General features: G+C 43.9%; 2 protein-coding genes and 1 long non-coding RNA gene across 9 annotated transcripts; 2 read left to right on the top strand and 1 right to left on the bottom strand.

Annotated features, from left to right (window-relative positions):
* Positions 1-54,032: 54,032 nt before the first annotated feature.
* On the bottom strand, positions 54,033-57,220 carry LOC106499988 (uncharacterized). Of its 3 annotated transcripts, none has more exons than XR_010883654.1 (4): positions 57,122-57,220; positions 55,286-55,419; positions 54,831-54,927; positions 54,033-54,650 (listed from the first exon to the last, which is right to left on the bottom strand). It is a non-coding gene; the product is annotated as an uncharacterized lncRNA (long non-coding RNA). The 3 variants fall into 3 exon arrangements; XR_001295305.2 differs by lacking the exon at positions 57,122-57,220 and adding an exon at positions 55,554-55,904; XR_001295304.2 differs by lacking the exon at positions 57,122-57,220 and having other exon boundaries at positions 55,286-55,904.
* On the top strand, positions 56,926-66,525 carry LGALSL (galectin like). Its single transcript, XM_067292792.1, has 5 exons — positions 56,926-56,971; positions 57,128-57,199; positions 57,326-57,414; positions 57,775-57,952; positions 60,681-66,525. Exons 1-5 carry the CDS (start codon positions 56,939-56,941, stop codon positions 60,822-60,824), a joined length of 516 nt encoding a protein of 171 aa, XP_067148893.1. The 5' UTR covers positions 56,926-56,938; the 3' UTR covers positions 60,825-66,525.
* Positions 66,526-89,681: 23,156 nt separating this feature from the next.
* Positions 89,682-138,281, top strand: AFTPH (aftiphilin). 5 transcript variants are annotated; one of them, XM_067292786.1, is made up of 11 exons: positions 89,682-89,733; positions 101,233-103,096; positions 114,954-115,105; positions 115,630-115,756; positions 116,087-116,143; positions 118,159-118,254; positions 118,588-118,710; positions 125,374-125,434; positions 127,067-127,150; positions 131,079-131,202; positions 137,072-138,281. In XM_067292786.1, exons 2-11 carry the CDS (start codon positions 101,264-101,266, stop codon positions 137,214-137,216), a joined length of 2,802 nt encoding a protein of 933 aa, XP_067148887.1. In that variant the 5' UTR covers positions 89,682-89,733; positions 101,233-101,263; the 3' UTR covers positions 137,217-138,281. The 5 variants fall into 5 exon arrangements, with proteins under 5 accessions (XP_067148887.1, XP_067148889.1, XP_067148888.1 ...); XM_067292788.1 differs by lacking the exon at positions 118,159-118,254; XM_067292787.1 differs by lacking the exon at positions 127,067-127,150.
* The last annotated feature ends 5,392 nt before the right edge of the window (positions 138,282-143,673 follow it).

Below are 143,673 nucleotides of genomic sequence, written 5' to 3'. Positions count from 1 at the left end.
GCTGCTTTTCCCGTTCAGCATGCAGTCAGACGGCCATACTTGCAGCTCCAAGAAGATGCAGAAATGGGACAGATAATATTTGAGAGAAGAGCAGAAACCCGTTGTTAAGAGAAGTGCCCAGTGGTTGTCACAGGAGCACTGGACTTTGCCAGGGAAGCTGTATGCCAGGGAAGCTCCGAGAGCCCCCAGGGCTTCCCTGGGAGAAGCCTTGCCCTGGTACCAGGCATGCATGCTGGGAATCAGGCACTAAGATACCTCAAAGTGGTTGCCCAGTGCAGGATTTTGCTTGTACACATACACACAAGTAGCCTAGAGGTCTGGCCTGGCTGTTTCACAGAATCACAGAATCACAGAATGGTTGAGGTTGGCAGGGACCTCTGGAGATCATCTAGTCCAACCCCCCTGCTCAAGCAGGGTCACCTAGAGCCTGTTGCACAGGACCACGTCCAGGTGGGTTTTGAATATCTCCAGAGAAGGAGACTCCACAACCTCTCTGGGCAACCTGTGCCAGTGCTCTGTCACCCTCACAGTGAAGCAGCTTTTCCTCATATTCAGATGGAGCTGTCTGTGTTTGTGCCCGTTGCCTCTCGTTCTGTCGCTGGGCACCACTGAAGAGTCTGGCCCCATCCTCTTGACGACCTCCCTTAAGATATTTGTACACATTAATAAGATCCCCTCTCAGCCTTCTCTTCTCCAGGCTAAACAGGCCCAGCTCTCTCAGCCTTTCCTCATAAGAGAGATGCTCCAGTCCCCACTTCAGGCAGTTGGGATATAGCTGGATCGAGCATCTCCTGCAGGGCCTCCTGTTTGCACCCACCTGGTAAAAAGTGAAGGTGGTGCAAGAAGTGGCAGAGATGGCTAAAGAAGCCTTCAGAAAGTTTAAGTCCTGTTTCCCTTGTTCAGTCCTGCTACTTCCACCCTCAGCACATTGTGGCTACATGCAGCCTCCATCTTCAGCATGTGGCTGCAGAGCAAGGAGCATTGCCTTGCTGGGTCCCCACAGCAGAAGTCTTGCACACTCGTACTGGGAATCAGTCATCTTCCTGCAGCCAAGCTCGATCACGAAGCAGACAAATGCATTTTAGGACGGAGCTGCCAAAATAAGCACTTATGGGAAGGCTGGCTACAGACCCTAGCATATGCACTCCCTAACCACAAGCATCGAGGATCCACAAGATTAAAGGTCACTAAATAAACACATCCAGCAAAGCCAGTGTTGACTCACTGGGCCTTTTTCATGGCTTCAGCCACATCCTTGACTGCAGCGTGTCTGCAACCATGGCGAGTGCATTTGCCCCATGATGCACAGGTGTTCTGTGCTTCCCGGTGGAAGAAACCCAAGTAAGCTGGACTGCGCTGGATTCATTGCACAGTGCCCAGTCTAGCTATTCAGCACAGTGGCACTGGACTGGATTTCTCCGTGTCCCTCCTCCTGCCCCAAAACACCTCTACACCTGCAGAAAAAGCATCCTCTGTCTCTGCATGGCCACGCGTCATGGCGGGACAACAGCATTAATCTTTCTGCTGGAGGAGGTTTATCCCGGAAACATGCCTCCTTCAGGAGAGGAGGCTGAATGGCTTGTTTGGAAAGGCCAGGAAGGGCGGGAGTGAAAAGCACAATCATTCAGAAAATGCAATTTAGCCTTAATGGGATTTACTTAGTGCCTAGGGTCTCCCTGAAGCGATAACACCACATAATAGATTGCAATTTGTTAGAGGCAGAACAAGCCTTGGGAAAAAAGCAACACAAAAGGCACCTTCAAGCAGAGTGGAGAAGCCCATGCGATTTGCTTTCGACTCCGCTGAGCCCAGGAGGGCAGGACCCGGAGCAGACCAGAGTCTGAGCTGAGCCGTGTGGCCAGTGAGCTGCACCAGGCAAGAAAGAGCAGCTTTGCAAGGAAGGAAAAGGGCATTTCTCAGTCTATTTCCACACTGCTGATCCCCAAGACTGGCAAGCAGGGCTGCCATGCATGGCCAGGCAGGCCTGTGGTGCGCAGGAGGTCCTCTCCATGGCTGGAGATGAGCAGGGATGAGCGAGCTTCGGAGCAGCATTGCGCTGGCCGTCAGCAAGTGCAACGTCCTTCAGAGCAGACACTGGAGGAGAGGATGGGAAAAGGAGGTGGCAGCAACGCCGAGCAAGGGGAAGGGAGCGCTGCATGGCATCGATCCAGCCTCGGCCAGAGCAGACGCGTCTTGCATCGCAATTGCTACGGCTCCTGGCAGGAGGTGTGCACTGGGCTGGGGCAAAGGCCACCCGAGACAATCCTCCTCCCATGAAAGCAGATGGCAGAGTGCCATGGACTTTCGTCAGCCAGAGCAGGGTGCAACCTGCAGCGTAGACAGGAGCCTCCTCCACCAGCCCGGTTTGGCAACAGCAGCTATTTTTCCAAGTGAAATGGAAAGTCGTTTCAAAATATTTGCGATATCCAGGAGCCCCAGGAAGAGATGGTGAGCGAGCTGGAGTCAGTGAGGCCGTGAAGGCAGTGTGGAGCCCTAAAAAACTACATCCCGGACACCCACACGGCACCTTGGTGGCCATCTGGGGCCTCAGCGGAGGATGTCTGGGGTCGGGGCTCCCTCTAGAGGGATGTGCTCACCCAGCGAAAGGCCACAGCGCGCCCTTTGGGAGGCAAGGGATGGGAATCCGGGGCTGAGCACCCTGTATCCCTGCGCACGGGGACCACCCGACCCAAGGACCTCGGCGGTGGTCCTGCCTGTGCAGAGACGCTACAGCCCAAGAGGCAAGTTGCTGGTGGGCCACATGTCAGTCGTGCCCACAGGAAGGTTGCTTTGGTGGTTTGCTCAAAGCAGGCGGGATCTGGAGCACAGACGGTTGCAGATCTCACTTGGGATACCCGCTCAGCTTGCACACCTCTGCAGAAAGCCATCCAAGGAGAGCGGGGCTGCTTAACACAGGGCTAGTTTTCAGCTTACTACGTATCACACTTGGGCTTAAGCTCTCAGCTTGTTCTACTTCAAAAAACATTGGATGCCTGAATGCTGCTCTTGACCATTTGTGGTAACACAACTCAGACAGAAGAGGAACAATCCAAAGATGAGTAACTATCCACCTAACATGCAACGCTCCCCTCCATTCCCCTCAGGTGGCCTCTAATCAAGCTCCTCTGAACCTGAGCCCTGGATATAGCATAAACCTTAAAACCAGCCCAGGGATCTCAGCGTGCCACATGGCTGATCTCTCCCTCAGCACAGACAAGGGCTGGTGTAGTGAGAACACCTGCAGAAGATCTGGCAAGGAGTCAGTGACTGGCAGAGTACGTGGTAGCAGGCCCAGCGTGTGAAACTACACGCTGACCGAATTCCCATCAGGGCTGGGCATGCGTATTCCGTTTGGTCAACAACGTCTAGCTGCTTCCCAGGCAGTTGCTACTCAAGGTTAGCACAGCTGAGATAAGGAAACCGTTCTAGTAGATTTAAGGGGCCCTTAGGAACAACGGGGGAAGTCCTGGCCGTGCATCCAGCCTGTGTGTCCGACCTGTACCTCCAGCAGCCTCCCATCGGCAACCCCTCCTCGCAGTTCCTGGGGCTCCCTGTGCAGTCTGTAGTGTAAGTCTTTTATTAAATCTATCCTGTTTAACCCCTTATGAACCCTGAGTGTCTCTCTCTGCCGGTATCCGACCCTCTGTTGCCGGCCTTGTGGTCACAGCTGGCAATGCAGACCCCTTTGGGAAGAGGGTACATACACATGCACAGAGCACATGCAGATCCCTGACTTTAATGTGTCATATGAGTGGCATTGCGCTGACACGAAGAAGCAACCTTTAAGGATTACAGAGCTAGCAACTGTCACCACTCCCACTGTGCAGGTCATTACAAGCCAGTCTGTCCGCAGCTGGGAGTGGTGGCAGTGATTTACCGTTACTGTCTTATCCTCAGACATCTATTCCTGCTCTTGCAGCCAACAGTTTTCACTTTCTAATAAACCCGTTTGACAACCCTCTATTTCGCCATAAAAAGTAATCCTAAAGCTTAAGTTCCACTGTTAATAACTTCATTACAGCACAGACTGCCCAAAGCAACAAGAGACTTCAAACACTTCCATTAAAAAAAAAGAAAAAAAAAAGGAGACATGCTAACTCATCCTCAAGCTTTAATTAGAGTGACTGCAGGTGGCAGGCAGACAGATCTACAGCATCTCACAGCCCTTGGGAGGGGGATCTGGGCTCTCTTCTAACTGCTAGTGCCAAAGTCACGGGGAGAGAGAGGTCATGCCTCAAAAAAAGGCTACGAGACAGACTTAGCAGGGAAGCAAGGTGCACTTGGTAGCTGAGACTAGCCCAGGGTAACCCAGCAGGATGGGCAAACTGGGAAGACAACCCTCGTCCCAGCTGGGACTCAGCACCAGGAAAGAGGGCTTGGACATTTTTAAGGTCTCGTCAAACAAAGCCTCCCCTACAATACAAGGTTCAAACATACAAATTAGTTGGACACCTGAAACTTGCCCAGGGCCCTTTCATGAAAGGCTCCACTCCACTAGAGAGGCAGAGGGAAATGGTGTCTCTTCTAAGCAAAACTTTGAGTTTCACTAACAAGGACAACAGCACAAAGTTCCCTGCAGGCGTGCGAGTCCCAGCTGCCTGGGTCACTCAGGGAGGAACAGCAGAAAACCAGGAGAGGAGCCATAAGAAGCTGCATTCCCTCCCGGTTTTCTGCCTCGCAGGCAGGGCTCTCACTCTGCTGCTGGGACCACTGTCCTCTCCATGGCCAGCTGCCTTCTCCATGCAGATGCTGCCAGCAGAAGAGCAAGGCAGAGCTTGTACTCCACTGCTGTTCAAGAGCAGTGGCTCTTTGCAGCTGACAGTTTCCTTGCTAGCCTTCACTAGATGGTGCTCTACACCATGCCTTGAAAGCCCCTTTCCAGCAAGAGCAGATTTCTTCTGCCTTGCGTTTTCAGCGCTAGCAGCTGTAGTCTTAGGTGGGAGGAAAGAGAACTCTGAAAGTGAGATTTCCTACAGAAGCAATACACATTGCGTGGTGGCAGCAGCAGGGTTTGGAGATGTCAGGTCTGGTCCCAGCTGTGTTAAAATGCAATGGGAAGTGCTGAAGCTTAGACGAAGAGGAGGTCAACCAGAGAGAAGGCAAAAGGCAAGGCCATTTGCAGCCTGCCTGGAAGGACCAGTTATCCTGGTTTGCATGGATTCACCCTCATAGACGAATCTTGTGATTCCTCTATGGATTAGAATGGCAGAAGGAGATGCCCAAACCTGCCCTCAATAGCCTTGCAGGATGAATTTAAAAATACAGCCAGTCTGTGGGTTTAGCTATACTCCAGGGAAGACCATGAGTGAGCTGCAGGGCCACAGAAGAGAGAACCTCTGTTTTCTGATCAGAGAGTGATCAGAGTTCAGACGGAAAGGACACTTTACTCTCTGATCCTTTACTCTCTACTCTCTGTAGGCACACGTTTCTTTGTAACTGCTTCTAAAAGTGTTCTGGGTGCTTCAGTCCCTTCAGTCACAGCAGGGACAACAAGGACCAAGCTATTAGTGTCTCCTACCAAGCCTGTCTGGATGTTAAAGCAGTGCAGAAAGCAAGGTTGACCTAGAGCCCACATGAAACTCAAGCCTTGGAGGCTTGGACTGAGTTTCTTCCAAGATAATCAGAAGTTTCTGCTCTTAGTAGCAGGTGTTGGGAGAAAAAGCCCTTCCTTCCATCAGCAGTATATTGGTGGCACGCATTTGCAGGAAACAGTTACAATTTGAGCATAGACCAGCAAGAGTCGGTCGTCTTGAAGCTGCCCTGTCTCTTTGACCAGCTCTTATCCTGACTTTGCGAACCCTTACCCTTCCCTCTCCTTTAACAAAGCCATCAGAGTTGAAGTCATGGTATCATCCTCCTCCGTTCAGGCCTTGGCCTTCCTCCTCAAGAGGAGGAACCTCTCACCCTGGTCAGAGCAGAATAGTAGATTATCTTTTTTCTAGAAAGCAGGATCTGGCCAAAGGCAACCAAATCCCAGCTGTAGGCAGGTATTACTGCAGACTGTCTAGAAACTTTTGAAGAGTAACCAGCAGTATACAAGTCCAAGATGAGATTTCCTGGCAAGCAAGGCCCAAGACTTGCTCTTGCTCCAGTCGCACAGCCAAAAAGTGAAAGACCTGTTCAGGTCACTGGATGGCTTTTCCAGGGTGCTGGGACACAGCCTTCCTCCCCTCAAAATTCAAGTGTTATCACAGGCCAGCCCTCCCTCCCACATCTGAAGCCATGGGCTTGTGCAGTTCCTTTTGTATCAAATAAAATCCAACGTTTGTTGCATCAGACACAGATCCCAGCGCTGCAGAGAGCTCTGCTCAAGGGCTTAAGCATTAACTACTTTGAATTGCAAATTCTGCCTCTGACTGAAGCAGACACTCTCCAGTACCCTCCTGGAAGCGGTCCACAGAAAGCCCAGAGAGCCTCCCGATGCACCAAGAGGGAAGATGCTTGCTTTAAGCTTAGCGAACTAATCTCTTAAACGGAGTTTGTCAGCCAACAGATAAACACCCTAAGTGTGTTTATCACTCTTTGATAGGGAATAATACATGTGTCATGCACAGGGTGGAAGTGGAGAAGCTACAGTACTGCTTACTGGCTATATGAGATTGCTATCAGACAAATAGAGATATTCCTACTTCAGACAGGAGCAGGATTTCAAGTTACATGCCATGAGTTTTCTTGCCTAGTTGCCACCTCCTGCAATGCCATTGCCAAGGGTGGCTGTTCATCTTAAAGCCTCAGATCCCAGAGTGAAGATTTTTGCATTTGTTGCCATTTTTAAGTATGCTCAAGCCTTCAGAGGGAAGCCAGAAAACACTCCCCAACAACTCAAAAAGCTCACAAAAAGCTTTTTCTGAAAGCCAGATCTACATGATTAAAACCCAGGAGAGGCTGCCTATACTCTACTGCGGATACTCACAACATACGGAGAGTAAGATATCTCTTTTAGCAAGCTGTCAAGAGCTTTAAAGGGACTTTTTACTGCTTTACATACCCTGTCAGGGAAAGCTTGAGCAAGGGGATTGGCTTTGCAAGAGACAAAAGCCAGTCCTATGCTCAGATGTGGAGTTTAAGGCACAGTCACAATCTCAACCTTAGTATAATTTTAGTGGAACAAAAGAATTAGGCCCAGCCTTAAAGGCATCTTTATCAGGCATTTCCTGGGGCCTCCTAACCTGTGTATTGAAGATTAGCCTCAGTTGCAGAGTGAGGAACCAAGCCTCGGATTTCTAATCCTGTAAGTGGGTGGAAGAGGGCACAGTTTCAAATGAGGTCAATTCAGTCTAGCAGGGGGAAAAAAAAAAGCAAGTTTATTTTTCTCAATAGCTTTGTGCTGCCACAGGCATTAAGGTTGTTTCCACAGAGAGTCTTTCTTCTAAGACAAAGGGTCCTCGATTTTTCCTGGGTTGACTGGGGTCTCTCACTGCACTCCCCTCCAGCTTTGGCATCCTCCAGGCCTCCTGAAAATCATTTTCTGGGCACACAGAGCAGCAGAAGTTTGCAAACAGAGGAAGGGGGGGGGGGGAGACAACTTCACCAACTAAGTAGGAGTCATTTCCCTGAACAGCTTCCCAGCCCTTTGGATGGAAGTATGTTGGCAGCCAGTCCAGTCTTCCTTGACACCATGTTTACTTGCTCATTGCCTTTTTAGAAAAGTTTAAAGATCAAGGGGATTATAGAGGGGTGTGAGGAGATGAGTAATACGGAAACAACCTTCAGAAGCCTGCTGTGGCTGTTGAGGAAGCTATTTAATTCTTTAACCCAATTATTACATTTTCCAAAAGGCTCAGCAACCCCTGTATCTAGCAGTTTTATGCCAAAGGACAGAATTGGTGAAGGGTGAGAAGTAGAAGCTCATTTTGCCCTACCAGCTTCTCTGCACTACCTGTCAAAGACAGTGTCACGGGAAAGCCTATGAGGCTGTCACTCATCCTAGCAAGCTCCATATTATGATTGTCCAGAGCTTTCCTGGTGTGAACTCCCTTTACCCTAGCTCAAGGTCCAAGCTGTCCTCTTGCTGAGGAGAAGTGACTTTGAGACTCCATCACACGCTCTCTTTACCTCCTCGCTCTGTGTGTCACCATCCTCCCTTCCGGCTCTGCCAGTGAAACCACCAGCACCCTCAGACTGGATGGGTTTCACCCGCCAGGTTTGCTTGGTTATGTCTAATGTTACACTGGCAATGCAGAAAAACACCTACTCCAACCCTGCAGAAAGCAGCTGTGCATTTACCATTTCTCCCAGCACCTGCAACACTATCAGACATATCTTCCACTTAACATGACCGGGAGCAGGCTGCAGGTGCCGGAGCCACACGGAGGTGTGCTCAGGGTAGGGAAAAGTGGGAATCACAAAGCCCTTCTAGCCATGCTCTCAGCTATCATAGGGCTGTGATAGTTTCCAAAAGAAGATCGCAGTCCTGGCAAGAGATATCTTACTTGGAGCACGGCTGGTCTTCTCTGCCCAAGGAGCCGTTCATTAGTTGAGATTGAGTGTCCTGCTGGGTGTCCCAGCAGCAAGTTTGGGACTTTAAGCTGATGACACAGCTGCAGTGCTGGTAATTAGCTGAGACTGGGTATGAGGATAGTGGAGCGTGCCAGTCCCCAAGCTTTGGGGGCCAGGCGGATGTGGACCATACTCCTGCGCAGCTGAAGGCCAGAGAGGGTGAAGCACCTCTCAGGGTGGGCCAAAGAGCTCCGGGAAGGGTCGCCCTGGGAAGTCTTCATTTCCCACCCACCCTCTCTTTGAGAAACGTGGGCTTAAGTCCTGTGGTCTTAATTTGTGGTTTCAGCTAATTGCTAGCTCAAGTTACTTGGAGGGGCTTGCCCAGCACAAGGAGGAAACTCTTACTTGAAGGCCATGAACAGAAAGTCACATCGGGGACCAGCTAAACTGGTGAAGCATTGTAACCCAGAGCACTGCTACCTCCACACCCCACTGGCGACTCCAGCCTCAGCAGTCAGCCAGGTGAGTAGGAGGAAAGCACTTTTTCACTTAAGCTTGAGGAAAAGTTTTAGGTGAAATTAAGATTCCTCTGAACAGACCTTGAGTTGCACATAATGTGAGTGGTGGCGTAAACCAGCCTGTGGACACAACTTGCCATCTGCTTTCTCTCATTTAAGAGAAGTGAAACACATGAGGGATCAATAATTTTAAATAAAAAAGCATTTTGCTGCACTGTCATGCCACTTCAGATCATCTGACCAACTGAGGCAGTCGCAGTCAGGTTTTCCGCACCCCTAAGTGGATGTTTCCAGGCAAGTTGCCCTCCATACGTGGAGGGGGTGTTTCTCCCCAAACACAGATGGATTTTAATGCAAGCTGAAACAGCGGAGCAGGCTTTGTGGAGTGATTCTGCACAAGCTCTGCTCTCCTAGACCATCCTGCAATGGAGAAATACACCCGACTGATCAAATCGAGCCAAACCCACCCGTCCGCCCTTGCTGCTCCAGCAGAGATCTCAGCGGCACCACCTCCAGTGAGCATCTTTGGGTGTGCGGTTTTACTGGCCAGAGCTCCCACGCAGGACTTTTGGCTTGCCGGCAAAAAACCTGAGTGCCTCGCAGGGCTGGGGTGCCGAGGGACCACGTCTGCCCGCGGAGACACATGCTGGCACTGGCAGGGGCGAGGAGGGGGTTTGCATGGCAGGGCACAGTGCAGCAGCACCCCTGTGGTGGGAGAGGAGGGATATCTGAGCTGGAGTGCCCAGAGAGCTCTACAGCACAAGCTGCTGCATCAAGGTATAACTCTCATTTGGGGGATTTTTGGCTTTTTTTTGCTTAGCCTACGCAAGCTGCTGACTAACAACCAGTATTGTGCTCAATGGCTGAAAAACTTGCTGCAGAGAAATTCATGCGTAGCTCTAGGTGACACTGCAAGATTGACTTCACTGCAGGGTCAGGCAGCAGCTGCTGCCTCAGCTTGTGTCCCCAGCTGCCCCTGGAGGCCAGAGCTGCTCCAGCATCAGGGACATCTTGGTCCAATGGCAATTTTGAGACCAAATTCCCCAAAGGCCAGCTGAGATCCTCTGGAGACAGCTCAGTACCATGCTCCACCACAGCTTAGAAGACATCTTATGTCTTAGCTCAGACCATCAGGAAACTCAGCCTTGGGCTCGTGCACAAAATTCCCTGCTAGCTTTCTCCACTGGGAAGGAGGGCTGATGCCCTGGTGCATCTTGCGCGAGCTCAACGCAGCTGGTGGCTTGAGCCCTCCCATTTGGTATTTATCTCTGTGCATAGGCTGCACACAAGGATATTTCCATTCTCCCACCCAGCAGCCGCCCACATCCCCCACTGCAGCTTTGGAGGGGACTTTACAGGGCAACCTGCTCAGCGCCTTTTTTAAGGCTCCCTCATTTATCAGCGGCAACTGCCACGCACCTCCCTCCCCATTTGCCTCCTGCAGTAAAATTCAGCACACAGAAAGGCACATTGTTGGTGTTAGAAGAAAGCTGAAGAGGAAAAAGATCAGACGTAACCAAAGTCCTGACAGAGACATCATTGTGATGCTGAATGTGTGAGTTTTGTGGTAATTCTATGATAATTATCAAATGCTTCCCTTCCATTTTCCCAGCGAGGCACTGGCGTTATTACCATTACCCAGTCTTCATGGTTGTTTGGGAGTGCCCTCGAGGACTGTCTTTGCATTTGACTGAACAAGATGTTCTTGTCTGAGGAAGCTCAACAGTATTTTTCACGGTTTTCCACCCATCCTCGTAAACCATACCAGTCGAGTGAGGAGGGCAGCTTCACTTCCAAACATTTTGAGTAGGGTGTATTTTTCTGGCTGATATTATATACGAGGAGCATGTGCTCTTCATTTTGTGTCAGCTTATTGCAATGCGAGTCCAGTTCTTCACATCAGAGACGCTGCTTGCTGGTGTAACAGCACGAGGAGATGCATAAATGCAGTATCCCAAAGCAGATTCTGTGACGTTTCTTGGAGAAAGCCAGTCCACCTGACACCCCAGCAGCGTCCCTGCTGTTGGATGCCTCTGACAGCCAGGTAGGAGCTGGCCCATGGCCCCTGAGACAGCAGAAAAATCCAAATAGCAGGTTCTTGCATAGGGGTGAAAATGCCCACAGCATCACCAGGGTGTAGGGGCTTGTCCTGGGCCCCTCCAGAGTGATCAGACAACAACGTCCCATACCACAGTTGTGACCGTTTGGCTGGCTGTGGAGGATATGTGACCTTCAGCTCATTTGGCAATTACTGGTTGGTGGTGTTTCGGGCAGAAACCGTAGGTTTTGCTGCACTCGCCCACGAACACCCAGTTAGTTTATTCATGAGTGCCCAATTAATTTATGCCTGAGCACCCACTTAGCTCATGCAGGAACTTAATTGGGTGCTTAATGCATAAGCACCCAATTAATTCATGCATGAGCACCCAATTAATTTATGCATGAGCACCCAATTGCATAAGTACCCAAGCAATTCACGTGTGAGCATCCAATTAATTCACACATGGGCACCCAAGTAGTGCATGCATGGTTGACCACATAGCTCACACGAGTGCCAAATTAGTTTGGTCATGAGACCCCTATTTGTTCACGCATGGGCACCCAACCAGTGCATGCATGGGTGCCCAGTTAGTGCATGCATGAGCGCCCGATTAATTTACACACATGAGCCCATTTAATTCACTCATGAGCACCTCATTATTTCATGTCTGAGTGCCCAATCAGTGAACTCATGAGCTCAGGCCAGAGGAAGCCCAGTAAGAAGCCTGGAGAGGTGGCCGACAGAAACCATTATGCATCCGAGCTGTAACCAGCCCTGGCCCTCACAAAACCCAAAGCAGCACCAGAACTATGTGATCCCACAGCCCAAACTGAGAGCTTTAGCTTTCCACTTTGTGCTGCCAGGAGATACCAGCAAGGTCCTATCACGCTGGTCTCTTCTAGCACTCCCAGGTTATAGGACGAAAACTATTAGGGCACGTTGGAAACAGACCTTGGCTTTGCCACTGCTCTTGTTATCAGTCATGTAATGGATGCTTCCTTATGATTCCTGCTCTTTTTAAATGTTTAATTAAAATGTTTTCAAGTTTTTTTTTTCCCCCACAGCAATTTGTTTTAAACTTATAGATTTTAATTAGTTCTGGGTAATTTAAAACTGAACTTTTAAAAAAGTGCCTGAGGCCAGCAGATGCCCGAGGCTTGCATGCGGTGAAAGCAACCGGCCTCGCTGCTAGGGGACTTCAAAGCAGGCACGGCGCCGCGGGATCTGCTCTGAACTAGCGGCTTCTGAAGAGCAACGCTCACGCTTCACACCCGGCGAGTTGTTAGGAGAGCCCGGAGCCGCGGCACAGACGTGCCGGTTGTCTGGGCCGCGCTTTGGTGTAATGTGCCTTTTGGTGTGGTCCTATCACTGTGCCCTGCAGTAGCTGTCACCCATAAAAGGGAGTCCCGGAGGTGGCCACGGCCGCTGGTGTGAACCTGGGCTCGGGCATCCTGCTGGAGTCTTTCCGCAATGGCTGGGGTTTATTTTGTTCCTAACTGGTTGTTTCTGCTCCTCCCTAAGTCCCAGCAGTCTTTTAATAGCAAACGATTCCTTGGGATATGCCTGTCCTCCAAGCGGCCGTTTCACTGAGGCTGAGGTTGTGGCACGAGTGCCGCTGCCGTTGGGGTATTTTGGGGGATGCCCCGATTGCTTTCCTTTTCCGTCTTTTCTCCACTGACCTCCATTCCTGCAGAACCCATGACAAAATATACATTGTGCTCATGGAAAGCAAGAGCTGTAGTTTCCAGCTCGTGGCAGAACAGAGAAAGGGAGCTGCACTCGCCGACAAAATGTCCCCTGCTCTCAGATTCAGAGCAGAGCAACGCCAACGCTGGAGACAAACAGGACTTTCTGCTCTTGATTTCACACCCACGTGCGTATGCCCACTCACATACACACACACACTTTTTTCTGTCTCTGATGGAAATAATTTGTGTCACAGGTCATTTAAGCTAAATACTTTCCAGTATTGCTCAGCCTTTTCAGATCGAGCTTTTATTAGAACAAGACAAACCAAGAAGACAAACCAAGTTACTAGATAACGTCACCGTCACTTCTAGTGGTCCCTAGTCCCAGTCAGTCCTATCCAGAGCAAGCCATATTCTTTCTCAGTTGCTTCAATACTACATTTTATCTGATACCCAGGCAAGGATCTTCAAGGCCCTTTCTTCCCAAAGAGGAGAGAAAAACACTGCTTTCTCATGTGGATACTCAAGGTTTTGAGTCAAAGTTTCCAGCGGGGAAGCCCCTTACATTGTCCTAAAGTTCATGTATGCTCTTGCTGGAATTCTGGCTCTGCTGGGAATAGGGTCAAGATCCTGGGTTATTTCAGCATTTTTTCCCATATGTTCGACCCGTGCATGAGTCATGCCTGAGCCTGTAACTCTTTGCTGAGATGCCTTTGACAGAGCGCATTGAGCTAATCTCCCGACACAAGGCTGTCCCAGCTCTGTGCAGATAAAATAAATATTAGCTTCAAAACATCCAACAGTTTTCAAAGGGAATGGCCCAGTGGTGGCCTAAGCATGTTTAGATTCTGTGCATAGCAAAGGGTGTAGAGCCCTTTAATCATCGCCATATGTATTTTGTGCTTTTATCTGAAGATCTTCACAGTCCTCCGTGAAGATGCTATTCCTGTTTATCTGTGTTTTACAGATTAGGACATGGCGGCACAGAGGGGAAGAAATGGATTTGCTCCAAGCCCAGAGAAGGAGTGTCAGAGGCGCGACGACCAGACTATTTTGCATTTCAGCTACAAGGCCAATGCTGCTCTGGTACAACGCCTTGGGAAGGGGCAAGGCATTAGAGGGACTTGTTTGCGTTACCCACTGGTGCTGGTGGCCCAGCATCACTGGTAGGGAAGGAAATGGTGCCACTTGCCCAGCTGAGCACCCCTATCTCAGCATCTTGCCCCCCGGGCTGCACCAGCCCCGCAAAACGACACTGTCCTTGAACCCACTTGCTACACCCATGGCCTCTGGCTGCAGCACTGCAATGGGATTACGATAGTCTTGTTGTGCCGAATTTCAGATTAAAGGCAAATCTGCTTTATACTTTGGTGCTTTGCATCATATTGTAACATTTCTTCTCTCCAGCAGTCTCTTTTTTTTTCTTTCTTTCTTTTTTTTTTCCACTGGTGGTTTAATATAATATAATTAGAACCGAGGGTAGCACCAAGCCAAGAACAATTTAGGTCATAACGCAACGTCTCCTTTGCCTGGGTGCTCTGTTTTTGGGAGCCTGTCAGAAGATCCTCCTGATTGCACTCTCCCTGGCCTCAGTGTCCAAACTATATAGCAAAGAGCATCATGAGAAGGAGCAATGTGCTCCAGGGCTGCGGGCAGGACTGGACTCTGGGAGCACTCGTCTGGTGTATGCTTCTGCTGACACAAGGTGTCTAAGAGAAACCTGCCCCTAGTCCAGGATCTCCTTTGCTCTAGGGGTAGCCAAGGAGGAGACAGCTGAGTCTTCCCAGGTCAGACATTTTTGCTCATTACAATGTAGGTGTGGAAAATGCCTGGCAGGAGGTAGGCGGAAACGTGAGAGCTCTCACGCAGGACAAGGCCTCACCACAGCTCAAAGTCCATCTCCCCAGAAGCCCTGGGGTCCACTTTGTCTCCGGGAGGATTTTACCCTGGACAACCCTTCCAAAAAGTCACATGTTGCTTGTCTGCAGTGGCAGCAAGACCCTAGGCTGAAGGTGTCTGGTACAATCGGTTGTAGCCCCAAACCAAGAAATGAGGCACATTTTCCTCTGAAAACCACAGAGGCTTTAATGAGAGCCCGATCCTGGGCCTTAAAACATGATTTTAAAAATTCCCTTGAAATTAACATATTTGCTCTCTCAGGTCAAATGCATATTTGCCCTGAACCACAATTTGTTCCATTTAACCTTCTTCCAAATTAGATTTCCCCAGGAATTTTTACTAAAAACAACTGTCTTGCAGCTTCAGTAACATCCAGACCTAAGTTCAGCCCAACTTTACAGCCTTCAGGAGCACATATTACCAAACTGGTAGAGAACCGCCCTGCTTTCCTTCCACGGAGACCTCCAGGCTCCGCTGCAAGACACTAGTATCTGACCTGGACACATTTCTGGCCTCCCAGCGGCTCCCTTGGCATTAACCCTCCAGCCCCTCCACAGAGCACTCTTCCCCTGTTTCACAGCTGAACAGAGACACCAAAAGGATCAGTGAAACATCTCCACTCACACAAGAGATCTGCATGGGGCCAAGATCTCAATGGGGACCTTCTCCTCTTCAGCAACCAGGAACTGTCCCGCCTACCCAGCACTGCGGGACATTTTTCGAACAACCTCCAAGCCTTGCATCGCGGAGGAAAACACCAAACACTAATGCTGAATTTCAGTCCTGGTGCGATGGCCACCCCCTGGCCAATATGGTCCCAGGAACCATTTCATGTCTAGCTTTTCCAGTACCACCCCTCTTCCAGCCCCACAGAGAGGAGAGGCAGCCTGGGCAACTCAGTACAACCGATCTCAATGAGTAGAGCTGCAATAGTGCACCCCTGAGCGCTGCAGGACTCAGCATATGTTCGGGCTGTCACTGTTCCCAGAAACCAGGGCACCGAGCATCCTGGACTGGGACATTAGAGACGCATGGGTGTTTGCCAGGGCGCTGAACTGCATTTTCAGAAATGGAATGGACTTTTCAGGCTTTGGGTTCTAAAATCCTGCAGCTTTCCAAGAAACTTTAAATCCTTTAAAATTCACCCAAATCCTATAATCACTCATGGAAACAAAGGCCAGGAAGATTATTTTTGCTAAAAAGTTGGCAGGTTTTTGGCTTCACGAAGTGGAGCTTTGTTGAGAGAAGGATTTGTTGTGGGGAAAACAACATCACTGGTATTTTGGGTTTTCAAAAATAAACGGAAACAAGGCATTTCAGAGAGAGAGAGGGACTTTAAAAATAGTATGTCGTGAACTAGAAGGGGAAAGTTCACACTTTACTTTTTTCATTCCCATTTTTCCCTCCAGATAAAGGAAAAGCAGGAGAAGACAGAGTGCCAATATTTTTAGGCTCCTGCCACAAATGCAAGGAAATGCACTTTTCCCAAAACCAGTCAGAGCTCTGTGCTGGGACAGCCCTGCTAGTGCTCCCAGCCGCAGCTGGGTGAACCTCTGCTCTGGACAGGCACCCGGCACCAACAGAGGTCTGGGCTGTGCTGGAGGCTCGTTTCTGCCAGGCTGCCCCTTCCCAGGCCTGTCACAGCTCTGGGGAAAGTATTGCTCGACGGGAATTTGGCAGCCAGCAGTTTTATTTGCGTGTGGCCAGGGTCAGTGCTGGCTCAGCTTAATTGTGTTGGGGGAGTTGCCAGGAGCTTTCTCCCCGTGAGGTCTGCAAAAGATTGACTCGGTGCTGCTGCAGCACCTCATCAGCACTTGGGAAAAGGCCTTTGAAAAATCTCCTTGCAGCTCATTGAGGAGTGGCAGGAGCAGGGTGGAGAACAGTGTCTATTTAGGAAAACCCTTATGCATCTCTCTTAGCATTCGCCCAGTCTCTCCTTAGCCCACATTAACTCTTTACCTTCCCCATGTCCTTAGTTTGCTGCCCCTTGGGTCAAGATCCACCTTGGCTCTCCTTGCCCCCCAAGAGACGTTTCTTCTTTCCCTTGAAGCCTCCTGGCCTGCTCAGTCATCCCTCATGCAGGTGCTTTTCCAAGCCTCCAGTCCTTGCCATTGCCTTACAGACTTTCTATATCCCCTCCTGAAGGGGCAGAGACCAGCACTAAACAGAGCCAACAGGCTTTACAGAGGCACAAGGATGATCTCAATGTACTCCTTTCCTAACCCTTCAGCCCTTCAAGACCTTTCCACCATTCCTCAGAGTCAGCCTTCCCCCCTACTCTCTCCTAGAGGACTGTCCATCATTAAACTATCTCCTTATCCTCCCTTGGTTTCTAATGACTTTGTTAACCAGCCCAGGTCCCACAAAACACACCACCAGCAGCCTCCTTCTGGGAGAGAACTGACCTGCACCCTTGCCCCTCTATTTCCTAGCCACATAGGAAAGGCTGTTCCCTTTTATGTCATAGTTACTGAGTTTCCTCAGAAGCTGGTAGGAATATAAAAAAGCTCACCCTTATCTACATGCCTCGAGTCCTTCAGAGAACACAAAGAGGTGTGCGAAGCACTGCTTCGCCCTGGAGACTCTCCCCAGATAATTCATATATTAATTGTATCCTGCAGTACAGTTTCTAGTAGTTTGCCCAGTACAGACATCAGGTTGGCCTATCTTTCCCAGAGCCCTGGGGCCTTTCTGCACGGTCCTGCGGAAGGACAGCACAGCTGCCCATGCATTAACTGCTGTACAGCCTCTCACCAACTAGCCCCCTTGCCTGCACCCCTTAAACCACAGGCTAGAAACCCCTCTATTAAAGAAGGCAGCTTACGGAGAGCTGCTTTGAACTATGCCATCTCCAAACACTTTCCATGCACCAGTAGAAGCCTGTGAGGCCCCATTAATCCTCTACTAGGCAGAGGAAATAGAGGTTGTGGTTTGACAATTCAGTCAATCCACTCTTAGACTTCCTAATAAAGCCAGAAATGGTGCAGCCATATGACAAAGCACTGATCTCGGATGAACTCACTCTACCAGTTCAAAAAAATTTTAACAAGCTCCCTTTGAAGTAGCAGGCTTTCCTCAGATCAGGTATCGTCTTGTCTGTACATCTGACCTTCTGCCGGAAGGGCTACAAACCATCCTCCAGCAGGAGGCATCCAGCCAACACAAATTCTGCATTGCTTGCACTGCATACTTCCAGAGAAAAGCAGCCCACCACTCCCACCTGACCTGGATCTCATTTGTCTTGCAGGCAGATCAGGTATCGCACAGATCTGCTGTTACCTATTGTGGGTCCACAAGTGGAGGCACTGACACAGTAACAAACTTCACTGAGAAAAGTCAAGGGGGAAAAAAAAAAAAAAAAAGACAAGGGAGAAACCCAGAGACTGCATTGTCTCATGCTGGAAAGTGAATACACCTTTCATTTCTAGAGTCAGTGGAGCTACCACAAACTGAAATAGGTTGAAGACTGTTGCAGCTGTGCCAAAGGATTCAGTTACCCCACCACCAGCATCCCCTTGGATGTTGAACCTCAGGGCTGACACCACAAAAGTAGGTCTAGAGCTGCAGCATCTGTTCTTGTCATGACATATAGAAGCAGGAAGGGGAGCAACGGCTTCCTGCGGGGGATCTGCTCATGCCAGTGGGACTTGCAGATACTCAGCACTGAAGAGGCCAGTGGGAAAGATCAGTAAGGAATGACAGACCTCCCATCGCTCACCTGCACTCCTGCGGACAGTTCACTTAGAGCTACACTCTAGCTTGGGTTGGAGTGGTTAGAAGAAACGAAGGCTCAAGGAGAGAATACGAACAACCATCTGTACAAGCCTGCCAAGTGTCTGTTAACAGCACTCGTCACACTGGAAAGAGCAGAAAGCCACAGTTCAGTCATCAAAAACGTGCACGGGGCTATTCACATGAGGGACCTTTCCTGCCAGTACTCCAGTCAGTCAAAATGAACTGGGGAAGGTGCAGATTGAGAGTGGGGACTGACTGGAGAGGAGAGAACATGAGATCAGAATGGATTTGCAGACAAACCGTCCTACTCTGGAATACAAAAAAAGAAATAGTTAAAAAAATACAAGGCAATTAGTACTGGAAGAAAGGACCAGTGGATGCAGGATGCCCTGTTCTTATTTCTCCAAAACACCTGCCACAATGTCACCACGTCAGAGGTCTCAGGCCACTGTGCTTGATGGATCTGAGGTTTCTGGTGGTTCTAGTAGTTGCTTACGGTGTCTCTATATGATGAGTCCCAGCCGAACAGCAAAGATAACACAAGTCACTGCCAGTAGCACAACTAGGAAAGAAACACAGAAGTGCGTCAGTGCTTGAGAGAAAGTCAGTGACTCTTGTCGTATTCTGGCTCCCAATACTGGAGGCATTTAGGAAATGGTTAGCATCCTGTACAGGAATCATTACGCCCTGTCAATAGCATATTTCGGGGAGCTGCTGTGGGGCAAGGCAAGAGTTCAGAGTTTTACTGCTATCCAGTAAAACTTGTCCAATACTTCCAGGTCAAGGCATGTCTAAAGGGGGAGGCATTATGGACACAGAAATAAAGATGCATTACATTAACAAAACAATCCAAGAATAGTTGAAGCTATATAAAGAAAAACACACTAGTTTGGGAGAAAGCACATTCTTGCCCTACCAGCCAAACAAGCTGAACCAGTAAGAATGAAGTTTTGCTGGGATAAGTGCTGCAGAAACACTGACTGCAGCAACACAACTGCCTGTCAGAGATCGTGCACACCTTCACACCCCTCATGGCCACAACCATTCGAACAGAAGTCTTTAGCAGCCTCATGACTTTGGCAGACAAGCTCCGGTAAATCCTGCTGAGTGCTTTTAGGCATTACTTGCTTTTAGGTTCAGGTCAGCGTGAGCTCTGAGGAGGAAGGGAGCATGTGCAGGGTTTTGCTCTGTGGAAGTTGGATACAATCCTCTCTTGGACCAGAAATTAATGTGCTGCTCCAGTATCTGAAATAAGGCAGGGAACTGGAGACCTGCGGCCTTCATCCCAGCCCTGTTCTCCCTTGGGGCTGCCCTAGGCCAAAGGGAAGGGAGCTATGAGCAGGGGATCCAGATGCTCACAGGGAAGGCAAGCTTCTCCTAGGCAGGACAGATGGGGAACTGCAGGACAAATACATTACCAGGAAGTGAACTGGGGTGAGTACAAGGTTTGGATCCGACCCCAAGAACAGCAGGCTCCTGAGCAATGGTTTAAATTGCATTGCAATTGAATTTCAACTTCAAATTCAGAAGGGAAGCGCTTCGCTCTACTCTTTAGTTTGCAAAATTAATAGCTTCTAATAAATTCTGAGTTCAGCCTTTTCTGAAAATACTTTCTAAAAGGGGAGTCTGTCTCTGTTCATAACACACAGGAAAGATGTAAAAGTGTTTACTGGCTTTCTTTTGTAAAAGCTGGAAACAGACCAAAAGATTCACCTATAAAAATGCCATTGGTCATCAGGGATGAAAGCGAGAAGTTCTTGCACGTGCTGCTGGTCAGAGCTATTATGACCACTGGGTAGACTGTGAGGTTATAACGGATGTACTTGTCAAGAAACAAGCTTTCTAGATAAAACCTGAGAAGAAAAAAGTGACCCAATTAAGCATTTTCTCTGTACAATTTTTCCACAGAAAATTTAAGAAAAGAGTTGGAACAAGAGCTGGTTTTCTTGCAGGCCAGTTTGGCCAGAGTCCAAAGTTGTTCATTTACCAAAATAAGTAGTTCATCAAGATGTTATCTATGGGAAGTTTAAGTTTGATTTATTTGGGGGGGGGGGGGAAAGGAGGGTGTCAGGCTATGGGGGAGGAGAGAACACTGGTAAATTCAAAACAGAAAAACCTTGGGGGGCTTGGCCATGGAGAATGGGTGTTCATTGCTTCATGTAACTCTCTATGTAACTCTCTATGGGGGAGTTTGGCATCATGAAGGTATCAAAATTGCTTTTGAGTGAAAGATTTCATTCTTCAAGGAAAAACAAATGTTTAGTGGAAAAGCAAACATATTTTGCCAGAGAGAACACATTCAGAAGATCAATTTTCTTTCTCAGAATAGATTCAGTGGTTTATTGGAGACTCCAGTTGAACTGCAGCTTGTCTGGTGCAGCTAAGGGAGGGGGACAGAAGGGATTTGAGTTACCTTAGCACAAATCCTCACCTGCAAGCCTAGGACAAGTTGGGTTCATGAAAGCCACAGCAATCTGCTTCTCATCTGCAGCATATACTTATTGGCATTGCTGAGGGCCAGAGAGGACGTGTTTTGCCCAGGCTCTGTGTTCATTTGCTATGAATTACAACAGGGGCTGTTGTACCCAGTGGTGGTACTGGAACAGAGCCCATTAATGAATTGCAGACAGTCCAGTCTGCTTGTGAGATGCAAGAAGTGGAAGGGCTCTTCTTTAAGGCCTGGAGGGAACCCATGAGGCTGTTTACCATATTACTACATCAAGAGCAAGGATGCACAGAGAGGCAGTAGTTGCTGTCTCGTCAGACACATTCCACTTGTAGATCAACACAACAGCAAAATTCAGCAGAGTGGCAATGGTGGTCCACGTTGCATACAGCACCAGCCCGTTCTGGACCTGCCATGCAGCACAGAGAAAAGGCAAGGGGTGATAAAGTAATTCCAGTTTTCCTTGGAAAAGGCAGGGGGCATCCATAACTCCTGTGGCAGTTAAACCAGACTTTAACCTAGCTGCAGGGAAAGCACCTCAGCACAGTTGCTATGAGGGAAGAGTTGAGGCCTTGGAGTCCCCAAAACACTGCAGATCCACCCCAGTGGCAACTGCAAAACTGCCCATATGAAGCTGACAGCCTCAGCAAGGGCATCCCACGCTCGCCCAGAAAGTACGAAAGGCACCTGGCTGCCCAGCCCAGTTGTTGCAAGCTGCCTTAACCAGCAGAGAGAGGAGCTTTTGAATCTCCCTGCCTCCCAGCAAACAGCTTCGTCACATGGAGCCTGCTGCAAGCAATGTCAAGAGCTGGAGTCACTCCTGAACGAGGATGACGAACACAGCTACGCCTCATTACCTGTCTCTGTGTTATACTTAGGCCTCTGGAGCTGAAATACAAGGACACGGAGAATACCACCCTTGCCCAGTTTATGCCAAGAGAGACATTTAGAGACATTTCCAGCAGGACTGGTAGGAATTTTTATCCAGAAAGACTCCTCTGCGGAGCTTTGCAGACACCCCCTCTGTTGAGGGCCCTCCTAGCTCCTTGGATGCGCTTTTTCAGCTGACCCACTTTCTCACTGAGCAACACCAGCATCAAGCAAAGGAACTAAAGGGGGTCAAAACACACACAGCAGCCAGGGAAGAAACTGCAGCACAAGGTTTTCTGGATGGGGAGAGGAAGGATCAGGCAGCAGGTCTGAGCTGGAGCACAGAGAGGATTCAAGGAACAGTGGAATACATTTATCTTATTTCCTCTGTGCAGTTTGCTGAACATGAACAGCCACTCTTCTGGAGGAAAATGACTTTTCCTATCCCTAAGAATTTGGTAGAAGTCAGAAAGAAGGCTGCATTTGAAACCCTGGACAATGTACACTTTTTGCACCCTCCCTTATATGTATGTTTATGCATAAAAAAATAATCCATATATGTGCATATATGCGTATGTATAAAATAGTTTTTAGTAGCCAAATACTGGGAGCATCACCATCAGCTATGGCAGCAGAAGCCACCCTTAATGGGCAGCTCCCTACTTCTCCCTCTGCAAAAAAGACTTTTTCCACCCTCCAACTATCTGTCCTGCCAGCCTGTGTTTCACTGTAAGCTTCATTTTGTAGCATCTGGAGAAGGATGAGGGATCTGGCCTTGCTTTGATTCATCCCCATGACAGGAAATGGAGCTGCAAGGAAGCCTGTATGTACCTGCAACAGGCACAAACTAGAGTCAGGGCAGGAGTCTTCCCCATCTCTCTCCTGCCGTTGAATCTTTCATCCTTCAGCACTGCACAAGGAGTGTTTTTTTTTTTCGTTTTTACCAACAGCACAGTTTCTCAGACACCACCTACTAGAATTTGGATGAGCCAGAGCTCAGCTTTGTGAGCCTTCACAAACCACATGATAGGGATACGCAAGGCTCTGTGCAAAACAAAGACAGCAGCACATGTGGCAAAAATGAGGGCTGCCAAGAACACCAGGGCTGGTAGCAGATATCTAGGACAAAGAATACACATACACAATATCCAGCGCATTTGCTCACTCATGTCATAATGCTTTAATTCACAGCTTCAGTGTTTGGCCTTTACTGACTTAAAGTTAATCAGCCTTTAATAAAGCTAATCACTACATGTAGCCTTTATTTTGACATACTGCTATTTTACTCTGTTAATCATGAAATTATTTTCCTGACTGCAACTGATTTCCACACCTCTTGACAGTGGTGCTATTATATGCCCTTCGTGTGACCATGATTATGAAAACAATCCAAAGGCAAGGAGCTTAACTGTATTTATGAAGAGTGACATGGCTCCTGTCTTACCTGTAGAAAAAATGCTGAAGAGCAGCAGTTTTGAAGAGATCTTAAATTTCAATAACTATTTCTCCTCTTGCCCATGAGGTGGATCACTGCATTAAAAAAACCCCAAAATTTTATAAAAGCCATCTTTTGTCAAAGCTTGCCAGTTTTACACCAATTAAGTGTGTTCACACAAGGGGGGAAAATGATGCAACAAAGTATTGGGGTAGTCCCAGCAAGAGGGTTAGAAAGCTTCCGCAACAAAAATGACTTACGGTCCCCCAACATTCAGGCCATTATTTATTATCCATGCATTGTAAAAATGTATTGGCAGCAAGTCTGGCTCAAGGTAGACACATCCAAGTTCATTCCTGACAGTGAAAAGTGGGTATGGAGAAAGAAAACAAGCAATGCCTGCACTGAACAAACATCCCTGTCCTCCTTTTCTTCCTGTTAATGGGAAATCTATGTTGAGTTAAGCATTTCAGTTTAAATCAGGTTTTCTCCTTTGCATCCTGCTTGGAGGGAAAATACAATCCTCGTGGCTCTTCCCAGAGCGATCTCCTGAGGCGCAGGCCTGCTCACTAGCCTCCACACCACCACTGCAGTGTCATAGGCTCAGTGGGTGCTGAGGACTGCTGCATATTCTTGCCCCTCCACAAAGGCTACAAAACTTGTGCTCTTGGTGGTGGTAGCAGCAGTGGCAATGGTCATGGGATTTTAGCCCAGTTCCTGGGGAAAAAGGCTTATGGGATCATAATGTGAATGTGTATGTCTATACATACATGTATGATCCTTCAGCCTTCAGTGTTGGCTGGTTTCAAAGATCTCAGAGATCACAGACTTCCTACATGACACATGAAAACAGCAGATACAAGAGACTCAAATTAAGCAGTCTCTAGCCCCCCCTTGACCGAACAGTTGCAATATAAGTTTATCCCTCAGAAGATATCGGAGAATATCACTGATATTGCACAATACTGCATGAGGCAGTAATGTTTCTAATCTCATAGCCCCAGGAAAGGCTTCAAGCCCAGTTCAATGACACAGGAGACTTCCCAGTGCAGATTCTGATATCCAATGGGGCACAAACTCGGAAAGGATTAGCTTCAGGATCCATGAGTTTTGCCCCTGTAGATTCTCAATATCCAGTAGTGAGAAAGCAGCTAAGGGATAACTCTGTCAGACCACGTAAATCAGTGGAAGTCAGGCTTCACAGAACTGTTTACCTGCTTTGTAACTTGTCCACGAGTTAGAGCAGTTCATACATGCCAAACTGCTCGCAGTCACAGCTCTGGATGCTGAACCTAAAGGACATTTCTGTAACAGAGCTTCAGCACTTCAAGTCAAGAGGAATTGCAGGGGTTTATTCTGACTAGAAACCCCAGGAAAGGGGATAACAGACTGAGCTGCAGAAGGGAAGAGTCCCCCTCCCCTCACTCACACTGTACGCAGAGAAAATACCTTTGACAGATCCCTGACAACGTGTAGAGCAGCCATGCAAGCTGCCAAGCATAGATGACGTTTGAGATGAGGAAAGTCCAGCCAGCTGGTGTGAAGTCAGTGTTGTACTTCTCCGAGATGTTTCCCGGGGTGCTCCGGAATAGACCTGTGGTGGTGAATGTTATTGCAGGTAAACATGTTACTACACACCAGGAATGGGGAAAGACCGCTGATTTTCTTGCCCTGCAATCTTCCCCTGAGGCTTAGTCCACACCTCAGGTGTGAGGGAGTGGTGAGGATGCCCTTGTTGAAATAATCCTGTGTGCGCTGTAATGGGCTTGCCTAAAAAAAGAAGCCATTATGGAATCACTACCCTTTATGGGGAACCTTGAGCAAGTTCCTATGACACAGAACCAGAAAAGTGAGTCACATGTGAAAGCCCAAGAGCAGCACAACACTTGTTTCTGACACACTCATTTGGAGAGTGTTCAAACCAAGCAGCACTGCCCTCTATAAACCCACAGAGCAGGGCCCAACTGGCTGCCACCTGGGATACAAGGACAGCAGATGCAAACTCCCTTCCACCCACAGCTGGACCAAGGGTCACTACAGACATTCGCTTTGTTTTCAGGGGGCCCTGGATAGGGCTTGGACATGTCCTTCTAACACCAAGAGGAAGGCGCTAGCCATTTCTTTCTGGCTCTCCTGAAGATGCATTTGGAGCAGTGATGGGGTGACAGATCTATCCCATCTAGGGCACCACTATGTCATTAGATGATACAGTGCATGAGAGCCACCTCTCAGAACAAGGACCATCTGCTTGCGTTACCTTTGAATAGTCCAGTGGCATTGCCAGCGTTCAGTATCACCATGACTGTGAAAGTAGCCAGAGACAGGAACATCACAAAAATCTTCAGCTTCTGGTGTGTAGAGTCCATTTTATTCTGAAACATATTAGAAACAGTTTGGCTCTCAACTTATGCTCGAATTATTCCATGCCTGAGAGTTTTAGAACAAGAAAAAACATTGTTGTAAAATTCCCCGGTTTTAATTGCTGACTTTTATTGGTGATGTTTTTGGGTTTGAGGAGAACCTTAGCCTTTCTGACTGTAGAGGAAAGCTTGAAAATACAATCACCAAAAAAAAAAAAAAAAAAAAAAATCAGGAAAGGAAAGAATCACACACATACTTAAGCACAAAAAGGGCCTTGCTTGGGCTAGGTGGATCTTTGTTTGTGCCAGCACCCTCTGACAGCAGTCAGATCTGCAACTGATCTCATGATCTGGGGAAAGGATCCTATCTTGAGGTTTTCAACACTAGGTATTAACATCTGCTGCCACCACCCCTACCATCCCCCCCATGACTGCAATGGCTAAAGATTGTCATTTAAGTTCCATGCAGGGACCAAACACTACAAACACTGGGGAAGGCTGTCCTGGTTTCCGGACAACCCTGAGCCACAGGAGCAAGGAGAGCTCAACAGCTTGCAGAATCCGAATGGCAGGTCACTGAGCACCTGCTTGGACATCATCCATTCCTCAGCTGCATAGTGCAAGAGGTGTTATAGCTCAGATTTGCCTATGGATGTGTTGTAAAATTTTAAAGGTCTAAATAATTAGCAAGCAAGAGTAAAAGAAGGATTCAAGCTTATCTTACATCACTGCTGCATTTACACCGAACCAAACAGGCCCATCATCTTGACCACTTTAGGAGAGAAACATGAAAATGTTTAACCTGGCTTTGCTAGGCTTTTTAGCTTTTTCTGTTTTGTGTTAAATTCATGCAAGCTTCTCCTTTTCAGTGCCATCTAAACAGAAAAATAGACATTTATTTTTGTGAAAATCCTGTGAGGAAGAGCTTGTTTAACTCAAGATACCAAACCCTAATTAGATTAGTCAGTAAAATCCCCAAACAACTTATTGTCCTCAGCAGAAATATGCTGGATTAGCAAGTTCTTAAAAGAAAAATCCACTGGTACTATTAAAGGTACCATTTTTGGCTCAGGAAATCACTGTTCTGCAGATTTCTGAAAGCCAGGAAAAAGCAGAAGAACTATCATTACATGCTTGCCCTGTTCTTATATTTTTTCCTTTTAACATCTGCTGTTGGCCACTCCAAGGAAGTTTATGGGGCTAGATGGTCCTTTGATCTCACCGTCTGGCCAAATCTATGTTCTTCAATGTTCTTCAGACAGTTCTGTAATTGAATTCAACATCACTTCTTTTTTATTAGCATATTTGGAAGAGACTTGATTACACGGCATCAGAGAAATGCATACTTGCTTGCAGAAATCTAGGAGGGAAGCATTATTTTAAAACCAGTCAATATTTTCACTACCTGTCTCACTCTAATTTATGGCTGGCAATAAATGTCTGCAATATTTCCCTGCCTGTAGTTATCAGCCACAAATATCCTTCAGAAGAATTAGAAATATTACTCACAGTGATCCTCCCAGCGCAGGGACTTTTGGCAGTGTCTTGCAGCTGTAGTTCAGCTACCAGAGCTGGAGTCTCTACCGCTCAAACTTATCTAAAGAGATTTTATACAACTTTCAGCAGATTAATAATCATGCATTATTAAAAAAACCCCACAGTAGTTGGACATGCTTTTTGTCTGTGGGCTGCAGCCACTGATTGGCTAAAACCTCCCGAAACCAAATGCTTATGCAAGAGAAACATGATTACTTAACGAGGGCATTTTATAACAGCCAGAGCACTGCGTGCTCCCGACTTGCTGACAGACAAAAGCTAGTAAGCGCCTGCTTTTAGTGCTTCGTGCTTTCATACGCTGTGCCACGAGAAGGGAATCGAGCACTCCAGCCAGAAACATACACCTCATGATTGCAGCGAAGGCAGCACGTGGTCATGCACAGGGGTGGCTGCAAAACAGCCTGCATTTGGGGTTTAGGGGAGCCTGGACACGTAACTCGCAGCAAAGTCCGGATGCAGCGAGCGGCTGAGCAACTGCAGGTCTTAAATCCCCCGAGGGAGCTGAAAGCCGAGCTCTTCCCAGGACTTGGCACTCAGCGAGCCTTCTGGGGTCAGGTGTGCGATTGAATAACTTCTCCGGCACGAGCGCGTGTCTACAGGAGCCCTGCGTTGTTAGAACCTGCAGCCACTCCTTGCAGCGCTTTTCTGCATGTACTCAGGTGAAACATCCCTAAAAATGGGCCTCTAAAGGCAGCCTGTTTTGTGAAGTAACTCCCAGATCTCAGACTCTAGAAATGCCGGGGACAGCCTTTCTGACGTCAGAACGGGAAAGGAAGGAGAGATGTGAAAATATCCCCCAAAACTGCAGCCCTAAGTGGACTTTTCCAAGATTTTTACATACGGAGGTTTCAAACATAGCCAACAGTGGAAGTTTTGTTCACAGACACAAAAAAGCTCCCCTCCCCACTACACAAAAATCATGGGGAAGCAGAACAAGCCCCACTAACTGGTTGGCCTCCACAGGCATTGCTCCTGCGGAAGGGCTGCACTCATGCCTCCACCACTCATGGGCTTTGTATTTCTGTTTTGTTTCCCTCAAATGTAAACGATTATAGCCAAGTCCCCACGTGCCTCAGCACTGAAGTAATGTCTTTTGTGCGATTCAAGCCAGGGTCCTTTTAAACTGAACAACTACAGTGCAAAGCAGATGGGCACTGGGGACTCCCCAATGCCAAAGAGCAGCAGTGAACAAACAAGCGCCTAGGACCGAAACACAACCTCACCCATTAAAAGCAACATCACAGGAATGACTCCTCCAGGGGCTGCCTTGGGATGGCGGGCAGTGGGAAGGGGAAAACTGCATGGATGTGGGTCTGCATTGCGCCAGCCATGGGGAAGGGCAAGGCATCCAGCCGACTCTGCTGTTGCCGCCTAATTTCAGCCTAGGCCTGAGGTCCACCCTTTGATGGCTTTCCAATCAGAAAACCAGTGTTTTAAGTATGATTTTATTTCATATCAGACAATATATTTATTCCACACGCAGAACCAAGGCCTGGACTCACAGCAAGGTTGCATTAACATCCTTTTCTCTCCCTCCTTTCTCACTTTGTGTATCCCCCTCTAGATGCATAAACAACAACTCTCCCACATGTCCTGGAAACTGCCTTCATCTGAGTTACAAGTTTAAGTCTTGTTACAGCAAGTATGGGCTAAAATAGAAGCAGGACCATTACTTACGTTGTATGGGGCTCTGTTCCTAGTACACTGTCTATAAGGCACCCTTTCCCCAGCTGGATCAGTGTTCTTTAGGGGTCCACTTACACTTTTTTTTTAAACTCAGATAGCTCGAGGCACCCCAGTATGACACCAGATATTACATTTTCATCCAATGAATGGACACTCCAAAATTCTTTATTTCCTACAGTCAGCTTTATTTTACACATGCCTGCTAGGCACTGCTGATTAGACCAGTGATTAGCCAGGTCCATGCTGATATAAACCCAGGGCAAGTTCTGCATGCTGGAAACATTGGCCAAGTGGGAGAACAAATGCACTTTGCTATCTCATGTTCCTGCTGATTAATATAATGCACCTATCTTGTTTCAGTGAAAAAACTGGAAGCAGTGTTGTCACAGCAGTTGCCTTGCCCTCGTGCCACAGCCAGCAAGGCAGAAGCTTTAGGTCCACATTCTGTGTTTCAAAATATTGCAGCTTCTTCAGAAGAAGCTGCAACACAGGCCTCAGATAAAATTTGGAGTTTTATCAGGCAGCTTACATAAGTCTCCAAGTATGCTTCTAAAATGCAGGGGAATGTACTTAGTGCTTATAAATGCATGTGTTAAAACATGAACAATTGTTGCTTCTAGACTGCCCAGCATAGCCAGAAGTGGGAATGTTCAGTACAGCCATAGCTCTAAGATATCAGCTCTTCAGTGTCAAGCTCAGAGCAGACATTTATGGAAAGACCCTACCTTTCTGATGGTTCTGTCAGGTCTGTCAGCAAAGATGTTTTCCACAGGGGTTTCCATTGATAATGCCTGCTGGCCTGTTCAGGAAGAACATCCTGTCAGATGAGAGTGATGAAAGTAGTTACATATACCTCGCCTGAGAAATGGCTGTTAATGTTCTTGTTCATGGGCAAAGGGAAGCATGATACAATGCACACATTCGCAACAGGTTGCATCTTGAAACTGAGATAGTCAGCAGCAACGCAGAAGAAAATCTCTGGAATCAGTTCCAGGTTCGGTACTTACCAAGACACACTACTTTGAAGCAAGTGTAAGTTTGCGTTCACCTGGGTTACGTTAGAGGAAAACGGTTTCCAGCTAAAAGTTATTTTACCATCCTGACAGTTTTCCCACTAAAAGCAGAGTTCCCCCCCACACACACACACACGCTCTCTTGCATTACCAAAATCTTTAAGGAAGGGTCCATCATGTGATGATTAATTCTGTCTTTTAAAATCCTTTATCTATGATTTCCTGGAGACAAGTTAAGGAAAAAAGGTTGCTTTTCAAGAAGGAAAGGGGCTCTACCATGCCTGTCAGTGCCCAGACGCTCCCTGCAGCAGCAAGGTGTGTCCCCGTGGTGCCAGCGCACCTCAGAGACCAGGGACTGCAGGACCGGCTGTATCGAGACCACAGCTCGGCTGTCACTCCCCTGTACGCTTAAAAGCGATGTAAGCATCTGTGAGGTGCTGAGCTAGTGTGAGCAGTCCTCCTGCTGGAATTAATGGCCTGTTGACAAGAAGATCCTTTTAAAAAGATGAATGCTCCTGCTAGCAGCTGAAATAAGATCCTGCGAGCAGAGGCAGTGCGAGCGCCAGCCTGGAGCCCAGGAAGTGGAAGAGGATTGCTTTCTAGCCAAGGTACTGCTGTGGGGGCCCTGCCGCCACACACTCGCTCTGCATCGTGCGGGAACCGAGACAAGTTCCTCTGTGGGCAGCTCTCACTTAGTGGCACACGCTCTCATTAGCGGTAAGCTCCATAAAGCAAGGCAGAAAAGCCATTTAACAGGCATTTTCCCCTCATCGAGGAAAACTCTAACATCATCTAGGACAGGGGTATTTATCTCAGATCTGGACACCAGCAGAACAGCTGAACAAAGCCAGTGCCAGGGGACTGGTTATATTCACTTCCAGCCCAGCCAAACAACTCCCAATAAGCTAAGGGGAAACAGTCTCAGCACAAGAGGGAGAGCATGGGCAGGAAAGAGCTGACCTGAAAAGCAGCTCTGCCTGCTGAGTCCTAAAGCAGAGAGGAGAGAGGACTGATATAATCCCTGCTCTCAGGTGCAGCCTCCAGAAGAGGAGCCAGACCAGGAACCCTCCTCGCCCTGCCAGGCCAAACCGCAAGGCGAGAGCCCCGGCTGCTCCGGGGAGGCAGCAGCTCAGCAGCACTGGCCCGCCAAATATTTTTCTTCCCACCAGCAATGACGGCAAGAGTTTAAATCCGAAAGGCGCTCTGGCCTCTTCCAGTCTCATCTTTACAACCGCTTGCTTTAAATCCAGAGTTTCCTGAAGTGCCAGGCCAAGTGGCAGCTGAGAGTCAGTGACCTCACTGGAAATCGTTTTCAGGACAAGCTCAGCAAATGTTGAGAACCAAGCATACTAATCCTTTTAACAACAGCTCAAGCACCCTAATCCTGCAGCGGGTTAATCCGGGTGTCTTCAGTGCCAGGGATTAGCCTGTGTGTTCTGCTAGAAGGGATGGGATTTGAGTGGGTGCCCCAGGATGGGTCTGCAGTGAGGAGGATCTGTGCTAGCAATCCACTTTGGGTATTTTAAGAAGGAAAATCATCTGCTTTTTATTGTTGTGGAACAGAACGGCTCCACCCATTGGCAACAGGGTATCTCAGTAGGTTTGAGGGAGTAAGAATAGTTAGAAGAGCCCACTATCCACATATTTTACCAGGCTTTAAGGCAGCTGCCATGCCAAAATTCATCAACTGATCACTGTCAAATCATTTGCTTGAACCCTGGATTAAGCATGTTGTTGTAAACGTTTAAGTAACTTAAAACTAACCCCCGTCCCTCCCTCCCTGCAAGGAAAGGAAAACCCAACAATGCCCTTCTGTCTGCTGAGCTGAACTTCACGAGAGGCCGACAACAGGATAAATTTTCCCCAGATGTTCTCACTTACTGCTTAACTGTTGGCAAGTTTGTCTACTTCAAGGTCAGCCCAAGAGCCCGCAGCAGCATCCGCAGCGTCTCATCAGGAGCGCAGCCACAGATTACGAAGCTGACAGGCAGGGCACAGATATGAGACACCTGAAACTCACCTCTGCAACCCACCCCTCGAAGCAGGCCAGCTGTAAGGAGATTATGAAAACAGCAAAGGTAAGCAGGGAAGAAGGAGGACACAACAGTTAATACTGCTAGATACCTGCATTTTGTGAACTTATCTTTCATTTCATTCAATCACATGGCACTATCACTGTTCACAGGACCACCCGCACCTCCTCCTGTACTTCACCAAAGGGGTGGCCTTCAGCCAAGAGTACCCAATCAATATTTTGTTTGGCCAGCATCACCTCTGTATCCCTTGGTTTTTGTTTTTTTATGTTTTAAGATCAGTCAGGGGAGGGGAAAAAGAAAAAAAACACACCTCCCCCCATCCCAAGCCTCCTGACTGACTTTTCTGTGGCCTCACCGCTATCCCATCTGAATCTTCCACAAGCATTGCAATTTTTCCCCCGTTCTGAGAAAAAGCAAAAGGCATACAGGAAACAAGCTGCTCACCCCAACAGTAGAAAACCATCTGCACCCACTGAGGTACAGACATTGCAGAGCCTAGGCGGCCACCCAGCACCGGTCACGAGTGGGCATGGGTGGGTTAGGAAGGGGGAGAAGGCACCTGGATCTCAGTTACAGCACGGATCTTTTTTCCACTCCTGTGAGACAAGAGAAATGCCTTCATTTTTATAGCTGCAGCATCCGAGTAGTCAAGAGCCTCTAATCCAGAAAGCTTGCTTTGCAACTCCAGTGGCCTGATTTTCCTTATAGCATTTATGGGGTAATTTATATACTTAAATTCAATAGTGTCACCTGTAATCGACAGCAGTCCATGCATCTGCCAGCTAGGCAACAGGCATCTTGAGCTGGGCATCCAGAAAATGAGGAACACAGCAAACATTTTGCTTGAAGTATCTTTCCTACAAGAGGGCAACACGAAGCTTAAATAAAAAACTTCAATTTGCAAAAGTTGAGTGCCTGACTTTGTCATTATTATTCTTTAATATAGCAGTTTTGCTATTTAATTATCTAGATCTTTTTTAAAGTAAACTGAAATATATATATATATATATGCCATCACATGGAAATATATCACCTCCCACATGAATCATTAGCAGAAATGAAACATTCAGTTCCACCACTGTAAGAAATTAGTGTTAACAAAACTCAATGCAAGACCTTATGGATGGGGAAGGTGTTTTTTTATTTTTTATTTTTATTTTTTTTTTTTAAATCTCCAATAAGTTGATTCTACCCACTTGCTCTCCCAGCAACACACTCACAGGGACCAAGCTGTGTTCATCCAAAAGGTCTGTCCAGGATCACTTGCATGCAACAAGACACCCATGGGATAACACCATCATGCCCTCACTGCATCTCTTGGGTTCCTCCTGGCTGGTAGCTACAAGCTGATTTTTGGACATGTCTTTTATACCCTGGAGCAAACACCCTGGGATCCTGTGCCTCCCTATCTTGCCTTAACCCCCCTAGAGTTTCAGGAAAGTTTCTTGAGTCTTGTTACCCTTATCTGGTTATTTCATGGCTCCAGTATTGTTTGTCATCTTCTTATTGACTCATCTCTAAGGTTTTGCTTTGTTTTTGGTCTCCTGGTTACCTGGTCACTTGACTGAAGCCACACATGCAATACTCTGCAGCAATTAATACAGGCCATTGCTTTAACCTCTGATCTGCTGCTTTCTCTGGTGTTTTCACACATGCATTTCCATTCATACCAATCCCAGTATTTCTGTTTAAAATGTCTTCACTGCATATGCCTTAACCATGTGAGCTCCTGCACAGCTAACGCAAGTCAGAAGCTGTTCACTTTTCTGTGGACCAGGGCAGGGGACAACCTTGTCACCAAGTTGCACAGCTTTCAACTGCCCACAAAGAAAAGCTGAGTCTGAGAAATCCTGCGTATCATTGCAGGCTGTAGATGACTGTCCCTCCTCCTGGTTCTCTTGCCTGTATGTTACCATACAGGCCTAATTCATCCCCTTTTCCACTTCTCTCATCCTTGCTTGCACATCCACTCATCTGTCTGCTCTCATCACTCCCCCCCCCCCAATTTCCCATTCCCTTCCTCTCAGGGAAAGTAGTGTTTGTAAAGGCTGTTTCTGCCAGCCTCTACTCGCTCCCCCAACAAAGATGGGGGGGAAAGAATTTTCACAAGCCTAAAGCTTGATAAAATTATTTGGCTGTTTTTCACCAAGGCAAGAAAGAGCATACCCTTTGCTCCAGGTTGTTCTTCCAGCCATGCTTCCAGGCACATGGAAGCATTAGAATAATCGAGCAGCTATTCTGCTCAAATTTAAGACAAAGCATCAGTTTCCCCCTAAATCTTGTCAAAAGCATGAGACCTTTTATGCTACAGCTTTTCAGGGAGGAAAAAAACCCACACCACACACTAAGCTGGAGACAAACAATGGAAAATAGCAGCCGCAAGGAAAAACCACAACCCAAAAAAGAAGAATAAGTGAGGAAAGGGAGTTTAAAAGGAAGCATTGAGCAGCCTGAACTACAAACACTGATGTAGTTTTTGCTTACAGTAAGTGTATTTTAATCAGTGAAGACATATGGCACACTCACATATTTATCCATACCCTCATTCAGTGGCCTGCAGCCTTTCCAAGGTCACGCAATAGACTGTTTCTCATTCAGATTAGAGACCAAGCATGGAGACAGGGGCTCTCCGTCTCATGGAGGTGAAACGTAGCTTCTCATAGAATCACAGAATCGCTGAGGTTGGAAGGGACCTCTGGAGATCATCTAGTCCAACCCCCCTGCTCAAGCAGGGTCACCTAGAGCACATTGCACAGGATTGCATCCAGGCGCATTTTGAATATCTCCAGAGAAGGAGACTCCACCACCTCTCGGGACAACCTGTTCCAGTGCTCTGTCACCCTCACAGTGAAGAAGTTTTTCCTCATGTTGAGATGGAAGTGTCTGTGTTTCAGTTTGTGCCCATTGCCTCGCGTCCTGTCACTCGGCACCACTGAAAAGAGTCTGGTCCCATCCTCTCGACACCCTCCCTTCAGATACTTGTACACATTGATAAGATCTCCTCTCAGCCTTCTCCTCTCTAAGCTAAACAGGCCAAGCTCTCTCAGCCTTTCCTCATAAGAGAGATGCTCCAGTCCCCTAATCATCTTTGTGGCCCTTCACTGGACTTGCTCCAGTAGTGCCACATCCCTCTTGTACTGGGGAGCCCAGAACTGGACACAGCACTCCAGGTGTGGCCTCACCAGGGCTGAGTAGAGGGGGAGAATCACCTCCCTCGACCTGCTGGCAACACTCTTCCTCATGCACCCCAGCATACCACTGGCCTTCTTGGCCACAAGGGCACATTGCTGCCTCATGCTTAACTTGGTGTCCACCAGCACTCCCAGGTCCTTCTCCACAGAGCTGCTTTCCAGCAGGTCAACCCCCAACCTGTACTGGTGCCTGGGGTTATTCCTCCCCAGGTGCAGGACCCTGCACTTCCCTTTGTTGAACTTCATGAGGTTCCTCTCCCCCCACCTCTCCAGCCTGTCCAGGTCCCTCTGAATGGCAGCACAGCCCTCTGGTGTATCAGCCACTCCTCCCAGTTTTGTATCATCAGCAAACTTGCTGAGGGTGCACTCTGTCCCTTCATCCAGGTCATTGATGAAGAAGTTGAACAAGACTGGACCCAGTACTGACTCCTGGGGGACACTGCTTGCTACAGGCCTCCAACTAGACTCTGTGCCACTGATCACAACTCTCTGAGCTCTGCCTTTCAGCCAGTTCTCAATCCACCTCACTGTCCACTCATCTAACCCACACTTCCTGAGCTTACCTATGAGGATGTTATGGGAGACAGTGTCAAAAGCCTTGCTGAAGTCTAGGTAGACAACATCCACTGCTCTCCCCTCATCTACCCAGCCAGTCATTCCGTCATAGAAGGCTATCAGATTGGTTAGGCATGATTTCCCCTTGGTGAAGCCATGCTGACTACTCCTGATCACCTTCTTTTCCTCCACATGCGTGGAGATGGCTTCCAGGATGAGCTGCTCCATCACCTTTCCAGAGATGCAGGTGAGGCTGACTGGCCTGTCGTTCCCTGGGTTCTCCTTCTTGCCCTTTTTGAAGACTGGGGTGACATTGGCTTTCTTCCAGTCCTCAGGCACCTCTCCTGTCCTCCATGACCTTTCAAAGATGATGGAGAGTGGCTGTGCAATAACGTCCGCCAGCTCCCTCAGCACTCGTGGGTGCATCCCATCAGGGCCCATGGATTTGTGGGTGTCAAGTTTGCTTAAATGATCTCTAACCCACTCCTCCTCCACCAAGGGAAAGTCTTCCTTCCTCCAGACTTTCTCTCTTGCCTCCAGAGTCCAGGGATCCTGAGGGCTGGCCTGAGCAGTAAAGACTGAAGCAAAGAAGGCATTCAGTAACTCTGCCTTCTCTGCATCCTTCGTCACCAGGGCACCCATCCCATTCAGCAAAGGGCCCACATTTTCCCTAGTCTTCCTCTTGCTGCTGATGTATTTGAAGAAGCCCTTCTTGTTGTCCTTGACATCTCTAGCCAGATTTAATTCCAAACGGGCCTTAGCCTTCCTTGTCACATCCCTACATACTCTGACAACATTCCTATATTCCTCCCAAGTGGCCTGTCCCCCTTTCCACTTTCTGTATACTTCCTTCTTCTGGTTGAGTTTTGCCAGGAGCTCCTTGCTCATCCATGCAGGTCTCCTGCCTCCTTTGCTTGACTTCCTACTCATAGGGATGCACCGCTCTTGAGCCTGGAGGAAGTGATGATTGAATATTAACCAGCTCTCTTGAACACTCCTTCCTTCTAGGGCCCTCACCCATGGGATTCCTCCAAGTAGGTCCCTGAAGAGGCCAAAGTTTGCTCTCCTGAAGTCCAGGGTTGTGATCCTACTTGGTGACCTGCTGCCTCCTCGCAGGATCCTGAACTCCACCATCTCATGGTCACTGCAGCCAAGGCAGCCCCCAGCCTTCACATCTTCCACCAGTCCTTCTTTGTTTGTTAGTACGAGGTCCAGCAGCACACCTCTCCTTGTTGGCTCCTCCACCACCTGTGTCAAGAAGTTGTCACCAATGCTCTGCAGGAACCTCCAGGACTGTATAGCAGTTCATAGGAACTTTTTGACCTGCCAAGGGTCCCAGCCCTACCAGGCACCAATTGAAGCTTGCCCACTCATGCAGGTGTAGGTGAGGATCTACTCCCAGCACATCCAGTGATTTGGGATACCTCTGTTTTGTAAGGAACAGGCACAAGATGCTTTAGAAAGTCTCAGTCTCTGGATTGACTGGAGTTCCTTCCTTGGGCAACATTGGAAGTTGTCTAAAGATTAGGCATCCAGAAAGGACAGCAGAGATCAGTCACTTCTTTTGAGGGCACTGGTAGCAGATTGATGAGGGCTGAACCCAGAGTTTCAGAAGATAACAACAGCCCCAGCACTGCACACCTTGGGGAGGCAGCCTCAACCCCATGACATCAGCCTCTTGCCATATTTTCCACCGAGGACCAGGATCTATAGCCGCTTAGTCCAAATACCCTTCAGGGTTATCATGGTATTCCTTTTTGCAACTAAATCTTCAAAGCAGTGCCTGCCCTTCCTCCTATTCTTCCTTCCTACTAATTAATTTTTAGAGAAACTTATGGTGTTAGCAATTTTGACCAGGCCTGGTTATTTTGTTGAGGCTTGTCTACAGTCAAAATCTGCAAAGCCTTAGTACCACCATTGCAAGCTTACTCTGGTGCTTGGGGAATTAGCTGAACGGCCAGCTCTCTGAATAATATGGCAACGTCCTTTTCTGTTTCATTACAGCTTCCAGACATCTTCCAGCTGAAAGCACTATCAGCACAAGGCTTTGGTAGCATTACAGTCTAAGGCATATTACTGGCTTGTCACGTAGGCCATACGCAACATGTAATACTGGTGGCTGACTGACCATTCAACCCCAATGCCTTTCATCAGCATTAGAAGCTGGGACTGTCACACTAATTTAAGGATATGACTTATTTTTCAAGTCTTTTGGAACGACCAAGTCGTATCCTACTGCCCTACACAGGATCACTCTTGCAAAGTATACTCTTCATTTTTGCAGAGACAGAAAGATTATCACTGCAAAACAGGTTATTTATAGGCTACGTAATCCACCAGCGTACCATGTGGCCCTGCAAAGCTCCTGCGTAAACACACCAGCAGACAAAGTCCACTTTGAACAGCTACCAGTAAGAAACTGGGAGTCAAGGTGAGTCAGAGCTAGTATTAGTTATGTAAACACTTGCTACGACTGCAGGTGCTTTCTCTGCAAGACCTCACCAACAATGCAAGAAGGGGAAATCATGAATTTCCACCTTTAAAACTAGGAAAAGAGCAAATCCAACAGTAACATTTTTTTCTGCAAAGCAAAATAGCACACTCCTGACACACAAGATGCCTTTGCTTTCTTAGGTGAATTTGAACCACTGAAACAACTCCAGTATTTTCTTTCCAGCCTACCACATTTATCCTTTGCAGCAAGGGTAGTTCAGAACTATGCAGTGCAGTAACAAGGCAAAGTAATAACACCTAGATCTATCATTCATTATGATTACAGGACTTTGTCACAACTGGATCACATTATATCAATGGAAGCTATAAATTACCTCTGATTTTACTCATCACAAAAAGAGCTTGCCCAATCAAGGAAAGCTATTGAGCTGGAAAAATGCTCTCAAGCCACACAAGTGTCTTCCAAGAACATATCTCACCTCCCTTGGCAGCATTCACATGAAAGAGCAGGCCTGGGTGATATGGCACAGTAATGAAAGCCTGCTACAACATACTACACAACAGAAAGTGGAAGTGTTTGAAGGAAGAGGGTTTAAGTTACACTGGAAAAAAAGGCCTCTCTAATCACAATCACTTTAGACAACACTTAATATTATGGGTCATTACGCCATGGGTTTACACCCTATGTATGCTTTAGTGAGCAAACTCCACCTCAGAAGGCTGTTCCACCTGCCACATACCAATGCCCCCCATCACTAAACCCCTACAGCTAAAGAAAATTAGTATTTAAAAGCAAACAAGACACCTGAAAACCTCAGAAGACTCTCCTACCCACATTATCCTAGCCAGCAGCAGGGACTACACTTACTAGGTAGCCTAGGGCTGAGCTTAAATAGCACTGCAGTGCAGAGGGTGTGGGTGGGGGCCCCAGCTGAGGCCACTCTGGGCAATTAGGGCCCCCAGGCGCACTGACAGTCATGAAGACCCATCGGTGGGTTTTTTTTGCTTAAAAGGCAGGGCTGCAAGAGGCCATGCCTGCTTAAAAGCTTCCCACTGGGATGTTAGTCCTTCCTCAGTGACACTGTGCATTTGGGTATAGCTTTGTGTAAAGCACTCCCCAGCATGTCTCTCTTCTCCTGACACCTGTGCAGCTGCGTGTGGCATCCTGTTCTCCCTTGAACATCTGGCGAAGCCACGCTGAGGTTGGGCATGGACCTGGGCTGGGTGCATGAGGGAAGCCGAGTGTGCTGAGCCTTTGTGCTCACCTTCTCACTGTTGCGACGGTCAGGTATTGTAAGCATCCGCACTGCAGTTTTTGGTATCACCACCAAAAGGCAGAGGAGTCAGAAACTACACCTCCTCTTCCTTGGCGCTTTAAAATGCAGCATTCAAAACTGAAAGGTGTTTTCCCTATGCTGCATAAATCTTAATGTGTGCCACAATAAAAAACAAAACAAAACATGAACCTAAATGGCTGATGCTGTGTGTCTTGAAAAGCCATTTGAACCAGCACCTGATGGGTATAAAATGCCCCCTCTCGCTGAGCTGTGGTGGGTAAGACCTTCAGTTTATTCCTCACCACTGGCTGCAGACATTTCTCCTCTTTATATTTTTTTCATTTCTCTTGCCCATCTCCTTTCACTGTGCTTTTTTTGGCATCCCCTTTCCCAGTCCCATGTAAAAATCCCTCCCTTACGTAATGGTACTTTTAACCAGGCCTGGAGGCAGCTCCCCTATTGCAGCAAAACCAGCCAACCATTCACTGCAGAGGTCTGGGCAGGTCAAGGTTGTCTCCTCATGTTCAGCCTTGGGATGCCGTTGACATGCCGCCCAACTGCTCAGCTGAGAACGGTTAATAAAGAAAATGCCAGTAGGTGGTGTCCAAGAATAGTTTCTGGCTTCAGTAATGCCAGAGAAACCTGTGCTACACCAAGGGCTTCCTTGTACAGCTGTTGACATCTGCTTTGCACTGGGGAAAGGAGACGGGAGCTGTGGGTGCAATTTCTTGTACCGCACCTTCAGAGCAATGGCTACTGCCTTCCCGCAACCTCCAGGCTGCTTTCAGCCTGCTTCTCTGCAGATCAGCTCCTCTGCTGGCCGTTGCTCCTGAAGCTCCTCTCTTTTGAGGTGTCTCCCCTGCTGAAGGCAGCTAGGGGCCAGGTGAGGCTAGCACTGGAACGAGGAGCCAGGGTCTCCATTCCTCTGGTTAAACCTTGAAGCAAAAAACAGCATGGGGGTATCTTCAAGCAACGTCTGGGCTGAAAGCCATGTCTCTAAAGCCACACTTAGCTTGAGAATTTTAAACAGGAGATCCATGTATGTACATCTGTGTATATATATGTGTGTACACACAACACCCAAAAATGTCAATGGCCACTTCAGCTCAGTCTAATTAAGACACTGGGTTTTCTAAGGTACATTTAAACCCACCAGTGTGTCCTCCCAGCAGGAACAGAGGTGTCTGCCATGTGCATTTCTGGCCTGGACAACAAGTAAGAGCGGCATAAGCTGATGTGGCTTTTGGCTCTGCAGCCGCAGAACTGGTCATTGCCACCTTTGGGACCCAGCTGGGAGGGGAAGGAGGAGCTGGGATGGGGACCCACGAAAGCTTGGTTTGCCTTCGCCTTGTTCTGGGTGTCTCCCTTTGGGGCAGGAGTTGCCTGCTCTCCCTCAGACCATGCCTGGCACACTGGGCCCCATCCTCACTTGCCCTTAAGCTTCAGTATAATGAAAATCTGGGCAAATGCTAAACAGGTCTCTCTGCTTGTGGCTGGAAACAAAACCTCCGATACGTAGTTACAGGCACTTGCTCTGCCATCGCAGGCAGCCCTTGCCGCGGCTGTGCCTGCTTCCCTTCTTGGCAAAGGCAGGTACTGACCAGGGCGTGAGCAGCAAGCTGCCTGCTGACTGCGCCAAAGCGTGTTATTTCTGCTAGGAGTAGAAATACCTTCCTGTTTTGAAAGCAGCTGTCAGCTCATACCTGCAGACACACGCCACCATGCTCACGGTATCGCCAGGAGAGGGGTCCGAGACACTGGGAAGGTCAGGGTTGCACTTGGACCCAGAACAGGGAGGTGATGTCACTTACGTAGCGGCTCACTTGCTGAGACACTTTCTGTCACAACTCTGCAAAGAAACGGTAAGTCAGATGGGTGGAGAGACCGCCAGGAAGCCTGCGGAGATGCCATGAGCACCTTGACTTCCAGAGTTTTTATAGCAGCTGTAGAGCGGAGGAGGAAACGGCTCGGTGCAGCTCTGCGCCCAGGCTGGCCAGGCCTTTAGGAAACAGCGAGTTTGAATATACCTGGCCTGGAGTCAGCGAGAGGGATGAAAAAAGATCCTTTCCTCTGCTTTGACACCGTTTATTCAGAACAGGGCATTTTAAGGCTATCCTTCCCTCCCGTCAGCCTTTGGAGAGAACAACGGCTGAACGCTGCCTTTGAAGAATCGGTAGCTTGCTTATCTCATCTCCGCGCCTCTGAGCACAGCCTCTCCTTTCAGGCGCGTGGCTCGGCTTTCGGGAACAAGGAGTCACTCGGCGCAGGTCGCCGGCTGCAGGTCCCAGCTGGGCCGGCCTGCGTGGTTAGGGCCAGGTCAGGGCAAAGAAGACGCGCTTTGTAAAGGAAGACGCCGCAGGGTGACTGTCGCTGTGGCTGAATCCGAGGGATGAAAGAGGAGCACCTGCTGTTCCCGCGTTAGCGCAGCTACGGGGGCAGAGGGGCAGAGAGCGGCTCAGCGGACGGTGTCGTGCCCGCAAGCAAACGTTACCGCAGGGACAAACTGCGAGGGACTCTCACGCATCCGACGCGCGGGTTCCCGACGTCCGCCCGAGCAGCTCAGCGGGGCGCAGGGCTGTCGTGGGGCCCCGTGGCCACGCTCAGCTTTGCCCCGCTGGGACCTTTTGTCGCGTTTCTCCCACTGCTGTCGCTCCCTAGCAGAGGTGGCAAAGGGACCCAGCAGCGCAGACGGGAGTCAGGAAAGCTGGTTTCTGTTCCCAGCTCTGCTACTGCTTTGCTGTATATCCATGAGCAGTTCATTAAGCTCAGTATGCCTCGGCTTTCCCCACTTTAGAACTGTGATAATTACATTTATCTCTCTTTGTGAAGAACAAAGGCTTGGAGGCATTTGGATAAAAGCCCTCAAAGAGTCAAGTGTCATTATAGTTATTTATAATAATGTTGGCCCTCCCTGAATTTATAAAATTGTCCTGTTCCAGTGACTGTTTCATACACAAGGCAGAAAAACCAGGAGCATAATTATGGAGTGGCTCCATATTCTGCTGCAGGCTCCTTACATTACCCGGATTTGGTTAAACCCAGCTAGCCTGCTAGCTACCTTGCACAGGCTCCAAAGGAGCTACCAGTATTGCAACGATAGAACCATCACTGCAAAGCAACTGCTTGTTTTGTCACAGAATGCTGGTGATTAAAAAGCACCGTAATAGCTTTCGGCTCCTGAAATAACTGTGTGAAGTGCTAAGGCACAGGAAATTCTGGCATTGCCGTAAATGATCTTTTTCAAAACAAGAGAAAAAACATGAGATATTGCACTTCAAATGTATTTAGCACCCCCCCCCCCCCGATTTCTCTTTAGGTGCCTAAACTCCGCAGGAAATTTGGGAGCTTTATGAGGCAAGTTCAAGTAATACCAGTGTTTCATGGGAGACTTTATTTACAGGACCAGTAGGGATATCTTACCCCTTATCCTATGTATGAGCTTGTTTCACAGACTGTAAGGTCCATGCTTAATTCTGTATGTAAGTAATACTCCTGAGGGCTCACAAAGTCTGAGGCATACCGAACTCACTGCTTTTGCTGCCAATAGATATTAAAATGTGAGCAAGCTATAACCTCTGCATTGAGAACAATACTTGCACCGATGCTCATAAATTAAACAATGCCGGGGGACAGATCTGGGCTCTGGGAGCAAATCATATTATTATTTAATTCTTTAGCAAAGTGCCCAGCCTGGTTTGATCCAGGCCAACCAGCAGTCTCCCAAACCAAGCCTGGACACATTTCAGGAGCTGGTGCAGAGCACAGACCTTTCCCGAGATGCAGTTTGCATGCGACCACCCTGCTCTGGAAGCTCAGGGAGTTTTACAGTATGGACAAAAAGCCAGTGGAGCCATAGGACGGGTCCTGCAAATCTCAAAAGCTTGATCTTGCTTCTGGGCACACATAAAGGAGATGTGTAGCAGAAAGTGTTAATTCTACAGGGCAGATACGTCCTGCTCAAGAAACACGGAGCCATTTAAAAGTTCCAGAGGAAGAAGAGGGAAGTGTCTGCGTTTGCAAATGTGTGCGAGCCTGTGTGGGTGTGAGTGTATACATGCACATTCAGGGGAAAAATACTTCCAAGAAAATCACAGAATATCCACCACCAGGTTACAAGGAAAAGAGATCTCTGAATTAATTATTCTCAGTGAATCATTCTTACAGTTAAAAGCCATACCAGCATTTCCAGAAAATCTTTCAGCTCAGTATATGTAAACGAATGTAAAGAAAACAAACAAACACCTAAGAAAATTTGAAGATAAAAGACTTGAGATAATAAGATTTAAGATGTTAACTGGAAACATTTGCAGAAGCTGCACTCACCCAGACTTTGACATTGGTAGCTAATTTTCTACAAAATACTTTAGTTCTGACCTGATGGCCTCAGTCAGCTTAAACCTGAGGACTAGAAATCCTCCTGCCACAGCCCACCTATATTTTGCGGACTGACTCAGCAAAGCACAGAGCTGTATGTTTAGGTGACACTGAATTTTATGTTTGTGCAGGTATTTAACTGCTTCAGGTCTGGGTTTAAACACCTAATTAGAGGCAAGAAACCTGTCTAAATACTTTGAACTTGGGTAGCAATCCCCCAAACCACATGTGCCTCCCCCCATCCTGCTCTCCAGTTCTCTTCATTCCTCACCAAGGACACCAGCATCTTGCCTCTCCCACTCCAGCTCCATACCAACACTTCAATCTCCTCCATGTACAAAAGACCAAAACATATCACATTTTGCTCCCCATATGTAGTCAGTGATTTTAAAGTCTTGAACTGGTAAGCCTTGCAAAATAAACAAATGGTCTTAAGAACTGGTGGGAAAAAGCAGGGCGGAAATTTTATGATATGTTTATTTTACTTTACACCTTAGATTTATAGCTGATGAACTCACTGATGCTAATCTATTATCTTTGGCTGAATGAAGAGTTCTGCCTGAAAAGGTAACCAATGGATTGTAAAACTTGATCTTAATTATCCCACAGTTTTAGGCGTTATTCAGGTGGTGGTAGAAAACGTTAATCAGCCTTAAGCCTCTATTTTCCAGAAAACCACGCGGCAAGCGTGTCTACAAGAAACACACACTCACAGGATAGGCTGAACACATTAGGGTATGGTGGTGAGATTCTTCCTACTAGAAATAATCATGATTTGCTACTGCACTATTGCTATTGTAATACTGCATCTATAAGAGAGTGTGTCAGCCAGAATAATAAGCCAAGAACCACATTAAGGAAGGGGTTTATTAACACCATAATATTTTTTTCCCTAACAAGTGTTTTTTCAGGCCCACTCCAAATGTTGATAAAGATTAAAGATTCTTTGAAAAGATTTCACACCTTCTGATATGGCCAAAACAGACGAGGGAGAAAGGAAAAGGCTGTGCAATAACAGACACGGGCTAATGCATTTCAACAAAAACATCTCAGCCTGAGAAGTTGCTACTAAAATCGTTCACTGCCAGGGGGGCAACGTGCCAAAATGCTTCTGAGATATGATTGCGGTTGTACACAACCAGTAAGAAAATGTCTCACATGCCAGTGCGAAGCTCCATCATTGCAGCACAAAACAAAGAGGGAATGCAAATGACAGCCCAGCCTCGTTACTTGGAAGATGAACCCTCACTCCCTGACCCTGGATGCAACCTAGCGAAGTGTGAGACTGTTTGGGGGAAAGAAGGAACTCGTTCTCTAACTTAGAAACAGCGAAAATCATACATATGAGTTCTTCAGAAACTGTTGCTACCAAAATGAAAAATCTGGCCTCATTACATAAGATTTCTGCTGTGCCAGACGAGCTCTGCTTCAGCAGGAGGACATGACAGTGCCTCTGGCTGGGATGCCAGGGGTTTAATTACCAGCTCTGCCGCCGACATCCTGGGCAACCTTGTACAAGTCATGACGTCAGTCGGCAAATCTGTTTCAAGTCTGGGAAATTAAGCTGAATCCTTCCTGTCCCCCACCCTCTCTCCTGCCTACGTGGACTCTACGCCTCCCTACACTACTCCCTGGTGAGGTGTATCTGTACAGGGCTAAGTGCAGAGGGAGAGGGATGGGCTGAAATAAAATCCTCACTGGAGAATGCTAATAGGTTGTCTTTTCCCTCCCTTGTTTTCATATTTTTTCTTCACAGGCTTCCCACGCTGCCTTAGCCTTAAAGACTTCTTCTGAAACTGGAGCCCACATCAGCCAGCAATAATGTCTGTCCAAAGGGGAAGGAAACCCCAAACCTTTCAAGACAGAGCTTTTTGGCTCTCCTGGTGTATTTTGTGCTTGCCATCTGTTTACAGGGAAACGTCCTCAGGGCAGGAGCCTTCTGTGTCTCAGATTATATTGTGCATTCTGTTGGTACGTACCAAACAGTAAAGTTGTTTTTAATTAAGACAAGCTGAGCAGGGACTGATGCCTTACACTTGCAGTGGGCACCATGCCCAGGTGGGTGGGAAGCGAGGCTGGCAGTCTGGGGATGTGCTGAGGACCTCAGTCAGGCAGATCGAAAGGGAGATTCATCTAATCCACACTGGACATTTACGTTGTAAGTGATTGATCTCATTCCCCTGGGCTCCTTTTATCCTCAGCGGCTGGAAATAGATTTTTCTAGGCCACAGTTCATCCCACTCTAAAATGGGTGTTGAAAATACTTCAGGCTCTTCACTTCCTAGAAATTTTTCTCTGTAAAGGGAGTCTCTGGTATCTAGCTGTTGGTGCCTGCAGTGGACAGCTGAAGGTCATGAGATGAGCTGGACACCAACCCACTTGATCCCTCACAGTTCCCGTTTCCCTGTCTGTATGGTGATGGTGAGGATATATCTGAACTGGGGGCCTGTGAATGAAAGTAGTGCCAGGCTTGTTTTATTTACAGTTATATTCAGTAACAGTGCCAGCTTTCCCAACATACAAAGGAAAAAATGCTTTTGCTAGCATAACTTATAGCGGTTCCCAGAACCACACAAACACAAGCGTTTTTATGCCAGCGTAGTCACATGCACCTCTACTATACTAGGACTTTAACAGACAGCATAGAACTGCCATTAAAATGATTATCCCCCCAAGTGACATTGTTCCACAGAAAGTATTTCTAAAGGAGCTGTACCATAGGCAAAGAAGACAAGATATATATCCCTGTCAGACCACACAGAAGAAAGATTCACCTATATCTTGCTGACACTTTTGTGCTGTAGAAAGCCTGCCAGATTAGGATGTGGATTTACACATTAAAGAAAGAAAAGAAAAAAAAAGCTATGCAGCATTCTCTGGCATAACACTGAGGAGATTAATGTGATAGAGCTGCTCTAACGGAATAAAAGCTTAGTACAGCACTATCGTTATTTATATTGACACAGAATATCCGCAGGGTCTGTCCATTTAACTACTGTACTACTTTCATAATGGGTTTTTGTGTGTCCCATCACTCTGCTTTTCTGCTTTTGGAAATACCTTGATGGATCGTCCAAATTATTTTTTACAAAGTAACTGAAGTCACTGCAGCTACTGAAACAAGCAACAGGAGCCATGTCCATTTCTGGACCAGTCACCTTAGAAGGACTCTAACGTGTTATTCAGGTCACAGACTCTGGGGAAATATTGCAACATTGGCTTTGAAGGGTAAATGGAAAGATCAACTCTTCTGCAGATGGTTTGGTCAGTAAATGTCCTTGCCCTCCAGCAGTCCTATTTTAAAAGACTTCTTTAGGAATAGGGCATGCTGGTAAGAAAAGGCTAGCAACCTCAGTATTTAACTAACTATTAAATATGGCCATGGCAACACAGGGCAAAAACTTCATTTTTTGTCACAGATGGTTTTGGGAGGAAGGTTGTAGAGGCAAGCATTCAGGACATTCAAGCAATTCAAAGCAAGGTTGCCCTTGGAAAGCCCTCTTCAGCTGAGAAGACCCTAACACTCTGGGAGCTGCCTGCCAGAGCTCAAACTGCAGGAGAAAGCCACAGAGGAAAGATGGGGAGATTAGGAAAAGGGAGTGACATGGAGAAGTTGGTAGGAGCTGGAAGACACTCAGAGGAGGGAACAGCTGGGAAACCTGCTTTATTTATTCAGTGGTATAGAAGCAAACAAGGCAGCTCCTCCATCAATAACAATTACTCACCTCTGACATTTAGGCCCCAGATTGGCAAAGGGTTAGCTGTGGTGACAGCAGCTCCCACACCTCCCTTTGAGGTGCCTGGCTCCAGACGTGGAGTTCCCAAACCCAAGCTACTCAACCACAGCTCTGATATAAGCCACAGGGAAAGACAGGCACCTAAAAACAGGATTTGCAGCAATGGGCGGTAATTGCAATTAACACCTAACATGATCAATATCAAAAGGAAAGGGGCCTCTCTGCCTCCTTAAGGTGGACTTTGATTCCCTCTGGTACATGGTCATGAGACAAGAGGCTTGTTCTTTGCTTTACCTCTGACATTGCCAGTGCTGACCAAGGGGATCAGGACACTCACCAAAGGCAAAGGAGACGGGAAATGCCATCCTCAGTCTAGCAGTGAATGAACCAGCATCTGCTTTCAAAGCATCCTCATCATCAGGAACAAGGAAAATATTCCTCCACTTGTCTTGACACTAGGCCACAGGGTAGCAAGGAAGGTAAGGTTCATGAAACGGAAAGGATGAGAAAGATGTCTAGCCCAGTAACATGGTTGTTCTCCTGGTAAGGTGCGGAGAAGAGCAACCTTTAGGTAGCTGCCCCGTCTCCACCACCATTTGTGCATTTTCTCCAAATGACTCTTTATGAACAACAGTCTCAAGCTTTTAAGTCTATAAAGCATTGTTGGTCTGAGGAACATAGTGGTAACCAGCATAAAGCCTCTGTGTTAAGAGAAAATTATTAATAAAGTACATGGAGATCTAAAACATTCAGTAGCCAGCCAGTAGAGTAGGAGCCACTGGTAAGGAGTGAGGGCTTTCCCCTCCAGATAAAACATTTCTCCAAGAGCAGCCAGACACACAGGGATCCCACCTGCCTAGTAAACGTTCCACTCACAACGTATGGATGAAGAAACAATTTTGTTCAGCAAATTTACTTTCACTTGCAAACTCTGTGTTGAGGTCCTGTAATTTATAGTCTTCAGTGTTTTTGAAAACACAGTGTTTCTCAGTGCTTGGAGAGAAAGCATGTGAGAGGTAGGAGACCCAGTTTCAACACCACTGACTCAGAGCTTTTGCTTGAAAAATGGGCCTCAGTTTTCCTATCTGTAAAACTGAAGTACTACTAGGTCTTTGAGGTCTGCCCATAAATAATGCTTCTGGAACCTGTAACAACAAAAATATGAAGAGATGCGCTAATAACAGAGATGCTAAACAGTATTATCATAGGTTGTATTGTACAGTGTGCCATAATATTTAAAACATAAAGAAAAAAAGTGTGTTCAGCTGATATTACCTCTGAGATTATTAATCTGAGCAGCAAATGTATTCAGGTCTGCTGGAGCTGACCTCCCAAGGACAGCATGTCCAGCTGTGCCCTGTGCAAGGATGGGGTGCGAGGGGCCAGCCCAGGCAGCTGTCTTTGCACACACGCAACTGAGCTACTGGAAGCACTCCTGAAATATCATGGGTTTTCTTTAGAGCAATTGTTTCCAACTTTTGGTCTGCAGACCTGTGGCGTCCATGGCCTACTTTCCATCAAAGCTAAGGAAAGCAACCTATTATCGGTAGGTTTCAATTTACTGTCAAGGAGGCTGAACAGCCATTTGAAATATTTTCAGAGTTCAAAATCAAGAAAGGCTGAAAATCACTACTTTTGATTTACTCTTCAAAATCCTCACTCAACCTCTCTCTCTCTGGGTTATGAGATATAACAGGACCAAGTCCCAAGGCAGTATGGCTGCAGGCATACATAAATCTGCCCACCAAAAGGTAGGATTCATTCATCAAAGGAATAACTTAAGTGAGTCTCACTTCATAGTGAGCCTCGGGGGGCTCAAAAAAAGATGCAGTTACACTGAGTTGGAAGTCCAATTTTGAGGCATTTTGTGTCTCTGCTTGGAAAGCATTTCCCAGTAAGCTTAAACAATGTTGGCTACCAAATCAATACTGTGAACATCCTTGCTGTACCACCCTTTATCTGCTTTCAGGACTCTACAAAGAAAAAAAAAGAATTTAAAAGTACAAACTTTACAACATTAAAATGTTGACTGATTGCGAAGTTGCATGGGGTAAGATACATTATGATAAATATACATATACCCTATCTTATGATGCCAAGGCATGTATGTCTGTGTGTGCACGCATGTGCATGCAAGCACATGTGCCCTGCGATTCGACTGGCTCATTCTGATCACGTCTGGCACAAAAGCAAAGGGTTCAAAAATTCTCAAGCACCCAAAAGTTCTATGAAAACAAATGCCAAAGCAGAGGAGCCAGACTCCATGAGTGTGCTTGGTGAGGGAAAGGCCACAGTGGCACTCCATGATTGCGTCATCAAAACCAACATCAGACGACCTCCAGACTACTCTTTAGACACAAAACTGCAGAAAACCAGGCTTCACTGGCTCCACAGCTTGTGGCAAGATTTGCTACTTTTCCTGCAGTGTCATTGTGCCTTCATTGCACTTGGGACCTGAGCTGTCCTGATTAAGTTAGGACAGGTTTGGTCTCCTGCATTCCCTCATCTCTGCCTGCAGTACAGACTCGGGAGACTCCTGCCCTGCTTTGCCACTGGCCTGCTAAGCCACTCACTTTCCTTCTCACCACCTCTGTTTCCTCATCTTTGAAATGAGGATTATGACCTCTGTAAGACACTTTGATGTCCACCGATGAAGTGTGCTGTAGCACATATAGGTGTTCTCTCTGTTTTAAATGCTAGGTAGTATATTGCCATGTTTTTCTTTTGTTTATTCAGCTTTATTATTAAAAATGGAAATCAATAAACAACCCTGGAAAAGAAAAACAAGAAAACACTCTGGATTGACCTTCCCCTGTGAAGGTAATTATGGGACAGAAAGTAATTTTGAAACAATGGATGGCCAAGTGCAATGCTTAGAAACTACAGGGCAGGACACATTTGTCCAAGATTACAACTGCAATCCACCCCATGGTTCACTGTTGCAATAGTCCTGCTCTTTTCCATTTTTTAAGTCATGTACTCAACAAAACTTGCTTCCTAAATTAATTATTTAGTTCACTCTCAACTGCTGCAATGCACAGCAGGACGCCTGTCAGAGCAAAGTGTTACTAATGGAGGATTCCTCATATGATCCAAATAGGAAGATGAGTTCAGACTGTAACAACACCTTAGTGAGAACTCAGCAACAGAAACCCATGTGCAAAGGCAGTAAAAGTCTTGCTTAATTACCCATCCAGGGAGACACAACAAAGATGCGGTGGTCCGAAGCAGAGTTTCCATCTGCCCATTTCTTCTCAGGACTGGCCTTGGTTCCTGCCGGTGCAGATGTGCTGCCTGAGCCCGGGTCTTTTGAACCCTCTTGGAGGATGAAGAGCAGTCACCAGAGCCTTGTGCATTCATTCAGAGCTGCGCCTGCAGACTTTTGGGACCCAGTCAGACGCTCACTGTATTTTCACTGGATTCTGCACCTAATGCACCAAAACCAGCACACCGGTTTGGACCAACCAGTAATATCTCAACATATTCACTGAGACACTGCCTTACCCACATGCAATTGAATGCAGAATCTACTCTGCATATAGGTTTAACTGCTAGGGCTGGTAGTTAAAATACAGAGTTCTGACTCTCTCATGGTCAAGGTTTCATTTGCTGGAATGAATTAGAAAGAGACAGTATTGACAGCAGAAAAGCATAGTAAAAATGGAAATAATAAGACAGGTCTTTCAACTTATAAATGGAGAATATTTTCTTTGAAGCTTCTAATAATAAACAGCCCCCACCCTGTCCTTCAGATCATATAACGTAACAGGAAGCCTCTTCCAGATGGAGCAATCACTAATAGTTTAAAACGTATGTAGAAAGACCTTTTGGCATGCTGATACTTCTGGGTAAAAGCCCCTTTGCAGTCTTCTTCCACATCCTCTGGCAGATATGATACAGGCATGCTGAGCTAACCCCTCCCCAAAATTCATGAAGTCAGCCTAAAAATCACAATATTTAAGAAATACATGTAATGGCTCCTCTTTATTTGCTGCTGGATTTCAGTTCTTACAAAAGTAGCCATATTCTCAAACTACTCTCCATGTTCAAAAGCTAGAAATTGCCTCTTTAGAAAAAATAAATGTGCAAAAAAATAAACACCAGGTATTTGTGAAATGTCAAAGACCCTAGAACTGAAACTGAAAGGAAAAAGAGCCAATATCATGAGATTCACATTAAAAGTGTTAGAGGCAGCAACACACAAGAGGCCCTACATAAGACATAGTAGGAAAAACCAGCCTCCAAGTCATAAAAAAAGAGTCTGTCCCTTGCAGACGCCTCCAGTTCCTGTCACAGCTTTGCAGGTATTACCATTGCCTGCCCCATGCACCTGGGCATCGATTCTCTGTGAAAGGGATTGGAAGACCTAGAAGGTCCTGAACACGATCAGTTATCAGCCAATAAATAATGCCTTATCTGATATGCATTTATGTACGTACCCCTGGTTCCTGGTGCAGAGTCCAGTAAACAATCTGCAAGACAAATATTTCTGATACACACGTTTCGCAGCAGACATGCAGCAGGTCTGTGTGCGATCAAACAACTCACTCACCAGGCCCACCTCTGCACACACGAGTTTACTCGATCGCCGTTCCCGAGAGCCCCAGAAAACTGACTTCATTACTAAACTCATGCGCACTGCAAGTTTGAACCCCTAAGGGCAAGGCTCAGACCAGAATATTTCAGCGATCAACAAGAAGAAAGTCACATGAAATAAATGTCAAGTTTTAACTTTTAAACTGTGAAATGGTCTGTATAAATGTCAGCCAATGTGAAAAGGCAAACTGAGAGGTGGGTCCTGCCCTGGGTGCCAGATTCACTCACCCGTCCCTGAGAACAGGGCAGCATCACCCTGTGAAAATGCACAGGTGCATCGCACACCCTCCCAGCGCTATCCGTGCTGATACCGATCATTTGTATTCCCTGCGAGTGAGCGTGGGCGGGCAGGCTTGGGAACACTTCCATGGGTACCCGGTGTGTGAAGAGGTCACCCTGCACGTTAGTCCTGGTATGCAGTGCCAGGAGAATCCAGTAGCTGGACTCTTTGAAGCAACAGCAAGAGGGGAAGTACAGCATCTCCCACTCTGACTTCCATCCCCAACTGCTGCACGGCAAGTCGTCAGCACCACCCTCTCCAAACCCCTGCCTTGGGCACAGGGTGAACATATGCAAGGTTGGGCTTGGTCCCCCAAACCTCTGTCCAGTGATTTGCAGTGGCAAAGCTACAAAGGTCAAAATGAGGAGCCAGCTGTATATCAGCACTGCGAGAGTCCAGCAGTAGCTCTGAAAGGGAGGAAATCCCCTGAACTATTTTGCAGTTAAAACATCATAAAACACTTGGCTCCAGCCACTGCTTGCTCATGTGAATAAAACTTACTGCCAGACTTTCTTCTTTATCTTATTACTCAGCTTTTTCAGAGTCTTACAAAAACCAGGACTTCGGTGCCTTGCCACACAGAAACCAAAGGAAGCTTCCATGAAACCAGCAAACACCTCCCATCTTCTCGCCAATGTTATTTAAAAAAAAAAAAAAAAAAAAAAGGCAAAGCAGAGAGGTTGTACAAGTCAGCCTATAAACCCAGGCGTGAGGAGAGCAATGTCAGTGCTAATGGGGCAAGAAAGGCAGGGTAATTACACCACACCAAAACTGCGATCGTGCTGCATTCCTTTTCGGTGAAGGCCAGCTAAGAATTAGATACACCTCTGTAAGTCATCAAAGGGAGTGACTGTAAGATACAAGGTGCTCGGATTAAGATGAAGTTCTGGGTTTGCCAGTTCTCAGCAATGGCTTTGGTGGCTGGGCTGGGCATATCATTAGCTGTTCCCAAATGGTGTTCACGCCATGCCACTTCTTCTTAATCTATATACAATTCTCAATATTTTAAGAGTCCTAGCAAAGGGCTATACAAACCCAGAACAGGAAGACAATACCTAGTTGCAAAACATTTCTGCAAAATGCTTTTTGTACCTGGTCAACCAGTCAAGTTCAGTAACTCATATCTCTCAGCTTTATTTCAGTGGGACACAAATACCTATCATCCCACTCCAGCTGCTACCATCAGATCTGCAAGCTCAGGCCTTCAGGAATCAGCATAAAACCTCAAGAGCTTCCCTGTTGGGGAGGTTGGTACAAATATTCAGTGGGGCCTATTCTGCGCAGATGATTTAACAAGACTGAGTGGGTGAGCGGATGGATTTGGCTCAGACCTCTCCCTGCTTCAGAAGAACAAATGCAGTAGGTCAGGTTGCAGCACCCACCCTGGCTCTTTGCAGAGGGGGACCATGGGGAAGCTCCCACTGGGGTGGGAGGCACAGTGCTGCCCGGGAAGGCAGCTCTGCTCCTCACTGGGCAGCGCAAAGGTGGATGGACCTTTCTGCCACAGAAAGCCTCCCTAGAAGAAACAGAAGTAGCTGTCCCATAGGCACGACAGCAGGGGCAAAGCTCCTGGCTCCCTCACCTCCAGCTTTGCCTTGTTGGTGGTGCAACCAGGCCATTCAACACCCTCCTGGGCTGTTGTGGGGCGAGCGGAGAACGTGGCACAGAAATAGAAAGGCACAGACAGTCAGTTCCTTAAAAGCATGGGAACTCCTTCCCCTGTCATACCCTCATACTGCAGGTTGTTCCAATCAATTCCTCCAAGGTCAACAGAACAAACATTGCCTTTATTCTTGTTTCTGGAAAACAAGCCAAAAAGGACAAACACAAGGCAAAGCAGCTAGCCAAAGGGCCAAGTCTTTCTCTTTAATTTTCAGAAATTAAAAAGTTCAATTAAAAAGAGCAACAAAACAAAGGCATAATAATAACCAGTCTCCTCACAAGAACTCATGCTTTGGCACAGAGGACTGGCTGGCCTGATTTTATGTCCAGTAAGTTTATTTTTATTCAATAAATAAAGTGGCTCCTTCTACAGCAGAGGAAAAGATGATGTGTTGTGAGAAGAGCTCCTTGGGCATCACATAACACTGTACCACTAAATAAAAATAAAAACCTTAGGGTGATTTCTGTTCTCTCCTAGGCCAGCACAAAACAATAAAATGCAGCAGAGGTGAGCAGCACACAGGAGCTGACAAAACCATCCAACTAACTCCAGTTCCTCTTTGTGGTGAACTTGTGAGTGCATTCACCTCACCACTCGAAAGCCAACCATTTTTAGTGTGTGATGGTTTCATGTTACTGCACTGTTTATGAATTCAGTTTCCTGGCATTATTTGAGGAAGGTGCTTTTCCACGTGGTGACGCCTGACACCCAATGTTCTGGCATGAAGAAAGCGGTCCAGTGGTTTTTCTGTGCTGAGACCTGGACAGCGCCACAGGGATCCCCACTGCCTTTGTGTCGAGCTGCGCTGGGACAAATAGAGAAGTCCTGATTCAAGTATGTGACTTCCTGCAGAGCTGTATGTACAAGCATAAGCTTCTGTCTATAAGCCTTAAATGTCTCCCAGATGAGCATCCAGAAGCGAAAACACTCCCAATTGAGTGGACACTACTGAAAACATAACCAAGCATCTAAACACTTACACAATCTTTACTTATTCTCAGCAGCTCTTGATTCCTTGAATGGCATCACCTCATGATTGGAAGCATTTCCCCATGGACACACGCCTGCATACTGAAACTGAAAATATTGCAATGACTTAGTCCTTCCACATCACTTTACACAAGGTGAGTAATTAATCCTTACAGCGCCTCAGTGAAGGAAGGACAGTGACACTCATCAACCCAACCCAACGCAAATGGAGACTCAGAGAAGTCGAGTGACCTGAGTAAGGTCCTGCAGACAGAACTTAATGCCAGGTTTGACAACTCCAGAATCTGGCATTCCAGTACAAGGGGCAGAAGATATGCCAAGCCCAGTCACTACGTCATGTTGCTAAAGAGGTGCTTGTGTCACCAAACCCTAGTTGTGGGGAAATGAGAATAAAGCCCTCTTGAAATCCCCCCCAGGACCCTACACTCGCACACGGTATCATTACCGTATGCTTGCCGGGACAGGTCACTTGCGCTGCGGTAAAGGCAAGGGATGCCGAGACGAGGAGAGCCAGTGGCCTTAGTCAGAGGCAGCTTTGTCATTTTCTCCGTAAACTGCCGGGGAGTCCTAGGCAGGCCCCTGGATTGCACAAATGTCAGAGAGGGAAAATGGGAGCCACTTCTCTTCCTAACGCCGCATTGCATAACAAAGGACATGGCACGCAAATAGGAGCTACCCCTCCGTAATGAGCAATTGACAGCCTACCGGCTTACACAATTAGCTTAAGTCGTTACGAGTTTTGCGGCGAGGATTTCAAAGCACCTGCTGCATGACATGGCTAGCAGCCGGCTATGCATCCAGCAGCGCAGGGCGCCGGGGCCGCGCTCGCCGCCTCACCCCGCGGGCCGCGTTACCGCCTGGCGGGGGGCTTGCCCCACTGTGGTGCTTTAGGACTTGGTGCCTCCCCGGCCCGGCCACCTCGTTCCCCCTCCAGCACCTCGGGTGGCTCCTCGCGGGCCGAGGCCGAGGCAGACCCCGACCCCGAGAGGGCTGCGGGCGCCCTGCCGCAGGGCCGTCGCACGGGGCTGGGGCTGCCGCGTAGCCGCCCCCGGCCCTGGCGGCTCTCCTCGCCCCCAGCCCTGCTCATCCCCATCCCTCCCCGATCCCCGCTCGTCCCCATCCTCTCCCCAATCCCCTCCCTGACCCCTCCTCTCCCTCGGATCCCCCCTCGCCCCCATCCCCTCCCCGATCCCTGCTCGCCCCCAGCCCTGCTCACCCCCATGCCCTCCCCGATCCCTCCTCGCCCCCATCCTCTCCCTGATCCCTCCTCGCCCCCAGCCCTGCTCACCCCCATCCCTCCCCGATCCCTGCTCGCCCCCATCCCCTCCCCGATCCCCCCTCGCCCCCATCCCCTCCCCGATCCCTGCTGCCCCCCAGCCCTGCTCCATCCCATTCCCCCCCCGATCCCTCCTCTAACCCCGATCCTTCCTCTACCCCAACCCCTCCTCGCCCCCATCCCCTCCCCGATCCCTGCTGCCCCCCAGCCCTGCTCGATCCCATTCCCCCCCCGATCCCTCCTCTAACCCCGATCCTTCCTCTACCCCAACCCCTCCTCGCCCCCATCCCCTCCCCGATCCCTGCTGCCCCCCAGCCCTGCTCGATCCCATTCCCCCCCCGATCCCTCTTCTAACCCCGATCCTTCCTCTACCCCAACCCCTCCTCGCCCCGAACCCCTCCTCTGCCTCGGTCCTCTCCCCGACCCCCTCCCCGACCCCTCCTCTGCGCCGGCTCCCTGCTCTCCCCGACCCCCTCCCGGCTCCCTCCGCTCCTCTCCGCTCCGGCCCCGCCGCCGCCGCCGCCGCCGCGGGGCACGGGCGAAGCGGAGCGCGCCGCCGCCGCCGCCGCCGCCCTGCCCGGCTCCCCCCAGGCCAGGGGCCGGGCTCTCCGCTCCCCGCCAGGCGCGGCCACCTCCCCTTCTTCCCCCTCCTCCTCCTCCTCCTCCTTCTCGCCTTCCTACTTCTGCGCCGCCGCCGCCGCCGCCGCTCGGCTCCCCGCTCCGCTGCCGCCGGGGCCGCGGCTCGCTCCCCCCCGCGCCGCCGCCCCCGGCCCCCTCCCGCCCTGCCCGCTCCCGCGCCGCCGCCGCCGCCGCTTCCACAAGATGGCGGGCACCGTGGCCGAGCGGGACGCGCCGGTGAGTGCGGGGGCCGCCGCCGCGGGGCCGCCGCGACCGGGGGGGGGGGAAGGGGAAGGAGAAGGGAGGCGGCAGCAGCCCCCGCCCGGGCGCCGAGCGGGCCGCCTCGCCGCCGCCGCTGCTTCCCGGCCTCACCGCTTGCTTTTTTACCTGTAGAAAATCGAGGACGGGCATTTAAACAACTCCCTGGGCTCCCCGGTGCAAGCCGATGTGTACTTCCCTCGCCTGGTAAACCGCCTTTCCTCGGGTTTTAGCCCCTTTTTACCGCCCCCCCCCCCCCCGCTCCGCCGCCCCGCCGCGGCGGCTGGCGACGCCGAGTGACCCGCTGCCGCCCCCACCCGCCTCCTCTTGCAGATCGTCCCCTTCTGCGGGCACATCAAAGGCGGGATGCGGCCCGGGAAGAAGATCCTGGTCATGGGCATCGTGGACCTCAACCCCGAGAGGTAACGCCGGCGCCGCGGAGCCCTCCTTCCCCAGGACGATTATTTTTATCGCTTTAAATATAGCGTGCTGCTTTCTCCTCTGACCCCTAGAGGGGGCATTTCCGCGCGGCGACCCCAGCGTTTCGCTTGGAGTAAAGCAGGGCGCATGTTAGACCGTATATATGTATATATGTGTATATATATATACACACACACGCACATACCTATGCTCTAATGGTGTCCTTGCCCCCGCCGAGCTTTCGGGACTCGTCGTTCCCCTCTGCCCGTTTTAATGAGCTGAGGGAAGAGGCTGGCGGGCGGCATTTGGGAGTTTATTTGCTCGTTTCTGGCTGAACGAGAGCTGTTTTCGCCGTGTTGCAGCTTCGGCATCAGCCTGACCTGCGGGGAGTCAGAGGATCCTCCCGCAGACGTGGCCATCGAGCTGAAAGCGGTGTTTACCGAGCGGCAGTTTGTCAGGAACTCTTGCGTCGCCGGAGAATGGGGGGAAGAGCAGTCGTCTATTCCTTATTTTCCCTTTATACCGGACCAGCCCTTTAGGGTGAGTACCAAGATCGCAGCAGCATGCGCCGTCGCTGATAAAGTGTCGCTTGATGAGAACCGCAGCAGAATAGCACTCGCCTCTTGCGAAGTCGCAGGGTGGCCCACACGCCTCTTTGGCTGAGGCCGTGGTTGCCACATTGGATGTACTGATCAAAAGTCGTCTGGGGATCCTGCTTCTGCGGCCGCTTGTGACCGCAGGCGCTTCAGATGGGGCTGTAAACACATCCCTGGGGTGTTATGACAAGCTGGAGATGGTAGTACTCTGTGATGAAGCACACTTCCTGAGTTTAGTTTTATAGCTATAAATTAAGAAGTACCTCTATGTTATTACTGCATTTTAAGTTATTACCAGAGAATGTAAATACTCAGTTGGACTGCCACGTGTTTTGATTATTATTTTTTTTAATGGACATACTGTTTGCAGTTTAGTGCAGCTAATGAGGATCTTGTTCATCCTTTGTCTCTAGGGATGTTACACTGAGGTTGACCATAGCCCTTTGTGTTAGCAGATTAAATAACTAAGCAATAGTGGTATTCTTTTCTGAATGCTGGGATTAAATCTTGTGTCAGGTGTAAGTTGGTAGTCACTTGAAAATGGTGTACATGGAAAAGCTGTGGTGCAAGGGATGGCCTGGGTTGACCTAGAAGCAGTTTCCCATCTGTAGTGTTTATGGTTATGTGAAGATGTATTTGCTAATCAGGACTAACAAAGTATGCAGCTGCAGAGGGCTTCTTCTCTCTCAGCTGTTTGGCTACATTGGGAAAAAAGGCTGCATGCCTTCTCCATGTGGCTGACCCAGAAAAAACCTCCTTCTCCTCCTCCTCCTTTCCACCCCTCTTATGAAACCTGGGTGGCCCCTCTGATAAATGCCAATGCTCTGACCAGCTGCTGAACTCTTAATCCTTCTTGCCCCCAAGATAATCTCCCCCAGCCCCAAAAGCTTCCTGTCTCCCCAGATGCTTGGGTTTTGCAAGGGTGTTTGTGACTGGTTTTGCTGTGAATTGGTTGTGCTCCACTTGCTCCTGCAAACTCTCCCGTCATAAGTGGCAGCACCCTTTGGCGCATATGGGAAATGCACTTGAAAGGGGTTGGAGGTTTGGTCCTGCTCTTGCTGAGAGGGTTGTACCAGTAGCTTCAGTGGGTGGTGGCTGAGCCCTCAGTCAAGCTAGACAAATTATCTAGAGCATGTTCTGTGGACGTCCCACTAATGACAGTTTACATTAGAGGACAGTAATATCACACATCTTTGGCATGAGATACTGTAGAAGGGGAAGGTTTTTTTTTTTCCCCACAAACACATAAATGGAATTTAGGCTCCCAGTTGACTCTGTACCTTTGATAGTCTCCTTCTCAGTGAGTAACTTAAATGGACTATTAAGTGTTCTTGCCAATTACTTGTGATCCAGATCAATAATCGTTCTGGTGTTGCCCAGGGTGATCTGAAAAAGTGGATCGTAAGCAGTGTTGAGGCTAACCATATCTTTTACATAACAAGGCCTGAGGCTGGAGGCACCTGCCGCAATGACACGGGAGCTGCACAGTAGCATGGGTGTTTCCCTGTTACGTGGTGCGCTATCGGGTCCCCATGGGACAAGGCTTATGAAAAAATTAAGCTCTCTTAGACTGTCCAATGCCACTTCCGCCAGTGCAGTGTACCCTAAATCTGGGGACATCCAGTTTATCACTGGCTCTAGCAGTAGAGTCAAGAGCCTGAAAGCAGCATTTCACTGCAGACCACCAGCCTCTAGAAATGACCCAGGATTTACTCATGGATTCCCTGCAGGTTTTCTTTTTAGCCTCTCCAAACCCAGAGGTCTCCAAGGGCGTGTGCAAACTAGAATCATAAACACTCTGTGTCCTCAATGCCCTGCTTCCTGGTGTGGCAGCTCCTGCGAAGCTTAACTACAGGGCACCCTTTTGAGCCCCAGTAATATCAGGAATCCCCGGACCTGTTCAGAGCGGATGGTCCAATTCCAGGCTTTGTTGCCTTTCCAGAGCATTTCTGCAGGGCTCTGGGAGGCAAGATGAGCTGTATCCCTCCCTGATCCTGTTTGCGCCTCCTATCAACGGTCAAACTGAATTCAGGCCATCCCGCACCGAATCTCCCTCACCCCAGCCCCAGTATGGGGTTGAGTCCGACAAGGGTCTGGGTGCATCCGCAATAGTGCAGCCTTTTTGGTTGCGCAGCTGCTGTGCGAGTGCGCGCAGCGCTAGTGTGTGAGAGCAGAGGGCAAACCTATTCCTTCACTGATCTTTGCTCCTTTCCAGTAAATTACCGAAGGCTGGTGAGTGTTGCACAGGGAACTGCCCCCTCATTCTGCAGCAACAAACTGTAGCAAGGCATGCAAAATATGGGTTGGAGATATGGTTTCTTCCCCCTGTAATTAGCAATTTAGGTCTGCCTCTGGCATTATTCCAAGAGGCGAAACCTCCTTGATGTAAACGGGACTGCAGTCCGCAGAGCCACAGGACTGGGATCCAGAGTCCTTCTGGCCATGGCAGTGAGATTGAATTAATGCCCCTGTGAAGTAGGAGAAGATCCATCATAGTGTAACTGGGATTGTGGGGGCAAATTGGTCTCTGCCCTTTCTGTTACATGGTATGTAAGTAGCAAAATGTGCAACAATACCAAATACAGTTAAACGCTAACTGAGTGCTCTTTGTGTCCTGTGAAATAACTTCCCAGTTACATTGTGAACATGGCTCATCATTTTATTTTTTACAGGTTGAGATACTTTGTGAGCATCCCCGTTTTAGAATATTTGTGGATGGACATCAGCTCTTTGATTTTTACCACCGTATTGAAACATTGTCAGCAATTGACACAATAAAGATAAATGGAGATCTCCAGCTTACAAAACTTGGCTGACCTTGTTAGAACTGTAGAATCCAAAGCGGCTCAGGTGCCATCATCTGTTTGGAGAAGTGACAGCCGGCTCTGGACACAACTATAGTAGGAAGGCTGCCCTGTTCCTTTCCCCGTGTGCAGTCCTTTCCTCATATGCCGTTGAACTGGGCTGTTGTTTATCCTAACGAAGAACACTGTTGGTTAATAGACACTGAGCCATTTTTCTTGGATCAAAATAGCTCACCTGTGCTGGATAATCAAATTGGAATGGATTCAGAAAGACTTGCAGTCTTTTTTTTTTAAATCTCATAGAAAGGCAATTTCTGAAATGCTGTGCTAAAACCAGTTACTGAAGAGCAGCAACAACAACAAAGCTTTTCTTTTGCAAATACTGTTTCTGCACTGGAGTAGTGTAGCACAACACAACGTCATGTGCTGAGGTCCTTACACAGGGCCAGAGCCTGGTTCCATGGAAATCAGTGGCAAAACTCCCGTTCGCTTTAATGGGGTACAATCAAACTGTCTAGTCCTTAGTCGAGCACAATTCCCATTGGTGTCTATGGGATTTTTGCACGTACCTGGGGGCCAGCTCTTCTGCCGGTGTAAATCAGCTTGTCTCCATTGGGTGCAATGGACTTTCGCTGATTGCTCCCACCCGCTGATCTGGCCCAAGGACTGTGTAAAAACTGAATGAGGGTGTCAGGACACAGCCTGTATATTTTAGTCAGGGTATTTGCATAGAATGTAGATCGTTACAAGTTTTTGCACAATGTATTGTTAATACGATTTTTAAAGCTTATCTGTAGTTTTATTTATTTATACTCATTGTATGTATTATTAGTAAAAATGAACAATATTACTGATCGTTAAGAACAGCAAAGTGTAAACATTTTGAATGTACAAAATGTCTTAGGTTCTTTTAAACTTAACATATCATTCTTGAAAAATCATGTTTCCTATTGAACATTTAGTTACATTTTAATGAAGCCCTCTAGGCCCTGGGAAAATGTGGGAGTGGTAGTTGGTGGGGGTTGGGGGGAACTCTTTGCATATTCACTAGAAACTGTTTTTCAGGGCTTTCTAACTTTGCTGCACAGGATAGGTTTGAATTAAGGTCAGTCTGTTTTTAAAACTTAAATAGCAAATTTGTAGGTTTAGCTGTGCTTTTGTAACTCGAGAAAAATTTAAATTTGGCAGTTTCTTAGTTCAGCAACCAGCCTCTTTCCTGGGGAGATGGGAGATTTTCTGCATTTATTTAAGAACATATTTGGCCTTTGATATGACAATTAAAACTTGTCTAGACAGCGAAGTTATTAATGCTTGAAAATCAACTACTGCACATGAATAATAACTTTTCAAGTAGCTTTTTAAATACTAGGTATAGCTGTATAAACACAGTCATTGTGCTACACTATAAATGAACACAACCACTTTTCTTGACTTCTTTAGGACTACACTTTTTCTTTGGCTGCTCACAATAGACTATAACAGGTCTTTCTGAGTAGTTATGATATAAATGTATATTTAGGCAATTTTGAAAACATGTAATATGGGGACTTTCTCAGATACAGAATACAAATGCGATTTTTGTAGCACAGTGTTTAAAAAAAAAAAAAAAAAAGCAGAGAAGAATCTCACAAACAGAACTATGTTAAGCTTGCAATAAAGATGTGGTTTAAGGCAACCAGAACTGGAATATCCAAAGTTAAGGATAGAATGCCAGTTGCAAAGCCTCATTTTGTGCTAATTTGGCCTGCAGTTAAGAAGCCTTAGACTGCAAGCTGAAATTCCGACTGTGGCTCCAGTCCAAAGCCTGTTGAGGTCAATCAGAGTCCTCTGAGCACAAAGGCATACAGGCCTGATTCTTATTTCACACGAGCGTAAATCTCTTTGTAAAGCCAATGGGGTGCTGCTGGTGTGAATGAGTTGAGAGTCAGGCTGCCACCTACATAATAAAAGTTAAAAATGGAAGTTTTAGCCTTAACGTTGAATTCTCTAACTTTTTTTTTCCTTTTTCCAAATTAAGCCAGAGCCTGTTATTTTTCAGATGATCTTTTTATTTGGTGTGTGGCTTTAGGATTTACATCGGACTCTGTACTACAGATTGAATCTTCATATGAAATATTCCTGTCTTGCTCTGTTTTTATTCTATTACATGATACAGGATGATGGCACCATTTTCCATTGTATAAAGAATGCTGACAGTGTTTTGGTACAAAATATATTCTTTAAAAATAATAATAATAATGATAATAAAAATCCAAGGGAAAGGTGCTTCTACATGAGCTGTTTGGATTTTTCTCCAGCTTTGAAATGGTCTGTAGCTCTAAAGCAGATGCAGGTAGCAGATGAAATTCTTATTTGGAGAGATACTTAGCACCCACCTTGCCTAGTGTTTTCTCCAACTGTACGTGTAAGGTCAGGTCTCCTGATGCAGCACCGTTGCCTGAGGTCCCCCTGCTAGTTTGGTGGGCCAGAAAGTACCAGACTGGAGAGAATAGCACCCTGACCCTCTGATAGCGCAAAGCCAAAAGAGATCTTCCTCGTAGCACAGAGCCAATAGAGGTTTCCCCTCCAGACCTTCTGCTGCAGCCCAGAACAAAGGATTTGGCTGAATTGTATTTCCAGCCCCTTGGGATTCCTGGTAGCTGAGGTAGGCTGGGGCAGCCTCCGACCGTTCCTATCCTGCACGGGCTCGGCACAGCACAGCGCGTAGGCTAGGGGTGCTGAGATGAGCTCCAAGCACCGTTGTGCCAGTGGCATCTCCATCGGGAGCGGGGCCCTCGGGATATTGCCCACTGTGCTGTATGCTCCAGTGCATTCCTGCTCCAGTAGTTTTCTGTCTCAGGAAAATGCTTTTCTGAGCCTCCCTGTGGTTTTACCTTTGCGCATCTCCACCGAGAGCAGTGCCCACCACCTGATTCTGCCTGCTGCGGTTTCCAAGCCGGGCTCAGAGGCAGGAAGGGTGAGAACCCACTTCTGATGTATTGTGGTTTGGCTGAGCACTCAGAAAGGGGCAGAAAATCACAGTTAGGGTGTCCGCATCCATTTGTCTGCGTAATACACTTTCGGGAGCCTTTTTGTTTTTCTTTTGCTCTGGGGCAGTACCAGGCTGTGGCAGGTGAAGGAAGGACGAGGTCTGTTTGTAACCAAGGGCTGTTCCATGCATGCTCGGTTTACGTTGGCTAACCGCATTCAGAAGCTACTGCTGAACACTTTTACACACAGTGTAAGTCAGAGAAAACCAAGGCCTTAAATGTTTCTGTTCAGTTACACTTTGAGCCAAATGCAAATGCTTAAGATGGGACACTGTGCTGCAAAATTTATATCTGAATTCTTTGGTCTCCAGAATTGAGGGATTATTCAGATCTTCATTTGGGATATAAGCCCTACCAGAGTCGAAATCAGACTGTTTCCAAATTGGGCCAGATTTTCAACATGCTCTGCTCCCAGTAGTTTGTATTGCTTTTAGTAGGGACAGACAGTCTGTGAGCTTCCTGGAAGCTTTGATTCTTCAGGAACAAGGGGGTGCTTGAACCAACTTTGGAAATCTCTGTCTGGAATCTATTAGCTGAATATCTCCTTTGTTTCCTCTGAATCAGGAAATTAATCTTGAAATGAAGGAAGCCTTGAATGGGTAAAAACCCTGCGCAGTGAAATCCTTCCACTTAGCATAGTGTTATTTTTTTTCTAAAAAAGAAAAATTGAAAACAACCAAAAAAACTGTCCCCAAATTACTTGATTATGTTTAGAATTGGCTGTGATAAAGCCGATATATTTTTTAAAAATGTAAGTTTATTGCCTACTCAGAAAGAGCCTTGAAATACTTTGGTATTGTGTGAGATAGTGTTTGTCTAAACATCTTTCACAGAAATGCTTTTTCACGGCCAAGTTGTTAAAAATGTTATGCAATACCTTCTTTTTGTGTCACAATTAGAAATGTTTGCCCCACCTTGAAAGAACATTTTGTTCATATGTTGTCTGTGTGAATTTGCACTAACTTATATTCTCTCCCCCCTCCTTGACTAGCTTGAGAAGAAATAGGTGTAATATTGCTAAACCGGTTGATTGTAACATCTGCTTGAGGCATAGCATCTTTCTCGAGGGTTGTTTCAAGTAAATTTTCAAATTTTCTTCAAGAAGTCTGAAAACCAAAGAGAGCCCCTGGTTCACCGTTCTGCTCTGCCGGTTTCCCACCCCGTCACTCTCCTGAAGTGAGGCTGAGAGGGGAAGCCCAAAGCTTTTAACGTGTGGGAGCAGCATTGCGATTTTATCTTCCAGGATTTAAAACTATTCACTGTGAGGAAATGACAACGAAGTGGCCACAGTACTCCCAAGCTTGCTAGTAGTGTTGTGGTAGTGTAACGTAGTACAGTCCTAATGGAGCATGAGTTCAGAGGAGAAGCAGTGGGCATTTTGGAGCCAGGCAAGAGCCCAGGCTTTGGACGGGGTGAGTTGCCCAAGGATGTGCGTTTGACACACCACTAGCTGCCACCTTCTGCAACCCCCGTATCAAAACACACTGCAAAGAGCAGGATGGCCAAGAGTTTGGAAGGCGTGAACTGGCTCTATGTTCTTACCTTTCTTCTTCGAAAGAGGCTCCTAAATAAATAACAGGAAAATTTAGAGGCAGCCATGCCACTAAGGTATTCTCTCCTGCAATCAAGCAGCGTGTCCTGCCGCTCATTCATGAGAGGTGCTTCCCGCGGAAACCACAGCGCTGCTGTCATCGCTGAGGTTGGTTACAGGGACCTTTTTACACAGCAGACCGCAGAACTGCAATTCTGCTAAGCCTGTTGGTGGCAGCTCTAAGGAGCCTCCCTGGCACCCATAATTGATACGGTAGTATGTGGAATGAGTGTCAGGCTGACGGCAGCCCTAAATGCTTACTGGGATAAGCATAGGAGTTAGGAGGAAAAGCTGTATTTACGTCCACACAAGTCTGCAAATAGTTAGTGACCTGAGCAGGTTTTTATAATTGTGGGGTTTGTTCTGAGTTTCTCATGTGGATCAGAAAGCTTACAGGTAAAGGTCACTTCGCAATAAATGGTGTGTGGGGTCAGAACTAGAGTCAGCCCAAATAGGGAGAAGAAATGAGCTGCAGACGCTTTATCTGGCTTTGATACACCCTCCCAGCTCCTCCCAGCAATCACTGCTGTTAAGAACATGCACAATTACTATAACCAGGAGATTCAGCAGCATGTGCAGCTTCAAAATAATAAACTCACACTTTGCCACAGGTCCTCCCTAGCTTCTGTTGCTAGGCTATTGGATCCATCTGTCAACAAATAGCTACATCAGGCTGCTTTTAAAGCCCATAGTAAAACTCCCTTTGACTTCAGTGGAAATGGGTCCACAGGAAAAGGGGTATTTCCAGCCCTCCCTTTCCAGTCTATATTTTCAGCTGGGACGTATTTAAAAATGTGTCTATCCATTCATTCTCTTGAGTTTATTTTTAAGTATGAATAGAGGAATATTTCTGTCTGCGTTACTTGTTTGAGTAGAGTCAACAGAAAGTACAGCCTCTCCTTGTTGCAGTAACAGTGGTTTCACAGTTAGCCAATGAAATGTTTTATGTTTGTTACCGTCTGATTTTAAAAAGTGAGGATGTGCACGAAATGATCTGGCAATAATAATAATAATAATAATAATATGTATTATTCACCACAGATCTATTTTTATGTGTTGTGCCAATTTGATAATGAACTTTTAATAACAATAAAATGTGAAATCATCACTAGGTGGTTCTGTCTTTTATCTGAATTGCTAATCCTAATTACACACCCTCTTTTTTTCTTTAACTTCTGGCCTCTTTTATCTTCTGTTTTTCAGATATAGCTAACTCGCTCATAAAACTAGTATGAAATTTGGGGATGAGATGTGCAGCTTTGATAGCAGCTTGTGCAAAACCACTTCTTAGTTTAAATGCATCATGCAGAACAATCAAACAACTTTATTAGAGGAAAGAATAGCTTGCTTACTCATGCAAGGTTCCCGCTGACATCACTGGGCAGTGTAAGCCTCGGGAGTTAACGTGCATGCCTCTGACCTTAGGGCCAGGACATCAGGTTTTTGACACAGACGCCTGATCACTTTTGCGTTGGATAAAGCAGCCTGTCTCTGCAGCGTAACTCACGCACGATCCAGCTCACTCTGGTGGGACTAGATTCATGAGTGAGGATTACATGGTGAGTAAAACCACAAGACCAGCTCTAGGGATGTGGCGTTATGAGATCCAGCGTTTCACTCTTTGGCATGATCCTGACTAAAGTTCACGCTGACCTGAGCAAGTGCAAGAGGAAGTTTCAAGGTCTCAGCTTCTTCTAGCTAAAGCTATTGGAAAAAATTCATGTGACCCCAAGTAGGAAAGGATTATGCCCAACATCTGCTTGCGGTTATAAGAAATGAGTTAGGTTTCTGAGGCAAACCTCAAAATCTGAAATAGCAGATGAGCAAGATTTGAATGTAGTTAGTTCTGTTTTTCTTCCAGTAAAATGGTAACGGGTCAGGTGCTCCCCACACAGTTCATTCCAACTTTAACCCATCAGCATGGATCCATGGCCCTCCCTGCTCACAGCCAGCCTGAAATTGGCCCTTTATTTACTATTCACAGTCTTAAAGGGGGTATGCTAAGACATCTAGGGAACCCAAGCTAAAGAACAGTGTCAGGTAACCCAGATGCAAAGCAAAAATAAGGAGGGCAGAGAGAAATACACACAACAGCCAGAAATTTGTATGGCACTGACCTGGTTCAGAGCCAGCAGGAATTTCTCAGTGACTTTGATGGGCTTTAGGCAAAGTTTTACATTTGAGGGCACTTCCAGTAGCCCCAGCATAGAGTCTGCACAAATCAGCCAAGCACAGTCTCTAAAGGAAGGAGCCCTCCCACCATGTAGAGCAGCATCGTACAGCAAACTTCAGGCTTCAATAACCCCTTTGCAGAAATGTGGCTAGTGGAGTTGCAGAGGTGTGAACTCACCTTGCTTTCCCTCAGACCTTCTTTGTGTCAGGTGCCCTGGTGGGATCTGTGCTCTGTGACCCCAAGAGCAGTCCATATTTTGTTTCTGCACACAACTTTCAGCTGAACAGGAGAAGGCCTACTGCCCTACAGTCTTTTGATATTGCCTCCAACGGGCAAAAATTTCCCTCATTGAAAATCGCCTTCATTACACCTACCATAGATGTTGAAGCTGTGTGTATGGATGCACGCAAACCACCCTCTCACTTAGGGATACGGTTCTCCTTAGAGTAAGCCCTGTTTGCTGTTTCTGAGGGTGGGATTTTACATTTGGCACTCAATTTGAGCAGGAAGATAAATAATATCATATCTTCCCCACACCAAACCACTCCGAATTTTGTTCTGTTTTAGAAGGGATACAATGTAATCATCCCTTAAGAAGTGTATCCCAAACAACTCTGGCATACCAAGACAAGTGGAACATAAGCCCCAAGCCGCCCCTGCTCGGTCAGCCCACACTTATTTGATATTTTCAGGCACAGGCATGTTAGAAATGCCTGTGCACAAGGTTCGAAGCTTGGCTGTACCTTGGCAGAGCACCCACCATGCATAAAGGCAGGATCTAGTCCCTACCGGACAGCAAAACAACAGCAGGGTAAGTGCCTGGGGGGATTTTCAAAAGAGGGAATATATACACCCAATATTGCTGTCTTGCAGCAACTCTCTAGTGGCTAACTCCCACAGAGGCCTTGGAAAAGCTCTTGTCTTGACCTGTAAAATACAGGCAAGAGTTTTGGGGGGAGGAAGGGAAGTGGTGGTACACCCCATTCAGAGCACCTGATACAGGCACTTCTTTCCCCTTCAGATCAGTACTACGTACATACACCTCAGAGCTGGGCCTTATTTTGGTGAACTGTTGCTGAGTTTGAAGCCAAGCCAAATAATGCTGAAGGTTTTACTCACAGAAATACCATGAATATGACTCTTTGCTAATACTGCACTGGATCTTATTTTTACACGATGGCTTACACAACTCTTCTAAGAATAGCAGTTGGCTCTGAAACATCACCTTGGCTCCAGCATTCTCCAAAGGTTATACATTTCTCATCTTGTTCAGGTTTTGAAACGTCAGTTTCCACACTGGTGCCTTGCTAGACCAGGGCTGTAATGCCGGGGGGTCACCCTGCAAAAAGCCCCAAGAAGGATGTATCTTCTGGCAGCTCTGCCACAGGTGGCTGAAGGAGACGCCCAAGTCTCCCTTGGCAGGCAGACGCGATGGCAAAACAGAACTAGGCTGACTCCTCGTTTGCAGTATGGGGCTTCCTTACGACTCTGAAAAGTAGGAACAAAAGCCTGGTTTATGAGCAAAAACTTTTGCTGAAGCTGAACGGCAAATCTCAGCAGCAGAGAAATGAGGAGGATTTCAGTACTAGTCTAGCAGATATTAACGGCAAAGAGCCGTGCTCCCTTGGTGCCGGGGGCTGCGAGCAGGCATTGCTCTGAATGAGCAGAGAGGTAGACCCTTGTGCCGTGGAGCTGACTGTCACCAAGTGCCGGTGGAGATGCTGGGCTGGACGTTTCTGAGATGTGCTCAGCAGCTCTGTCAGCATCTGGCCCCTAAAGCCCTTGTGCAGGGAGAAGAGCCAGTGCTGACAGTATTGTAATGTATGACAAGCTGCAGTAGCAGCTCTAGCGTTGCATGCTCAAAGGCCAGATAGGATTCTTTATTGGCTGCTCTCAAAGAAATTTTCTGTTTAATGGGAAAGATATTCACTGCCTAGAAGAGATCCAGATCAGAACTAAGGAGAAGATATAACTCTCAGTAGAAGATACATTCTTGGCAAAGCAACAGACTATCAGTCTCCACGGGAAAATGAAATATTTGAATTTAAAAATACAAAGGCCGCATAGAGGATAGCGAGATTCCTTTTACATCCCAACTTTGGAAGAAAGGTACAACGAGCTGTAACAGCTGAAAAACAGAAGCTGAGGGGCAAAGTTGGTATAACTCTGGATTATTGCATGGGTGCAGCACATAGCTTCCCCATCCAATCCCCTTCATTCCGACTGCCTTTTCTGAGTGGTGGCAGGTCCTCTCCACAAGCAAGAACCATTGCTGGAAATCCCAAAGCCAGAGGAATTCACCTGTGGATCCTGACCTTCAAAGGTTTGGATGTCCTTGATGGACACAGACCAAGGTGTAATTGATTTAGCACCACTCACTGAAAAACTTCGAAGCGCTGACAAACTTTACAATTCATGTTAATTCATGAATGCTCCTTGCCATTCCTAGCATTACTGCTGTCAATTTATGGACAGGGAAAGTGAAGAATAGAGACGTAACAGGAGTTTCTCGGCAGTCAGTGCTGTAACTTGGAATATACCTATTTGCATACATCTAATGTCTCAGCACTGTGACTTCTGGCCAGAATATAGAAGTTCAGGCTCCTAGGCCCCCCCTTCACTGACCAGGCAAACATGTTATTTTGGACCAGAATATCCACTGTTAATAAGGTTGAGTAATGCCATACACTGCGAGTAGCTCATCTGAGCTCAGAGGGACTATTGTAATGCAAAATCCTTTCAGAATAATGGTAAAAATTGAATTTGGCATTATGTTAATTTTTTTGTAGCCTCCACTGACTCACAGTGCTTTCGCTTGCAATTTAAATAATGCAGAAGAGAAGCTGGAACACAGAAGATCAGGTTTCTGAGCAGGGAGTAGTTTGCTGCACCTTGCATTCAAAGGATGGTGCACACACACACATTTCCTTAGACAAAATACACCATTATATCCTGAGTGCTGCAGACAGGTAGATTCCTGTCTGGAAGTACAGTGGAAGTACCCTGATTGATAGCAAGGGAGCACCTGCCAGCGGATGGACTGGTTTAGGGCTCTCATACTAAACCTAACCTCTTCATGCTATTCAAAAGATGCTCTCAAGCAAAACAACAGGATTCTAATCAGCACATGGAAAGGGAAGCACGTGATCATTTTAATGCATTGTTCAGCTGAAGCTGCGATAATGCAAGCTACAAGATGATGTTTTTAAATGAAAGGGAAATCAGTTGCAATTATAATTGTTCTTGTTGTTTTTTATGTATTACCAGCTGTATTGATTAGCTTCATCCTACGTGCCACTGGCATCTAGGGAACATGATACATTATCTCTTGCTAGTGTTGGAGGGCAGCAGAGATTGGTGTATTTTTAGAAACAGATTCCCACAGTGTAATTGTAGCAATTGGATGATCATACACATGCATATTAAAATGCCAACAGATGAATTCCTGGACAGTGCCAGAAACCATTTTACTGTTTGGGGGAGGAGGAAAGGGCAGGACTGAACAGCTCAGAAATTCAACAACTGACAAGCACAGAGCTTTTACCTCTTAGGGTGTCCTCTGAAAACTGTGGTTCACTCTGGCCAGTGTGGAAGGGAAGCTGGTGAAAAGTAGAATCCCACTTTCCAGGATGAAGAGACGATGCATCTGCAGATCAGTGTGTCCATACCAGGTGTGGCCATAGACTTGTTAAGCCTCAGCTGCCTCTAAGCAGAGTTGGTTAGGATGTAACCAGGAGCTGCCTGTGCGGAGCAGATGTGCAGCAGCATCTGTTGGGAACTTGTATGTCTCGTAAAGCATTTACAGGTCTTGTAAAGCAGAAGAGGCTGTTTCAGACTGTCTGGGAATAGCATCAGTCAGGCTAGCAGCCCTGCCGTTGGGCTGGTTCAGACAGGAGTTGTACACTACTCATCAGGGTCTTAATCTTCTCACTAAGAGCCAACCCCAGGTCTCTCAAATGGAGCAGAACTTGGGTTCACTTGTAGGAGAACTAAACACTGCACACTCGAAGCATCCAGCAACCATTCAGGTCAGTGACAGATGCCATTCAGACACCATCCACTTCCCATTCAGGTATCTCTCTTTAGTTTTCAGCCACACCACGATCTGGGTTCAGGTCAGTAGACTGTAGCTGTATTCGACATAAATAAGCAGCAGCATAAATAAGCAGATCACAGCCCATCATAGGAACACAGCAACTGCTACACTTGATAAAACTGACAGACCAGATAGTTCAATATTGCCTTTGGCTGTGCTGACTTGACCTTGTTTTGGAGGACAGCACAAGGGATGCTGTGGCAAAGAGCTATAGCATAACTTGCCCAAATAGATTTTTCTTTTAATCCTCTTTGAGTAGAATTGGTTTGAAATTTATTCAGTACTCTTGAATTTTTTATATTTAATGTTATAGCAGGACATTTTGGTGTTGGGGGCTTTTAAATGCCTGGTCTTTTTCGTAATTCTGTTAAGTTCATGCATGCTGATATTGTTCACCAATGTTCACCAATACTTTTTGCAAAGAAAGTTCCTCTCTGTTCAAATTTAGTGTACCACTTATCAGTTTCATTAAATGCCCTTTAATCCTGTAATAGGTGGATGGGTAAACAGAAGACTCTAAACTACCTTCTCAGTATCATTTATCTTTTTATACTCTTTCATCATGTTTATTATCACCTGCTTCAAGGTACACAGAGCTTTTAACCTAATAACCAAATACCAGACAGGAAGCTTTTCTAAAATATATTAGCATGTTGCATCAATCCACACGATAAGAAATAGCAGTCACCAGAGTCAAAGTAAATTGAAGGTGGTGGTATATTGCCTAACATCCCGATGTAAAGGTAAGATAAAGGCCTACTCCAAGGGGTGTAGTGTAGCATGAAATCTAAGTGTATAGACTTTGCATATCAAGTTTTATCTTCACTTCAGAAAAGGCTCTAATTATGCTTAAATGTGTGCTTGCAAGCTTTCATACACCTGGCTTCATAGTAGCCCCCCCCAAGTTAACTGCAGCCAGTGACTCCTACCATTTCATTTCCTGCCCACAAGGGATTTTAGACACCGAATCTACGCAGTCGCGGCACCAGACTGAACAGACCTCCATCTCCTCAGCCTATTCCCACCTGCCTCTGGCCAGCCTGCAGATATTTTTTGTCACTTCCTTTATGTTCAAGCCAGCTTTTTTCACCTGCATTGCTGGAAGGGAGTAGCTGGATTTGGCCTTCAAGAACATACCGCTCCACAGGCACTGTCTTGTTCTGGGGAGGGCATGGCAGGAAGAGATGTCCCTCACAGGTTTCAAAGCGACGCAAACCAGGTTTCAAATGGGAGACCACAGTTTTCACTGCCAGAGGCTGCCACCCCTCTGGAGCACATAGTAGCTCTGCTTGCCTTCTTCTGAGCTGCTTGGTTTAGACATTGAGTAGGTCCAAAGGGAAATTCTGGATATCTTCACAGGTGAACTTCCATATACGGCCATGGAGCCACAGGCTGAGATGGCTGGCATGCAGATATATATCAGCATGCCAAAACTTCCACAGCAACATGTAACTAGTATACACAAACACAATTACACATGCATTTATTGGGAGAAGGTGGGAGAGTGACTCGAACATGTGTCAACAGCTTCCCAGGGTGAGGATTTCAAAGAGCTATTTGGTGCAATAAAGATTGATGTTTAAGACACAATTTTCCACAAAGACTGCTTTTTTGCTTATGCCAGCTGAGTGTCTACTTTAATGGGAAAACTGGAAGCCTCTTTGTGGGTGAGTAGTAGCTGAAGCTGTGGGGTATTCACACCACTTATTGCAGCATCTAATTTCAGCTATGGTAATTGAGTCTGGTCTCTGTGGGTTCCCTATATAGACAGTGGAAAGAGAGACACTCCTCCAGAGGATGATTTATAAGAGCCAATTCTGATGCCCTGAATGGCCTTCCAGAGGACCTAACTCCAACGTCTATAAAGAGACCTTAAGGACTCCTGCCTTCTAACAAACACCCAAATGTAAATGCCTGATATCCTTCAAATGGGTGTACATCCTGTAGTTGAGGCTAAAAAAGAAAGAAAAAAAAGAGCTGGCACAACAGGCCAAAGATAGACAATTCCAGACATTTCCTTAAGCACCTGTTGATAGGAAGGAAACTACCACCCTAAGAGGGTAAAGAACAGCAATGGCTTCCACTGCAGAAGGCAAAGGGTTATGCATCACTCACACAACAAAAAATACATTTGCAATTCTGCTTTCACAGGGGTTCAACCATCCTGCCAGGCTTGGAAAGAGCTCTGAACAGAAAGCCCTGCAAGGAGTGAGGTGCCTGGGACAAGTTGCTACTACATTCCTCTGCAGCACCCCACAGGTGACGCAAGCATCTTCTGCACGTAGGAGTAAGAAACACAATACACTCTATCAGCCAGAACTGCCAAAGGATGTGGAAAGGGCTCTGTAAACATGTGGCCTTTCTTTATTCTTAATAACTTCCAATGCTGTTTACAGCAGAGTTTCCTAGGAGCCAGATCCAAAGTAATTATTGGTTATGGGAGTCTTCAGTGGCTTTCAACCAGGTGCTGAGTTGCCAGAAAATAGGTGGCAATAGGAAAACACTGTCTGCCTCCCCTTCCACCAAAAGTAAAACCAGATAAAGCAGAATCATATTTTGGGAGAGCGAATTTATCATTTTACTCAGACTGAACAGGCTAATTTTTATTGCTGTCCTTTTGCACTCTTACATGTGCATGTGAAAGAAGTCACAGAACAGCATTTTCTCAGAAACTGAGCTACCAAACTCAGTGGCTGGTGGGTGTCTTTGAAAAACAGCTCTGGTGATGCTGATTTTTTCAATATTCAGCCTTAATTCCTTGGCAGACTCCTACTCTTAAATGTACAGCAAACAAACTCAGATTCATCCTTGCTGGAGCTCTGCTGATGTTACAGTAGCAGATGAATCTGGCCTGAGCTGTCATGGGTCCCCACTTTTGTGCACAGCTTTAAATTCTGTCAGTCCAAAACAGCTGAATGCCAGAGATGGGTGAAAGCTCACTGGATACACAAAATTCATGAGTCAGTCCATCAGGTGTTTTGGAGTGCTTTACCGAAAGGTATAAATAACAGGTATTAATTATTAAATGACCGCCTCTGGGGGATGAGACAGAAACAATGTGTTGGGCTCAGTCTCTGCTAGCACCAACGCTATGAGGTATGTGAAAGTGTTCACCCTCCCATAACGCTGAAGCCTCTAACAAAGGCGGGAGGAATGGGCAGAGCTGCTGGAAACAGAAAGCGAATAGGCCCGTGTTTCAGCGCAGATATAACAGCCTTCCAGCTGATTACTTAGCCTCAGTCTGGATGCATCCCACTGTGCGAATCTGCCAGCACACAGGGAAAAAACATGGGCATGAAACCCCTTGCTCAGCAGATGCAGGACACAGGCTTTTCATTTTCTAAGACAATATTATTTTTATATGCAGTCTTAGCCAAATGCAGGAGTCCTGATGTGTTCTTACTCACTTCAACCTCTGTATCTACTTTGTCCAACTAAAGATTGAGCAAAGATTTGGGGATAAAGGCTCTGAGAGACCACAGAAATAGAGTGACTACAATATGTTCACACATTTTGTTAAACCTGAAAAATTCAGATAAAAGACTTCCCATTTACAGTTGTTTTTTTTTTATTGCCTGTGGGATGCAGGACAGCAAGGCCTTCAGGGCTTAGAGATTCAGAGTCTGAACCTTTTCTCATTTCTGCCTATTTTATACTCTTCATATCAGGATAGTCCCTTTTGATACACACCAGTGGAAATGAGGGGAAAACCCACTGATTCCTGATTAGGTTAGGATCAAACTACACCTTCTATGAGCAAAGATTTGGGCAATTGTGGTCCTATTTCAACAGACTGAGAGCTCTAAGGATGTAATTTAAAGATAAAGCAAGTCAAAGAAGGAGAGGTCAAAGAATGACTGGGACACAGTCCTCTGGGTTTTAGTTGCAGTTGGCTCCTCCGGCATATCCTGCAAAGGAATTTTACATGGGAGCAGCCCACTAGCTTTAAAAGACCAGGCACTTAAGCCTCAGAGAAAATATTCAGGCAGACAAACAATATTAATCACCAAAAAAGCAGGCATCGCATTCATTTCTTTGTCCTTTGCAGGAAAAGTGTAAATACACACATGCAGACGCACACAGCTTTATTCCTGACCTTCAAAATGTTTTTAATGATAATGAGTCCAAAGCCTATGCGTATGTGTGTTAGGTAGGTATCACCGTAGTTGCTGCATTCTGCCAGTAGAGCAATTTACCACTTTTAATCCCCTGGGTGATCCCTCTCTTCTGGCAACTATTGCCTTGGTTAAAGCGATTCTGTTTTTTCATAGTCGAATGATACCAGTGCAATGAGAAATGCAAATTCCAGTACCTTCATGCACTGGAAAAGGGCATGTGGGGGCAATGTTTGCTTTCTGGCATGTGAAATGGTCAAATTCAACATCAAGGTATTAGATCAGCTAGAAACATTGGAATAAAATTGATGCTCAAAAGTTCACACAAATGCTGTGTATTTTCCACAGACTAGCACTAGCTGCCATAACTGCAGAGATTATCTCCTACTTTTCATGGGACTCACCCATTCACCATCATATTTACTCTAACCAAATTATAACTCCCAAGGGAAACTTGGAGACTATTGCAGGGCTGTACCTAGGGCCAGCGCTGGACCTGGGTCTTGCACAGCTCCAACCTTCTGCTATCTGCCTCCTCATACCAGTCCCAGTGCAGGAGAAGAACAGGTCATTTTTCAGCTCAGGATGTAACAGTCCAGCCTCTGCTACAGTAATCCAGGCCTGACACTTCTTACACCTGAAGCTTTCCTATAGCCTGGAGAAACTCTAGAGATAAGCTTATAATGCTGTGATGGCTCCTTCTAGGCAAACAGGAGAGAAAAATGCACCACAGGCACTTGCTGCACTGGGCCCTGGGGCATGCTTGTAGCTGTGTGATGCTACCAGCATACACATTAACAAACAGAGCAATAATAAGGTAATAATTGTGAAGGGGGAAGAAACCTATCTGATCCACTCTTAAATTGAATTACAGGCACAACAGTAACTTGCATAAAACAGAATCGGACTCAGGCGAAACTGGCCCAGCTCTGGAAAGGCAAACCAGTCCCAAGGCAAACCTGAGCACACAGTGGCTCTTTGTCACACTTTGCAGAGGACCGGTATCCCTTTTTTTTTTAGGTAGCACGAAGCTGTAGCTCTGTCTGCAACTCAGCCTGAGAAAAAGGCACTCTCCAGAGAAGTGTCCTAGCTAGTAACAGCGTATAAATAGTCAGACAAGATCAGAGATGTGTAAGTAACATCTGAAGGCTCAGCCAGTAGGGTAATTTAAGCATTTCTTCATGGTTTAGAACTGCAGAGTGGAAAAATCTTCTCAGTGTAACCTGCTGTCGCACTGCATCTGAAGACATTCATATGGAAAAAAAACTAGAAGATATCCTCTGCAGCCACAAAGTAGATGTACCATCTACCCTGAATTTGCCCATCTATGGCAAGGGAGAAGAACAGGCCAGTTTGCAGCAGCCACCCCAGCAGGCCTGGTTTATGCTTTCCTCATCCCTGAAGTGACCCTGCAAAGGGACAACTGATAGAAATTGAGCTTCATCAGCACAGTTCAGATAAAATGGTCCCAGAATGAACGGGAAGACTTGCTAGAGGGGGAGCAGTCATGTGCTAAAATGCCTATATTATTTTTGAACCAGAGCTGGTTCACATCCCACCATCTCTCTGAATATGCAGGAGCAAGCACCTGACTGGTGAGAGAAGTTCTTAATCTCTGCAGTGCTCCAGAAACTCCCTCCTGCATCAACCGCATGACAGTATGCACAGGAGCGAGTCTGTGCTCCTCAGAAAATCCAGGCTATCGCCAAGAGATTTCACACCAGGAATTAGTGCTGCTCAGAGAAGTGTGAATGATCTCATAAGCTGCAACATCTAAGTGTGCTGCGCTGCCAGGGAGGCAAGGGTTTGACTTTTGGTGATAGCTGCATCACTAGGAAGGGCCATGCCCCTTGGCTCTGCCATAGAGGAGGATTTGCTGGGAACTCTACCCAGTACGGGGTAAACTAGCGAGTTACTGAGGATATGTTCTCTGCCCAGGGGATTTCCTGCCACAGGAGACAACAGGACTCTTTGCAGCAAAATATGGATAAATATGGACAAAATATGGATTGTAGCCAAATTTGGATATAATTATATCTGCTCTGCTCATATAACATTCCACAACTGGGCAATTGGACCAATGCCATTTGCATGCAAACAGATTGTAAATAGCAATCAGTCTTTCATTTAAATGCACCAAATTGCTACTGACTGAGCAGACAGCAAATACCGCCTGGCCTACATTATAAACAATTCTGTAAATGCAGGAAAATGAAGACAAAGTTACTCCTTTGAAACACCCGACAATCTGCTGGCATTGGGAAGACAGGTCTTGGCACTTTTGATGCTGTTTGGAGCTGTGTTTCCAACTCATCAGCATTGCACAGGTGGATAAATGGGTGCATGAGAAGAATTCCTCAGGATCTACTTCAGATTTGCTCTGTTGGATCCCTATATAGCCAGAGGTGAATATGGAGCCCAGCCTGGGTGCTCTGAATAGCCCTCTCTTAACTATCATGGGAATCCACACTTCTTGCACCTAGGTTAGACCATGTAAATTGATAGTGTTTTATCCTGCTTATTAATTTTTTAAGTTCAGTGGTTAAAACTTGAAAAACGTGGGCCAAATTCACCACTAACGCACACTCCATGAGTAAGATTAGAGAAGCGGTGGCTGTGGCCCATTACTCTAAGATGCATATACACTTCCTTTGGCTAACGCAGGCTGTATTTAGACTGTATGGTGGCTGCAGAGATGTGCAGTGAATGACAAGGGGAAGTGCACCCTGGCGAGGGCTCCTGTAGAGCACATCAAGGACACCAGCTAAATCTGCAGGTATCCTTCTCTCTTACAAGATCGAAGGAGCTGGCTCAAAGACACAGCACTCTTACCCATCGCTGAAGCCCAGAGTTAATCGTGATCCACAATGAGGATCCCTTCACCTAGATCCTGGGGAATTCAAGCAGATCACTCAGCACCTGGATTTACTTATCTCCTCTTTACTAGTTCTCCTTACTGGCCTGATCCTGCCACTCTCAGGAGATCTCTGGCCGATCTTGGACTTTGAAAAGGTGGTGGTGGTGGTGGGGTGGGGGTTGGACTTCCCAATGCCTCCCAAGTCCCACTGTCCTTGTGCTTGCCTTCATTATCCTGCTGTTTCTCTCACTGAGCAGCTTTCCTGATTACTTTTACCTGTAATACAAGCAGGTAGCACGGCGTAGTTTGAAAGACAATAAGGATCTTGACAAGTATCTGTAAAAGGACCTGCTCTCTTTGCATAGCAATTGCATTTTTGACACAGAAGTTTACACTAATCCAGAAAAATCTCAGCCATTTATATTTTGGAAGTTGGAACTAAATCCTACTCCTACTTGCATTTAATGGACATTTTGCTATTTACTGTAGTGAGAAGAGGGTATGATCTTTTGAAAAAATATTCTCAATTTATTTTTTAATCAAGATGCATCACTGTTAGTCACATAACGCTGGTTCACTAGGAAAACCTGTCCAAAACAATTTCATCATCATCATCAATATGATTATCTTTGTGCATTAACATCAGCTCAGAGAAATAAGTGCCTGATGATGGCAGTGCTGTATATTGTTGAAAACTTAGTAAGTACCTCAATATTAGCTGTCTGGGGCTTCCCCATAACATTCTGACTGTTTCTGACCATCTCTGTCCTTGGAAGCTCACTGTACACATAACTTCAACTTCCAGCCATGTTACCCAAAATAATTGTGGTCAGATTTTCCTGGGTGCTACAAAAGTGAGGGGGTCTCAATGGATGTCTCCAGAGCACCTCTGTAACCTATGATAGTTTTGTGAGGAACAAAATCAAGAAAAGGAATGAATCCTAACAAAAAAATCTTATGAACACCAGAAGTAGGGAGCTCCAGTTTCTTGAGAGTTAACGCTTTGCAGTTGATTGACTCTGGTGTTTAAAATGGTGCGGCTTATCCCATAGCTGGGAAATTAGTTAGGCTGTTGCTCTTTTGTCTGGATTTTTGGTGAGGTGTGAGCTCACGCAGGAGGCCTCTTCCTCAGTGGAGCAGGTGGGAGAGGACATTAAAAGGCATATTCAGCAATTCTAGCTGTCATACTCGATTGAAATGAGTCAACCAGCACAATTGCACAAGCCCCATCTTCCCACACGATCAGACTAAGAAACAAAATGCCCAGTGGCCGGCAGGATTTTTGTGCTTGCCAGTGGACTGATGATTTGCCAGGCTGTGTGTCAGTAGCCCAACCCAAACCATCTGTACCCCTTCGCACCCTGCAGGGAAGCATCCGCAGAAACCCACCGTGCCGCCTGCCAGGTTTTGCACCATGCCTGGTCTGCCCTCAGCGATTCAGCAGTTTGGCTGGGCTCACGCAGACCCCCGTCTGAAGAGCAGAAGGTATCCCCTTCCCCAAGTCGAGCCTGCGTGCTGTCGTTCACCAAGTCTCTTCACTTCTCCTGTTTCCACTATATCTGACTGCTCAGATCTAGACAGCTGCGTGGCTTTAACTTTTGCCAGGATGGACAGGGAGTCATGGTTTTTCAGCCAAGATCTTTCTGCCTGCATTCAGGACTTATATCATGTTATGCTGAGTTGCCTGTCTGGCAGTTTTGGGAGGCATCTGAATTTCCCTGACCATGTTGACATATAGATGTGAAAAGACCTTGTGCAATTACACAATATTGCAGGTCTTATTAAATATAGGAACACTAATATATGCAAAAAGAAAACCAACTGCAGAGGTAAATTTAAATGTTGCTAAGTCCCCAAAGAAAGCTCAACTGTCTTAAGATGTGAAAAGGCCTTAAAATAGATGTTAATAGAAATTATGGGCATGTGTTTTATCACCCCAAGCAGCTCAGTATGAGACCACTGTAACAGTACTCATCACATACACAGCACTAGTAGATTGTACCTCAGAGTTTTCTACTTGCACCTGATCCATGAAGGAGCTTGCTAGTTCTTGCCTCCCGTCTTCACAAAGAGGAGGTGAAGCACAAGGAGGAAGGAAGATGTCTATGGAAATCAACTCTTTGTCCAATAAATAAATTATGAACTGTAACATTAAAATGGAATAATAGTCTTCAAACATTTTTAGCGCTTTTCATCTTAAACGTACAAAACTCACAAGCCAGGCCTCTTAAAGGCAAGGGATTGTCTTTTAATGAATAATTTTGAATTATTTTCTTATTGGCTTTCTATATTTAGAGCTTTTATTGAACAAAAAAGGTCACACCGGCAAGCTTTGCTCTGCCACTGGGAGAGCTAGAAATCTTCTTGCTTTCCTGCTGACAGTTGAGGTGCTCCCAGAGGATGAGATTATGTGAGAAGAAAGTGTTGTCAGACCTGGGAGAAAATGGTAAGTGTTGCCAATACATCAACTCGGATATCCATTTCTCAATAAACTGGTCATAGCTTTGTGGGCTGCAATGGTTGTCAGCTCTTTTTTCTCTCTGCTTGGCTGAGTAACATAATTAAATTATGGGTGAAGTCAGATGTTTTTCAGCCTGCACTTGTCTTAAAGTTTGCTGCTTCTACCTCACACCTGAAGAAGCGCCAGCATCCCTGAAAGCTCATGAGTTTTTACCAGCTATATTGGTTTGTCTATTGCATCTTTTCACAAGCCTTGTCTTCCTCATCAAAATGTACATACACTAAAACATATTTTGCAGGTGCTGCTGATGAGTTACACATAAAAGTATGTTGAGGCCAGGTGCATGCATAGTGTTACCTCACTGAGTTCATTAACTTCTGCCACTTTGAGAATATGGGGTAAACCACAGCAGGGAAAATGGGGCTGTTTTGGCCTTCGTGAGCTGGTTAATCCATGGGGTAGCCCTCCTATAGCAAGAATGAATGTCTACATGTTCGTTAGAGGCTGTAACCCAGCTGTAGGCATGGTTGAGACTCAGAAAGGAGCTCCTCATGAGGAAAAAATAAACCCAAAGCAACAACAAAAAAACAGTATTCAGTGTTAGCAATCCCATCTTTGCACAAATAAGCCTGAGCAAAGTCAAAGAACCTATGGGCCTTTTGGATGCAGGAGGTTTCCAAGACCCACATAAAATAACGGCAGTTACATCTGTCTTGTGTAACTAAATGAGGTTCTTTTTAGTTAACACATTTAGGATTGTTTAAGCACAATTGTAGAATTCTTAATGGCTTGTGAATCACAAGAGATTGTACTGTTGATGCAGTTATGCCTTCTAGCTTTCATATCTATGACTCTCATAAAGATAACTAAGAAGATTTGTATAAAACAGTAAAAAAATTGCAGCCCAAACAGCAGTTTTGCATGTTGCAGGTTTAGCATTTTATGCCCTTGCAACTAAAACAGATGGAGACGGTGTCTTCTTTGAAGGGCTGGGAAAAGCCAAGACATTTTTGTGGGATCCCAAAACAAGAGAAACAAGTGCCTGGTCATTCTGCATGCCCAGAAGTCAACACTAATGGGAAGTAGCAGCAATGCAGAAGACGTGAGCATTCAAGATGTTCAGAAGAGTATCTCAGTGACTCTGAGCAGCTGAGTGAGGTACTCCAGCCCCAGGTCCCCGGGCTGAGAGGCACTCCTGGGTCCTTCACCCAGAGCAGACAGGTGCTCTGAATTGCCCACGGAAGAGCCGAGCTGTTTGCATTGATGGTGGATGAAGCTCAGGGACACTAAACACTACCCAAAGGAAAAAAAAAAAAGAAAAAAGAAAAAAAAGAAAATCAACAGCTGCTCATAGATCAGTTTTCCCACCTTTTTGATGCTGAAGGATAGATCAGCAGTGGACTTTAGTAAGGGGCAGCTTACTTCATTCTCTGTTCAGCTGCTGCTTTGTTTAACTTAGGTCAATAGTAACTGCACAATTTTCTTTCACTAACTGTTGCCTATTTAGAAGCCAGAAGAAAATGCATGTGACTTATTCAGGCAGCTTCGACAATATCCACCTTATGAAATCACAGCCAGAAGCAATTTTCATGTAAAGCTTTGCATGTTGATTAGTGAATTCAGTCACACACTTTCTGCTTGACAATGCTGTAGTAGGGGCTATTTCAGCTATAATGGTCCAAGAGAAATGTGGTTTTACTGAATTAAAAAAAAAACTTCATAGAAATGTCAATTCAGTTTCATTTTAGGAGGCAAAAAAGTCAAGACTTTCTGTTAAGATAAAATGTGTTGGCTGGACTTTCTGTTTTCAACTTGCTTTTTACTTTTTATATTTCATTTGCACAGAAAAAGTTTAAACTAGTTCATATTACATTGACAATAGCACAAACGAAAGGCTTTGGCATTAGTGAAATGAAATGATCTGATAGGTCCAAAGAACATTTTAAATTCATTCAATGGATTACTTCAAATCTTCAAATGTTCAATTCAACTCCAAAAAACAAAAATAAAACAACAACAACAACAACCAAGCACTACAATTTCTCAGGAAATGGAATACCTAATTTCTGATCAGCAGTGTTGCCAGACTTAGCAAAGTAGGAAGTAAATTGCCTGAAGTTTAAAGATTTATCTAGTCTTTGATCACAACAAGCCTCTTCCCCACACACTGGGCAGGGAAGCCAGGAAAACCTTGTGCTGCCAAGAGCCATGCTATACTGTATATATTTTACAAGAGAACAGAAGTGTACCATGCACTACCAGCAATCCAACACCTTTCAGAAGATATTCTGTATTATACAATGTAATATATAGTATAACTTATACTATAGCTAACCATGTAGTGATTCCCCTATAACCATATTGCAGGCTCCAAAATGAGAAATAAAAAAAACTGAATGGTTTTCCTATAAATAATTCATTTTCTTGAGAATTATGGATGACTGCATTTTATGAAAGACATAGCTGTAGATCATAAGAACCCTGCCATCCTCAATTCCTAAACCAGGAGGACTCTCTGAACCACCAGACTGTATGGTTTTGGGAAGATAGACTTTCTGAATCACCTTGACACACCAAGAGATCTTTTTTTCCGTTTGGGACTTCTAGGAAGGCTGCGCCCTCTCCTGACAGATTCAGATTTTGCGCTAGTGACTGACAGAGCTTCTTGGCTGCAGCTAACTCAAGTCAACTCTGAATCTAGGATTTACCAAAACCAGTCCCACACGACTTAAAACCTCTATTGTCCTATATAGATAGGGCTTTACATTGAGATGGATATCTTAAGATTACACTGTTTCTTCACCCTGCTGCTCTGTAAGAAAAGAAATTGCTTGGAAGTACTTTTTTTTTTTTTTTTTAAAGCTATTAAAAGCATACTTATTTGAAGATTTACAGAACAACACTCTAGAAATCTTCAGATAACAGTGTTCAGAATCCATTTTATTCTGAAAAGGAAACTTCCAGGTGTTGAAAGTAGCTCCTTGAAATTCAGGCTGTAACCCACAGATTCTGTTTCATGGAACAAATACTTAATATGGTTAATTCTATTATAAAGAGTCATGCTGTCTTCATAATCACATAATCACAGAATGGTTGAGGTTGGAAAGGACCTCTGGAGATCATCTAGTCCAACCCCCCTGCTCAAGCAGGGTCACCTAGAGCATGTTGCACAGGATCACGTCCAGGTGGGTTTTGAACATCTCCAGAGAAGGAGACTCCACAACCTCTCGGGACAACCTGTTCCAGTGCTCGGTCACCCTCACAGTGAAGAAGTTTTTCCTCATATTCAGATGGAACTTCCTGTGTTTCAGTTTATGCCCGTTGCCTCTTGTCCTGTCACTGGGCACCACTGAAAAGAGTCTGGTCCCATCCTCTCGACACCCTCCCTTCAGACATTTATACACGTTGGTAAGATCCCCTCTCAGTCTTCTTTTCTCCAGGCTAAACAGGCCCAGCTCTCTCAGTCTTTCCTCATAAGAGAGATGCTCCAGTCCCCTAAGCATCTTTGTAGCCCTTCACTGGACTTGCTCCAGTAGTGCCATGTCTCTCTCATACTGGGGAGCCCAGAACTGGACACAGTACTCCAGATGTGGCCTCACCAGGCCTGAGGGGGAGGATCACCTCCCTCGACCTGCTGGCAACACTCTTCCTCATGCACCCCAGCATACCACTGGCCTTCTTGGCCACAAGGGCACATTGCTGCCTCATGGTCAACTTGGTGTCCACCAGCACTCCCAGGCTCTTCTCCTCAGAGCTGCTTTCCAGCAGGTCAACCCCCAACCTGTACTGCTGCATGGGGTTCTTCCTCCCTAGGTGCAAGACCCTGCATTTGCCTTTGTTGAACTTCATGAGGTTCCTCTCCCCCCACCTCTCCAGCCTGTCCAGGTCCCTCTGAATGGCAGCACAGCCCTCTGGTGTATCAGCCACTCCTCCCATTTTGTATCATCAGCAAACTTGCTGAGGGTGCACTCTGTCCCTTCATCCAGGTCATCAATGAAGAAGCTGAACAAGACTGGACCCAGTACTGACTCCTGGGAGACACCGCTAGCTACAGGCCTCCAACTAGACTCTGCACCACTGATCACAACTCTCTGAGCTCTGCCTTTCAGCCAGTTCTCAGTCCACCTCACTGTCCACTCATCTAGCCCATACTTCCTGAGTTTACCTATGAGGATGTTACGGGAGACAGTGTCAAAATCCTTCCCGAGGTCAAGGGAGACAACATCCACTGCTCTCCCCTCATCTACCCAGACAGTCATTCCATCATAGAAGGCTATCAGACTGGATAAGCATGATTTCCCCTTGGTGAAGCCATGCTGACTACTCCTGAACACCTTCTTTTCCTCCACATGCTTGGAGATGGCTTCCAGGATGAGCTGCTTCATCACCTTTCCAGGGATGCAGGTGAGGCTGACTGGCCTGTAGTTCCCTGGGTTCTCCTTCTTGCCCTTTTTGAAGACTGGGGTGACATTGGCTTCCTTGCAGTCTTCAGGCACCTCTCCTGTTCTCCATGACCTTTCAAAGATGATGGAGAGTGGCTTAGCAATAACATCTGCCAGCTCCCTCAGCACTCGTGGGTGCATCCCATCAGGGCCCATGGATTTGTGGGTGTCAAGTTTGCTTAAATGATCTTCAGCCCAATCCTCCTCAACCAAGGGAAAGTCTTCCTTTCTCCAGACTTTCTCTCTTGCCTCCAGAGTCCAGGGTTCCTGAGGGCTGGCCTGAGCAGTAAAGACTGAAGCAAAGGCGGCATTCAGTAGCTCTGCCTTCTCTGCATCCTTCGTCACCAGGGCACCCACCCCATTCAGCAATGGGCCCACATTTTCCCTAGTCTTTCTTTTGCTACTGATGTATTTGAAGAAGCCCTTCTTGTTGTCCTTGACATCCCTTGCCAGATTTAATTCCAAATGGGTCTTAACCTTCCTCACCCAATCCCTGCATACTCTGACAGTGTTCCTATATTCCTCCCAAGTGGCCTGTCCCTTTTTCCACATTCTGTATACTTCGTTCTTCTGTTTGAGTTTTGCCAGGAGCTCCTGGCTCATCCATGCAGGTCTCCTGCCCCCTTTGCTTGACTTCTTACTCATAGGGATGCACCAATCTTGAGCTTGGAAGAAGTGATCCTTGAATATTAACCAGCTCTCTTGGACCCCCCCCTTCCTTCTAGGGCTCTAACCCATGGGATTCCTCCAAGTAGGTCCCTGAAGAGGCCAAAGTTTGCCCTCCTGAAGTCCAGCAAATGTAATCTTTCAATCAGCAAAGCTTAGACAGGAATGATTAAAAACCTCACAGATCTTGTCAATCATTCACACTGTTTATAAGAAGTGAAGGTCACTTCATTTTTCAGGTGGAACACTCACCTCTCATCTAATCCTGCATTCAAGTTAAATGAATTTTACAGACTCACAACTGTATACTGATTAAAGCTTCTGGTCCTAGGAGCTACTGAACACCACCAAGAAGGGAAGGAAATTTCCCTCTGGTCAGATTGGCAGAGACCAATTGGAGAGATTTTTTTGCATTTCTCTGTAGTTTAGGATATGACTCACCTCCTCAAATCACCTGGGAGTTTTACTTAACAAACTCCCTTCTATTTTAGGGCCTAATTACTGACGCTGTCGATCTTTCTGGCTCTCTTCCTGTGGCATACAGTTGTGCTTGTGACGTTGGTCTTTTCCACGGAAGGCTTTACATTTGTTTTAGGGTGCTGGAGCTCAGATTACTGCCTGGGTTGTTTAGGGGGCAGCATGTATATTCAGTATAATCAATCACATCATTACTACATTAGTTGTAGAAGATGAGACATCTATTGAAATAGCCCCTCTAATTCTATTATTTACAATGCTGTTATAAGACTGATTAACCCTTATGGTCAATGACCATTAACTAAACACAGCTGAAATGGCATACAATTCTTCATGGTCTAGTACCACGCATGAAGTATGTTTTGGGCCCCTGACATTTAATGGCCACTGCTAAATAATAATAATAAGCGATCTAGTCTGTCTGTTGCTTTACAACTAAGTCTTTCAGTGCTTTTGCAGATTCTTCTCTTCACCCTTACAATTTGTAAAACACAATGTTTACACTGACTGAGGTAAAAGATCTTTGATTCCTAAATTGCCTAGCTTCCTGTTTCCCCCTTGCTTCTTTCTGACCTGCCAGGTCAGTGCAAGCTTTACGCTGCATTTCTGACACTATGCTGAAAATAGGAAACAGCCACCAGGCGGCGAAATGTAATGTCACAGAGCCTCATTAATAGTCACACAGCTTTAAGAGTCACACAGACTCATTAATAGTCACCTATGATTACTTTCAGCTATTGTAATGGGATTCCTAATGTAATTGATACATTGTATTACAAATATAATTTCCACATCCTTGTCAAAGATCTTATTTATTAAATTAGCAGATTAATTATTGCATTTTTATTCCACAAACCTATCTCAAACATGTGAAGTTGTATGTGTAACTTTGTTCTAAGCCTTCCTCAGCAGAACTACTGTGTGTTTAAATATATGCTTAAGTCTCTGTAGGAACAAAGCTTTAATATTATACTTTGATTACTACTTTATTATTTTAATTTGTATAGTAGTTAGTACATGTTTTAACTGCTGTACAGTGTTCACTGCAGTCAAAGGACATATGGCAGGCTTTGCACATTATTTAAAACCATGCTATGCATTTTTAAATACCCAATGTGCTTGGAGTTGTGGCAATATCTACCAATACAGTGCAAACAGGTATCAGAAAACAGAAGGGGAAAAAAAAAAGTATTTGTGTGTTGTTCTGTTATTTTTCAGCACTTTACTTACTGATTTTGCTGTAAATGTTCTTTCTTTTATGAGGAGGTCAAATCATTGCCTGCTTGTTCTCTCTTTGGGCAAAAGATCAAATAAAAGATATATAAAAAATACATACTCCCCGTATGTCTCTTTGACACAGTTTTTCAGCTCCTCTCTATGGAGCCTGCACACTCAAGAACCCAATGAAACTAAAATACAACTTTGAGGAAGCCAGTTCAACTACAGCATGATTTGACTGTTGTTGCACTTACACATTCAGCTAGACTATGTAAACGTCTTCTCTAAGAAGTGTAGACACATATGAATCTCATTTTCCAGAAACAAATTTGTACCAAACTACTCTTTGAAGATGGTAACTCTGCCAGACTCTGATGCTTATTAACTGAGGTTTCAGCTTGCTGCAGACAGGCCCTTGGGGATTCCACTCAGATTAAGTGGTTTGCAAACTCTGATGTTCAGGAAATTTACCCCACGGTCACAAAGAGACATAAAAGGTAGAATAGTGATATGCAGTTTGTTCCAGAGAGGGATTTGGAAACATGATTTTGGGATCATAGATACAGCATCAGATCCCCCCAACCCCCCAGCAAACTTCAAAGAGACAAAACTCTGCAGTAAACAATTACCTAGGCAGAAATGCTGTCTGAACTGTCAAGAGTGAGAAATGAAACCATGAATTTCCTGAACATCAGAGTAATAAGGCATAAGCAAGATTTGTTAGCTACTGAAGAACTGAGTCCTCACCTCAGTGGTATGCTAAAACGTCATTTCCACGCGTGAAGCACAGTCCCTTCAACAGCTCTCATCTTGCCATCTTTCAGCACCACTTAATACCCCCATTCATTGGCCAGCCCTGAGATGCAGCTCCCGTTTGCCCGAATTTCGCATTTCTATTTCGGGTACTCTTAGGAGGTGCCCCTTCCCTCCCAGCCTCTCGGCGGGCACTGAGCGCCAAGCCACCTCCACGGGCGCCCTCCCACAGTGACCGCTCGGTAAGGCCACGGCCCCTGAACGCCCCCCTTCAGGCGCCGAAGACGGGCAACACCCGCTTCACCTTGGAGAACTCCGCGGGACACCCCCTTAAAAAATAAAATAAAATTTAAAACCTCTCACGTCCCCCATGTGTGGGCAGGGCAAACACCACACACGGGGGCTGCCCTCTCCCCCGAGCCGCCCACAGTTCGCTAACAGCCGCCAGCCCCCTCCCCACACCGACCCGCTCCCCTCAGGCGCGGGGAAGGCAGCAGCGCTCCGCAGCAGGGCACCGTTACGCTGCGGTAACGGCCGCCCGCCGGCAGCGGCTGCCCGCACCCAACATGGTGGCCATGGCGTCACTGCCTCACCCCAGACCCAAGATGGCGGCGCGGCGGAAGGCGCTTACCAGCACTTAAGATGGCCGCCGCTCCGCCGCGCTGTTCCCTAACGGCTTTTTTTTAGCGAGGGAAGCGCTATCGCGGCAGTTTTATTCATTTATTTATTCATTTGCCCGTGGCAACGCTTTGCCCCTTTCTTCTTCTTCTTCTTCCTTCTCCCCCGCCCCGGCCGCTGCTGGAAGTGACGCCGCTCCGGGGGCGGCGGCGCGGTGTCTGCCGGGAGGCGCTGGGCCAAGTGGGCGGCGGCGGCGGCGGGAGGGGGCCGGGCCGCAGCGACGCGGTTCCTGCCGCCGTGACATGGGTCCCCCCGCGATGGCGGTTGCCGCGGGAGGCCACAGATAACCGTTCGCGCCCCCCTTCCCCCCCCCGCCGCCGCCGCCATGCCGGGCCGGGCCCCGCCGCCCCTCGCGCAGCCCGCAGGTAAGAGCCGCGCTGCGGGCGGCCCGCTGCCGCCGCCGGGCCTGCCTGGGGCCGGGCCGCTGCCGCCGGGGCCGGGGCCTGTCGGGGCGCCGCCGCCGCCCCGCTGCGGGGGAGCCCGTGGCCGCCCCCCTCGGCGGCGGCGGCGCCGGGAAGGGCGGGCGGGAGCTGCCGCTGCGGCCTCGGCGGCCCCAGAGGTCCTCGGGGGGCTGGTGGCGAGCGGCTCCTGCCCGGGGGCGGCCGCCGGTTGGGGCTGCGCTCGGCGGCTCCGTGCGCCGGGTTCAGCTGCGCCGCGGTTTCGGTCTCTGCTCGCCTTGCAGCGGGCGTGAAGGGTGGCGGTCGCCGAACACCTCTGTAGATCGCCCTGGAAATGACACGAGTTTCGTGTTTTTCTGTTTTTTGGGTTTTTTTTAATCTTTTCTGCAACGGGGCAAAGCTGCTGAAACGCTCATCGTACTGAGTGTTGGCGCTCCCGTTCGCCATTACCAGCGGCTACCTGATGAGCCAAAATGATTGTTTTCCTCGCGAAGGCAGCTTCTTAACTAAAGGGTTAAACCTCGGCATGCGAGCGAGGTAGCTCTTTGGTGGCGGCTACCCCTTCTTCCAGCTCCTCTGCATGGAAATTGGGAACTTTCAGAAGTTTGATGCTTCTGTTAAAGTAAACTTCTGTCCATAAATGAATGGAGTTAGTGGAAGAAACATCATTAATGGGAGCTGTACTGCGTTGGCTGCAAAAAGTTATTTGTTTTTGTGTCGGCTTTGCAGCATGATGTGTTTCTTCAGAGCTGATTTCTTTAACTTGAATTCGTGGTACAATGAATTTGCTGGATGATGTTTTTTGTTTTAACTGGGCTTGTCCTTAGAGGTTGAACTTCATTAGAAGTGCTTTCTTCTTGTTTTAGTCTCTGGATGTATGAACTAGACTTGGAAACCAATTAGCCTACTTTAAGCATTAAAATGTTAGGTTGTATCGTCAGCAGGTGCAGAAGTTTGTATGCACACTTTATGCATAGATAACTTGTCTTAAAATTTAAGTGTAGCAGTTCCTGTTCCTGAAGCTGGGGAAATACAACATTACTGGTGAGGGGTGGGAGGAAGAGGTGAAGTAGCTGTGGTTGCTGGGGGGGGGGGGGTTGTTTATTTGTTTTCTCCAGTAAACATCCCTTTCATGTAGGTGAAAATAAACAGTATAAATGCGAGGGTATGAAAATGTAAATTCAAATGCCGCTCAGCTGTATGGTAAAGAGACTTCAGAAAAGGTAATGTGAATATGGTGTTTCCATTCCACATGATGTTTGTGTAAAATACACATTGTATGACATTTTAAGGTCATATGATAGTATGACCTCTGCTTTTGACTTCCTTAATTTGTTTCTAAGTAAGCAGTTGAAGGCTCTGGGCTTGAATGCTTCAATTTGGACTGTGATTTTTCTCCATGATCATGGTTTCATTTCACAGAGGTTTTTGTAAGCCTACAGAATTCAGAATTTTGTGGTGAATCAGGTGATTTTACATTTACATTTTTTTCTGTTAAGATAAGCCTGTGATCTTGTGTTTATACTTAAAAACTGCTTTAGTAACTTACTAAGTTAATGCCAGTCTTTTAACACCCTAATTACATAAAATAATTCATTTTCTGAAACTAGAAGTACTTTCAAAGACTTGTCTTTCACAGTGGTAATAATAGGCCAGCTTAGATGGGCTTCAGTCAACTCTTTGCCCTTTCCTTTTGAAATATTCATAGAGCTCTCCTTGCTGTTGCAAATATATAGTGATAGTGATAGATATTGGAAAAGCTGTGGTAAAGAAACCGGTGCTAGATCTGCTTGTTTTCACTATGCTCAACAGCATAATCATCTTTCAGATATTCATTATCTTCTTCTACAAAGTGTTCATTCCTTTCTGTGCTATTGTACTATCTGACAGCTTAAACCATGTCTTTGTGAATGCCTCAGTGCAGTGACATGGTAACCTTTTTGTAGGGACTCGAAACACTCTCAACTTTTATGGGTAGTCCTTCTAGGCGAAGTGTCTTTCTCAGATCCTATTCATCATTAAGTTTCAGAAATTTTGTTTGTTAGTTTTATGTTTCCTTTGTGCAGAAAACACTGTGCAGGCTGCTCTTGTGCACAAAAAAGACCTGAACGGTGCCTTGTTTTAAAACTGACAGTTTCATTTCTAGGAGACTTTTTTGGATTCTGATGTCTTTAGCACTTAAAGTTTTAGATTGGTACTGCAAGGACTGTTTCTGTATTGGCACCAGTTGCAAGGTGACTTAGTGAGTCTGCTTCTGTAAGGCAAATGTTTTAGATCTTTTAAGTCCAAGAATCCTGTTTTGGAACAGCCAGAAGGAAGGCAAATTCTTTGTTTGCTTTAATAGGTTTTGGAGGTACCTGTGGGAAAGAAATGTGAGACCTCAAGTTCATATGTCCATTGGAAGATGATGGAAAATAGTTCTTACTATTTGGTGTATTAGATGTCCCTCCTGTACTGTGTTTTTTAATATGAGATAAATGATGGATGATATACATTTGTTCTTGGTCTTTGACTTAGTTCTTCTTTTTCTTTTTTTTTTTGAAACTTTGTGTTTCTCACATGCTTGTGTTTTGTATGTTGAAGATAATGTTTGTTCACTTAAACAAGCAAGAATTTGCAGTAGTGGAGGGAAAACCTAGAGTTGCTCTGTCTGTATAACTGTATCCTTCTGCCAAGCTTTGTGAGAACCTTTCAAATAATAATACACCTCTAGGCCATTGTAATCTGCTCTTTACTGTAGGATACATTAAGTTTTGACAGGTTTATGGGCAGTGTAGAACATACTGCTGTCTAAATAAACCTGTAAGAACAGTCGACTTTAGGTAATCTAATTTTCATACTTTCTAATCCAGCATCTTTTCATCTTAATTTGGAACAGATTCCCAAATAACATTTTTCAAGGTGACATGCAAATATATTCTTTCACTGAGTTGAAAGCTGTTTTAAAAATTAATTTAAGAAATGATAATAAGTGTTCTGTTATTTATAACATCTGTGTTAGTTTACACATTTTATGGATGTGTACTGTACATTGGACACAGAAATACAATGTTCCATAAAACCACATTTTAAAGCTGATGAGCTTTCCCGGCTACATGTGCTTGCCTGTATGAATTAAAGAAATGCTCTCATAACATTTTCCCCAATGTCTGTTTACAGATTTAGATACAGACAGCATCTTTATCTGCAGCTGTTAAAGTGAGTCAGTTCGTTCTGAGTTGCAACATCCAAGTTTTTTGGTCATAGTAAACTTATAAAATAACCTGGTCTTGTTTTGAGGAAGTGATGATATTCTTGGTTAAAAAGAATTTCATGAACTAACGCAACATTTAGGCTCGTGTTTTTCAAACCTTCCTTGGATTCCTTTGCTTAGCCTAAATGGGGAAAAGTGAAGCAGCACAACTAGTGAAAGTATATGTTTTATTTAAAATTGCTTCGTTATATAATCTAACAAATAATAGTGTGAGGGGAGGAAGCACTGTCAGAAGTTTGAATCTCATATAGCCTGAACTGTTAGTTTGAGGATGCCTGCCATTTACTGGCAGCTTGGCAGAGACTTAGGTGCCCGAGATAAAGCGCCTGAATCCTGATGGATGTCTCCTGAGTTTTGTTACTTTAATGTTCTTTTTACAGTACAACAGTTGCTAATAGAAGGTGTCTAGAGTATTTTGTGTTTGCTGAAACCACAGTAATGTACAGCGGTATTGATTAATTCCAAATGTTAGGTAATAAGAACTAAGGCTTATGATGATATATATATATATATTTAGGTACATTGGCCATACTGGAACTGGAGAACGTTTTTTCCTCAACTCATCTATGTCCAAGCAAAAACAGTGTTCTAAAACTCCTGCTATGGGTAATGGACCTTCTGGCTTTAACAGTATTGGATTCAGAATCGAAAGCATTGATTTTGGTAAGGCTTTATGGAGTAAACATTTTCTTGCTGTATTTTGTTTACCAGTAATTTCTTCTGGAATGAGAAGTAAGCTTAATAAACCAATTTAGGAACATACTGACTTCAGTTTGGGCAGTGACTGTCTTTCTAGAATGGGCTTTGGTTGCAAGAATGCTATTTTAAAACACAGGCTTTCTTCATTTACAACAGCCCTTCTAGAAATAAGTTCTAAGATGCACTGCAGAGAGACTGTAAATCCTTTATCCATTGTTAATAAGTCAATAAAAAGGCAGCATTATAACAGAAGAAGGCAGCTTTTCTGACTGGAAGCCAACATTTTGCTGTAAAGGGGAATCTAAATCTGGTCCTTACTGAGGTGTTTTTAATAATTGCGTGAGGAATTCCCTTGCAGTAGAACAGCTAAAATGTTCTTGGAAGGAATGGATACTAGCTGCTAAGGACTTGAATCCATCTCCTTGCCATTGCAAGCTTTTGCTCTAAGGCATTTCAGTATCATTGTACTTGCTGTTGTCAAGGTCTTGATGGTGCTTTTCGTGGTTATTGAATGTTTTCTTCTGAATCTTGTTAAGCGATGGCATTGCTTAGCTCTCCTCTCGGAATAATCCACAACTGAGAGGTTGTCTATTGTTTTGCTAATATTTGTCTTAAAGGAAATATTTTGTTCTGTCAAGAGTTTCTTCCTTTGAGTTTTTATGTCTCAGATGTTTCTTTACTTAGAGATATTCTTTCTTTGTGGCCTCACAATTTTTTAGGTCTTATGTAAGAATCAAACGTGCTATTTCAAGTTTTGCCTTAGCAAATGCACAGGCAAGGAACTATTTATACCTGCTTTTGTGTGTTGTAACTACATTGTTCTCTTTGCTGCCACATCTTTGTTAGACTATTGCTCTTATTCTGCAGAAACGTAATGAACAAGGATGTGAACCTTGTGTGAGGAAAGCAGATATTGTCCCCTATATACTGCAAGCAAGTAATAAAGTACCCTGGCTTCATAGTAAATGTTTTAGAAACCTAGATAATGACTTGATTTATAAAATTTTGTGTTCCCAAATCCTTTCTCTATCAAAACCTGAGGTCAACTACTACTTGCATCTTTTCCAACATTACTGATTTCTGTTTTCTCTCTTCTGTGGAGTGTTTGTGTTCTGAATTAACTCGAGTTACATGCTTAACTGCTTCTGACCTTAGAAAAAAGCTGTAAGCTAAGACCTGCTGTAACAGAATAGAGTCTGGCTAATTTAATCAGCAATGCTTTTTCTTTAAGTTATTGACATGTACTTTATTGATTAATTATGTTTATAGTGCAACTTTAACAGTGGGCTTACATCTGCATTACTGAAATTTGTTCATGAAATTCCTTCATAATGAATGTCAAAATAGGAATATAAAAACACATGTAAGCAAGAAGTTAACTAGTGTTTTCAGCTTTTTTTTTTTTTTTTTTTTTTTTTTTTTGGAAGATGGGTAAAAGATTGCAGAATACTGCATCCTGCGTAGTTCTTTACTTTTTTTCCCCCCCTGGAAAATGTTGGGCAACGGAATGTCATGAAGAATTAGTGGAAATCTACCATCACTCTAATATTATAAACTATGTTTGTTGTAATTCAAACAACCTTGCTGACACTTGTTGATGTAAATTTGGGGTTGTGGCTAAAATAATCCAATATGAACAGTTAAACGCTTTTAGATTCTTCACTTTGAGGTGAAAACTCTACTGCCAGAAATCTGGATTCTTATATATTACACGTTATAGTAATAGCTGCTCTGTTATCTGCAAATAAAAAGTGGTATCATTTCTCTGGAAGAAGAATCTTTATTGTGTGTACTGCTGAAAAATTGGTGTCTTCCATTTGTTTAAAATTTGCATGTTTCCAGAGTTTTTAAATGAACAGATAAATGCAAAAGCCCATGTTAACTTGTTAGCTGACTTCTAAGTTTTGGAGCCAGTTTCCTCAAAAGTGAGGAGGAAAATAGATAAGCTGCATCTCAGTCACAGATTTGTTCAAAAGGTACTTTGTGAATAAAATCACATTTTGCAAATAAATGGATTTAATATGTTGGGTCTGGGCTCAGTCAGTTGAAGTACTGATTTTACAAAATTATGTAGCCTAACAGTGTGACCGAGAATATTTGAATTGGATATAGAGTTCTGTATTACAAAAGATGAAGCCACAGTTACAGTTCTTATACTCTATTTGAGATGTAGGACAAAGCAGGGATTAACTAAAAGATTTAGTGAACAAAGTTGTTGTTCTCTAAGGCCTATGTTTTTTCACCATATTAATGTTGCAGTGAAAGATAACAATTTGGTTCAATAGTTTGTGGTTGGCAACTGGAATGCTTTTAAAAATCAAGAAGGGAGATCCTGAAATTCTTTTTGAGGGAAAATTACATCAATGCTGAAAATTCCCATTCTGTTTCTTATATCATAAGGAATGTTGGGAGTATGCCCCGTTTTAAAATTTTATCAGTAATTGATCAGCCAAGGGGAGGTGGAAAAGAGGCGTGACTTCTTTTTGTCCCCCCCCCCTTTAAACTTTCAGTATTACATCCTTTTGAGTTCTTTAAACAAAAATTAAACTGTATTAGGAAGTAAACTGTAAGCTCATGTATATAATATAGAATCATACATTTTGGAGCTCTTTAATTTCGGCCATTAAAATGCATAACATGATCTGAAATAGTAGACTTCCAGGAAAAAAAAAGTTGTAGTCACAAGCCCATGCAATTGATTATGCAGTTAGTTTTTATGGGTTTAACTAATTCAACTAATACAAGATGCAGATTTGAAAATCCGATCACAGCTTTGATGGTCTGTTACAATTAATGCTTGGTCCTGTTGTGGCGACTGTTCTTGAAGCATATCTGGAGCAGAGTGTCATTCTGCTGGACTGCTGTTGTGTAAATCATCCCTGTGATGTTTTAAAGTGCTTTGAAATGAAAATTGAAGGAAATTTCTTCTCCTGTGTGGTAGAAGTTGCATGAGTGAAAATTTGTAGATGGTGAGAGCGCTTTTCTATAAGTTTGATTGAGCTTTGGCTGTCCGCTTCAGCCCTCGTGCAGCCGCTTCAAGTTATCCATGTTCTGTGCTTGCCCTTACTGTTGTTCTTTCCTGCCTCCCTCTTATTCATCGTACTGGAAAGAAAAGTAGTCTTGTCGGTAACTTCCCTTCCAGTGCAATGGCTTGCTGCTCTCGCATCGTTCACTTCAGTTGTTTTCTGAAGGCTGCAGCTTGTTTTTCTAGATTGCCCTTGCCCCCAAGAACTTTCTCAACTCTGCCGTTGCTTGAGTTATGATTTATCCTTAGCTGAGGTTTAGGTAGCAATACAGTAGATGGTCAACTACAAAGATGGTATAATTGTTCTTGTGACAGGTAATATGCGGAAGTACGCCCAGTACTGGTTAAGGATTAATTTTTGTGATCCATTTCTTCTCGTGACGTCAGGTGGTGGAGCAGTTATTAATGTATTTGAGTGTGTTATCTCAAAGGCGGCAAGTGACAAACAACTTTTACAAGCCATGAATGTAAAATGATTTTTTTTTTCTCTCTCTCCCCTCAAACCTGTACACATGCTTTTGGTGAAACAAATGTAGATGGATTTTCTTTTTGATGGGAAAGCTTGAAAGCTCTTATCCAAGGCCTCTGATTTGTAGTGTTTATTAGGATATGTCTTTCAGCTGCAGTAAAAAATAAACTTTTTGGTTAGCAGTTCTGGCCTCATTGTTAAATCAGAGCTGTGATGACTGCAACTTTTTTTTTTAACTTGTTTAAGTAATCTTGGCCTATATGGTGCATAAATTAGGAGGTCCCTCAGCACCCTGCCCTCTAATTCTTATCCATAAAGCTATGGTATTCAGGCAGACCACATTACACTGAAATAGCGCCTCTTTGCTAAGCAAAAGAGTTGCAGCTGAACAAAGTACTTCTCAAGATTTTAGAAACCTTTAAGCCATAGGAATCCAATGTGGAATTATTTGTTTTGTGAGTTCAGTGATACGACTGTACTTTAATATCATATTCTATGTGCAGAGCTGACAGCTCATGTTTTTGCCAGTTAGGAGCAAATTTTAAGTTGCTTCTTTCCATGCTGCATGACTCCTCATCAATAAAATTAAGGCTTTGGGGAGAGGGGAAGCTGGTTACATGTCTACCTAGATTTTTTCCTTTTTACTTGATTATAATTGCTTGTGTGATTTGATGATTATTCTAACTGTTTCTAAAGAAGAAAAATCTGATATGTATCCATTTGGAGCTATTTAAAGTTGGTCTTTACTCATGCTGCACTGAAAGCTTCAAGATTAGGTCTTTTGGACTTGGGAAATCTTGCTTTCAAAATGCAAAGCTAACTTCCTGCCTTTAACTTATGTCGGTGTGCAAGCATTTGACTTTTAATCACATACAGTTTTATAGACTAATTGTTCGAGAGTAATTGAAATACTTAAGGGTTTTATTTGGGTTTCTGCCTCAAATTTCTGTGTATTTACCTATGTGGGTTTTTTTTTCTTTCCAACATGAATCAGCAGTCTGTAGAATTGTCATTTTCTATTTTAAAATCTTTTCTTTCTTAAAAATGACTTTAGAGATATGTTTTAGAGGGCTTGTGCATCTCTGCCTATGAAAGACTATGTAAGAGGTATGTTGGTTTTAATTTTGTGCTGCTGAAATAAGCTGTTCAAATTTTAAAACTTCTAATCACTTGATAGAAAATTACTGTTAAGGTTGCAGTGCCTTGAATCATAGTACTGGGGCTTGATCAAGGAGCTACTTATCCCACCCTCCAGTATTATTCCCAAGAAGCTGATTTATTTATTTATTTACTTACTTATTTTTAGGACTCTTGTTTTCTCCTTCCTTCTTTCCAGCCATTTCATAGTTTCTCTTCAAGCTCCTTTTTCTTTTGGGATGATGGTTTATGTCCAGTCAGCACAATCCTTGAAATAGTGTTGTGGGGGTTTTTTTATTTCAAGAAATATTTTCTTGCCTTTACAGTCTCATCAGCTGTTGTCACATGGGATAAGATAATAAGCCTTGCGTCAGCTGAGCTTTCCAAGTAGGTGTATCTGCTCTTGCTAATTTCCAAGAGGTTTAATACTAAATTTATGCTATAGCCTACTGAGATTCAGCTGGAGATTCGTGAACTCAAATTCAATTACAAGGGAGGATTTGGTATAGCCAAATATACCAACTCTTTTTTCTTTAAAAAACAAACAAATGAACCCCCTTCCCTTCTCCAGGAATCGGGAGGGGGGTGAATTCCTTTTTCACTGATGCATCGCTCCCTCCTGCCAGGCATATCGTTGTATGCAACATATGGATCTTCCTCTGCAGTAAAATATTCAGAGCACAGTTGTAGATGTGTTTGGTGTTTAATCTTAGTGCTGATGGTTGACAACAGGAGATCTTGGAAATTTGGATATAAACACTGGCTGCTCTGGTAGTTACAAAGAAGAAGTGCTAGTATCGGGTTTAGTGGTTTGAAAATCCAGAAGCTTAGAAAGCACAGAGGTTGGAATAAGCTCAGCATGAACTCAGAGGCAGACTCCACAGTCATTTCGGAAAGGATCTTTACATTCATGCATGACACTTACATCATGGTCTAGCTGCTGCTGGTAAAAGGGAACGTGCCCTGCGAGATGAGGCCTCCAAGGTAGAAAGTAAAGCTCGTCTCTCAACTACTTTGTTAAACAGCTGGTTCTGAGTAAGCCTGTGAAGCAGGTCGTTTATAGGTATGTTACAGTCACCTTAAAGACACCAAGCTTTCCTGGAGAATACCAAGAGTTGTTTGGCAGAAGGAAACTTGCCAGCTGCTCAAGTGCTGTGGTGTGTTGTGCCTGCAAAGAACTGCAGTGCTTCATTTCTTGCTGTTATGCCCTTTGTGGGATGCTGCTCCGGTATGTATACAAAGCAGTTTGCCAAAGGCTTTGGAATTGCTAAGGAACTCTTTTTTTTTTTTTTTTTTTTTTTTGTCTTTATGTTTCAGAATCAGTATTCCAAAGTCTGCACTTATTCTAGTGAATAGAAATTCAAATACTTGCTAATAAGTTTAGGTATTTTCCGTTCTCCTCTTTTTCTGTAGTTAAGATTAATTATGTTGTTACAACTTATTCATAAACAAATGTCAAGTGAAATGGAAAGAGCTGTATTGTAGATCCCTCTCTTTTTCAGAAGGGGCTGCAAGGTGGAAGTACAAACTGGTTAAGCAATATGTACAATTGTGACTATATAAATATTAGTAGTTATTGCTGCATTTATTACATGCAGTATTGAAAAAAATCAAAACCATTTTTTCATGGAAAAAATTCTCCACTCATACCTTGATTGTTACTATAATAGTTTGCAATGCTAAGATGGACTCCTTAATCTCTGTTTCTATCTAGGCCATGAGAATACCTTTTTTGGGGTGATTTAGTGATTTGTGCATAAATATTTTATGTATAATCTTGCTCCGTTCTGCTTCTGAGGATAAGCTTTGATGGAGAAGTTTGTTCTGCTCTAGGCTCTGATGATGCTTATAACAGCATTTCCCAACTGGTGGCTTGTAAGATAAATCAGGCTGGCAACAGCAGCTGCAGAGACAGTGCACGTTGGCTCAAAGTTAGGAAATCCAAAGGACAGTGCGATCTCATAGAAGCCTATGAATTGGAAAAAAGTGACTTAAACAGTAGGACAGCGAATCATAGCTAGCAATGATGGTAGCACTTCCTTCCGCCTCTCCTTCACTGTTTCAAAGCTAAAGAAACATCTCTAGAAGTCTGGAGCTACTGTTGGAAGGTGACTTAAGTACCTGACTTTCTTAAGGTGTAAACCATCAAGTGACTTAATTTCTATCACACATCATCTGAGCATGCAAATAACTGTGGGATAAGATGGACCAGGATAATTTTTGGCTATTTTATGAATCACTGGTGACAGCAAATGGAGAACTACTGGATTAAAACTCAATGCAATTGCCTTGGTTTGTTGTATAACAGGTCAAGACATGTTTCGTGTTCTTCTGGCCTTTCAGCATGGTCTTCTGAGCATATGGTCATGTAGTAGTTTACAAGAGACCTGAACTGTTCCTGGTAGATTCTTTGCAACTCCTAAAACAAAAGAATTGGTTTGAAAAACGGTTTGGGGAATTCTTGCTGTCACTTTTGTCATCTGCTGTTCCTCTACTTCCTTCCACTCTTTCCTGCCTTACCTGTGCTACATCCAGTGAAAGCTGCTCCTGAAAGTTAGTTGTCATAGGGTTCAGCTGAGCCTGTGATGGTATTTTGCCAGTCTTCTAATCTAAACCTTAGCTGGTTCCTTTGTAGAGAAAGATCACAGTCTGTGTTGAAGTGTTAAGAATTATGGTGAACATTGCAGATGTTTTACGTAGTGATATCATAGGTTCCTTTCTCATATCTAATATTGACACTAACCTGTCTGTACACACTTCTAAAGTAAAACATGAAGCAGTAAAAAAATAGTTTTGGCCCAACTAATTTATTTGCAAATGACTGTGTTTATTTACAGGATATATAGTTCTAAAATTCTAATATACTTTTTTTTCCTTTTGTAGAAATACATTAACTTCAAAGTGAAACTAAACAATGGAACCAGATATTATTCGAATGTACTCCTCATCCCCTCCGCCACTAGACAATGGAGCTGATGATGATGACGAAGATGACTTTGGAGAATTTGGAGGATTTTCTGGTGTAAGTCCTGCTGGTGTAGCTTTTGCTGATTTTGATACACCAGACTACAGTAATTCAAAGGAGGAGTTTATACCCACAAATCATTTTATCCCTCTTCATGATTATTCTGACAATGTAGCTAGCATTGCAACTTTCACCTCTGTGAAAAATGTTAAAGATAAAGACTGCGTCTCAGAGCTTCCTAGTCTCTCTAAAGAACTTTCTGATATGTCAGCTACTAGTACCAGCAAAGAAAAATCTAAGTTTAGAACTTCAGGTACTGCTTTTGATATAAGTTTAGAAGATGTAAACAGAAGAGGGGAACAAAGAGAGAACATTGGGAAACTGGAGGGTTTTTCTTCTGACGTCGTTAGAACTGATATAGCAGTTGTGAGCCAGGATGAGCAAATAGATGCTTGTAATGGTGAGAAACTTCCATGTCTAGAGATTCTAACAAATGGATTTGCAGCATTGGACCCTGCAAATCCTCAGGGAACGGAAGATCTAGACAGCATCAGTGACTCAAAGGGACTAAAAACTGTTGGCACCTGTAGTACTGAGCTAAATTTGAACTCAATGCCTAGCTCAGGTGAAGACTTTGCAGATTTTGCTACATTCTCAAACAAAAAAACAATCCACTCAGAAGGAGTAGGGCCTACAATATGCAGTGTTAATGAGAGAGACTCTCTAAGCATTCAGGAAAACAGCATAATAAACAGAGTAACTGAAAGAACTGAAAGGATGGGATTCACATCTAATAGGAACTACGAATATGAAAAAGAAGCTCATATTGAGGAAGAGATTTGCACTTCAGAAATGAGTTGTGAGCAGGGTCCCACAGCACTGGAAGATAATGAATTCACAATTTTTAGTACACCTCAAGCAACTGGAAGTTCAATATACACTACTGAAAATGGGGAAAACAATGAGAGGAGAAAACAACATGACCTAGAGAATGGCAAAGATTCTTCTAGGCATGATGACTTTTCAGAAACGGAGGACATCAAAGTTGATAAGATTGAAAGTCTAAGCAATGATCTTGCAGGAGAAAGTTTGGGTGATTCTGAAGATACTAAGAATCATGGAATTGAACTTGCAGCTTCCCGTGACACAAATGTTGATTTTGGTGATTTTGGCTCAGTTAGCAGTGCATCTCCCACTTTTATTAATGCTCAAGAATCAATAAATGCTCTAGCTTTAGAAGGAACTTCTGAACAACCTGTGTATGTTAGTGAACCTACTGATGATTTTGGTGACTTCAGGGACACAAGTACTGTTTGTCAGCAGCCAGAAAAGTTAGATCAAGCTGAATTAAATCAGACTGCTGACACTTTAGAATGTGATGCTACCAATAAAAATTCTCACTTAGGCTTCCAGCATGCTACTGAGGTAGAAAACGGTAATGATAGTGAATTTGGAGACTTTGATTCAGTGCCAAAACCTCAAGATGAGAGTGTTGCTTTTCAGGACTCTGATGACTTTGCAGACTTTAGTTCAGCAGGTTGTAACCAGACTACAGACTGGAATGCTTTTGAAGATGAACAAAAAGACAGCTGTTCTTGGGCTGCCTTTGGAGATGAGCAAGCTGGTGAATCTCATCACAGAAAAGAGACGTGGCAGTCGCATAGGACAGATGCATCTATGAGGATCGATGGTCCAGTATTCCACAAGACTGACAGTTTTGCTTTAGCATCTTCCCAAGGAACTATCAGTAAGCAATCTCAAGAGCCAGCGCCGTCAGTACAGGTAAGGATTTTTTTGGTTCTGTTTATTCAGTATTGTTCTGCTCCTGTGCATACAGCTTTTCCTGGTTCCTGCTCTTGTGTACAAAGAATGTTTGGATAGTCCTTGTTTGCCTTGTGGGAGAGATTTATTTGGTGGGTGAGATGGGCTGGTGTGAAATAGCATGCTGTATTTGCATCTTTTGCACTGTTACTTCCTGCAGAAAAATGGTCAGGGTATGCTGGGACTTGTATGCTTCTATTTTGGCAATTATATGTGCTCCTTTAGATGAAACGACTGAAGAAATCAGCCATCATAAGCATTTCAGTGTGTGATATTTCTTTCTTTGCTTCATAGTTTACTTGCTGCTTTGGCTGTAACGTCATATAACTTCTTTATGCGATCTGATGTTGTCTTTTCATAAAATAATGGTGTGATTGGAAGCTGACGTTGCTGATTCCCCAAATATATATATATATTTAAAAATAAGCAAAATAAACTGATTCCTTATAGCTGCTGCTGTATCTAAACTGGAGTTTGGGGGAGGGTAAAGTAGATAGAATAATTTCTTTCCCCCATCCCCTTAGTTTTCTGCCTTAGTTGCTAAGTACACAACAATTCCTAATTAACTGGCTAGGTCTTTACAAGTCATCTTCAAGTTATGTGCCTGTTTTATGTATATATATTTATATGGATATATACACACCCGCACATGTATATAAAAATAATATATGCATGCACACATATATACATGCACACATGTGCATGTGTTATGTAAGTACATATATGTATGTATATATATTCACACACGCATTTTTATTTGTATTTGCTTTTACATTTTCAAAATCCAGAACAAAAATTTGAGTTTAAAATGCTTCTTTATAATCATATCACCCCATATGAGTAGCTTAGAGTACGCTCTGTCTTTTTGAAACCTGTAGTGGCACCAGCAGGAAAGGGTGATAATGTGCATCTAAAAGGTATGGATCTCTTCTGGCAAGGAAGGGAAATGAGGCGAGTGCCTTCTTCCAAGGCCTTGTCTAGACTTGGAGGCAGCCCTGCCTCGTTCAGCTGGCTGTCAGTGACGGATAAAACGGCTGTTCAGAAGAAGGTGGCACCGGCTAGAACTTCGCAGGCGCCAGCAGATGGAATGGAGCTTTTCGGGCTTAGCGCTGGCTTCTTGTTACATTAAAAGGTGTGAGCCTGAGCTCCTGGCGCTTCCTGCTTGCTGTCTTGTTTGGTGGCTGAAACACCAGACTTCAAAGGGGCTTCACAAGACCAAAAGAGGCATTTGTCTCACAAGTGAACCTGCGGGTGGATTTTTGTGCCTATGCAAAACCCTGCTTATTTACAGGGATCGCCTGAATGTGTGGTTCCATTTTCAAGATGAAAGCACAAACTTAATGTTGTTACCTACTCTGTTACTCGTTTGTCCGTAGGAGGGGAGAGTACTCGGGTCATTGGTGCAACTAATCTATATTCCTGTTCCTGTTTCCACTTGAAAAAGGCTACTGAATTTGACTGAAGAAATTGGGAGGGAAGGGTCAGGGAGGGGATGGTCTGTATTCCAGTAAATCATACTGGTAAGGGAAAGACTGAATGTTCTACAGATTTATTTTTACTTAGGAATTTCTAATATTTTTGTAACAGAGTCATAAATTTCAATTGAAAACCTCCTGAATTTAGGTGCTTATAAAAGCAGAACCTTCAGAGGTTCTGTAATCTTTTTTTTTTTTTTTAAGTCCGCTTTAACAAAAAATAAGCCAAATTACAATGAAAGATCTTCAGTGGTTTCTCATGAAGTCATACAGTGATTTGGTTAGGTTATAAAGTAAGTTGTAAGACTTCAATATTTCTTCATTGCTCCTATTAATACTACCATCAGTTGAGATTGTTAGGGTGTAAAGCTATGTTCTGCCTCTTCTGTTAGCGAGGAAGCACAGCTTGGAGAATGTCTTACACAAAGTAACTGCAGAGAAAGTATAGCTGGGTAAGTTTTCTCTGTTGCAATAGTTTGCTTGGCCTTGCAACAGTTTTTTTTTTTTCTTCTTCTTTTTAATTATCTCCTAAAACAGTAGATAACGCATTTTCAAAACTTATTTTGCGCTCAGTAAGTGCTTGAAGTTTTGGAAGGGTCTAATGTAATCTTTTTATATACTTTTTTTTTTAAATGCTTTAAGTTACTTCAAGTAACTTCAAGTTACTTCAGTTGCTTCAAGTAGTAATTCTGTGTTTACTCCATGGAGCCACAGTTTAGTAAATAGCAATTAGAAACACTGTCTGTCTTGTATTAGAAAACGTTAGAAAAAATTAGACGTTGAGATAAGTTGAGTCAGCATCAGCCAAGAAACAGTCCTAGTACTTTGCAAATTCTTAGGAAAATTAAACTCTAATTTTTATCAGTTTTATTACTTTCACTTAAGAGGATGTCATTGAGGTGAAAACTTGAAACGCAGCATTTTAATGTGTTTGCTGATCTTTTATTTCACATACATCAAAGTTGAGTTCTGGAGTTATTTGAGGCAAAAGCAGGTATCCTTGCATGCAAAATGAAGCCAGAGAGAGGTAAGAGAACCAAAAGTCTTTATTACCCTGGCCAAAGAGGAATAAGGAGCAGTAGATCACTTTCTTTAACGCGTGACAGTTTGGGGTTACTGCTAGAAGAGCTGAGAAGCACTTGCTATAGCAGCCTAAAGGGAGCAGGCTGTGCAAGAGAGGAATACAGTATGGATTAGACACTTGATAGACGTGAAAATTGAGACCTCCGCACAGGCTAAAGTTGAACTGGGATAGTTTACAAGATACTGTGTACGCCTTGTCTGTACTGTTGAGGCTAGAGAAGTCACTGTAATGTGGTAGTATAATCACTTTGAAAGAATGGTATATAAACAAAATGACTGGATTTGTAGTTCTTTATTTTTCAATATTGTTTTTGTACAAATACTGCTTTTGTAGACTTAGCCAGCAGCATTCCTGTTTAAATGTAGAAATGATGTATGCAGCAATTTTCATCCTTCAGAATGCAGCATGAAAGGAAAGTTATTTACCGGTAGCTCGAGTTCCTTTGCCAATATAGGCTTTTTATATTTTCTTTTGTTTCCTTAGTTTGTGTTTTGGATGTGAAGGAGGCAGCAACGTTCTGTGCTTTCTGAATGTGGTCTTCATCATGAGGTGCATGTTAAGCAAACTGTTTTAAAGATTCTGGAACTGGCATAATGCTTAATTTAAACTTAGACTTCACTTGAAGAGAATTCATATTTGACTAATCAATCCAGTCTTATTTATAAAATATGGAAAATAAAAGGGAAAAATAAGGTTCTTTTTGTGGCCTGTCTTTTCCCTTATGCAGCAACATGCAACAGCAAAATTTCATTGCATATTTTCACCTTTGCCTTTGGTCTTACAGACTCTCAGAATACTGCTCGTGATTTGAAGAGTAGGATTTGCAGCGTGCTGGCCTTCACTGTACAGTAGTACTGAGTGGAGGGGAAAGGGGTATGGTGTACAGAGTTAAGTTAAAATTACTGAAAGAGTTTGTAATCCCTTTAAAAAGGGTTCAGTATCAAAGGCTGATGGACACAAGCATGCAGACTATTATTTCAACCCATATTAATACTATTATATACAGTAATCATTTAATGTCTTTAGCTGAAAATACAAAATTTGTTTCAGTACAGGTGTAGGTTTGCATTTGATACAGACATGTCTTTTTGTTCATTAAAACTGCTTTAGGATGTAGCAGTGGATGAATTGGTTGCTCTGATAGCTCTTGGGTGAGCCTGTATTGTGCCATATGCAATAATCCCATTTATATGGTCAGGTGACACACTAGTAAGTTATGCTTGTATGAAATATAAGGCTTGTAGCACAGCTTTTTCCATGAGGTAGGGTTGAACATTGCTCAGCTGAGAGGAGAAAGTTATTCTGCCTTATAGTCTATTAACAGTATGTTAATATTAGCTAATATTATAATGTAGGGCTTAGCAAAGCACCAGAGCAGTTTTTACCTGTGTTAACCGTGTGGGTGGGTAATACAGCTGTGCCTTGCTGTATTCAAGGAGTATGAGAGAGGCGTAGTTAGAGAGACGGATGAGAGGAACATTGGTTTGGTTGGAAGGCCAAAACTCGTACCTGATTTAGCTGCGAGTTAACAAATCTGGGAAAGGGAGGAATGGAAACTTGGATGTTCCTTGAAGTGGGTTTTAAGATCCTCCTCTTATCAGAGAGCTCACAAATGCTCACAGGCTCTAGCTCTTCAGATTAAGCAGACGGTGTGGATGATGTACAGTTAATGAGCTGCAAGTAAGCATCAAGGCAGGGGAAAAAAACCTAACCCTGAATCGCTGTCCTTTAGAGAGTACTTTCTGCCTTGTGCAATGAATGAAGTGTCATCCTCTTGGAAAAAAGTAATTATGACCGTAAAGACTTCAGCCTCCCTGTTCACTAAGATAAATTAAGGGAGTGTTGGCTAAATTAAGTTCAGACAGTTGGGTAGCAGCTTGCAGTGTAAATATATCTGTCTGGAAGGGGTCTTGTTGAAGTTCATGGCACAGTTCCTAAGGATGTGCAGCTGAAGAGCTGACAAACACAGACTGTTAAAAGTAGCCCATAAAACTGCTGCATTTCAGAACAGGCTAGCTAAGGAAGTCTTACACAAGAAAAGAGTTTAGGGGTGGCTTTTTCTGTGGTTGTTTTAGCATTTCTGTTTACCTACAGCAGAATTTTTTTTTTTTTCTATCTTGTACACACACGTTTTGTCTACTTCCTCTCTGCTCGCTACTTCCTCGCAGAGCCTGACTAAGAAATTACTGCAACGTCACTAGGTAATAGCACAGGAAAGGGAAGTAAGCTTTGTCCAGCTCAGTAACTTAAACTGCAGTTTGCCTGTGTGGAGGGGACAAGATGTGATGCATCCTTTAGTTGAGGGGAAAATGGACGTGTGAGCCTTCCAGCAAAAAGAAGGGAGACAGCTGCACGTCCCTGCGCTCAGCTTTCCTCTGTTTTATAACTGTCTTTCATCAAGCAGTAAAAGAGCAGGGAAGTCCCGTTCTTCTTCCTTAAGTTGCTAACGCTTTCACAATAAGTTTACTCTGTTTCTCATTGCTTACAGCGAGATCTTTTTTAGCTCCTGTGGCATCATATTGGATAGCGTAACTAAATAGCATTCTCTTGCTGGCATGCAAATCTCAGTTTAGGAACAGTGTTGCCATTATAAATTATCTGCAAAAATAAAAATGAAACAGTTTGCCTCTTTATTTCTAAGAAATCTTATGGCACCCTCTTAACTGCTTTTCTTCGGGAGCGGGGGGGAAGCTATCCCATTTGGATCATGAAAGTTAAACTTGCGTTCTTTGTAAGCTTTGCTTTTCCTCTTTACTCAGGGTCTTTTCTGCCTGCAGCTCTTCCATTGCTTGTATGAAGATGCTCTATTTACCCAGCAGAGCCTGCACACTAGAGAAATAAATAAATTGTTGCTACGTGGAAAACACACTGATTCTTGGTCTAAGGAACCCCTAGACCTCTCCAAAGGAAAAATCTGCCCCCACTTAACTAAGAGTGTGGTTGGTTTGTTTATGTGCATTTAACTGTTCAGCTTTGTTTCTTAATGCTTGAGCCCGATAGCTATTGAGACCCTCTGAAGCTGCCTGGTGTGTTCCTCTTGCTGAGTTTCAGCTGTTTAAATCAGTTTCTCAGCTGAGAAACTGTGCTAATGGTAAGGTCAAAAAAAGTGTGTGTGTGGGGGGGGTGAAGGTACAGAGGCAAATGGGTTCATGAAAATGTCTCGGTTCTTATCATAAAACACAGCATAGGGCATTTTTCATTTAACCTCTGCTTTATTTTGTTAAAATGGGCATAAATAGCTGTGTTAGATGCTCCTCCAGAGCAGTGGGTGAATGATTTAAAAGAAAAAAACAAACAAACAAACAAAAAACCCAAACAAAGAAAAAACTCTAATCGCTTTCTCTTCTTGGCCTCTGGCCCCTGGTTCTGCTATCCTTTGAGAGCCTTCACTTAACTCCTGAATTCTAACTAGCTGATCATGTCCGTACAGACTTTTTCCCTCTCCTAAATTATACCTTTAGCATCTTATTTCCTTCATACGCTCACTTCTCTCTCCTCTCTTTTGTTCTTCTGTCAGCTAAGACCTGAATATCTAGGTGTTCTCAATAATTTAATGTAATTTGCATACTGCTGATATTTATTCTTAAGGCTCTCTGTTGCTAGATTTTATTCAGTCAGGCCGGCTGACGCTCTGCAGGTCCCAGTTCTGTGTTTGCTAGACACAAGCAGCTCGGAGCTTGAACATTGCCACCTCGCTGGCCTCTTCTGCCCTGCAGCAGGGAAGAGGAGGGCTGAGGGTAGGCTGAGGTGGGAGAAACAAGGGGCTGCCTTGAGAAACGGGCTGTGCCTGACCATGGGAAGTGGGGAGGAAGGAAAGACAAATTGCCTCAGCTGTGGAGCACATACAAAAGTTAATCCACTTCTCTGAGCTGGAAGCTAAAGAGTGGAGTGGCAATCGGGACCATGGAGAGAAGTGGGGAGAAACAGTCTTTTTTTTTTTTCTTCTTTTTCCCCTGCACACAGTTTGCTATAACTGCACTCAAAGTGTATTACAGTAATTGCACTGTGAAAGCTTCAAGTCATCTCAGCTGTCACCACAGCATAGCCCAAAAGTGTTGTTTTTATAGCAAGCTTTAGTACCTGCCCCTTTTCCTAGCTCTGAAGGCAGACAGTGAGCCGTCACTGTTGAGTTCACAGGAAGACAGCTTGGGGGGATTTAGTGCACCACTTGGTCGGTGAAGATCTATTGTGTTGAAGGAGTTTATTGATTCTGTCGCCTTCTGATAAAGAATAAAGGGAAACACAAATTGTGGAAACCAGCTACGTGGGGTTTTCAGCTCTGAGGACTGGACCTCTCCCCACCACCACCCTCTTTGTACGGCCAAGGAGATGAGAGTTATAACCCCAGGATTAAGTTGTATTTGAAAGGATATAGTGTCTGTGATATTTTGACTGTTTCAATTGGTGATTATCACATATATTAACTGTTTATCAGAAACTTTTTGCAGTCCCAGAAGCTATGGGGCTTTGAATTTATCCCTGTTTGGAGCCTCACAGTTAATTTTTAGAGTGGCAGCTATGGTCTTTGTTCACATCTTCAGTAAGTACCTTGAAGAATTACTCTTCTCAAATTGCAGTGCAGATCACTTCATTATCAAATACTTTTAGTGCCAGGAGAAGTCGAGAAAAGTGTTTGGTTTTTTTTTGTTTTTGTTCCTTTTAAAGCACAGTTGTCAATAAACCCAGGAAGAGTGCTTTTTCCACAGGGGAGAAGGCATATTTCATAATACATCTTGGGGAGAAAGGGGGTTGGAAATTTCCCCACAGTAACTTACATATGACTGGATTTTTCCTCCCAAAAGACATGGCACTAGTGTGTGTACAATAGAATTAGTATTTGCCTATGGTCCGAACAATAGATTCGTGTTTGTAGAAGATGAACTAATTTTAAAATATGTAAAGGTTTTACTTTTGGTAATGCCCTTTTTTCCCAGGAGCTGTCAGTGAAGTATCTCACTACAATTAGATGAACAGGTTCAGCTGCTTCCTTTAGAGAAATTACCACTGCCTGAGGGAGATGTGTGTTTGTACACTCATCCCTATGTCCATTTGTACACATTGAATTCTTCTGATTTGCTGTAGAAATGATTCTTCTTTCTACCATGTATAAATAAAGGCCAAACACTTCTGGAAATTAGAAAAGATATAAAAGGAAGTGTAAAGACTGCTTTAATTAAACTGTTCCTGAAATTTTGACATACAATTCTCTCTCTGTCTGTCTCGCTCTCTTTTTTTTTTTTTTTTTTAGCTCAAATTTGAATTCGAGGGCTGCCAGAGATGCTCCTTGATTCTTTGAGACTTTCCCTTAACTCATTTATTACCCAAGTAAGCTAGATTCCTAGTAAGCTGGTTCAAAGTCACCAGCACCTTCTCAAATGTTGATCTGGTTCAAGAAACCTGATGCCTTGCTATTGTCATGATATACTCCCTCTCGTCTGCCTTTTCCTCTTCACTGGGGATGTGCGTTTCTGCTGTACTATGGAAATGAAGTAAGCTTCACCCATTCATATAATAGCAACTGATGTATTGTAGGCAGCATTAAGATTTAAAATTGAAGTAGAGCATGCTTTTTATAAGTTAAAAAAAAGTCTGGAGTACTGTCTGGTTTTACTCTCTAAAAATATAAATTAGTATTTTAGTTTTGGTCAAGAAAAACAAAGCAGTCTAGTGTAAGTCTTTATGGCCAAAATGATTGGGCTTAAGACATTATTGAACTTAAAAGGAAAATGATACACTGTAAAATGTGAGTCATTAAAGTACAGTCAGAAAATATCAGTGACCTAATAAAGAGGAAAAGAAAAAATGCTGGTCAAATATTCCGGGTCCTTTGATAATGTAATAATTACGGAATTTTGATGCAAAGCTTTGCAAACACCAAAGGACTGAACTTGGTGGCTGGCCCTGTGCGGCAGGCATTGCGTTCACGGACAGGAAAACTGAAGAGCTGACGTTTTAAGCAAGTTAATTTTACAGCTTTGTGCAGTTTGCAGGTGAATAGGGAGAACAGCGGGAGCAGGCCTGGGTTGTAGTTCCTGACTCGTGAGCCTGCGGTACAGCACAAAGAATCGAGGTGTCCTGCTAGCGGGTTGTGTGCCTCCGTGTCGTGCTCCTGGGCCGTCTTTACTGACGGGCGTGCTCGGTGCTTGGCTCAACTGAGACAAGAGATGAGGCAAACTTTCAAACAAAAATTCAAATGAGAAACATTGTATATAGCTATTACAGTTGTGATAAAGGTATTCTGTGTGCCTAAATGCTTGTTCCGAATGTATCAGTTGGGCTAATTGAAATATATAACTTCCTCCTGCAGACCTTGCTTCTCTGAACCTTTAATCGTTTCAGCCATCACACCCCTGCTATTAAAACTATTGAATATTTTGAATCTAGAAACGCAGTGTCGTGAAACCAAAGCTTGAAGATGAAGAAACCGCCTCAGAGCTGGACACCTTAATAGTCTTCTGGGCTAATCAATATGTTTCAGCAGATTATGTCCTGTGAACGTAGGCATTACTGCTGAAGGAGCTGCGGCTGCCCGTGAGAGGCTTTGGCGGGAGACGGGGCCCTGCTGACCAGCTGCTGTGTCCGGTTTAGCAGCACGCTGAGTAAACCCGCCTTGCCACCAGCCGCTGCCCCCGGCAGGGAGGCTCCCTTGGGTCGGTGTGCTGAGGACCTTTCCGTCATCCCTTCTGGGCCCGACGGCTGCCATACGCTCCGGCCGGCGCCTTTCTCGTCGCCTCTAGATCAGCTGTGCGGCGGCTGGAGAAACCGCTTGTTGCGCGCCGTGGGGTTTCCTTGGAGATCTCTTCTGAATTGGGGCAGGTTTTGCCCCAGCCTGGATTCTGCAGCGATGCCAATTCCCAGCCTCTCCCAACTTCACCCAGCGCCCGGAGGGGCTCTTAAGGGAAGGCAGGCCGTCTTTCCCAGGTCTCAGATTCAGGCTTAGAGATTACAGAGTTTTGTCAGCTGAAAATCGGCTTGCCAGCCTTCCTCAGCAGTGCAGCTGTGCTGGCAGCGCCTCTGCCCAAGCGTGTGTCTGCGCTTGCAGCCTTGCTGCTGGAATATGCCGCATCTCCACAGGAGGGCTCTGCCGGCATGGCTATGCCAGCGTGCGCGGTGGGATGCTCGTGGGATTTACGCCTGCTGGGTGTCTCTGCCCCTTCCCCAGTAGAAAAGCAGGTGCTGGAGGTGCTGGGTGCTGCCCTGGTGGTGGTGCAGCCGGGCATCCCAAAGGTGGCTGTGCAGGAGCTCCAAACTAGGAAGATGGACGTGCTCATTTGGGGCCAGGCTTGCTTCTCCTTCCCCTAGCAAGGAGGGAGATTCAGGTGCTTCTGTTTATAAATAAATAAAGTGAAGCTTTAATTTTATTTTTTTATGAGCATACTTTGCAATCAGTACTTTTTATTTAAATAGTAAGAAATTGCTGGTTACCTGTTTTTAACTGGCTGAACTAGAGAAAAATGTATGTTCTGTTTCATTGATATGTTTGATGTCTGAGACGGTTCGTGGAGCTATAATAAAGAAACTCTGTGGCCATATGGAAATACACCAGGGAAAGAGGTAGAAAACTTAAGGGAAGAACTTACTTTTGTCAAAAAAAGAGATTCCTGATTTTTGGCAGCAGGGGATGGTTTGTTTTTTTCTTCTTCAACGTTAGATCCAGCAATACTTTATGCTGCCAAGGCTCAAAGTGGTAAGAATTTGAGCATTCTCCAGTGCATGTTGTGGAACTTAAAATGCAGGAAGCTCTCAGGACTGTTACATGTTCTTTATAATGCTGAGACCTTATTGCACCCGATAGCAGTGACAGAGGCAGTGATAGAGAGAAAAGGGAAAAGGACATTTCCTGCATCATGAAACTTAAAAACCCCTCTGGCTTTCTCAGAAGGTGCCAGATGAAAGCCTCCTTTCTCCCAAGGGACACTGGAGTGATGGTGACACCAAGACAAGGCTGCAGCTACTTTGACAAGCAGGAAATCCTGCCTAGTTTCTCAAACCCATTGAAGAATAGGTCTGTAGCCCTCCCCCCAGACCTCTGAATGTTTGTATTTAGATACTCGTCATGGTTTTATAATCTACAGTATGATAGTGGAAAGAAGGTCAGATGAGACTAATGCCAATAAAGTTGCGGTTGCATAAACCATGCTGCAATCTAGGTGGCTTCATATTCAACTAAACTAAACTTGGTGGGGAATTTTGTTGTTGCTATTTGACTAGGATAGAAACATTCCCAAGGCTGGCTTTTAACCCCTACAGAATTACAGCATTCAGCATCAACTGGCTTAATTGTGAATGGGAGCAAAGGGGAATCACTGGGAGAAAAGTGATTCTTCTAGTTATATTTAAAAAATTCCAACATGTGGAAAAAAAACCACGCGAATAGGTTGTGGGGCAAGAAATTAAGGCATTGCTACTTAAACTACAACACTTCAGTATTTCCTCTTTTTCTTCTTCAGTTATATTGGTCTGGGAAAGTTCTCTCTGAGAGTCAAATAAATCTTTCAAGTACTTTTTGGCAAGCAATATGTTTAAATGCCTTAGCGTTAGTCAGGTATAATGCAGAAGAGCTATCATATGAACCATAGAAAATGAAGCTGTGTTACGGTTTTCCTACATCTAAATCATACTGATGATGATAACTTTTTAGGAAGTATGCAGTGTTTGAAAATATGGTGAAAAAACATTGATAGTCCAACATCAGGATGACAATGTGAGCATGTTGCACTTCAAGCTAAGTTTTGTGAGACCTTTAACTGCATGGACCTTCTAAGAAGTTACGGCTGTCTTCTGAATCAACATTGTGTCTTGAGTTTGGGTTTAAGCCTATTGTCATCAAATGAAATTAGGCTGTTTTCAGTTTGTAATGTTCAGTGCCAAGATTCCTGAAAAAATGTGTTCAGTAGAACCCTAATGATGTATAGAATTGGAAACTTTGATGCATCTTAAGTAAATATAGCTCAGTACCTGTTGTACATCTCTTCTGCTGATTTATGACAAAGACTGAATCTGGTAAGAACTGTTCTGAACTCTTATGTAAGTGCTCACTTTGCAGAGGGTAAAGATCCTTACTGTTTCTCAGAGGCAACTTGTATTTGGTGTTTGTTAAGAGTCTTTTGATCCTCTGACATTTATACACCTTGTGGTAAGTGAAACTTTGTCTGAACTATCCACTGTTTTCCATTTTTTAACTTTATAATTTTGTACTCCTTATTTTCTTTAAAGCAGTTAACAAATTTTGACACAAATATTTTTCTCTTTGGTATAGACAACATTGTTAAGTCGTCTGGAACGAATATTTGAAGTCTGTTTTCCTTCCATACCTGTTCTTGAAATTGAAGAAGAAATAAGTTCCTTGAATCGTTTGTTGGAAGCAAGTGAAAAGCAAATGACAACTGAGGAGACCTTAGCAAATAGAGGGTAAGAAGCCACTAACACCACAAACCTGAAATAAATTGGAAACGTATCTTTGTCGAAAATTTATGTAGCAGAATTTGAACATGACCTTCAAGTATATTGAAAAACTATAGAGTAAAAATTAGGCATCTAGTTGAATGCTTATCTTTCAGTGACTACATATACCAGTAGTATTTCATGTAGTCAGCAGCTTTTCTTCGTCTTTTTAGTGATGTCTGTATGAATTAGTTAATTAGAATGTGGCTTATTACTTACACTTGCTATAAATTGCTGCTTCTATTCGTGTGATGATGAAGTCTAAGTAGGCCTTGTTATGTCTGCTGTGGACATCATTTTCCAATTATAAGTCTGAAAAATAATTGTTCTGAGAACTCTGTGCAGTTTTAGTTCCCCTGAGTATTATGTTTGGGCATAAGTTTAATTGGAATGTATAATATGTCACTCATAGTAAAAACTATTGGAATATTTGTTCAAAGCTGCTGAGTTGTTCTTCTTGTTGATAACTTGATTTATGATGGGTTGTATAGGGAACTGATGGACGTGTGGACAGAGCTGCAGGATATCCATGATGCATATGGACTGAGATACCAGTGGGGTGGCTCCCACAGCAACAAAAAGCTTTTGTGCTCCTTGGGAATCGACACAAGAAATATTGTGAGTCTGTCAATAAAACTTGTTTTCTATATAATTGAGCTGCTTTAAATGCAGAACTGGGTGCACGTGTTTTTGTATGAATACTCCTCTCTTAATAGCATAGCTGCACTGAAAATGGGTTTTCATGACAGACTGTTTTACCATTTAATTTTTCGTAAACCATTTTAATACTAAAAGTTGCATTACTTTTAAACACTGTGTTAAATCTATCATATATTTATTCTCTGATACTAATCTTACGCAAGTTTTATAAAACTTTGAAAAAATGTCATCACTTAGAGAATATGACAGAACCTCCTAAGTAATCTTTTTTTTTTATTTTTTAATCAGCTCTTTACAGGCAACAAGAAACAGCCTGTTATAGTACCCATGTATGCAGCAGGACTGGTAAGCTTTTTTGTTGTTGTTTTGTATTATAATTCCCATGACATTATATAGTGAAACATCTTAAATGACATTAAGTACCAGGTATGCTGAAAGATATCTGTATAAGTTTAGTTATATTGTAGGGAACAGTTGAAATGCTAGAAAAGAATAATGAAAACTGCGTGTAAGAGACTTTAATATATTTTCAATGAAAAAAGTATCGATTTACTCATTTAATAAAGTAGGCTAGCTAGTTCAATCTTAGTTTGAGACTTTTTTTTAAAAAGGAAAAATGAATCAGAGTAATATATTAATGTATATGTAGCACTGAAATTCTTCTTTTAACTGTTAAATACAAGGTATAGATTTAAGAAAGTCAACTAAAAATTGACAAGAGGTACTTGAACTAGAAGATTAAATAGTTGTCAAAAATGCCAATGGAATATCAAAATGAATCGGGACGTCAGTCCACATCAGCAGCTGTGGGAAGGCCTGACATTAAAAGCAGATGTTTCAAAGGAAGGTTGAAGAAAATCCCTGCTAGACATTTACGGATTTTCATGGAAAGTGTGTGGGGAGTTTTCTCAGCGCTCTCAAACTTTATGCAACTGTTTCTCTGATAGACTGTTTATTAATTGTTGCTTGTATCTCAATATTCCTAGATCAAGAGAGAAGCATGGTAATGTTTTGCAGTGTTTTTGGCATATCAGTCTATAAAGGACCAACAGATATATGGCTGTGTGCGCCATATCCATGTATATGTTCACACAGGAACAAAAGTTCTGCAGGGTTTCTGCCTGCTCCACCTCTTCTTGCCCCCCATCCAATAAAAACTATTTTACTGTAGTAGGCTATTCATGCGTACAAGAAGAGGGGTATGGACAGTATTGTTCACTTGCCCCAAGTACTAATTAAAAATAGCAAGTGTAATTTAGACTTCTGCAGGCTGTGAAGGAAACCCAAGTAACCTAACGTGGTGAGATCAACTGTTTTCACTTAAGTCCATATTTACTGATTCCTGTTTAGCATTTTGGTCTCTGCACAATGCCTGTAGTAGTAAAAACATTCAAAAGATAAGATTTGCCATTTTTGCTAGTCTGAGCAAAACAGATATGTTCTGTTTCTGGAAACCTGTTTTTTGTTGTTTGAGGGTTTTTTTTTTTAATATGGTCATTCACAAATTAAATTAAAAAATTAAAAGATTACAAATCAGAAAGACTACAGTTTTCTTTAGTATGTTTTAAATTGATTTAATCTCTAGGCTAATTTTTTTAGAGTGACTTTTAGAGTCAATTTCTAAAGCAGTTGTTTTCTGATATCAAGGTCAGCTTATGCAGTTCTTTGGGTATAAGCATGGTATTCTGATAAACACAGAGATAAAACATTTCTTAGCAATTGCTAGCTTTTTTTTCCCGTAACATGTATTTGGGAGCAAGTCTATACTGTACACAATGTGTGCAGGTTTTTTTTTTCCTAAACAGATTGCAGTTGCTGATCAATCACTTCCTAAATGCTTGTGTACACAATAAGCTGGATAGAGGTGATGTTAGGAGCTTGCTACGCTGCTTCATATGTTTCTCCTCTTGTCCAAAAGAACTGATTTACTTGGTGAAATTCCAAGCTTCGTAGCATGTCGTAGAAATGTTTGACTGTGGAACAGCTAATCTTGGTGACTAATTTCCTGAAATTACTTTAAAATATGCTGGTAACAAATCCAGTGGTTTTGTTCGGGGGTTTTCTTTGGTCATACCTCGTTGTTCAGTGTCTCAGCATTGCATGTCTCAGTGCAGACTTTTTTCTATCTATCTGTGTATTTTTTTTTTCCACCCTCGCTTTTATGCAGGAATATCAGAGATTTCGGACATCTTTGATAATACTGTTAAATTTTAAACAAACTGTTTAAAGCTAAAAACATGGCTTTATTAGTTGTCTTAATGCTTTTTAATGCATTTATTTCCATGGCAATGGTTACAGTTCTTGGTATCATTCTACAAACTGTTAATTTGACTTGCTTCTTCTGAATTACCTAATTGTAGAAATGGAGTGAATGCACTTGTACCTTTCTGATGGGCCACTTGATACTTCTGCAACAGTCTGCACACAATTGGGAGGGGAAAATGTCACCTTATCAAGTAACTATTTCCTCTGGCTTAAGTTACGTTCTTGAAAGTTGAAAGCAAGCTCCAGCTAAGAGCTTGGGTTTCCGTTACTGGCACTAAAATGTTTCTAAGGCTTCATGAAAGCCTAAGGAACCAGAAGAGATCTTTAATTCTATTTTTTCCCCCCAACTCCCCATGTCCCTCTGCCCCTCTCACTGAACGTATCCTAGGGAGGTATGATTACCCCCAAGCCCCTGGTTGAGAATTGTACTACCTAGGACTGTGTCTTCTCTTTTCTGGTGTCTGCAGTTCTTGGTGTATATATATATATGTGTGTGTGCGTGTGTATGATTTTTATTTTTTTAGGGTATGTTAGAGCCTACCAAGGAGCCTCTGAAACCCCTATCTGCAGCAGAAAAAATAGCTTCGATAGGACAGACACCTCCTGTATCACCAGAGATGAACACATGTACACCTGACCAGTTCCAGGTAAAAAATAAACAGAAAGAAAGAGGGAAAAAGAAAGAATGAGAGAAAACGGGATGACTTGCCTCTTCCTTCATATTTTAAAGATATAGGTGGTATATTCAAAGGCACCTGTATGCAAAGGATGGGCGTTCGTTCTGTCAGATTGAATCCCTGCTCTTGGATCTATTCTTCATGTGTGACTGGAAGGGAATCCCCATGCTAAGACTGTAGCAGTTGGTGAACAGCAGGGAGACCAGCATTTGTTAAGAGTCCTGATGATCTCTATTGCTCTAAAGCAAGTTGCTTTAAAAACCATTGGCCTGCGAGTGGGCTTGCTTCTACAACTTCGAGATGTAACTTCAGTTGTCCTTCCCCTGATTAAGGTTCTTCCATCTTTTTTTTTCCCCCCTAAAATTTATCATAGGAAGCCATTCTACTTGTTGGACTGCACCTGTTTTTCTAGATGATCATTTATGTATATAGAGTTGTGCTCTTTTCCGTTTTTCCCTTTGCTTTCTCTCTGAGCGGCATAGAAAGCAGCCCAGCTGTCTGGAAAGAGGTTCTGGGTACAATCCCTACAAGCGTAGGTGCCTGCCTTTTTGATTGCCTGAGTTCTGCTGGCCGTTTATGTCAAGGTGTTTTCTTGAATGAGTATCCACTGAACAGCTCGGAGTTGCTTGGGTAGCTTCGCTGTCTAAATAGGTGTGATACAAAATGAGTTCAGAGGAGTTTAGGGTCAAGCTTTTGAATTGAGTTCTGTGTTTTCTGATATTCTGATAATAGAAGACCACATAAATGGCATATGGGTTAAAATGCGCCTAGTTGGCCACTAGTTAGTGGGATATGCTTAGACATTTAATTTTCAGCATGCCACCACAATGGTGCTCAGCATATATTTGGAGGAAGAGATTCTGCTGTGTCCCTCCTTTGCGCAGGCCTTTTTCAGTCTGCCCGGCATCTCCAGGTACTTGTTACACTTGTGGCTGCTGAATGAAGGCATTCCAGAATGAATTATCCTGGTGCCATACCTCACCGTAAGGCCAGGTTTTTCTGAGCTTAGTGATCTCCCTGAGCATTTTGCTCCGCCATAATGCAGAGCTGTAACAGTGACAGGCTTGTACCAGAGGAGAAATTTTTTTCCATCATCAGTGCTGTGGAATAGCGCTAACTATGTCAGTTTGGTCAGAATTTTAACTTTTTGTGGTAATGTACATCTTTAGTGATATTTCCCATTCTGCTTCTCACAAATCCTACAGTGGAACTGAGCAGCTGAACTGGATATTGGAAAAGATAATGATAATCATTGCAACCAGTCTGAGCTGATGAAATCACTTATGCAGCTTCTATATTTGTGCAGAGTTGGAAAATTTTACTGGCTTCACGCAGAATTCAGGATCCCTTCTTTTACAGAAGGGGAAACGGAGATCAAACCCTGTAGTGTAGAGAGCTGCGAGAGCCTAAACTAGCATCTCTGACATGTGCCATTTTCTCAGTTGCCTGGCAGTCCTTATGCTGACTGCTGAAAGTAAGAACCTCTACTTATCAAACCTTTTACTTTTTTTCCTCTAACTAAGAATATTTTATACTTCTGCGTACCCCTTTGACAGAATATCATGTTATTTGTCAGAGTTTGATAAACTTTTCCCCAGTTTACTGGTCTGACAAGGCTATCTCAGTTCAGTAGTTGTTCATATGAAAAGCTTCCGTGCTATCAATCTGTGCTGCTGGCTGCCTGCCTTAGATTATTTTTTCCAAAAATACAAGTACCAAAATAAGTTTTGGGGAAAGAGAGGTGTTAAATTCTAGCTAGTAAGAATGCTAGGAGGCACGGCTACAGTTAAGTATTTGGAAATTGGAATTTGGAAAGCTTATGGGCATGGACAGTCAGCAAATGTCCACCTCAGAGACCTTGTTTCTTTGATGTTGATATCTTCTGTTCTGCTTTGTGGCTTCTGTTTGCTTTTGGGAGAATCCAGTTTTCAGGTCACATTCGGCACACTGCCTCTTGGGAATAGTCCAGGCTGTGGTGGTATTGAGAAGATGCGCTCAAACTTCGGTAAACATTTTGTTAGGAACTATGCTATTGATAATTATGAAGTGGAAATATAGGCAATTTTAGTGGACCCTGAAACTTCTTATTCTAAACACAGGTAGCTTTAGGTACAACTGTATGTATCTTCAAGCTTAGCTAAGTAGTTAGGCATTAACTGGGTAGAACTTCTGAATTCCTCCATTTTCCGATGAAGAAGATGGGTCATTCTTGTATTCAGAGATTTCAGAATATTGGGGGTTTTTTTATTGGAAGGATAGATCCTGGTTCAGAGATCCCTATGCTTTGCTTAAGGGAGGAGAAGAGTTCTCCTTTGTTGAAAGCCTGATGTTTATGGGACTTGTTTGCACAGTCAGTGTCTGTGTGTGTGACTTCCTGCTGATAGAATGAGATTTTGGAAGTAAGAAATTGTGGTGATGCAAAAGTCAGAATTGGAAAAGTGTTTGTAGAAACTCAGAAATGACTTCTCAGTTTCTTGGTTGTAGGGGAAAGGAAGATGACATACAGAAATTTAAAATAGAGAGTAATAGAAATCAAAAAAATAAGGAAAAGGAAGCAAGTTATCTGCAGTGATTTCTCCTAGCTGTTATATAAACTCTGAATTTTTGGGGGATCTTGTTTCTTGCTAAGGATCTCATTGCATTAATCAGCCTATGGAAATACAGTGGACAAATCTCTATATGGGCCACTTAAGCTGCAAGCACAAGGTTTTGTGTTTTTCAGAAATAATGATTTTTCCTCTCAAGAAAGTTAAGTTACTGACTGATCTATCACAGTAGCTGTTAGTGTAACGGTGGTTTTTGTAGACTCATTCTGTTTTATACTTGAAGGTGGTGTGGGGCAGGGGGGTTGTTTCGCTGGTCCTCTGTGCTTTTAACTGTAAGGCAGTAAACAGAATATAAAATCATCTTCTGAATGCTGTTTCCTTTGTCTAAGAGAATGGTGCCCAGAAGACTTCGCAGGTCTGAAGTACAAGGCCCTACCAAGGCATATTCGGTATGAGAGAGAATGACTGCTCAAACAGGCAACCCTTTGACTGAGAGACCCCTGAGACGGGTGCCCTCTTCTTCTGTTTCACAGCATCTAGTACACTGGGCTTCTAGTCCATGACCAAGTTTTCAGGCAGTGCAATTAAAATGCAGTCTAGTGCTTGTCAAAAAAGTTGCTGTTTGGAGTTAATGTTGACTGACTTCTCTTGATTTAATACTGTCCTCTGGTTAAGGTAGTTTTAACGTATATACCCTCTGCTCTTTGGTTTTGTTGTAAAAAGTTACCTAGATATCCTTCTGCTCTTTTAGTGTTGTTTCAAAGCACCTTCTCTATGTTCAGGACTATCTTTCTTTGATAGATCCTACTGTCAACTTTGTCCCAGTATATAGAATAACTTTGGGTTTTCTTCTCTGCTTTGTTTTGCCTAGTAAGTGTAATATTGGAATAGAGGTCTACAGTGACCCAGACCTTCCCAGAAGAAAAATACCAGTAATTTTTTTCTGCAGGTGCCTATTACAGCACTTCCACGTGCATGTAAGCCCCTGAACTAGAGATCAGGTAATGGTAGAATATGTATCTTATATTTTCTGGCTGTTATGGACTGAACCTTAATTAAACCTCATGGGGTGAGGGTTTTTAAAAACAATTTTAATTACATAAGGGGCCATCAGGACGTCTAACAATGACAGATGCAAACTACCGTATTATTGGCAACCAGCCAAAGGCTCCATCGTGGAATTGCTCTCCAGTTTTACATGTGAGAAAGATCCAAGAATATATGTTGCTTTCTTGACAGTAAGAGAGAAAGAATTACAGGTAAGAAATATTACGGAACTTATTATTCTGGCAAATGTGATAAGGTAGCTTAAAGGTGGTGTCTGAAAAAAATGCATTTCAGAACTCTTGTAATCTGGCCAACTGGTGCACACAATGAAATGTATGAATTGCTTCTGTGTAAGCCTTTTTCAAAAGTCATGCTTAGAGTGCTCGTTTGTGGAACCAATATATATTGGTAATATATTTGAATTGCAAGCCTTTCTTTTTTTTTGTCCCCCCAGCCTTAAGAAGCGAAATACTTCCTTTTTTTTCTTTTTTGCTTGATTTCGTTTTCCTGGGTAGTTATTGGCATGGAGACGAACTTCTACATTTTAGTCTTTTGGATTAAAGGAGCTCTTACATAATAGCATTCTAAAATTATTGTGTGAAAACATCTCTCACTTGTGTCAGAAAGTGAAATATGATGCAGGAGAATCGGCAGGCATTTTAGTTCCCTTTTTCTCACTTCCTTAGCATTCTGAGTAGTACCCTGACAGCTAAATATGCTTTCTTCGTTTCTGTACCATGTCCTATAATCTAAGATGGAGGGAGGAGTGAGAGGTTTGTTCTGATTCTCAATATTCTTCTAGATAGAGCACTTTTCCTTAAAACCTGTTATTAAAATAGTAGTTGTAAATGCAGTATCCTAACAGCCTTGCAATCTCTGAAAGACAAAATGTTACATTCCCGTATGCAGTGCATGTTTCCATTGTCTGAGATTCAAGGCTGTGTTTGAATGTCGTAGCTCTGTTAGGGCCAAGGTCACTAGAACCAGAAGACTCTTCCTTTCTGTTTAATTGGGTTTCATCTCTGCCCCCTCCTTTCATTTTGTCTGCTTTTGTAAAGGCCGGAGCTTGCCAACATCCTGTATAGAGCAGGTCAGAATTTCTTGCCACCTCCTTTTTTGCAATTTCTAGTGTTTGAAGTCAGCAGGATGACCTCGTCCTACAGAGTGGAAGAGTATATTTACTGATTTGGAGTTATTTTTATTTTCCCCATTTTAGGAGGAATTGAACACATCCTTTGCCCTCTCCTTGGTAAATTGGAGAATCAAGTAGTGATGAAAGGGAAAATCTTGGCCAGTCATTGGTACCACCTTTTCCATGCAACTCTGTCACACTCATCAGTTCTAACTCAAAAATCTGCTGAGACAAAAATGTTGTGGGTTCTTTCCTCAGTAACTGAGGATAGGTGGGAAGATAGTTTGACTTCGAGCTCATTTTGCTCATCGTAGAAAACTACTAAATTAGCCTCCTTTTCTTTGTGAAAGCTCCTTTTAACGTTAATATATTTTAGGTATGACAAACTCTAAACATCCTCCTGATCATAGTGACCATTGCTTCATCAAGTATAGCTTCCCCACTAGTAACATTATTATTCTGTGCAAGTCATTTGAGTGCCAGTAATTTCATTACCAAAACAAAATGAAAAATGTAGCATCAACTCCTTAAGCCCATAGAGTGAATACTGTTGTAGTTATACTCCTCAGTAACAGAAATATTTCCAGCTCATTAGATAGGAAAGATTTCTCTAGGCAAGGCTTTTACTATAAATAAATACAGAAACCTCCAGCTCCCTTTATTTTTCTTTCTATAAACATCTATCACCTAGCAAAAGCCTTTTACAGTTAGCTTAACCGTACAAACAGGTAACACAGATTCCTGCAGTCTTGATTCATGAATCTGCATATTTTTTCAGTGCTTGATAGCTGTGACTTTTAAAAGTAAACTCAATAGCCTGGCTTGCTACAAAAACAAGATGTATAGCTCAGCCACTGAAAGCCTGACAGCTAGAGTGATGGGTTTTCAGTAATCTTGCAGAGAGTTTTGGTTGCTGTTTTTCCATAATGAGTGTGACTGTTCTGCTAGTTTTATCAAACTTGAAGTCGAAGGCACGTCCTTTCCCAGTGCTTCTTGACAACTGACTTCACTGGGGAGAGAACAGAAATGAAATGGACTGAAGTAGGAAGATCTACTTATTCCATATATTTTTGATGCTGTCCGATTGGTTTGTGTCCTGAGAATACAGGAGGACAGCACTTGCAAGCTGCTCTATACCTGAACATATATTCCTTGTAAAACATGGTCCCTGTTGCTTGATTTATGTGTGTGTGTGTGTGTGTGCAAAAGGCTGAACAAGAGGAAATGAAAAGGCAAGGATGGGCTCCCACAAGGAGTCAATGTTTTCATGCTCATTTTGTTCATTTTACCAGTGGTTTGTTTATATATTGAAATGAGTTAATCATTAAAGGATAATAAGTTGAAGGATTTTCTTAGACAAGTTTGTTTAATAGTTTGGCCCTCACCTGTAGGGGTTATGTCTCTTAAAAAAGAAAGAAAAAGAATTATGGGCTCTTTTGTGGTAAATAACTGCTTCTGTATATAATCAGGTCAAAGCATGGATATGGAGACAATTTTCACTAATAACCCTGTTCTAAAATTGGCCTCCAAATTGTGTATACACAACTTCTTATGCAAAATGTCTCATTGTCCATGAAAGAAATACTAGCTTAACTTTCAACTGTCTTAATGTTTTTTGTTTTTTTTTAATCCAATTCGTATGATTTAGTTAATTTGCAATTTTTGCTTAAGTTAGAAGTTACCTAATATGTACTGTTTGGAATTTAATGAGACTTCATTTAGTAGAACAAATCTGCTTTGAATCTTTAGCACATATTATGAAAATATTCACCTCCTAAAGGCTTGGGGGTTGCTCATTCAGTTGTCTTTTTTAGTATTTCGGCACTAAAGAATCTGTTGTTTGAACTGCTTTACATTGTTGTAACCTGAACTGACTATAAAATCTGATTTCTGACTTTTCAACTCTAGGAATCTCTACCACCTGTCCAGTTTGACTGGAGTAGCAGTGGCCTTACTAACCCTTTAGATGGTACGTCTCTCCGTAGAGCCTCTAGCACCAGAGCTAGAGATAAGAAAGCTACAAAGTTCAGACAAACATCTCTCTGCTGATTATTTTTTTTAAATATATGCGCACACACATATATATATATAAAAAAAATTATTTCTTACTCCTAACTTTGGAAATTCAGGCTTTCTTTCTGATTAACTGTGCCCCTATGTGAAGTATTATGTGGTCTTAAAAATACTAAGTATTATTTTTAGATTCCTGCCATATGCTAATGACACACCGCTGCAATATTAACACTTCATTATATACAACTGCGGATCATAATGAAACTCTGAATAAATGAGCATTTTAGATTGACAAGTTTTACTTCTTAAAAGTATTTTTCACCCATGAACTATCTCTTTAGACACCCTTTGAATGACAAACTTGTGTATAGTGGCTACTTCAAAGCACAATATTTTAACCAAAAACTGTTTGCAAAAGATACACTTCTTGACCTGAAAGTTTTCAGATTTACAGATATTTTATATTTCAAAATTGTGACTTCATCTGTTACCACTTTTGCTTAACTCAAAGCTAATTATAGCTAATATATTAGATCAAAGAGGTGGCTACGGCTTATTTGTATCTATAAGTGTATATAGTTACCGCATAAAAGATCTTCACCCGTGTCTATTTTAATAGAGAAGTGAGTTTTGCCACCACCTCCAGTCTCAGAAATGTAAGCTTATGCAAAGGAAATAAAACAAGTTTTGAAAATTCATTTGATTGGCAGACTAGAAACGTGTGAAGACAGTGACACCTGTAAGAGGAGCCTGCTAACAACAGTTAATTCAGTGGCTCAAAAGCAGGCTAAAATAAACTGAATCTCTTACTCCGTTGGTGTTGCTTCGCAGTGTTGTTCAGAACAGGTAGACTGGACAATGTGGATAGCGATATCATGGTGCTGAAGGAAAGCCTGGATGGACCCTTTCGCTGTTGTCTGGTGTCTTATTACTTCAGTCAAATCATCGTGCTTTTTTTTAACAAACAACTTCTTTCAAATGTATCTTGGTTTGATTTCTGTTTTAGTACTAAAGGGGAACAGTATAACTTACCAGTGCGGAACTGGATGTAATAGTGGCATTTGTTACCATGTGTTTACATTGTTTTAAGATAATGGTAAGGCAGCACTTAAAGCTGATAAATGAAACTTGTTAGTTTTTTGGTTCTTCGCTGTTTGGGGACCTGCTAAGTCTTCCTGGTGAAAGAATGACTTTCAGTTTCAAGGAGGGGAGAAAAAGCCCATTGTAGTCTAATTACCAACTGACCTATATATTGTTTCCCTTTAACTGGTCACATCTTTCTCTCTGGGTCTTGCTGGTTCTCTTTCATTTTTAGATTGAAATAAATATTTCTATTTTAAAGTTACTAGTGTTGATTTCCTTGCTGCATTGTACATGAGGAAGTGTGCATTGAATTAAGTTGTTAACATTTTAGAAGGTACAAACTAATACTGTAAGCATTGTTTTCATGTCAATTTTTAAATTGTGTACTGAGTACTAATTATAACTTGCATGTTCAAGTGTGTGTCTTACCCCTTTTTACACATAAACCCCTCCCTTGGCTTACCTTCTATATGGCTGCCTACCAACACGGTCACTGAATTTCAAGCTAGTGGAGGTTCCACTCTTCTGAACCTTGATTTCTTTGGGCCCGTGGATGACAGTAGCTCTAGCAGCACCACCACAATCCCAGGTCAGCAGAGTGTTAAAACCACAACTGTAATATTATAACAACTTACTAAAAGCATGAGCACATCACTTGACTTTCCTATAAACAAGGAGAAATTTTACATTGTTTCCTAAAATGTCTTTCTGCTGCCTTTTTCTTTTAATCTGTGTTCTGTTTTCTGATGTTTTGTATCAAGTGCGAAGTATTTAAAAGGTACTGTCAGCTCTGTATTGTCACGTGTTGAATGAATGGCTCTTACGCTTTTGCAAATAAGATGTTAAAACACTTGTTTCAAATGAGAAATTTTAAAAGTTAATGTTTCTAAGTACTTGAGAATAATTGGAAAATGTAGAGGTAACTATTTCAAAAAACAAGGATTGTTCCTGCTTTTATTTAATAATTCTATAATTTAGAGACAGTTATGTTATTTGGAAGTTGTGTGCGAGTATAAAGCTATGGGGTTAACGTATCACAACCCAGCTGGTATGTGCTGCTACAAGGGAGCTGTAATTCTTTTTGTTGTGAAACTGCTCATGTTAGTGATACAGTGAAAAAAGTGTTTTAACAACATTCATAACGGAAAACAAGGATAGTTGCATATTTGTGCGGCATTAGAAGTTTATGTATGTTAATTTTAAAACTAAAGCTCTTTATCTGCAATTTACTCTTGAAAAGGAGATGAAAATACCACTTTCTCCTTTCAATAAAATATGAAAGTAATTGAATTCATTTATCATACGGTTTTGACATGCTTTGCATATTTTGTGTGAGCTTGTGAAAACCTACACTCTGAATAAATTTCTGCAGGAATTTCAGGGAATATCTCGGGGATTAATCCCGATGCATAGGTTAAGTAGATAAATATCTTTTCAGTACAATGCCCTAGTACAATTGGGAAGCAATGACATTCACTTCCCTAACAGGAAGGTTCTTCTCCTCTTTGTGATTTTAATTTGGGGGGGGGAATCTCTTTAAAAAACTGGTTTCTTATTTATTGTATTTTAGTTTTTAAAAAATGCTTTTTAATTTTGGAATCTGATCATTAAAGGCAACTTTATAGCATTGCATTCCAAATGTACTTTTGTTCCCCCCTTGAGAAACGTTGTTGTCAGGTGAAAGATCGCAGGTTTGCTGTGAAAAGTGGTAGGTGGCAAAGTCAGGATGCTTGAGCCGTACAGATGGCTTATAAAACCCTTTTAGAAGTGTGCAAGTTTATCAAAATAGTAGCAAATCATCAGTACCCAGTACCTGTATCCTGCTACTGCTCATACAGTCAGGTGCATTCTTGTATCCTGCTGCTGTGCACACTTGAAGTGATTGCTTAAGAGATGCTCTCTTTTCCTTTCATTGCACTTTTTTTGTTTTGTCAAGTACAGGTATAACCACCTTCTCTGGTATGCCGTATTCTGCCTGTTTTTATGTTTTCAGTTTTTGCTTTTCTTTCTTCCTGACTTGTTTCTGGGAAAGTCATTTGTTCCTTGGCTTGCAGCTCGTGTGTTTGTGTGTGTGTGTTTAGGAGCTTTGTGTGGGGTTTGTTTGGCTAACTTTCCTCAAATATCTCATTAAGGTTTTGCAGTGCTTTCCTTAGCTATTCTCTGATCATTTCAATAAAATGGAGAATATGCAACTCTAATAAAAACAAAGTGAGCTTTTTAATTACTGTAATTGAAAGACAAATTATTAGAACTTTTGGTTTCAAGAAGAAACTTTATCAGTAGTAAAAGTTTGTTCTTTCTCTGAAGACCTTAGTTTTACTTGTTCTAGACCTATACTGTATTCTTCACAGTCTGATCCAAAATAACTTTTAATAAAACGTTTCATTCTAAGTCATTAACAGGGAGTGGCTCAGTTCCCGTATGTTCCGACAGACTTAGTGTGTTGGGGTTTTTTTTGTGTTGATAATTTAGCATAAATGTAGCTGAGTTAAAGGGTATCTCTAACAGATCTGTAAATTGAGCAGTGACATAAATCACATTCCAGTGAAAATGAATTCAGGACCTTAAATGTGAATATCTAAATGATGTAACTTATAAGGTTGCATTTTATGTTTGTTGCAGAGTTGCATGTCAAAGGATTCCTTGTTTCAATTATTTTTACAATTTGTACCTTAATGGGATTTCACAGGCTTCTGCAAGTCAAAGTGTATTACTTCAAGTCTTCCTCTCCCTGTTTGAAAGTGGATATTCTATGGAATAGTTCGGCTTTTTCCTATTTCCAAGTTCTGTAAACATCTGACAATACTAAAAAAAAAACACGGTATACTGGTCTCAGTACAGTACATCTTTCTTTGTGGTGCATGAAACTGGATGCAACTTAATTTTGTGAATCCGGACTAAAAGTGTGGGCTAAAAAGAGAGCTGATTATTTTCCAGCGAACCTCTATTAAACAAAGCAATTTTTTTTCCCCTCTGCAGCTTAACCAGACTATTTTCTTAATTTCACTTTTTGATTGGCTTAGTTTCCTAACACTGAAGGAGCATTTAACTTGTGCAGCGATGATGAATGGTCAAGATGCTGCTTGGAAAGAGTTGGTGCAAAGCACTCATGAGGATTATTAACCTCATCTGTTTGCATACATAGTATCGAATTACAGGAGGGACAAGGAAGGATGATAGGCACAGGGATTTTTCTGATTTGGTAACTTCTTGGTATGGAATACATCTAAAAATGTCTTGAACCAAGCAGGTAGACTGGGTAAAGTCATCAACACATCAGGTTATAAGTATTTCTTTTTATATTAGGTAGCTACATGGTACTGTCGTGTCCAGGTATTTGCAGCGTTTGTTCTGCTGTAGTATGAAATGCTTCTGTGTTGTCCAAACCCGCTCACATCAACGTTACCTTGTTTAGAATGCAGGAGTCTGTAAAACAAGATGCTGCTGTAATCTTTGGGTACTAAAATTTTACACTCTTTTTGAAAAATATCTGTAATTGTGATTGAAGTATATGTGAACTTCACTTAAATCCATGAAGCATAAAATAGCTGAAATTGTAACTAGAGGAACATCAGCAATTTAAAATGCTTCAGAGGAACAAGATGTATTTTAAGTCTTTCCTCCTGATATGTTTTAATAATTCTAATTTCTAGAGACTAAAAAAAATAGAGATAATACCTGGAGATTCTAGAGCTAATGAACTTCCTACTGAGATGCAGTGCTTGATCTTAAACAGGCAGAATTTCACCCGTATCTGTGATTTTCTTGATGAAGTTCCATTGTTTGCATTGTTTTCGGAATGATCTCTGCTGCTAAAATTTGAAATTCATTTGCAAATTAAATGATGTCAGAATTCAGTATCTGACCTAAGATATCTGAAACTAAGAAATCAAGGCTGAAACATCCAGATATTTGGTGCTCTATAAATATCTGAAAGATGAAAAGGGAGCACAGACCAAAAGTTTTGGTAGCATTTTAAATATTATGTAACTTTTAATGCCATTCCACTTGTATGTATTATAAACACTGTTTTTCCTCACTTTGAAGAAACTTTTAAGCCAACTGCTTATACAAAGCAAGATATTAAACTCATTAAAATGCATGCCAATATAGTGTATAATTTCTTATTAAAGAGCCGGTCACTCTTAACATGCAGCTTTCTTTAGTAGAAACAGTTGAGTTGAAACTAATCAAAACAATCAGTTTTACACAGCTGACATTCTTACAGGTGTAACCAAATTTTTTAAATATTTACTCTTAGGCTGAGACCTTGTATGCCAATCTTAATCCAGTGTGTGTGGTTTTTTTGAGGTGCAGCTATAAAAGCTCCTGTGAAAAGGGTGGGGAGAGGACTTTGTTTTAGAAACAGACGTGTCCCATCATGTTGTTTTCACGTATCTTGAAATTTTAAACGATTCAGATGTTTACAGAAAACAGAGTCTGTAGCAAGTTGGTCTGTGGCTAATTATGGATATACTTGCCTCCAACCATTGCTGATTATCGTTTTGTACTCTAAGGTGTGGATCCAGAGTTGTATGAATTGACAACCTCAAAACTGGAAACTTCCAATACGAGCAACAGAGTGGCAGATGCATTTGCAAGACTCATGTCCACCGTGGAGAAGGCAAGCACATCCACAAGGTAAAGAATGTTTGTTGCTTGCTTTTAACACTAAGGATGGCTCAAAATGTGAGGAGGGAATGGGTGTGCCATTTTGGGTCACAAGTTCTTGGATGAAGAAAAGGTTTACGTTTAAGATGTAAATGAAAGTTGCAAATATGAAATTCACAGTACTGTTGTTCCTATTTCAAATTAACACCAAACTCTAAAATAAACTGGGAAACAGTTTGTGAGGTGACAGAAAAAAGGCAGCAGGATGCAAGCTTAAAAGCTAGAGCCAAGGGCTGAATTGGAAGAGACCTTCTGGAGAAAAAAAAACAAAACAAAAAAAACACCCTAAAACTGGTTTCTGAGAATGGAAGGATAAACTGAACTAAACTGAATGTAGTTCAAGCTCCTAGGACTTTGACAGAAGACCCTTTTAATTTCCTTTACTTAATTTATAGATATGGAAAGTTCCACAAGTAAAATGGTAAACTCTGACTTCTAAAAAGCAACGTTTGTCCCTTTGCATGTAGTTCTGGTGCCTGGCAAGACTTCAGTGAAACGTGAGGTTCACTTTTTTGTCATTACAAGCCATTTCATAAGGAATAAACATGGAGTTTCTGTAGTTGGTTTAGGGTGTCCTTTCTGCTTCATGGATCTCATGTGAAGTTCTTCTAGATGCATTTTTTTCTGTAGGTAGAGTATATATACAGGCTTCAGATGTCAAATGCCTGTTTAATGAGGCCAGAAGACTCTCTCCGTTTATAAGCTTGTATTCTTTTGGGTTTATTTTTTGAATTTGTATGTTTTAGCAGTAGGATCCCCGACTGTCTTAGCACGTAATTAATGGCTGCGCCCATTAAAGAATCAGAGTGACACAGTAGAACGTTCCATTGTTGAGGAATTGCCTGCCTATTTTATAGATGTTTATAAATATAGTTACTTTTCAAATAATGAACAGTAACATATTCGCACTCTGAGGAATTTATTCAACCCTCTAAAACTAAACAGATGTGTTTCTATGGAGCAAAGCACTTTAAAAAGAGGCATGGTTGAAGAGAATTGCAGAGTATGTGGTGATTTGTGATGACTGGGGATGCTAGGCTTTCTCAAAATAGCTAAAACTAGAATTCACAAGAGCTCTTTCAAAACATGTTCTTTCTTTGGGAAAACTATCTGGCTAGTTTTCCTGCAGTGCGAAACTTCAGAGTTAATACTGAATAAAAGAACGATTAACAGGCCATGAAATTTCAAATGAGAACCAGTAGAGGGAACTCCACACCTCAATGCAGATTTGATTTCTTGGCTTTTGCTTGGCTATTTTGCTATCCAGAGGGTGCCTGAAGCTTTACACTCTTTCTGAAAATGCACTAGTGAGAAAGTTTGACTTTCATTACTTAAAAAACATAGTTACAGTTGAAATTTTTTTAATATATTCTATGTCTAATTAAAAAGTAACCGCAAATTCACAGCAGACCATACAAAATCCAAATATATATTTATTATTTTCTTCACGTCCATTCATAGATTTGTACCTGCTGGTAGGCAGGTAGGCAGACCTTTGAGAAGTCTTAGCTTGTGTTTTATCTACAAATGAGCAAAGGAGTCTGCTTTGCTCAAAAGAATGTTCACCCTCGTTTTCCTGTATTTTTGTTTTTTCTGGCACCAAAGTTCTTCTCCCAATCTTGAGCCGATTGAATAGTGATACGAAGTTGTTCTAGTTCCTGTGCTATAGGAATATAGCAGGCTGTAGGGAGAGGCTGGGGACCTTAGACCTTAATTGTTGAGTTCAGATACACATAGCCTAGCTGTTTTAAAGCAGCCGTTTTCAGTGTTAAGTAAATTTTGGAAGTTTTCTGTTAACTCTGAATTTTAAAAATTCCAATTTTTTTTTCTCTTTTCCCATTTCATGCTCTCTGGGTGGGGGGGGAACAGTCTGTTTTTCCATTTTTCAAGGTAGAAACCTTCAGAGATATGAGGGGGCCTCAGCAGTATGCCAAATACTCTGCAGTGTGTTAGCTTTTTTTTTTTTGTAAACACAATTACATTTTTTCTTTTTATTCTTTTGTAATGAACTGGAGCCTTTAAAATAGAAGTGGCTGGATACAGCCAACTCATCAAAGATGGCATTCATGCGCCAGCCTGGAAATGCAGATTATTAGCCATCCCTGACAACTGATCAGGGCACGATGTAGCCAGTGGCTTCACACCACTCTGATAGCAACTTTAATTGCGTTAAGACTTTATTTGTCTGTAACTCATCTGAACTCAGGATCCTTGAGGGTGGAGTTTCAAGTGAAAATGTCATTGCTCAGCGGTGGGAGGCCATATGAAGAGTCCTATTTGTTTGAACTAGCTCCATCTTTTGCTCACAAACTGCTAACTGGCAGCTGGAAAGCAAATGTTGGGAGAGGAGGGGAAGAAAATTGATCAAATTTCCCAGCTTGGGTATGAAACCTTAAAGGTAGCAGTAAAGGTTAAGGTCAGCGATCCAGTACAGCGCTCCACTTGAGATTCTGCAGTCTTGCCTAATTCCGTAGAATTGGCAGAGATCAAAGTTTATCTGCTGTCTCTTTGAAGGAAAGCAGAGCGCTGATACATTTCCAAGAAATGGCTGAAAACCTGATTTAAACTGTAAATATTCCTTGTGGGCAGTGTTGGATGGAGCAGGCTAACTCTTAATTGCGGAGTGAATTTTTTTTTTTTTTTTTTTTTTTTTGAAGTGCATATCTATAATAACTCATTGCTTTTAGAGCCTGGGTTTTTTTGGTACTGTCCACAAAACTCTTTGCAAACATAGGATATCACTGAAGTCCTGAAAGATTGAGTGCTGCAGGAAAAGGTTGGAATGTAAACCAGAACAGTTGGGTATTGAGGCATTCCATATTTCTTGCTAAATTTTCTCCCAGCAACTTTCCTGCCTGTCAGTCTGGCTAATTTCTTGCAGCTTGGTGTACACGTACCTTTAAAAAGGAAAGTTCATGCCAACAGGTAGAGGGATTGGCATAACTGTTCTGGGAAAGATATTCCCTCTGTCTGGAGTGCCTTGGGAGGGAATGTAGCATAGCGTAAGAGAAGTGATGAATGGGGCAAAGTGTTCTGCAGGAGGCAGTTCCAAAACCTGAAGGAGGCAGGACCCTGTTTTGAGCCAGGACCAGGTCCTTGCACGCTTTAGAAATTAAAGGTATATTTCCAAAGCAGGTAAAAGTAGTACAGCTGCCACTCACAGTCTGCTCATTTGAGTGTCAGTTCTGTGAGCCAAGGTAGCTAGAAATTAAGACTGCATGAGCAGGAGAAGCTCTGCAATGGCCCCCCATGGACCAGGGTTTAGCAAGAGAAGCTCTTGACTGTGGGAACATCTTTAGTGAAATTGGTGACTGGAATTAATGCGGCTCATATGGTTATTTCTCTTGCTTCCATCAAAATGGTCCTCATCTCCACACACAGTTGTTAGGCAATTTGGTAGGTCTCAAGGGTAAAAACAGCTTGGAGCGATGATAACACTTTGTCTTTTAAGTTTAGAGACTAGTGAGCAATTCTTTAGGGTTGGCTTGGCGATATTTGCTACCAAAGGTGCTGACTGCTCTGTTATCCAGGAAGAACACATGCAGTGTCCAGTTTTATTTCTTCTGGAGAAACCTGTGCCTCTCCATAGAGGAATGGAGACATTAGCCAGTCCCATTCCCCTTTGTGCTGGGATGATTTCAAAAAGTTTTGAGCCTCATTACCAAGTGGTTGTATCCATAGCTGTAGCTTGGTCACAGCTAAATAATTTTTGCTCTATAAGCATATTAGCCTTTTCTCCATCAGATACTTTTTACAGAGCACATTAAGTAGATAGATTATTGGACAGGGCCTCCAAGCTAGGAAGGGAGCATCTGACTGTGCTCACTGGCGTGCACATTCTGCGGTGGTGTTGCAGACGCTAGCTAGTACAGCAAGAGCCGGAGCATCATCCTGTGATAAAGGTCCTCTGTACGCCCACTGAACGAAATGCAGCGCTGTCTCTGGGTCCCAGCAGTGCCGTTCCTTAGCATGACACAGTTGAGCAGAGGAGGAAGAGGCGTATAAATAGCAAGGAGTGTGTGAGCTCCATCTTGGTGCCTGGTGACAATTGCAGGAACTCCTTTTAATGCAGATCTCCGAATCAGCCCTCTTCCTTTGGCTTCCTCTGTCAAACGCTCCTTTGTTAGCTGTGCCTGCAAGTCCTTGATCGCCAGGAGTTTGTACCTTTAAGAGGCTTGTGGTAAGCGATTACTAATAGTGGCACCAGATACTGATAACAGAGTGGTGGGTGACAACCGCATTTCAACAGCTCAGAGATAGTCCTCTTCGAGTGCAAACAGAGCTGCCTGTGAAGTTGTTAGGCAAGGAGGCACATATTGGCTCTCTGCTTCTTTCTTCAGTAAATCCAGCACACAGCTTTGTTTATCCTCCAGAATTTGGTAATCTGCCTATTCAGTGGCTCATGAAATTCCACTGCAGCAGCGAAAAGAAAATACTGCTATTCTCATGAAGGAAGGTCAGATTTAGTATCTAGACTGCCTCATCTAGAGATCTTTCATCAAGTGGAGATTCCAAGTAGCAAACAAAAGCGATAGTTCAGTGTCAACACGATGATCGGTGATGTCAAGGATGAGTTTGAATCCGGGTTGTGGGTTTTCTTGTTTTTTTTTTCTTCTCCTCTCTTTCTTTCTTTCTTTCCCCCTAGCCAGGAAATTCTGAGACTGCTGCTGAAGCAAAACACATAGCCCCTTGCTTTTTCCTGATTTCTGGTCAGCTAAGAGAGCAATCCTGGTGGGTGCTGACAAAAAGACATGAGTACATGCTGCTGTACATGATCAGTGTGGTGATTGCCCTGTCATGGGCTCAATTTAAAGCCTGTAACTAAGACAAAAAATAGGAAATTTCTGAAATGTTCTAGAATGAGGTAGTTTATGTGGTTGAAGCCTTTTGTCTCTGCTTTTTGCCCCAAAGAAGGGGGAGCTTATTTAGCTAGAATTTTTAATGTCATTGCAGAGGGTAGTAAATGCCTTTTTGGAACTGGAATAATTGGTGGAATATTCAGTTTTCCTAGTAATAGCCAGTGTTCTTCAAGATAAGCTATGAGCATGAAAAGTATGGGTGTTTGGTCTTTCGTAACAGCCTGTGCCAGACTTCATTTTATTTAAGAAATATGAGTTTCTTGTGTAGTAGTGCAAACCAAGGGACATGGGATTCAGACATCTTTATTCATTTGTGTTCAGTAATTGCTGTAAAGGGTGCAAAAGGAAAAGTAAACAGTGATTCCCAAACTGGTGAGTGTTTCGTTTTGGCCCCACATACTACTGCACTTCCAAGCAAACAGCTACAAGTTGTGAGCCACTTTTTGCTGATGATGAGACCTGGGGGAAAAAAGGGTTTGTGGATCATGGTGTAGAGCAGTATGGTGTATAATCTAAGTAAGGCTGTGGCAGAAATACAATGCAGGTACCTTCCCTTTTATTTTAAAGGTATTAAATTAGGCACTTCTTAATGTCCTTTCAAGGTGTTCCATGCTATATTGAAAGACTATAAAGGTCTTGAAGAGGGTAAAACAACAGAAGTATTAGTTCTAAAATACTCAAGTGAGTAGTCCCAGAAAGGTACATTGGAACGGGCAAAAAAAAAAAAAAAAAAAGAGTAGGAAATCATTTTTCCCTCATAGCAACAATATTCAGGAACAGTTTGCTGATTTTCCGTGTTAACATTTTGTGGGTAGGCAGGTAGGTACTATAACATTTGAGTAGCTTCAAATAGCTTACACAGAAGTGCCTGCCAATGGGAGACAAACTCGCAGAACCTTGCTTCCATCAGTGATTCTTTCAGTGATCCAAAGGAAATCAGGTACTGGATTAATGCACTTTTTTTCTTTTCTTCTCAACAGGAAGCCTAAAAAGGAAGAACATCTTAGTGAAGAGGCTGCCAAGGTGATTTCTAGCCTTCCTGACTTAACTTTCATGCATGCCAAGGTGTTGATGTTCCCAGCCACATTAACACCTTCAACAAGCTGCCAAGAAAAGGTAGACTAAAGTGATGTGAATTGGACATTTTCTATTGATTTTTTTTCTTCCCTCTGTGGGTCATAAAAAGCAATCTTGCTTTAATAAAATTCAAGTTCAGATGATTTGTTGGTAAGCAGCACTAGAAAGGTATACATAGTAATGTATATTTATTTACATACTGGAGTCCTAAATTTATATTAGAGAAAAATGTAAATAATTGGGGGTGAATCTTTTTGAAGATCTATTCTTTTTGTTGTGCTGGGGTGTATACATTTATGTCTTTGTGAAATACACTGGTGGTGTCCTTCTTACAAAACTTTAAAAAGTTAAAAAAAAAAAAAATCCTAGAAACACATAATGAAAACTTCAATCTTCACGGTCTGTGAAGTCCCCTTTAAAGGTTTTCAGATTGCATTGAGCATCTTTCTTTCTTTCTTGCATATATTAAAACACTTGTTGCTGAAAAAAACAAAAGGTTACATTGTTCCTTTGTGGATTTTCAGTTGTTTCTTTAAAACCCAATAATTTCTTTTCTGTTCTAGCTACCTTAAGGTGTGTTTTTCTTTTTTTCCTTCTCCTCCTCCTTCCCTTCTCTCCCCCTCCAGTTGGTGGGTTGGCTGATCAGTTTTTATGTTCTTAAACTTCAACAGTATGGCTCTGTCACAATATAGCCTTTTGAAAGGTATGTTGTCAGTAACCTCTCGTTCCGGTTATGGATCACTGTCTAAACACTTGATTTCTGGGGTCGTTAGAAGGTTGTCTGCATTCAATCAGTTTGATTTGGGAAAGAAGGACCAAAACTATATGAATGTCTTACAATGAAATTTACCTGTTAATTTTTGTTTTGTTGTACCACTATTCCTATGTTTGATTTTGCACAGTGTAAAATGACATAATCATAGATTGCTATGGTTTTAGGCTGTATATACAGTAAAAACTATGGGTTGTAAATGTTTGGGGAAATTCCTATGGAAAAAAGAGAGCTATGTAGAAGAACCTCTAAAAAGGTCAATGTGCATGCCCAAGGTCTTTTGAGATTTAAGTGTGTAAATTTCCTTTTAGCTTACACAAAATAAAATAATTTAAAAGATATATATATATGCATATAGTCTGCTATCTTTTTATAGAGAATGTATACGTAAGTCTTGTTACTGTTGACAGTAAAACTGATGCACTGTATTAACAGCAGAACCTTCTGATTTATGTTGCACAGTCCCACAAAACACAGCTATCTGGGTCCTGCACAAGGAGGAGCCAGACTTCTCTTCAGTTGTCCCGTCTCTTTGAATGTGTTATGATGTAGTCTTTTATTTCTGCCTCTGGCTTGCCTTCTGGGTTGTAGGGCCCTATGGCTCAAGACACATTGGTATTTTGGGTTAGTGGCTTCTTCAAAGTAATTGGCAATACTGAACTGTTTAAAAAAAAAAAAAATCAGGTTGAAGTGAGAAAGGATAACTGGTTTTGCCTACTTCCCAGTTAGAACTAAAAATGTTAATGTAACATACACTTAAATTTCCTAGTATGTTAGTTTGCACTGTAGCTCTTCCAGCAACATCTCTTCAGAGGATATGGGTGGACTGTGTGCAGAGTAGACTGTCTGCAGGTAAGGCATGCTCCGAGTGCTGATGTTTCTTCAGGGTGCTTTGCATGAGCGTAGACTCTCCATGTCTAACCTTAACTGTGTGCACAGCTACTTAAGTGTTCAGTAGTCACCGCCAGTTCATCAGGTAAGACCTAGTTCTGACAAATTTCCAATGCATTCTTTACCTCTTCTTTGAATTCTTTGTAGTCTGTCAGCACTTGGGTCAGCAAAGTTAGAGTTTGAGTTCAGTATCTTTAGCTGATAAGGTGAAATGTTGTCCTAAGCGATCCTCTTGAAATATGCTTGAGATTAGTGCTGTTGTTCCATCTTGGTGAACACAGGAGTTTCAGTGAGCGGTGGCTATTCAGAATTTAAAGAGCAGCTCCCACTGTTGTGATAAAGTTAGTCTGTAAAGCCTAAACTGCTTTCTTTGCTTTCTGATTAGTGCTGCAGCATACAGTGCTGTGGTATAAAACCACACCCTTTTGTAGTTGAAAGGGCTTATGCAAAAGCCATCTGCTTTACCATATATCCCTCCAAAACTTACATTTGCTTCTTCTGCAAACTTTTCATTACAGCACTGTCTTCATGCCTGTTTCACCTCAAAATTAGCTTCAGTAATCTCACAGGTTTAGCGTAATATTTTCCCATGCAGCTTATACGTCATTCAGTTCTGGTAGTAGGCTGCTGTAGGTGAAAATCAGTCCTTTTGTTTTCAGAGCTGTAGTGTGTCCCTCGGAGGCAGAATAGTGGTATAGTCGCCACAGAGAGCTGTAGCCATTGTTTCAAGGAGAATATGTTCGGGAGCTGACTCATGATCCTTGTCTGGCAGCAAGTGGACTAAAGTAGTGAGGAGAGGTGGGGGTGGAAGTGCCAGCTGCAAGTTGATCTTTAGTCTCCTCACAATTGCCTCTAGAGGCAGCTGCCCATTTGTCTTCCAAGTCTCCAAGTGCAGTACTCATGGCTCAGCGTACACGGGGGAGGGCAGAGAAGTGGTGGGGGGGAAAAGGAGATTTCTATTGTGGCTGATGCCACAATTCTCGTCAATTGTGGGATGGACAGACGGGCTCTTCTGCCTCTCTCCTGTCTTGTAAAGGCAGCTTTGTTCTTACGCAGCAGGTTTTGTCCAACAGGTCTGGCTACTTAGGGATGTCTTTCTGTGCTGTTCCGATTGACACACCATCTCCTATCTAATTTAATCTTGCCAGTAGGTTTATGGGCAGGATAGTAACTGATACTTTCTGCACATACATGTTGCTATGCACTGTCATCAGACATGTCAATGTGTATCACGTTCACTTGAGAGACAGTGTCATTTAATGGTTGAGGTGCTTATGTGCACATCCAACAGAAGCTGCAAAGGGCTCTTAGTTAGGATGCAACTGTCAGAGCTGGAATGCGGCCATAAAACAACGTCCAAGGTTCCCGCTGTGAAGAGTGCTGCAGGACCGTGAATAACGGCTAAAAGAGCTGGGCTCTGCTTGTGTTATCCAAAAGACTGCACTCTGACACTCAGTGGTTCAGTACTGACTTACAGGGAGCATTACCACCTGCTGCAGGTGTTGTAAGTGCTGTACTTCCTGTAGCACTTGAAACTCCTTTAAGACCTCCTCAGAATATCGTTAGCTTGACAGATTCGTTTTGAGATCCCAAAATAAAGCTTACAAATAGCATATATAGAAGCCCTCAAGTGCAGTATGTACTGAATTTATAAAATGTGCTGAAGTTAACCCTTCATCACACAGGACTGTTGTACATAATTTTACCAAGTAATGAAATTACTGTGTGGGTTTTTTTGGTGGTTGTTTGACTAGGACTACTGCATTCCAGCTGGCCTATCTAGAAGCCTTCATACAATGTGAAAGACTTCTCTTGGTATGTGCAAGGTGGATCAGCTTTGGCCCAGTCCCTAACCTCTAAGTGGACCTATTTTGTGCCAGTCCTGTACCTCCTTATCTGTAGAGATCATTATCTTTCAAATTTCAGAGCATTCTGAAAATACAGGATAACTGCAAATTACAATACACTCAAAGTTCAGTTGAATATAACTTATAAAAGCATACGGCATCTAATAGTTGCATAGCACCCTCTAGGAGTGTCTGCTACAGAACCAGAGAAGTTTTCATAATCTAGTATCTGTTCCTTCATGTTCCTTAGGTGAACCTGGAACGTGAAAGGAGAAAGGGAGAAACTGGTTCATTCAAATCCAGAGCCCTAAAAACAGGGTGAGGAGGAGCTGAAAGAAAATATAAGACAAGACTCGGAGAAATCTCTGCATAGGGCAGATAAGAAGATGGAGCAGGACCTGGAGCGTAGGTAGCTGGATAGCTATAGAAAGAGCTGGTGATAGAGTAAAGGTGGACGCAAGGCATGAGAAGCAGGGCATTTGAAGAGAAGATAAAGCCTGGATAGATTGCAGGTGCACAGACTGTGCCCACTGGCTGCTTTTCTCCAAAATCTGTAACTAAGCTTCAGAGACCCAAGTCTCGGTATTACTATACTGTAGAGAAAATGTGTCAAACCCATTGAGTGCGTATAAGTTGCATGTATCACAACAGCCTGATACTGCTATCAGTTATTTTTTGTAGAGAGCTGGAGTTGTTGAGACCTAAGGATTTATGCATCCAGCTCCCAATGCATATACTATCATTGATACAAGTCCAGATGTTAGAAGACCTTTTTTTAAAGTAATTTTTAAATAAGAAAGCACATTACAAATCTGCACTGTAGGTGTAAAATCACATTGTCAAAAACTAAGCTCAGCTGCTGTGTTTTGGAACTGCATGACCTTATGTGCTGTCATGCATCTGCATGTGACAATCTTTACTTATTTACCGTACTGTCTTCACCAGGTTCTTGTCCAATGCCCTGCACAAATTTATTCTGTGCTTGAATCAGCATAGTGTAGTGAAGCTCTTCTCTGCAGGGCCCCCACTTCATTTAGCTTAAGAGAAAAAGATGGCTTTATGTGCAAACTACAAAGAAGTCCCAGTGAAGTAGTGATTCTCTCCTGGCTTGAAGTCGCTGGCCGTGGCAGGGATTTTTGCTGGAGGTCATTTGTGCCACTTGTGCCCAGCAGGAGTTGCCTGATATGGATTTGCAGAAATGCTAATTGTTCATGAATGTAGCTTAAGTAATTTGGAGCTTTTCTCCTTTTATATACAATAAGGGCTCTGCAAAATTGGAGGTTAGGCACACATGCCAAGCACTCAAAACTACTGGAGCTCTTGTTTTAACCTTGTCATCTTGTTCTTAAACTTGTAAGATACTTTGTTATCCCTGCATTACAGCAGGGTTGCGGAGATCAGCTCTGTTTGATATGCCATGCTCATCTTTGTAGTTTGTCAGCAATGTCTGGGAAGTGTGCCACTGATACAGGTGCCACAAACATCTAAAGGGCATAGGAGAATGCTCACGGTCTTCTGTCTGGATTTGCTATGTGATCACCAAAAAGGCGTTAAATTCCTAGTTTAGGTGCGCTGAATCTTCCTCCGTGGATCCATTGATTTTCTTGGGATCCTACTCACATAACATTAGAGCAAATACCCAGTAGAGGTTCCTAATACTATACTCAATGTAGAAACTGGGTTGGATGCCTTAAATAAGGCTTAGGACTACACATTGAATGTGAAGGGGCAAAAAAGTACTTCTTATTCAACTGAAAGAGGCCATGGTCCTGTGAAAAACAAAATAATGAGAATGTGTAACTAAGGACTGCACTGTAAATCAAGGGGAAGTCAAATTAAGGTGCCATAGATATTTTTGAATGTTTGGCTAAGTGAACTTAATGATCCATATTTGCATGGTTAACTCCAGGTCTAGCAAGCAAATCCCCATGGAATACAAGTAGATTTCCTACTGGGATTGTTGTCATTGTGCGAGCCTTGCCTCCCATATTTAAAGCAATGGAATTATTAAATGGGGAAGGAGGGGAAATAGAGGGGCAGTTTCAGCCCAGCTCAGCAGCCTTGTTTGTTCTTTTGTCTCTGCTTTTCCAATGAAATGTGTCTCAATTGTTTTTAAATCTTTAAGCGATAAAACACTTGGTGTTTGTTTCCTTCAGACAGCAAAGGACTGCATTGAGCACAGCTACTGAAGCCAGATGTGGTTTTCAAGACAGCCTTAGCCTTATAAAGGCAGGAAGTGTTGTCTCGCCTGAGCTGGTCTTCAGACCAGCAGTTGGAAGGTATTACACAAGGGGAGAAAAGCAAGTTCCTTGGGTCAGACCTTAATCTGACTGACCTTCAGCTGCTCAGGAGAATGCCTTGTAGGGAAAGGAGGTGTCAAGCAACAGTGGGTATTTGTGGCCTTGTGCCATAATGCAAAGAGCGCTGCAAATTTTGCTGTGATACAAACCCTAAAGAGCAGTGAGGTGTTCAGCTGCTTCCTAATGAGTCACGCTGCCAGACCTGGCCTAGATCTGCTGAGTGGTAAACCTTTTGGGCTCCTATGTTATATATCTTGGGGTGCACAGTCCCCCAAACCACTTCTGGTGGCGTTGTCATGGCACCTTGTGCCTCTCTGAGGAATTTACCTATGCTGGAGTCCAGCTCTGGTAGTAAAAGAAACAGGTAAATTGGTTCCTCCAGTGCTAGTCCAAACTCAGTCCACTGTTAGCAACTGCAAGCAACTCTTCAGATGAGGTCTAGAGCCTATGGGTTTTTTTCAATTAGGATATATGCTGTGATTCCCTGTCCTGCTTTCCTTCTGCTTCACCCCAGGTCTTCCCTTTCCTCCAGGTGAGGAGAGAGGAGGGGATATCACAGATCTGAAATCCCCATTACTTCCTGCCCCAGTGGTTCCCCTTCTTAGCTGATTCCCATTTAGCAGTGATACCCTTCCTGTCTGGACTACACTAGCCATATTAACCCTTTCCTCTGCCAGAGAACGGAAAGACTAAAG

The sequence above is a fragment of the Apteryx mantelli genome, chromosome 3 (genome assembly GCF_036417845.1).
Source record: "Apteryx mantelli isolate bAptMan1 chromosome 3, bAptMan1.hap1, whole genome shotgun sequence".
Classification (NCBI taxonomy): Eukaryota; Metazoa; Chordata; class Aves; order Apterygiformes; family Apterygidae; genus Apteryx; species Apteryx mantelli.
Note: the sequence above shows the minus strand (reverse complement) of the source record. Positions and strands in the feature narration are given on the sequence as shown.

Bases quoted from the DNA above. Each gene is read 5' to 3' on its own strand.
- AFTPH (XM_067292786.1), top strand. From the start codon at position 101,264: ATGGAACCAGATATTATTCGAATGTACTCCTCATCCCCTCCGCCACTA. The intron at 103,097-114,953 runs GTAAGGATTTTT...TCTTTGGTATAG, and splicing joins AGCCAGCGCCGTCAGTACAG to ACAACATTGTTAAGTCGTCT. The intron at 118,255-118,587 runs GTAACTATTTCC...TTATTTTTTTAG, and splicing joins GGAAAATGTCACCTTATCAA to GGTATGTTAGAGCCTACCAA.
- LGALSL (XM_067292792.1), top strand. From the start codon at position 56,939: ATGGCGGGCACCGTGGCCGAGCGGGACGCGCCG. The intron at 57,200-57,325 runs GTAAACCGCCTT...CTCCTCTTGCAG, and splicing joins ATGTGTACTTCCCTCGCCTG to ATCGTCCCCTTCTGCGGGCA. The intron at 57,415-57,774 runs GTAACGCCGGCG...GCCGTGTTGCAG, and splicing joins GTGGACCTCAACCCCGAGAG to CTTCGGCATCAGCCTGACCT.